We start from the raw sequence: 134,693 nt of genomic DNA, 5'->3' as shown, positions 1-134,693 counted from the left end.
GAGTTGAAACCACGATTTCCTTGACGACAGGAACCATATCTTCTCAAGTATGCCTTGCACAGTGCCTGACACATAGCAGGCTTTTAATAAAGGCTAAAAAGAAAAAAAGAACGCATTATTACTGATTTTTAATTAATCAAACAATAATGTCTACAGTTTCTAGTTATAGTCGTCTAAAATAATATTTATCAATTACTGAATACCTAGAGCATCTTTGGTGAAGGTAGGGGTAGAGAATGATTGGCAGATGGGAAGGCTGATCCATTGGCGGGTCAGATCAATGGCCGAGTGCATCGCGGGAGAGTGTCCCCCACCGCCGCGATCTTCTAAGCATCGGTTTGACCTATTTCTGGAAGCCTGCCCTCCTCGTTCAACTTGATTTAGGGTCTCTTTCTAATCCTCATAAAACTCCTTAGTGCATTAGGAGTGGAGTTCTCCATGTATGAAATATATGTTCACCTTTTGCTCAGTGCTAGACACAATGTTAGGTACTTAATGAACTGTATTGGCGGGAATCAATTTTGTAGAATGTCCCAGCCAGAAGAATGACAGAGCCAGAATTATTAAAATCTAAGTAGCCTAACAATCTAGGGTTCTTTCTTTCTTTTTTTGTATGTTAAACACATTATTTTCTTTTGGACTATCTTTAATCAGATAACACTTCTAAGAGTTTTCAGTTATTGTCAGACAGATTTCCATGCCTCAGTGCTGTTTCCAAATCAGTATGTTCTCAGGAAACGCTAGCAAACCTTAATATTAGCCAGGGCTTGTATAGTTAAAAAGGTACAGTGGTCAGGAAAGAATTATATCTTTTTTCATAACCAAATATAATTTAATTTTTATATCATGTTTGCTGATGCTTCATCCGTTCAATAAAAATTGACCACCTAGTCCCAGATCTTGATGTGTTTTCCCCCAATAATCATTTTTTCAATTGATGTATAATCCATAAACAAGGAAATAACCTAACTTTTACATGTTCAGCTCCCGTGAATCTTGATAAGTATTTACACTGGCTTAACTGCCCCTTCAATTGAGATATGAGGCAGTTTCATCACACCAGGAACTTCCTGGTGTAACTTTGCAGCCAATCTCCCTTCCAGAGGCAAACACTGTTTTAATTCCTGTAACCACTAATTAATTTGCATGTTCTTGAAGTTTATATAATTGGAATCATGCAGTCTGTACTCTTTTGTGTCTAGCTTCTTTCACACAACTGCATATTTGGAGTCCCATCCATGTGTATCATTCCATTTTATGAGTATACTAGAGGTTGTTTATCAATTCACCTGTTGGTGGACATTTACATTATTCTCAGTTTTTGAATAATGTGAATAAAGTTGCCATGAGGTGCAGCCACTGTGGAAAACAGCATAGAGTTTCCTCAGAAAGTTGAAAATAGATCTATCCTATGACCCAGCAATTGCACTACTGGGTATTTACCCTAAAGATACAAACTTAGTGATCCAAAGTGCACCCGAATGTTTATAGCAGCAATGTCCACAATAGCCAAACTATGGAAAGAACCTAGATGTCCACCAACAGATGAATGGATAAAGAAGTGGTATATATATACAATGGAATACTATGCAGCCATCAAAAGAAATGAAATCTTGCCATTTGCGATGACATGGATGGAACTAGAGGGTATTATGCTTAGTGAAATAAGTCAATCGGAGAAGGACAACTATCATATGATCTCCCTGATATGAGGAAGTGGAGATGCAATGTGGAGGGTTTGGGGGATAGGAGAAGAATAAATGAAACAAGATGGGATCAGGAGGGGGACAAACCAAAAGAGACTCTCAATCTCACAAAACAAACTGAGGGTTGCCGGGGGAGGGGGGTAGGGAGAGGGTGGTGGAGTTATGGACATTGGGGAGGGTATGTGCTATGGTGAGTGCTGTGAAGTATATAAACCTGGCGATTCACAGATCTGTACCCCTGGGGCTAATAACACATTATATGTTTATAAAAAAATTATTAAAAAAATAAAGTTGCCATGACCACTCTTGAACAAGTCTTCCTACAGACTTGTTCTTCCTTCAGACTTGTTGGGTAAATGCCTAGGAGCAGAATTTTGGGGTCATGTGGTAAGCATATGTTTAACTTTATAAACTTTATAACTTTATAACTTTACCATTTTATATTACAAATGTGTGAGAGTTCCAATTATTATGCCAATATCATATTGTATCAATTGCTGTAGCTTAATAGCAAGTCTTACAGTAGGGTAGCCTAAGTTCTCCAATTTTAATAGTTTTTTCAAGCTTATTTTCGTTATCCTAAGCCCTTTGCATTTCCATGTAATTTTGGAATCAGCTTGTCTATTTGACAAAAAAACAATACTGGGATTTTTATTGGGATTAAATTGAATCTATAGAGTAATTTGGGGATAATTGTTACATAAACAATATTGAGTCTTTTAGTCCACAAACATGGTAGATCTCTCCATTTAAGTAGGTCTTCTTTTATTTCTTCAGCAGTATTTGATGATTGCAGCCCTAAGTGAGAGAGTGGTTTTGTTAATTCTATATGCCATAATCAAGAATTGGTCCATTCTGTTAAAATAGTCTTCTAAATCCTTACCTTGAAATTTCTATAAAATGGGACATAATTCCCTCCGCAGAAAATGTCAAGCCACTAAGTGTTCACTAGAAGGAAGGAAAAAAAAATGTATTAAGGAAAGGACTGGTTGGAGATCTGCTTGAATGTGTAAACATATCAACTGTGTTAGCTTTCCTCAAAAATGACGAAACCTTCAGCAGGAAGAATAATTACCTGGAGCAACTTAAAGAGAGTGGGCAAAAAGACGAACATGTAATTGCACCCAAGCCAGTGTGCTAATGATCAAACTAGTGCAGCTGAACTGGTTCCAGGTGGAGGCTTAGTGCTGGGAACAGGAACTAAGTCAGAAGTTGAGGAAATAAGTAAAGGCATAAATGGAGGTAGCGGTGACCAGCAAGAATGGAGCAAACTGAGAACACGTAGGACATCTCTGTGGAAAAGGCTGGTACATTCAGATTTTTGTGAGTGCTGGACTCAAGACAAAGACTTGAATCAGCCTGGGGAGTGAGGCCAGGGCAGGCATCATTCCGAATTGAAGGACCCTGAAAGCCTAGGTGGGTAGTCTGAGTCAGCAGCTAATGATAAGTTTGTTTTGGGTTTGTGAATAGTGGAGTGAGCTATAAAAAAGACAAAAGAAAAAGAAAAAAGAAAGTCAAAGAGAAAAAAGAAACTTAAAAAACAAGCACATGGTTTAGAAGAAATACTAGGCTAGATTTGAGGGTCCAAGGGTCTACCTACCTCCCTAAGGAATAGGATATGGCAAATGTAATGGGGAGCTGGAAACCCTAGATTTTGTGGGTGGAGATGAAACAGCTTAGGGTCTTTGGAGGATGGGAGTAGAGAGGAGACATACCCCATCAACATGTGAACAACATAAGGGTACCATGTGTATCTTCATGTTTTCTGTTCCAAATTCTAGTATAATGTCGTGAATGAATGAATGAATGGATGGATGATGAATGAAGGAATACTGAGATTGTAAAGGAAGGTGTGGAGAGTAAGCTGGGTTTCAGGTACCAAGTACATAAATAATCTCATGGACTCCTCAATGAAATGAAAATCTGCTCTTTGCCCTTGACTTCTGAAGGATAATATTGAAGCCCTTGTAATATTGTGCCGTGTTTTGGTTTCCCTGGAGCCCTTGAGATACCCTAGGTAGTCTAACAATGTGATTTGGGGTAAGGAAGTTTCTCCCATGAGGTCAACCTCTAGAGGCACTGGAGATTGAATTCAGCTATGTAGGCATCAAGCATTCCTACACAGTGGAGCCCCAGTAATCTCTGGACACTGGACTCAAGTGAGCTTTAGCGATGTTTCATGTATGTTGTCACGTATTGATGTCATGAAAGTAATGCTGCCCACAACTCCATGGGAGCAGGACACTGGAAACTCCTTTTGGAGCTTCCCTGGACTCTGTCTTATGTGCCTTTTCCCCTTGGCTAATTTCCATATGTATGTTTTAGCTATAATGAACCACAACAATGGGTATAACATGAGTCTTTCTAGAAAATTATCAAACCTAAGTGTGGTCTTAGGGACTCCCAAACTTGAAATGGGTGTCAGAGATGAGGATAATCCTGAGGACTGCCCCTTTTAACTATACACACTACAATTCCACTTTTGTTGGGAAGGAAAGAAGAGAAGAGAGAAGGGAGGAAGCCTGGGAGGGAAGGAGGGAAGAAGGGAAGGCCGGAGGAAGAGAAGAAAGAAAATGCCAACCACTATCTATCTTCACAGGTGTGTGACTGCATGCATCAGGAGAAAGTATACAAGTATTTTTGTCTCTTGTGGGCAACATAATAGCCCCCCGAGGATGTCCATATCCTCATTTCCAGAACCTGAAAAGACGTTAGATTTCATGGCAAAGGGGAATTAAAGTTGCAAATGGAGTTACAGTTGCTAATCAGCTGACCTTAACCTAGGGGGACTACCCTGCATTATTTGGATAGACTCAATGTAATGAAAAAAGTCCTTAAAAGTAGAAGAGGGAACCCGAGGAGGACAACTAGAAGGCATGTCTAAGGAAGAATCGTCAAAGTGTCGGAAGATTTCTGGCCGAGAACATGGAGAAGGGAAACCATTAGCCAAGGAGTGTGAGTGGCTTCTAGAAGCTAAAAAAGGCAACGAACCAGATTCTCCCCCTAGAGACTCCAGAAGGGAATCCAGTCATATGGACACCACGACTTTAGCTTAATGAGACCTGTAGCACACCTGTAACAAAATGAGCTATAAAATAAATTTGTTGTATTAAGCCACTAAGTTTGTGGCAAAAGACTCACATTTAAATTTCTTCAACCCAAGCTACTTCATTCCTTTTTCCTTTCTTTCTTTTGAATGAATGGCTTTTCAACTTCAAGCTTATTATTTTTTAAATCTGACCATATGTATTTCACATCCTAAAGAATTCTGATTCTTATAATTTATTTTGCCCTGAAAAACCTAATTTTTCCTGCATCATTTTATTTGTATAGAGATGTTTTGATTCAGATAGTATTGTAACTCATACTGGTAGTGTTCATTGTGTTGTCTGGAATTAAAAACTTTTTTAAAAAAAGATTATTTATTTATTTATTTATTTGACACAGAGAGCACAAGCAGGGGGAGCGGCAGAGGGAAAGGGAGGAGTAGGCTCCCCACTGAGAAGGGAGCCTGATGTGAGACTCAGTCCCAGGACCCTTGGATCATGACCTGAACTGAAGGTGGACCCTTAACCCACTGAGCTACCCAGTCACCTCCAGAATTAAAAACTTTAATTTTCTGGTTATACTTTGTGAAATCAATTGGTAGTACTATTAATATAATTCTTTTTTTAAAAGATTTTATTTATTTATTTGAAAGACAGAGATTATAAGTAGGCAGAGAGGCAGGCAGTGAGAGAGGGGGAAGCAGGCTCCCCGCTGAGCAGAGAGCCCGATGTGGGGCTTGATCCCAGGACCCTGAGACCATGAAATGAGCCGAAGGCAGAGGCTTTAACCCACTGAGCCACCCAGGTGCCTCTATTAATATAATTCTTAACTCCTTTTTGCTGTACAATTTTTCAAAGCACTATATGTAAATATTAAAAAGATGAATAATTCTCCAAAGCTTGTATTGAAAAAAAATTTTCAACCAAACTTCTCCCCACCTCTCATTTCCCAGAACCTAGCAACCCAATTCTTTTTCCAAATAACACGCTTCATTCTACTCTTTCTTGTTAATTCCATTTTAGAGACTATATTTCAACTTGCCATGAAAGAGAAGTATGTATTGTTCCCTGATACGCTTCACACTTCCTCCTTCTCCAACCTATTCATGTATCAGAATTTGTTAAGCACATAATTACAGACCATTCATACCATTCCGACTCTGTAGCTATTATTTACAGCTTAGCAACACAGTGCACTGTGATTACATTTCCCTTTTCTATATCACTTTTTGTTTTGTTTTGAGAGTTAATAATTGTCTAATTTTTTTTTCTTTGCTTAGGTATATGCCTATCACTAATTCATGCAGAAACCTCTGAGTCCTAAATCTCCTCTCAGGAGCCAGCCACAGAGTATTCACCAACTTATCTTTCCCTTGGGGACATTCCCCTGGATCCTTTGCCTGTCCAAATTGTCTGCTCTCTACACCTGCCTCAAGGCTCCTGGCCAGGGGATAGGTGCCCGGTGATTGTCTTTTGCCCTCTCCTATGTAACATCTGTGTGCTCAGCTTCATGCCTTCCCCTTCCTCTATTTACTCCCTTGTTTGGGGGACGGAGGAGAGCGCATCTCCCATTATCTTTCTCAAAAGACTATTCTTTTCCCCAAACTAGTTTGAAAAATTTAAAGCCTAGAGAAAAATTAGAATTTTACAATCAACACACATATTTTAAATATTTTACCACATATACTCTTTCTTTATCTCTTCCTCTCTCTCTTTTCTCTGTCGCTCTCCTAATCCAATTCTATCCCTGTGAACTATTTGAGACTTATTTCCAGACCTCATAACTTCCCTCTGAAGTATTTTACCATGTGCCTTCTGTAAGTCAATGCACCTAGGACCTGACTTTCCTAACCACATAAACATATCATAGTCAGGAAGTTAAATATCAATATAGTACTGTTATGTGGAATGCATCTATACTCACATTTTTTCACTTGTCTCAGTAGTGTCCTTCAGTTGTCATTTTTTTCTTCCACTTTTACTCCATTTTACTCTTCCAGGATCCAATCAGGGATCTTGCATGTGTTTAGTTGTTAGGTTTATCCTTTGAGATTTCAGTTCTGTTATCCTTTCTGTCCCCACTTCATAAAACTGACACTTTGAAGATTCCACAGAGTTGTTCTGCAGAACGTCCCTCAATTTGGATTTGTCTAATTTCTCATGCCATATTGGTCCCATCCTCTCCTTCAAAATGTTGTTTCTTGGGATGCCTGGGTGGCTCAGTTCGTTCAGCGTCTGCCTTTGGCTCAGGTCATGATCCCAGGGTCCTGGGATAGAACCCCACTTCAGGCTCCCTACTCAGCAAGAGCCTACTTCTCCCTCTGCCTGCCCCTCCCCCTGCTTATTCTCTCTTTCTTTGACAAATAAATAAATAAAATCTTTTAAAAAATTAAAGTGTTGGGGGGTGCCTGGGTTGCTCAGTGGTTAAATCCTCTGCCTTTGGCTCAGGTCATGATCTCAGGGTCCTGGGATCGAGCCCCGCATCGGGCTTTCTGCTCAGCGGGGAACCTGCTTCCTCCTCTCTTTCTGGCTGCCTCTCTGCCTACTTGTGATCTCTGCCTGTCAAATAAATAAATAAAATATTTAAAAAAATTAAAGTGTTGTTTTTTAGAAGGTTTAGCTCTTTGCCTGATGTAAGCTATAAAGAAAAAAATAAGTGTATACCCATATGCATATATATACACATATTCACAAAATCAAGGTTGCGTGTAATTTCAAGTGGCTCACAGAACTTCCCCTGAAGCCTATACAGGCAAGAACTTGAAATCTTGGCAAAAACTGTGCTCTAAACATAACTGGCATGGGTGATGGGAATCATGATCCCGCTACTCAGCAACGGTGTTTGAGTTATGTTTTAAGTTACATAATGTTTATTAGAAATGTTACCTATTACATTATGGAATTATTTGTTTTCCTAAAATTCATAGGTGAAGCCCTGCTACTGCAGAATATGACTGTGCTTGGAAACAGAATCTTTAAAAAGGTAATTAAGTTAATATGAGGTCATTAGAATAGGCCCTAATCAATATGGCTAGTGTCCTTATAAGCAGAGAAGATTGGAACATAGACAGAGACAGCAGACAGATGCATGCACAGAGAGCCAGCCATGGGAAGTCATAGAGAGAAGGTGTCCCAAGTCAGGGAGAGAGGCCTTAGGAGAAGCCAACCCCACATCACATTGATCTTGGACTTCCAGCTAACACATGCACTACACATACACACATCCACGTTATTACATAATTGTGCAGTCTAGGGTATTTTGTCATGGAATCCCTATCAAACTCATGTTGGTATCTTTCTGAATTCTCTTATAAAAGTTCAATTCTTTCCTCCTGTATTCCCCTGGAAGTTCTTTAATACCACTCGTGTAGCACACATCACACTCTATCGTGGTTGCAACTGTCTCTTCTACCAGACTGAAGCTCTTTAGAGTAGATGCTAAACATTCTTGGATCATCTGGCATAAAATCTAGGGCTTGGTGGTGCTCAGTTGTTATTTGTTACTCTGAATTGAAAAAAAGCAACCAAATAAAGTGCCTTTGTTTCATGAGTGTGTCTTACCTTTGAAATGATAGCTATTTCTGAGATGCTGGATATAGCAAAAGATTTGAATCACATCCAAGGTTATATCTAGATAAGTTATAATTTATTACAATTTTGTTTACTAGACATTTATGAGGGTGGGCTTAGTCCTCTTATGTTATTTTTGAAACCATTAATGATTTATTTTACAAGTGTCTATTGAATGTCTTCTAGGTGCAGAGCATTATAATAGATACTGGACCAAGTGGGGAGCCGAAACTGACCTTGTTCCTGCATGCCAGAGAGATTCCAGAGTCTTGGAAAATAATCCATTCCTGCCAGGTTTCAGGGAAGTAGAATGAACCCACAGCCTATACTTTCATGGACCTTGGAGAGCCTTGGAGAATTCAGGTAGCATGATAACACTCTAGTTGTAGGTTGTCTTTTCTGGATATGTCTCCAGAATTTCAGTCACAAATGATCTCCACTTGAGAACACTGAAAATAAGAAGAGCCTATCAGAACCTGGAAAATTTTTGGCAGTAATGTTATTTCTGAGTTTTGAAACAAATAAGAAAGACTCTTAAAATTCTTACATTACTGGGATTTATTTATGCACTTGAGGCAAAGTAAGAGAAAAAGTGCTCCAGGACCTAGAGACAACCTTAGAAATGTTGATTGTTCAGTAGAAAACAACAGAGATGCCATAGGAGGCATCAGCCAGGTTTCTGACTTCTGATTCATAAGAGGTAGTAATTGGTGGTTCAAGTGACAAGTTGGCTCAAGTTTCTCTGACCACATACATTAGTGGCAGCCTTTGAAAGATGGAAGAAATTAGGGGTAGATTAGGGATTAACAGTACTACAAAGGGCCAGTTAGTAAGTATTTTATGCTTTGTGGGCCAGAAGCAAAGAAAATTATGTAGTTATGTGTATAAATTCAGAGTGTGTATGTATTTATAAATAAGTTAAGAAATAAATCCTTGCAAATTTTTATTGATAAAATTTAAAAAGTAATAATAATAGAGTACCTTCCCCACCCCCCTTCTTGGTAATAAGTGTTTCCTGATAAGAAGTATGGAACTCTTTTTTCCCGTCCAGGGTTGGGAGAAAATTTTTGTTTAACCGAGGTTCAAAATGACCATTCTCTATCTCCAAGTTGATCATAAATGTTCAACTGTGTTGACTGGCAATGAGATTTTATGTATTTCATCTTGGAAAATGTCTTTTCACACTTACAGGTATTGCAAAATACTGATATCAATTATAGGCTCTGATTCTACTTTATTATCATCGTTGTTTGGATGTCTAATAACCCAGACACTCTACTTCTATTTCGGTTTCAAGAACTTGGGTCCTATAGCCCATGCTGAGTTTTTAACCTTGACCTTCATGTAAAATCTTGCCTCTCAGCCCTGGTTCAGCCTTGCTAACACCAGTCCCACCTGGGCTGCTAGTCCTAGCATCAGCTCCAGTGCTGGATCTTCACTTGCCAAGGGCTGGCATCTGCCCTTCTTATACTAACTGCCCATTTGTGTAACTTTCTGCTTGCTAGGCATGCTCATCAGTATCTCTGTGTTTTTCTGCCTTTTCCTTAGGACAGGCCCTCCTTGAAGTTGGCCACCTGCCCCCTTATTATTATGTTATTTGAGGTCTCTCAACCTTGACAGACTCTTTCCTGCTGCTGGACCTGAGCCTAGTATCTACCTCACCTCCCCCACCTCTCTCAGCGGATCTAGTTTCTCTGGACCTTCCCAGTCTGGCACATCCAACTACCACTCAAGCTCTAGGGTGGGAACCAGAAAGGGCAGGTTTAGGTGACTTAAGAAAGTTGATGCTGTCAGTCCCTGGGGCTTTCCCGAGACAGCAGCAAATAGGTTTTCTGTGGTTTTTGAAAAGCTCTCAGAAGTCATGATGACCTTGTAGAGTGTGAGAAATATTTAGGACTGGTGAGAGATGTAATGATAGCTGCCTACCAGAGCATAAATGTTCTAGGAAGAAGCTTTCAGAACCCAGAAGGTGCAGATTGTTCTAAAGTTTAAAGAGGGGGGGGGGGAGGTACACCTGGGTGGCTCAGTTGATTAAGTGCCTGCCTTTGGCTTAAGTCACGATCCCAGGGTCCTGGGATTGAGCCTCACATTGGATTCCCTGCTTGGTCGGAATCCTGCTTCTCCCTCTCCCACTCACCCTGCTTCTGTCTCTGTCTCTGTCTCTCTCTGTCAAATAAATAAATAAATATATATATTTCTTAAAATAAAGTTTATAGGGGAAAGGAATAGAGTGGCTTTCAAGGTTCAAGAGATTTAGAGTATAGGATCCGATCAAAGTAACCAGACAGTGTATTCCAAAGTATAAGTTGCATGGGAGGGTTGTAGATTTGGTCAGTGTCCAGTGCTCAGGGGAACGGTTGGGACTAAGTTTCTAAGACCTGGGACACTCAAAAGAGGTTGGAGTTTAGGGCTCATTTAGGGGAATTGCTATAGCAGAAAATATGACTAGAGACTGGACAATGCTAATAACATCTCTACCATAACTGCGTGTGTGTGCCCCAGGTAGAGCTCCTGAGGTTTACTCACTTTAGGACCTAAAGCACTAAGTTATTTTTCCATTAATTTAGTAATCTAGAGATAAACTGAGATCCCCTTAAAAATGAATAATGTCAAGAGTCAATTAACTTGTGAGAAAGACAAGATTGTATCAGATGCCTCTTGACTTTCTTATCTAGTATTTTTGTGTTCAGGGGGTTGAAAGAGGTGGCAGAGAGGAAGGATGTTTTGGCAGTGCGGGAAGGCAATGAATTATATAATCGTAGAGAGCAAAATGGAGTCTCTCATGTCAGGCAGGAGCCCTTGTCAAGGTACGACTCACAGGGTTAAACTAGCTGGAAGGTAACACCCAGACCAAGTCAGCTGACACCCCACAGCTGAGAAGGAGCAGAACCAGAGGACATCTGCAGAAGCCCCAAACTAGTCAAATCCCTTTAAAAAGGGGAGGATTTGGGCAGCAAACTGTCAGACTCTTCAGCATGACTCCTCTACATCTGACCACTTAAAAAGGGCAACCGCGGCTGAAGGCTCTGCCCGATGCACCCCCCGAATAGAACTGGGAGCCTTCCCTGCTGGAACCTCAGTGGCAGTCAGTGCCCGGAGCGGACCCGGACTGCAGGCCTTATCTCCGCTGCGCGCCCGCAGGCGGACTTGGCGTGTGTTCCTTTCCTTCCTCCACCCACCCTTCTGTTATCTCGTTTGTCCTGCGACTCGTCTCGTCGTGCTCCGTGCGCTGTGGAGGACGCCGAGTTTAATAGCAGGGTGGATTGTCATGGAGTCTGGAATCCTGAACCTGCTTTATCGTTGTGGTTTAACTTTGCTTTATGACTGAATAAAGCTGACACCGTGGAAAGACACGACTCGGGTGTGCGCCTTCGCAGTGCGGGCATGACCATAATAAAAATAGGGAGTCAGAGCCAGTGAAACTCTGGAGAGCAAAGCTAGTATAGGTTCACGTGACATCATGGCCGTACCTCGAAGCAGCATCTGAGCGCAGCTGCGCAATCAGTACCAGGTAAGCAAGCTGGAGTCAGGTATACAAATTATTATAGAAAATATCAAGACAAACAGTTAGAAATCAAGAAGACAGAAGGACATCTGGGTTCCTCAGTCCATTAAGCATCTGCCTTCAGCTTAGGTCATAATCTCAGTGACTAGGAATGATCCCACTCAGCTGGGAGTCTCCTTTTCCCCTCACCCTCTGCACCCACCCCCCCACCAACTCCTGTGGAGGTGAGAAAAACTAAGGCCATCCCACCTCAGGTTTAGCCTTAGCGTAAGTACAGCCATCTTAGCTCCAGCAGCCATCGCAGACCCTTGTGCCCAAGGGCTGAACTTTCCCCCTACTTTACTTTAGTTCTAAGAAGCCCCACCCTGCTTTAGTTCCAGAGACCCCCACCCTGCTTTAGGAACAGGAAGCCCCACCCTACTTTGGTTCCAGGAACCCCCATCCTGCTTTAGTAACAGGAACTCATAAATACCCCTGCCTTAACTAAGCTCTGGGTCCAGGTCCCTACTCTGCTGTGTTGGGTAAACTTGGGCCCATGCTTAAGCTTGTCGAATAAACCCTCGTGTGATTGCATGGGTGTCGGCTCCTTTGTGGTCTCTCAGATGCAAAAACTCAGGTACAACTCTCCTACATATGTATACTCCCTCCCTCCCTCTCTCTGACAAATAAACAAATAAAATCCTTTTTTAAATAAAAATCTTTTTTTAAATAATTAAAGATTTTATTTATTTGTCAGAGATAACGAGAGAAAGAGCACAAGCAGTGGGACCTGCAGGCAGAGAGAGGGAGAAGCAGACTCCCCACTGAGCAAAGAGCCCAATGTGGGGCTCTATCCTAGGACCCTGGTATCATGACCTGAGCTGAACATAGATGCTTAATCAACAGAGCCACCCAAGCGTCCCCAAATAAATAAAATCTTAAAAAAAAATCAAGAAGACAGAAGCCAAGATAACAGATTCTGGAGGTCCAAATAGGAGAGGTTAAAATAGAGCAAAGTCTTAAAAAGAAGGAAAAATCTGAGATGTTCAAAAGATGTATCAGTCAAGTTCCTCCAAAGAAACAGAACATGGTGAAGATGGAGTGAGGGAGAGAGAGAGAGAGAAAAAGGAATTGACTCCCTTGATTGTTGGCGCTGAGCAAGTCTGAAATCCAAAGGGCAGTGCAAGCTGATAGGCTGGAATGGAGGGCTAATGGTATAGAGTCTTGAGGCAAAATTTCTTGTTTTAGCTGTAAACTGTTTGGGTGAAACCCACCAACATTATTGAGGATATTCCCCTTTATTTAAAAGTCAATTGATTGTAGATGTTTCCACATTTACAAAATACCATTGTGACAACACCCTAGATTAGATTTTGATTCAATAGCTGGAAATGATAGCTTAGCCAAATTGATGCACAAAACTACCATCATAGAAAGGATAGCAAAAGTAAAACTGTTGATGGGAGTCAAGGCGGGTTGAGTAGGGTGTCATAAATGCAGATAGAAAAATTGAAGTTGTATGTCAGATGACTAGATAATGGCCCTAATTACTAGGAATCTCCTAATTTTGATGCCAATTGTGATGTACACTTGATTTTTTTTCCCTCACTCTCAGTTTGCCATTACAGCAATGATAACAATAGCATCCCCTGAAGCAGGAGTTTCAATACCAGGTCGAGTCTCACTTCCGAGATAGTGCTACCCAAGGTGACCTTGGGCAAATACTCAAGCTCTAGAGGTCCTCTAGTTTTATCTGCAAAATTGGCAAGTTTAAATAGAATCCAGAGTAAATGTTTGCAGAAGGGAATTCAAAAGTGCAGTGCACTGCTCAAAGTGAAGTGTCTCCACTGAACTTGGCTACATATAAAATGGCTTGGTTAAGCATCTTTGGGGTAATTTAGCCCCAAATCCAGAAGATTCTAATGCAGATGAAGTGGGGCCTGGGCATCAGAATTTCAAAAATAAAAATTAAAATTAAAAGAGTACTCTGGATGTTTCTGTTTATGGAGTGCAGAGAACTATGTGCCAAAGGCACCCAAATAATGTGTTCTTTTTTTTTTTTTTTTAGATTTATTTACTTACTTGAGAGAGAGTAAGCAAAGCAAGAGGGAGCACAAGCTGTTGGGGAGGACAGAGGGAGAGGGAGAAGGAGATCCCCCACTGATCAGGGAGCCCATCCCAGGACGCTGGAATCATGACCTGAGCTGAGGGCAGACGCTTAACCGACTGAGCCATCCAGGCATCCCTAAAGCATTTTTTTAATATGTTGGTTTTTAGCTGTGCTGTGAAGTTTATACAGATATAGAAACTTTCTGGAATTTCCCTAAAGAAGCTTTTTGTTTTGGGTTATTTTAGAAGAAAATAAATAGCCAGATCATATTAAAATTTGACTATTGTATTATTCTTGTTACCTGTGTTTTGATTAGTATTTAATGTTTGTCTATAGTGTCCTGGAAAAGGACTTTCATCTCTTGATGCTATTATTATTTAAATATTTCCCTCTCTTTTGATAGTCCAATCACTGAAGAGCTATAATCTTCCCAAACACTTAAAAGTTAGTCACAGCCATGTAACTCCTTCAGTTTCTCTTTGCTGGGCTAGAGAGAGGAAGGAGTACAGCTGTCTTCTAGTAAAACAGGTTTCTACGGCTCATGGAGTCTATGCTGGCTTTACCAACGGAAGAGCCTGTTGAGAGGAGCAGTGTTAAGAAATACAAAATAATTTGTATTGTAAGTATAATTTTTAATGATAGTCTTTGTAGCCTTTTTTTTTTTTTTGACATAGGGAGAGAATGTCATAAGTAGGCAGAAGGGCAGGCAGAGAGAGAGAGAGTGGGGAGCAGGCTCCCTGGGGAGCCTGAGGTGGGGCTAGATCCCAGGACCCTGAGATCATGACCTAAACCAAAGGCAGAGGCTTAACCCCCTGAACCACCCAGATACCCCTAGTCTTTGTAGCTTTATGACAATGTTAAGTCTATAAATCCCCATTTATATTTGTGTTGCTATTTAACTGTAAAGTTTTTAAGTGATTGTACATAGCTTTATCCCTTCTGACAACTGTGATGCCAGTTAATATTTTTAATCATGTTTTGCTTAAGAAATATGAGTAACAACAAATTAATATTTGATCAATCTAAAAAGTGGGGATCTGTGGTGAAATACTTTGCAGCATTGATTTTAGTATGATTATCATCAGCCCCCTAAGGCACCCTTTTATACTGCATGAATATCTTTAAGAGTAGAGAGTTACTCTGAGTAGTCCATCCACTGCCTTGGTTTTCTCACCACCCAACCATTTCTCTGTTCTGCTTGTTATTACTGTCCTGATAGTCAGTCCTTCCTCTGTCCTTGTCCTGCTGCATCTCCACAGCAATGATTACATGGCATAGGATGATGGTGATGATGATGATGATGGTGATTATTATTATAATTTTCTCATCTCAAATTATTCTCTCCTCTTGCTTTTCTGATGGCATTGATAGGCTCTACTTTTATGACATTTCTCTTTATCTGCATTCTTAGCTGATTTCTCTTCTCTTTGCACATTGCAATGTTCAGTGTTCCACTGAACCTTGTCTAAAGATCTTCTCTGTAGGCGATTTCATCTTCTCATGATTTTTGTTTTAAGATTTTATTTACTTATTTGACAGACAGAGATCATGAGCAGGGAGAGAGAGAGAAGGGGGAAGCAGGCTCCCGCTGAGCAGAGAGCCTGAGGTGGGACTTGATCCCAGGACCCTGGAATCATGACCTGAGCCAAAGGCAGAGGCTTTAACCCACTGAGACACCCAGATGCCCCTCATCTTTTCATGATTTTTTAAAAAAGTGACATTTTCAACCAAGAATTTCAAGCAAGCCAAGAGGTCTGACTTCTCACTGAGTTTAAGTCACACAATTTCAAACCCTTTCTTGCTGACTTATTGTCCAGTATCACAAGGCAAAAACCAACTGATTAATTTTCCACACTTACCAGGTTGCAGTTTTCTCCTTAGTTCCTTATGTTAGTTAATGTCACCGTCATTCTGTCTCTCAAGCATTGTTTCTGGAAGCAAATGAAACAAGGTATGTAAGCATTGGGCCCAGTAACTAGAACGAAGTAAACTGTCAAGATACTCTGTTTATGCAGGGGCGCCTGGGTGGCTCGGTGGGTTAGGTTTCTGCCTTCGGCTCGGGTCGTGATCCCAGGGTCCTGGGATCGAGCCCCACATCGGGCTTTCTGCTCTGCAGGTAGCCTGCTTCCTCCTCTCTGCCTGCCTCTCTGCCTACTTGTGATCTCTGTCAGATAAATAAAGAAAAAATCTTTAAAAAAAAAAAAAGATACTCTATTTATTCATTATCCTTCTGGGAACTTTGGAGTGTTCACTTCAATGCCATTTATTATATTTATGCCTTCTTACAAATTTAAGGAATTATAAACCCCTTGGAAGCAAAACTTTGTACATCATTCATTTTCCTTGTATCCTTCTAATGGTTTACTACTATATATAATAGAAGCTCATCATTTTATAGTTTCAGGGTACCTGGGTGGCTCAGTTGGTTAAGCGACTGTCTTTGGCTCAGGTCATGATCCTGGAGTCTGGGGATCGAGTCCCCCATTGGGGTCCCAGCTCCACAGGTAGTCTGCTTCTCCCTCAGATCTTCTCCTTTCTCATGCTCGCTCTCATTGTCTCTTTCTCAAATAAATAAATAAAATCTTTATAAATAAATAAAATCATAGTTTCAAAAGTACCCTATTGGGAACCTGGGTGGCTCAGTGGGTTAAAGCCTCTGCCTTCGGCTCGGGTCATAATCTCAGGATCCTGGGATCGAGCCCCACGTTGGGCTCTCTGCTCAGCAGGGAGCCTGCTTCCTCCTCTTTCTCTCTTTCTCTCTCTCTCTCTCTCTCTCTCTGCCTGCCTCTCTGCCTACTTGTGATCTGTCTGTCAAACAAATAAATAAAATCTTTAAAAAAAAAAAGTACCCTGTTTCCAAATTTTAACACAAGCTTCATTTAAAAAACTTGACCTGTACCTACTGCATTTTTAACACTCTTTATTCAGCCATCTAAAGCTAAATAATTGGATTCTTAGTGGTTTTTGGAGTCCAGAGCTTCTCCCCTCTCTACCCTGTCGATAGTTTAAGATACATATGCATCTCAATATCAAGAAGCTTATTCCAGGGATGCCTGGGTAGCTCAGGTAGTTAAATGTCTGCCTTCGGCTCAGGTAATGATCCCGGGGTGCTGGGATCGAGTCCCACACTGGGCTCGCTGCTCAGCAGGGAGCCTGCTTTTCCCTCTGCTGCATGTGCATCTTCCCCCGACCCCGACAAACAAATAAAATTCTTAAAGAAAAAAAAAGAGAAGCCTATTAAGAATTACTACATATTTAAAGGTAATGATTATATGAGATTAAAAATGAACCTTTTTCTTGAGGAACTTACAGAATAATGCAGGGAAGAAGTAAAAAATGTATGGAAAAAGTATAATTATGAAACAGACAAGAAGATATAACAGGAGGAAGTTTGAGAGGATCCTATGGACAGCTAAATGCTGTTTAATTTCCCATCAAATTTGAATGGCAAAAGGACCAAAGATAGGATATAAAACCAAAATATACCAATACCAAATATACCAAAAACAAAATATACCAAAATATACCAAAATATACCAATATGTGAATCTATGAGGTTTACCACAGGACTATGGTAAATCTATGCATGACGTTTATGGTAGGACTATTACCCCATTTTGCCACTTTGTGTTTCCAGTCTTGGTTACCTGTGGGCTTTGAGCATCATAATGACGGGCTAAGTACTAGTCATGCTACTTAATAACCGTTTATGTTCACTTTTCCCCCTCCATTCTCTCCACTGAATCCATACCTGCTGGAAGGTCACTGAAACTTGGGTTCACTTTCAGATTTCATTAAAAAATTGTCTTTACAGCATTTTAAAGTATTTTCTCAATTGTTGAATCCATTTCTATGGTAAAAGTTAACCTAGGTTAATTTCCCAGTTGATTTTCAAAATGAAAACAAATACAATCAATGTTTACATAGATCTTTGCTATCTAAGCAATTTTGATGCTGTGAGTTTTTTTTTTTTAAAGTCAGAATGAAGGTTATTGGTATTTTAAGATACCTTCCTAAGTAATTTGTGAGTCTCTTCCGTTCATAGTTTATGGCTGTATATTATGCAAGTTCTGTTATCCAGCATACTTATCATTGGGCTTACTGGGTGGGGAAAAAGGTCAGTGGGGAGAATTCTCGCTAACTACATGACAGTTTAATTCCAGGTATCGCATAAATTGCACTGAAGAGCCTGGTCAGCAGTAGAGATAATAAATGACACATACAGTCTTTCCTCACAGAACTTTCACCTCATTGGTCTGAGCTATAGATCAAAGCAGATCATTTGTCAGTTAATTATTTGAAACTATATTTTTACATGGTTTAGGTATTTTCATACCTCAGTAGGACATAGCTGGGCAGGGAAGGGAGAGGTGGGAACCTCTGCTCCTGAGGAGTGAGGTAGTTAAAAATTTCACAGTTGAGGAATGCTTTTAGATAAATGATCTCCAAATCGGTATCTAGTTAAGAATGAGAAATGGGCAAAGGTAAATAGCTCCCATGGTTTCATTCATACTTTAACTCTGTTTGGGATTAAGCTAACCAGGACCATTAGCTAACCATTGGTTAAGCTAACGAATGTATTTGAATTTGAAGTTCTGTAACAATAACATTTTAAAATTCTTCCCAAAGCATTCTTATTTTCAGACATTAAAAAGAAAAAAAGGGGGGGGTGACTGGGTGGCTCAGTGGGTTAAAGCCTCTGCCTTCAGCTCAGGCCATGATCCCAGGGTCTTGGAATTGAGCCCTGCTTCCGCTTAGGGCTCTCCGCTCAGCAGGGAGCCTGCTTCCCTTCCTCTCTCTCTCTCTGCCTGCCTCTGCCTACTCGTGATCTCTATCAAATAAATAAAATCTAAAAAAAAAAAAAATCTTTGGAGAAAAAAAAGAAAAATGTACATGCCCCTATCATTGTTGGAACTGGTGTGCTCGGTGTCCTTAATATTGACTGAGAGAGGGAGGAGGGTATCTTTGTACCTTTTTACATTTTTTTTTTTAATTGTAAAGGTCACTTTTCCTTTTTTTCATAATAGGTTCTTCTTGCTTTGTTGGTGATTGTGTCACTAGGATTGGGGCTGGGGCTTGGACTCAGGCGACAAGAAGAGCAAGGTATACTCTCAGTGTTTTCCCAACACAGTTCCTTATATCTCCTTTCTCCTCACCTTTACCCCTTGAAACTGAAAGCTACCCTTTCTGCTCTTCTAAGGGGAGCACTCTCTTTCTAGGCCTCTCCTTTTCCCACATTGCCCTTCCTAGGAACCCACATCGCGGTGAGCATTCTCCACGCTCATTGCTGGCCTTTACCCTTTTGCCCTCACCCCTGCTCCTTTGAGATTCCTATCATTCCTGTCTGTTCCTCTTATTTGTCCTCACCTTGGTAGAGGACTCTGATAACTGGGTCAAAGACTCCTGTCCCAGCCCCTACTCTACTCATTCTTATCCGCTGATAAACTTGGTCTTGAAAGTTTTGGTTGCTTCCCTCCCAGGACCTCCTGCCCTGTTAGTACTGCACGCTCCCTGAAATCACTATTTCTTGGTTAGGCAGTGCCACAGTCTTAAATGTAGTACAGAGTAAAAGCTTCACACTTATTTATTTTTCCTCATAAGAAGCAGAGAAAAGGATGCCTGGGTGGCTCAGTGGGTTAAGCCTCTGTCTCTGGCTCAGATCGTGATCTCAGGATCCTAGGATCCAGCCGGGCGTCTGCTCAGTAGGAAGTCTGCTTCTCCCTCTGTGCTATCCCTTCCACCCTTCTTCTGGTCATGAAAACGAATCTAAAAAAAAAAAAAAGCAAAGAAAAAATATGAGATAGAGGTCCCAACCTATCAAATCATAATCTCTTTTGCCATATCTGATCAGTATGAACAGTACACAAACCGTTTATAAGCGACTGTATGAAAAGCATTTTCTAAATCTTGTAATGTATCATTTGGTACTTTTACAAAGGGGAGGTATGAGGTCAAATGTTGGGTAATTTACTCTCCTTTCTAATTTGGTTGATTAAGTTCTGGTTTGACTTTCTTGGGGAAGGTCTTATTGCTTCTTTGTTTAGGGAGACTCTTGGTGAGATTAATAGACACTTTTCCAGGTATGTTTTTATTTAAGAATTAACACTCAGTACCTGTGGCATACATAACATGGGAACATGGTGGAACTGGAAAGGTGGGCCTTACCTGGAAAATTACTGTCTTTCTTGGGGTCATTTGGCTGTAGGGTTTCGGAACTACAGTACCAGTCCTAGACCTGACACAAGTAGGTGGGCCACTTTGCTATATTATTCTGATGTTCGTGTGCACAGGAATGTATCACTTCTTGGTTGTCTTACTCCTAAATCATGTAAATTAATTGGAAGAGGAATATAGTAATCTCTGAATAAAATCTCTGATTATTTTGGCTCTTTCTCTCCCTTCTTTACTTTAGTACCCCTACTGGCTGGCTTCCCAGTGTCACTGCTCCCTATTCTTGTCCTTTTATCTCAGGTTACCAGCCCTCATGTGGCATCGCCCCTTCCCACCCAGGGCCTTGGGACTTACCTCTAGCCCCTCCTTTGCCAGCTTCCTTGAAATAGTCATCCCTCATTCTTCCATGACTGATTCCTAATCCCCAACCCGGACCATTTTCACTGTTCTCCACTGCAATTAACCCACTTTTCGTAAGCGTAGTGTGTTTTTTCTAGTGTGAGTTTTTATGCTATTTTTCTGGTTTGAGTTTTTATGTGTTCTTACAAATTTATTCATTTATGTGTACATCCTTTTTACTTATTCTTCAACAATTGGGCACTGACTGTATGCTAGGTACAATTTAATTACTGGGCATGCAGTGGTGAAGAAAATGGACATATCCATCTGAGAGTTTACAGTCCTGCAGGAAGACGGACACTAAAATATATATAATCCAAATATATATATAATATGATAAGGAAAGTGCTAAGGGATAAGTAAAACTGAAAAGATTATGAAATATGGAGTTAGGGTGGGATGGGGGATGTATGTGAAATGACTTTTGTAAAGAGCTAAAGTGAGGAAGATCGAGAAATATTTGTGGGAAGAACATTCCAGGCAGGAGGAAAGAACAAGGGCAAAGGCCTAAGGCAGGGTCTCGCCTGGCAAGTTCATTTAAAGAATAACAAGGTCGGTGAGTTGGAACTAAGAGGACAAGAAGGAGGGTAGTCATAAAATGAGATCAACCAAAGGACGGAAGAGAAGCCAAGCCAGTGAGGTGGTCGGGTCCATTCTGGCCATAGGCTTTCATTTGGAGAGTGATGGGAAGTGATTGGAGTTTTGAGTGGAGAAGTGACATGCGGTGGTTTGCTTTTTCACACAAGCACTTAGGCTGCTGTGTTAGGAGTAAATGGCAGAGTGAAATCAGGAGATGTGGAGACGCCAGTTAGGGAATTATTGCAATAACCCACACAAGCTCTATGTCTCGAACTAGGGTGGTGACATTGTAACTGTGAGAAGTATTTGGATCCTGGATATCTTTGGATGTGGTAGACAGATGTTATCCACAGAATGGATATGGAGAAAGAGAGAAGTCAAGAATGACTTCAAGATTTTTGGTATGAACATCTGGAAATACAGAATTCCCAAAATTGAGATGGGGAACACTACAGAAGAAGCTAATTTGGGGACAATAATCAGGAACTCTGTTTTGGACATGTTAAGTTTGAAATACCTACTAGGTGTCCAAGTGAAAGCCAGAAGGTAGTTGGACATAGGAGGTTGACTTTGAATGGAGGTCTTATATGGACATGCAGTATGGCAGTTATCAGCAGCATATGTGGAATTAAAGCAACGTGACTGGGGAACACACTAACCTTAAAAATAGTGAGGATGTGGTTGGGGGTGCAGTGTGGATGGATTCTAAGAAGAATTGGTTAGGGATGTGGGAGGAAAGCCAGGTGATTGCTGTGTCCTGGAAGCCATGTGCAGAAAATGTTTCAAAGTAGGACAGTGAATATAAAAATGTAAAGGTCTTATGTACAAATGGTATATAAACTTTTTTTCGTTACCTCTTCATTGAATGTTTCTTAAGATCCATCTAAATTGTTATGCATTCTTCTATTCTTTGGCATCTGTCTACTACTTGAGTAGAGCTTAAAAAAAAAAAGATTTTATTTATTTATTTGTCAGAGAGTGAGCACAAGTCGGGGAGCAGCAGGCAGAGGGAGAAGCAGGCTTCCTGCCAAGCAAGGACCCTGATTGGGACTCAATCCTACACTCTGGGATTGTGACTCGAGCCAAAAGCTGATGCTTAACCAGCTGAGCCACCCAGGCATCCTACATAGTACTTTTTAGCATGTATAGCAATATACTATTTGACCTATGCGCAGCAACCCCCCCTCCTCCCAGTGCTAGATACCCAGGTTGATTTTAGTTCTATCACATCACATCCATCCTGCAGCTTCCCTTATGGACCTGTGTGAGATTGCTGCATCATCTATCATCTACCCAGGAATAGACTCCTAGGTCTTAGGGTCTGTATTTTAACTTGGGTGAGTAGCCTCAGTTTGCTTTCTGGAATGGCTGCTTATTCTCTGTCTTTACCATGGATCTCCAGCAGCCCTTGGCATTATCTGGCTATCTCATTTTTGGCAATGTGAACGTAGTTACAGAGTGATATCTTTTACTTTAACTTTTATTTCTCTGCCCTGCTGCTCCAATCTGTGTTGGTTGCTCTCTCGGTTTGTTTGGTGTTTCCTTAGACCCTCCATTGTGTTGGATCTCATTATTTTTTGGATCTCTCTGTTTTACTTCCTCATTTTGCTGAAGAACATCTTTTAATAGTTTCTTAAAATAGGATACTATATCTTTGATAAAAGATACAACTTGAGTTCTTATCTATCTAAAGACATTTTCATCATCCTAACCTAACACTTGATAGTTTGGCTAGATACTGAATTCTGAGATGAGCATAATTTTCCTCTAGAAATATGAAGACATTGCTTTCCCATCTTCTGGTTTTCAGTGTTGCTTTCAAGAAATGTGATGCAATTCTGACTTGTGATCTTTGGTAGATTGCTCATGATCTCTCTCTGGGAACCTTCAAGATCTCTTTATACCTATTGTTCTGACCTCTTCGTGTGAGTTTTGGCCTGGGAAATGTTGATGTATTATACTTTTCAGTTCTGGGAAATTTTATAGTATGATTTCTTTAATAATACCATTTTTATTTTCTCTGTTTTCACTTTTAGGTGCTACCTTCCTTTTAAAGGTCAGCTATGTAGCAGCCTTGATTGTATCTGCAATAACTCTTTGCCATGTGAAACAATGTAGCATATTCAGTCTTGGGGATTAGGGTGTGAAATCTCTGAAATCATCATTCTGCCTACCACACCCCTCTGTTTAATTTTCATTACTGCTTTCATGTTTTTATTTCGAAGAGTACCCTGAACATTATTTCTCTTTTTGAAATTACAACTTTCTCATTTAATGGATACCATATTGTCTTTTCTGAAGATCTCACTATTAGCTGTGCGTGTGTGTGTGTGTGTGTGTGTGTGTGTTTAACTCTTCTGTTCCTTAAATTGTTTCCTTTTTAGTCGTTTTCTTTTTTGTTTTGTCTTTGTTTTCATGTTGGATTGTGTTTTGCTATCCGCAAATGTCTCTGATAACCATTTGTTCACATTTGTGAGTATGACGTGTTCATCTTTTCTCATCCTAGCTATTCTCTATGTCTGCCTCTGTGGTGAAAGCTACTTTTCCTAAATTCTTCCAGATTATAAGCCTTCTATCAAGTGAGAGGTGGGGTGGATCATTGCTGCTCCATCTCCATACTTTAAGTCAGTTTCACTTTATTAAACCTCTGCCTATCTCTCCTACCTTCACCTAATGGTGCCTGGTGTTCTGAGTCTGGGTAATCTCTAGAGTCCTGTGGAAAAATCACCTACTATTTATCACTTTGCACTGATGAATCATACATCACAATTAAAAAATGTCTATTTGGGGATGCCTGGGTGGCTCAGTTGGTTGGATGACTGCCTTCAGCTCAGGTCATGATCCCGGAGTCCCAGGATCGAGTCCCGCATCGGGCTCCCAGCTCCATGGGGAGTCTGCTTCTCCCTCTGACCTTCTCCTAGCTCATGCTCTCTCTCACTGTCTCTCTCAAATAAATAAATAAAATCTTAAAAAAAAAATGTCTATTTGTCTGACCTAGTTTGCACTAGGTATATCTTCTGTGTGCTTCTACCATCTAGCTCCGAGATATCAGATAACTTTTTTTTTGTATTTTTTTTTAAGATTTTATTTATTTGATAGAGAGCATGGAAGGAGGGGAAGAGGGTAAGGGAGAGAATCTCAAGCAGACTCCCTTCTGAGCACAGAGCCTGACATGAGTTTGATCTTACAACCCTGAGATCATGACCTAAGCCACAATCAAGAGTGGGGTGGTCAACTGACTGAGCCACCCAGGTGCCCCTCAGATCACTTCTAAGCACTGTTTTCCTTATTTCCTCAGTTCCTACAGGCAGTTGCAGGAAGAAATGCTTCGATTCTTCATTCAGAGGACTGGAGAACTGCCGGTGTGATACGGAATGCAAACACAGAGGCGACTGCTGCTGGGATTTTGAAGACACCTGTGTAGAATCAAGTATGGATTCTGAGGATAAGTTCACTCTAGCATGTTGGTTGTGCTATCGTTAACGCATGTCTAAGTGCTCCTCACACATCTTGTGTATTGGTTTACTAAGGTTGCTATAACACAGAATCTGGGGGGGCTTAAACAACAGAAATTCTTTTTCTCAGTTCTAGAAATTAGAAATCCGAGATGCAAGTTGCATCAGGGTTGGTTCTTCCTAAGGGCTATGAGGGAGAGCCATTCCTTGCCCTTCTTTTAACTTCTGGTGGGTTATAAGTCATTGGCGGTCATTGACTTTTGGCAGCATAACCCCAAACTTTGCCTTTGTCTTCACAGAGTTCTGTTGTGTCTTCACAGTCTCCTGTGTGTGTGTGTGTGTGTGTGTGTGTGTGCACGCACATGTCCAAATTTCCCCTTTTTATAAGAATACCAGTTGCACTGGATAGGGACCATTGTAATGACCTCATATGACTTGAGTATCTACAAAGATTTTTTTTTTTTAAACATTATATTTATATATTTGACATGTAGAACACAAGCAGGGGGAGCAGCAGAGGAAAAGGGAGAAGCAGGTTCCATGTTGAGCAGGCAGCCCGATATGGGGCTTGATCCCAGGACCCTGAGATCATGACCTGAGCCAAAGGCAGACGCATAACCCACTGAACCACTCAGGCGCCCCAACAAAGATCTTTTCCTAGGCAAAGTGACATCCATGGCAGTGCGGGCTAGCACTCCAGCGTTTTGAGAGGACACTATTCAGCCCATAATAACTTGTGTACAGGATTATCGTTTCCCCTTCTGCAGTGCTAAACAGAGTTCACACTTGATTTGACCGAGGTTGAGGACTCATGGTCTCCAGGAGACAAAATTCCATATGTGTTGCCGGAAGTACACGTCTCAATACATTTTCACTATGGCTCAAGCTAATCATCTTAATAGTTTCATGGGCAGTGGTTCTCCGGTTTCAGGGTGCGTAAGGCTTACTTGGAAAGCTGGTGATCCTTGGTGATTCTGATGCCAGCACTCCACAGAACATGACTTGAGAAACGCTGTTCTCTGGGTAGAAGAGAGAGTTCTCAATGTTTAATTTTTTAAGAAATCAGTGAAGGCATGTGTGTAGGGGGTTGGCTAGTGGTTCATAGAATAAAGATGAGAATAGTAGAGCTTTTTACATTATATTTTTTGGAAAGGGCAAGGGGGAAGGGATAACTTAGTATAAATAAGATCCCTTATTATGATTTAGTCTAAAAAAGATTCCCTTTACTTAATCTCCCCAAATCCTTTCTAAGTAAATGATACATAATGGACAACGAAGAACTCTGTACAAGACAAAAGCACACAGCAGTCACCGGTCTGATGCATTTGTCTAAGCCCAGGACTGATGTTGATTTTATTTATTTATTTATTTTTAAAGATTTTACTTATTTATTTGACAGAGAGATCACAAGTAGGCAAAGAGGCAGGCAAAGAGAGAGAGGAGGAAGCAGGCTCCCCGCTGAGCAGAGAGCCCGATGCGGGACTCGATCCCAGGACCCTGAGATCATGGCCTGAGCCGAAGGCAGTGGCTTAACCCACTGAGCCACCCAGGCGCCCTGATGTTGATTTTAGTCACTGATTCCCAGCAGACGGTGCTAGGAAACAGCCATGGGACAGCCTCTTGCTGTTTTTAGCACTGATGTTTATTTACACTGATCTCATACTGAGCACATAGCCTGGGAGAGCAGCAAAGGCCTGGTGGAGACTCATCTTGCCCTTTCTCACCCTTAGCTGGGAGGTGCCCTGACCTGCCTACTTTCTTACAGACCTCACCCTCTTCCTGTTACTTCTGTTGCACTGCCTCTTCCTTGCTGCCTGTCCTTAAACAAAACTGCTCTTGGGTGGCACCCATCCCTAGTGGGTCATTTCCACCGGGAGCTCCTACTTTTGGGTGGGAATAGAGCCAGTGTTCAGAGTCTCTCCAAACTCAGAGATGTACCTGCCAGCCAGACCAGGGCTGTAGCTTATAAAACCACCTTTCTCTCTGCCGCTCATGCCAAATGAAGACAAGGGATGCATTGCCCCCTTGTTTGTATTACCTATTTTCATTTATTCATGCAGAGAAGCCAAGAATTTGACCTTAGAACAGTCCAGGGATAGATGCATGGAATTTACGTTTGCTGTTGGATACTGAAGTATTTAAGTTAAATGCTGGGAACTGAATTGTGTGTTTTTCCAGCTCGAATATGGACATGCAATAGATTCCGTTGTGGGGAGACCAGATTAGAGTCCAGCCTCTGCTCTTGTTCGGATGACTGTCTGCAGAGGAAAGACTGCTGTGCTGACTACAAGAGTGTCTGCCAAGGTAAGCAGAGGAGGTTGACCTGTTCACCCCTGTGTAAATGTGGCTTGTTCACTATACAGAGAGGGAGCTCATAGCATAGATACTATAGAAAAGAAGAGAAAGATAAAAGTTCCATATTCATTGGTAAAGCAAGGTCTTCTCCTGTCCAATAATAACGCTGCTAGAAATATCTGTGGTTTGAGATAACAGATGGCAGAGTCGATGAAAGAGGTTATCTGGCCCATCTAGCAGTCCGTTAAACCAATGTTACTGTTCCAATGACTGTGTCCTGAGTGATCAAATGACTGATTAGGGACCTTTGGAGAGTTAATGAAGAGCCAAGATCAGGATACAGATTATTCAACTCCTGGTTCCAGCTGTAAGTGACATACTGCAGATATATATATTTTTAAATTACCCTCGGAACATGTAATGAAATTTATAAAAAGTGCACATAAACACACAGCAACAAAATTGCTTCAAGTTAACAACCCCTTTTTCATAATGCCACAACCAATAAAAGTAAGCAACTTATACTTTTAATATTTCTAGACCAAAAGAATGAGATTAGGTTGAATTCTGATTTTTCTCGAATAGGAAGAAAATGTTATAGAAGAAACATTAACTATAACATTTTAGTAGAAAATAGATTTTACACTAATGGATGAGTCAATTTTTATTACAAAATATATTTGAAAAGCAACTAAAAAGAGCTATCAAAAAGGAAAAATAGATGCCTGAAATGGTAACATCTTTTCCAAGTAATTATTGTTTGACATTTAATAGTGCATCATTAAAAATTCTGCTAAATTCATGAGGGCACTTTCTTGTTTGCTTAATTCTATAAGGTCACTGACCACACTGCCTCTGACCACTCTATTTTCCCACTTTCTACCTCAAATATATAACTCTTTCAACTTTTTATATCAAGACTGATCCTTGAGTCATATGGTAAATTCTCCCAGTGGATTCATTGCATAACATTGCTGAAATTTAATAGAAGTGTATCTATTTAGGGGTGCCTAGGTGGCTCAGTGGGTTAAAGCCTCTGGCTTTGGCTCAGGTCATGATTCCAGGGTCCTGGGATTGAGCCCCGTATCGGGCTCTCAGCTCAACAGGGAGTCTGCTTCCCTTCCTCTCTCTCTGCCTGCCTCTCTGCCTACTTGTGATCTCTTTCTGTCAAATAAATAATAAATAAAATCTTTTTTTTAAAAAAAGGAAATGTGTTTGTTTATTTTGCAAGTATACACCATAGATGGTGTTATTACTTCTGTTATGACACATCTTGTCTGCTTGTTGCTTTTTCTGGGACATTAGCCATTGATGATAATTGCCTGTATCTATCAAGGGATACAAGTGATGATATTTATACTAGATCATTTCTACTTCATTGGTTAGCTGGAATGTTCTATAATCAGAAACATTGAAGTAAAAATTTCTTAGTTAAGATCTTAAAAATTTCTTGGCTCAATTTTTCCCAGTTTAAATCAGTTACTCTCATTGGCTGCTTCTGTGCCCCCCAACCCCACCATGATTTCTTTTCTCTATTCTTTAGATGGTATATCTATATTTATTAACGTCATTTTTTCTAATTGTCCCTTTCCAGCTAAAAGAATCCCCTTTGTTTTTCTTGGTAAATATGGGCTTCTTGGTATTCAATCTGTGCAAATCTCTGGACACACTGATCTTTTCAACATGTGAAATTGCACTTAACACGTTCTAGAAGAATTTAGTCATCGGAATAACAAGATTGAAGTAGTTTGGAAAGATCAAGTTCATTGCACATTTGTTTCTCTTCTCTTTTCTGTGGTGCACCTGTCTAAAGATTTCAATTTTGTTTTTCAGGAGAAACCTCATGGGTGAAAGAAAAGTGTGGCACAGCCCAACAGTCTCAGTGCCCAGAAGGGTGAGAATATGGGGGTTTTTAATCTTCCTTTAACATGGAATGTAGCTGAGAAGCAGCTGCATTTCCTCCACTTTATTTATATTTTAAAACAATACACTTGGGCACCTGGGTGACTCAGTTGGTTAGCACTGCCTTCCACTCGGGTCGTGATCCTAGAGTCCCAGGATCGAGTCCCATGTCAGGCTCCCTGCTCAGCAGGGAGTCTGCTTCTCTCTCTGACTTTCTCCCCTCTCATCCTCTGTCTCTCTCTCACACATAAATAAATAAACTCTTTAAAAGGAAAACAAAACCAAAAAAGCCAATACACCTAACCAACTAGTAGGACTCCTGGTGGCTTCAAACTTGGACTTTTGTTCACATCGTTGTTTACAAAAGCAATTTTAATTAATTGTTTACATTCATGTCTTATAAAAATGACAAAAATAGGTGAAATATTAAATACTAACATTCTCAAGGTCCTCTGGTCAGGATTAGGATTTAGATCTGAATTCTCCATGCAGAATCTTTCCTATTGACATCCTGGAACTTTGAATTGATATTCACTGAGGAAAAGGAAAGTTTGTCCATTGAAGGCCTCACAAGGGAAAGTGGATAAGGACTTTATCACTTGTACATGAGTAAGGAACGCATGAGGCAACCCTCCCGCACATCTCCTCCACATATTTATAATGGCTGGTGCTGGACTTTTCCCAGTTCTGGAAACACGCCCCACATCATCTCTCAGTCAGGGTGGATTTCCTGTCCAGTTGCCCCTTCTGCCCTTTACCAACTTCATTCTTTTGGCCCAAGGAGGGGAAGGAAGATGGTGAGATAAAGAAAAATGGAATATCTGGTGACAGAAAGTATTGGTGGAGTCATTTTTAGATAGTATTATTTTATTTAAAGAATGTGTGTGGATACTGTCTGTTTTTGTACCATGTGACTTTGGTTTCCCAATCCCCAGATCCAGCTGCCCTGTTCAGTGGCTTCTGGGTAGAAGAGCAAAAAAATTAAAATAAAATGGATATTTGAGTATCTTTGCTCTAGTCAATTCTCTGAGCTTCCTCTATAAAAATAGTATTAGTAGCTGTAAAAATCATTATCATAATCATAAGCCAAGTTCAGAAGATTTCATGTGAGAAGTCAACATCTTGATCCCTTAGATGTCTGACCTTGTTTTTAAGCTGCAAGGTTATTTTGATGGCATATTTATGAATATAAAAGTTTTAACAGCCCTATGCTAATGAATTTATGAAAAATAAGTATTTCCAATGCAAATTGTAATGCACTATTTGAAATTCTTCTGTTTTAAAGGCTTTATTTATTGGGGCGCCTGGGTGGCTCAGTGGGCTAAGCCTCTGCCTTCAGCTCAGGTCATGATTCCAGGGTCCTGGGATAGAGCCCCATGTCGGGCTCTGCTGTGTCACAGAGGGAGAGAGATCACAAGTAGGCAGAGAGGCAGGCAGAGAGAGAGGAGGAAAGCAGGTTCCCCACTGAGCAGAGAGCCTGATGCGGGACTCAATCCCAGGACCCTGAGATCATGACCTGAGCCAAAGACAGGCTTAACCAACCCACTGACCCACCCAGGCGCCCCTGCACTGCTTGAACTTCTTGATGAGTTTTCTATATATTGTAGTTAAAACAATCTTAATTTTCCATTTTGTTTTGAGATATAATCTGTATATTGAAAGGTTCACATTTATGTTTACAGTATAATAAGATTTGGAAATCCAGAAACCCATATAACCCAGAGATAAAGGAATATTTTCCAAGATAAGGAATATTTTCAAGATAAGGAATATTTTCATCACCTCAGAAAGATGAGTCATGTACTAATATCTGTCACCATAGATTCCTGTTCTAGAATTTCATATAAATGGAATCATTCCATATGTTCCCTTGTGTTGTTTTTCTTAATCCAGTGATTTTGAGACTCATAAATGTTACTGTGTGTATGTACCATATCTCTCACAGGGGCTTTTGCACAGCATACTTTTTTTTCTGATTAACACATTGGTCCCATTCTCTTTTCATACTATTTCTATTCGTTCTTTAGGGCCAAGTTCATGTGTCTGTTCTTAACCTTACAAAGATCAAATCTGACATTCCCTATGTAGTTGAGTAGCATTGTGTAATCAAATCTAACCCTTAACCACTCCTGTTTACTTCTCAATTTCATCCCCTAGGTTAGGGCTGTAATCCCTTCATGCCTTTATTTTCTATACCTAGTATAATGTCTGACTCAAATATTTGTTAAATGAATTCTACAGTAAATGTGTATTCTGGGAAACCATATAGACCTGTCCTCCAGATTCTCCTCAGTTTCTCTTACAATGTGGAATTAGATGGCCAGGGTGATATTTTTATAGCTTTACCCAGCACCTTGAAAAACATAGAAATTATTTTTCTTATTAATAGTTTTTATTAGGGGCTTCCAGGTAGCTCAGTCAGTTGAGTGTCAGACTCTTGATTTCAGTTCAGGTCACAATCTCATGGGTAGTGGGTGAGCCCCACATCAGGTTCTATGCTCAGCAGGAAGTCTGTTTGAGTTTCTCTCTCTCTCTCTTTCCCTCTGCCCCTCCCTCTATTCACACACTCTTTCAATCTTTCTCTAAAATAAATAAATCTTTAAAGAAATAGTTTATATTAGCATTCAGAATTTTCTCCATAATAATATTGGATATTCATCAGAATTTTTAAGGACAATTCCAATCAAGTTTCTTGGAAAAGTGTGTTTTTGTTTAAAAATTTGTTTTTAATTTAAACAATTTTAAATTAACTTAAAATATAATGTTTTTTATTTGTTTCAAGGGGACAGGTCCGTAACACCCAGCACTCACCCTCACCTATGTCCATCACCCAACCACCCAATCCCCCCTGTATAAAAATTTAAAATTCACATCTAAAGTGAAATATGAGCCTCACATTATTAGTTGCATGCAGTGTATTTGGAATTTAAAACAAATGTTGGTGTTTATAGCTTCTATTACTAATAGCTCCAAAGTGGAAATTACCTAAATGTCCAGCAACAGTAGGATGACTAAGTTGTGGTTTATTCATTCACTGGAATACAAGACAGCCATGAGAATGAATGATCTACAGCTCCACGTAACAGTATGAATTAATCTCAAACATAATGTTCAGTAAAAAAAAGCCAGTCATGCCAGTCATGCCAGGATACAGGATACAGGGTGTATCCTGGCATGTAAATACAAATCTATTTGTTTGAGGTCAAGGTTCTGCTCACCCTTGGTGGGGGTGTGGTTTGCAGAAGCTGTTAAGTGGAAAGGAGCCCGAGGAGAGGATTCTAGGGTGCTGGTATTCTGTTTCTTGATTTGGGTGATAAAGTTCACAGTGGAGTTCAGTTAGGAAATTAGGAAACATTTATCAAACTATACATCTGTGAAATGTGTGTGTGGGTATGTCTGTATATAAATTATATACAAGTAAAATTTTAAAAGTGAAAAAAAATGAAACGAAGAAAAGACAACCTCTGGCTATATCCTAAGAGCTAACCTTCCATCACTTTAGCTTAAATATGGATATTAAAAAAAAGATTGTAATGCTTTTGATGTTAATACTAATCTAGTGCGATATTAGATAGAGAATCAAAAGCATAGCACTTTAAAATAATAACCTCATAAGCTGTAGAGTTCCTAAATTTCATATCATACTTATATCCGAAATACAATAGAATTAGAACCTCAACAGATTTTGAGTTTGAGCCTTGAATTCAGTAGCCATAACTCTTTTTTTTTTTTTTTTTTTTTTAAAGATTTTATTTATTTATTTGAGAGAGAGACAGTGAGAGAGAACATGAGCGAGAAGGTCAGAGAGAGAAGCAGACTCCCCGTGGAGCTGGGAGACCTATGTGGGACTCGATCCCGGGACTCCGGGATCATGACCTGAGCCGAAGGCAGTCGTCCAACCAACTGAGCCACCCAGGCGTCCCAGTAGCCATAACTCTTGACTCTTAGCAAACTCAAGTCCGTGAAAGGTCTGAGGTTAACAGCCCCATCTCTGGGCATGTTTTATTAATATAATGCTCGCATGATATTGACCTCTGTTGAAAAATTGCAATTAATAAGCTCCATGTATACTTACCACTGTAAAATACCAAATGTATTTGAGGTAACGCAATGATACTAATGTTCTGTGGTAGTGATTCTGAAGTATTAGGTGAGTGGGTCAGGACAGCGTTAATGAGAGTTCAAGTAACTGCTTAGGGTTCAATAGATGCTAAAGACTGAAGCTAAGGGATTCCTGACCTGCTGTCATTACTAGCAGCTAATTAGAGGTTCCTTACACACTGGAAGAACTGATGCTTAAGGGAGATAACAATTTTTATTTCTAAATTGTTTTTAAAGATTTATTTGAGAGAGAGTGCGAGAGCACGAGATGGGGGGGGGGTCAGAGGGAGAAGCAAACTTTTCCGTTGAGCAGGGGATCCCCATGTGGGGCTTAATCCTGGGACTCTGGGGATCACGATCTCAGCTGAAGGCAGCCACTTAACCAACTGAGCCATGCGGGTGCCCCAAGAGATAACAATTTTTAAAAAGAAAAAAAAAATAACCCAGGATTGTTTTCTTACCGTACTTTCTAAGGATTTTCTAATTTAGAGAATTGTAAGTAGTACAGCAAAGTGTCTTTCTTTTTTTTTACAATCAAAATAATAGACTAATATTTTGTTTTCCATTTTCAGATTTGAACTACCACCAGTTATTTTGTTTTCCATGGATGGATTTAGAGCTGAATATTTGCAGACATGGCACACCCTCATACCTAATATTAATAAACTGAGTAAGTCTTCCACAACCATAGGCACACAAGGGTAAGGACAATAGTTAGCCAATTTGTAGATGGGTACCTTCCTTCCTGACCTTCCTTATTAGTCATTTGGCTTCTCTCAGCTCCTCTGAAGATCCTGAGGAATTTACCACTCACAGTAACTATTTTCATACTTCTAGGCTCCTCCTTTTTTTTGTAACCCATTCACCTTTTTGTTTATTGTGATTTGTTTTGTATTTGAATGTCAGTTCCATCCTATGGAAATCTGTTCACATACACTGTCTCGCAAGCGGTGTTTGTCAGACTTGGGTCCTGGGTCTTAGCAACGTGACCAGCAAGGACAGGATCCTGAAGGAGCCTGAGTGCATAACAGAGCCAGCACGTACCAGTGTTCCAGAAGGCAAAAGGTCCAGTATCTATGTCTGATTCCAGAAGTAAACTGCCTGGAAACTGGCTCCACTGCTTATTAGCTGTGAGAGCATGGGCAAGCTTACCTCACCTACTGGTGCCCATTCTCTTGAGTTGTAAAATGGCCACTTCCTACCTGTTGGGACTACTGTGAGAACATAAATGTAGTGCACACTGAATGTCTTTAAGGTACTATTATGATTATTGGTCTTATTGTCATCTTAAGCAGGATGTTACACTTCTATTCAGGAAAGTTGGTCCTCATATGATGTTATAAGGTTATTAATAAAGAGAAATCAAGTACCTAAGGACACAGAGCTAAGAAGAATCAGTTAGGGCCAGAGGGCTGGCTCCTGGGTCTATAGGCTTCCCTACCCATTCTTTCTTTTGTCCCCCTTCTGCCAGGCCCTCTTTTGCTTCCAAGAGTCTCAAAGTTTATCACAATTTTACTGGTGTCTCTTTTTGTTTTTCTACAAATTATTAAAAATAACTATTTGAGCCTGAGTAAGTCCATTCCCTTGTCTGGGTCTCAGTATCCTCACTTGTAAAATGAGAGGGTTAGTGCTAACGATTTCTACTGTTTATTCCAGCTCTGAAACCCCATTTTGGACTGCTTCCCCCTCTAACACAAGGTGCTTTGTTGCTTCAGCTTTTCTCCACTCTCTGAGATAGAGCCTTAGCAAAAACATGGAGAGTTTGGGATTCTGACAGAACTGGTTCCAAATTCAGTGCTTGCCATTGAAACGCTGAGTTTCTTTGTCCCAGAAAATTAATTAATATTTCCCACACTTTTTATTTCCTTATCTGCATTTTCATTGATGAGCTGGATATCAAATTCTGTATCCAAAGAGAATTTAGCCGAACCCCTTTTGAAGTAGAATTACTTGATTTGCTCATCCCACTCGGAGTTGGAAGTGACACCAGTGAAATATTGGGCCATAGAGAGTGTTCCCTTTTAAGGTTTAATATGTATTTTTTAAGTCACGCAGACAAGATTTTGATCCTTTCAATGTGTAGACATCACTAACTGGGCCTACCAAGGCAAAATGGGCTGTTAGCTTTCAGGAGGCCTCATTGAGAGTACATGTGATTAGACTTAGGATTAGTACCTCCTGCAAATGGTAGGCTTGAGGTGAGGTATATGACAACAGGCATCACTTTGAACCTTCTAGTACCCCATCTCCAGTAACCCATCAAGCCCCCTGGGTTGGGTGACAGTGACAGTGGTCATTGAAACTGACATGAGCTAATACCACACAGCACCATGAGTCAGATTTGTGATGGTTAAAAGGACTCAGACTCAACTCCAGTGAGGAGGTAAGGTCATTGTCTTGTCTGTGTGGGTGGGAGCAGGAAAAAAAAAGGAGTGCGGCCCAAGAACAGGAAACTGTCAAGTAGGAGAGAGGTGATTTGGCTTAAGTCAGGTTTCCTGAAAGTTGAGTGAGAAACTGGGGATAGACTAAGACTAGTAGAACAGGTGTATTTAGCAGGCAACCTTTGCTGAGTTTTAAAGATTAGAGTTACCAAGTTACCAAGTTTAAAATTCATAAATGACAGAACAAATTCTCCAGATGCCTTTATCTGTCTGACCCCTCCTCCTCTTCTTTTTAAATTTATTTTGGTAAAAACACTTAACATGAGACCTAGCCACTTAATAGACTTTTAAATATAGAATGCAATATTGTTATCTATAGGCCCAGTGTTTTATAGCAGATCTCTAGAATTTATTCATCTCATGTAAATGAAATTTTATACCTACTGATAAGCAACTCACCACTTTCTCCTCCCCACAGACCCTAGCAACCACCCTTCTATTCTTTGCTTCTATGAGTTTGAATCTTTTAGATGTCTCATGTAAGTGGAATCATGTATATTTGTCTTTTTTTAATATCCTCAAGGTTCATCTATATGGTTGTACATTGTAGAATTTCCTTCTTTTTTTTAAGGCTGAAATGCATTATTATATATTACACTTAAAAATGCATTTATCTGTCGATGGATATTTGGATTGTTTCTACATCTTGGCTATTGTGAATGCTGTTATGTTGAACATGAGAGTATTAATAGCTCTTCAAGATCTTGATCTCAGTTCTTTTGGATAAACATCTGGAAGTAGGATTGCTGGATCATAGTGTAGTTGTATTTTTAATGATTTGAGAAACCTTCATACTGTTTTCTACAGTGGCTATATTATCTCATCATCAGCATACAGAGGTTGAACTTAACCATTTGCTTACATCATACACAAAGATAAACTCTAAATGGATGAAAGACCTCAATGTGAGACAGGAATCCATCAAAATCCTAGAGAACGTAGGCAGTAGCCTCTTTGACATTGGCCACAGCAACTTCTTTCAAAACACATCTCCAAAGGCAAAGGAAACAAAGGCAAAAGTGAACTTTTGGGACTTCATCAAAATAAAAAAACTTCTGCACAGCAAAGGAAACAGTCAACAAAACAAACAGGCAACCCACAGAATGGGTAAAGATATTTGCAAATGGCACTACAGACAAGGGGCCGATATCCAAGTTCTATAAAGAACTTCTCGAACTTAACACCCAAAAAACAAATAACAAGTCAAAAAATGGGCAGAAGATATGAACAGACAATTCTCCAAAGAAGACCTGCAAATGTCTAACGGACACATGAAAAAATGTTCATCATCTCTAGCCTCCAGGGAATTTCAAATTGAGATACCACCTTACACCAGTTAGAAATGCAAAAATTGACAAGGCAAGAAACAACTAATGTTGGAGAGGATGTGGAGAAAGGGGAACCTTCCTACGCTGTTGGTGGGAATGCAAGTTGGTGCGGCTACTTCGGAAAACAGTGTGGAGATTCCTCAAAAAATTAAAAATAGAGCTACCCTATGACCCAGCAATTTCATTTTTGGGGTATTTATCCCAAAGATACAGATGTAGTGAAAAGAAGGGCCATATGCATCCCAGTGTTCATAGCAGCAATGCCCACAATAGCCAAAGTGTGGAAAGATCAGAGGTGCCCTTCAACAAAGGAATGGATAAAGAAGATATCGTCCATATATTACTCAGGCATCAGAAAGGATGAATACCCAGGTTTTGCATCATCATGCATGGGATTGGAGGAGATTATGCTAAGTGAAATAAGTTAAGCAGAGAAAGTCAATTATTACATGGTTTCACCTATTTGTGGAGCATGAGAAATGGCATGGAGACATTAGGAGAAAGAAGGGAAAAATGAAGGGGACAAATCAGAGGGGGACATGAACTATGACAGACTATGAACTCTGGGAAAGAGACTGAGTGAGGGTTTTAGAGGGGAGGGGGTTGAAGGATGGGTTAGGGCAATGATAGGTATTAAGGAGGGCATGTTTGCATGGAACACTGGGTATTATACACAAACAATGAATAATGGAACACTACATCAAAAACTGATGATGTACTCTATGGTGACATAACATAAAATAAAAGTTAAAAATTGCACCTTCTCCATGCCCTTGCCAACATTCGTCTTTTGTGTTTCTGATAATAGCCATCCTAACAGGTGTGCAGTGATAACTCATTGTGATTTTGATTTGCATTTTCATGATATTTAGTGACATTGTACCTCTTTTTTAAAAAATATTTTATTTATTTGTCAAAGAAAAAGAGACAGTGTGCACAAGCAGGGTGAGCGGCAGGCAGAGGGAGAAGCAAGCTCCCTGCTGTGCAAGGAGCCTAATGCGGGACTCGATCCAGGAACCTAGGATCATGGCCTGAGATGAAAGCAGATGCTTAACCAACTGAGCCACCTAGGCATCCCTGATCATGTTTTCCTTATGTATTGGTCATTTATAGGTCTTCTTCAGAGAAATGTTTATTCAAACCCTTAGTGCATTTTTAAGTGGGTTATTTTTTTTTTCTAGAGTTGTAAGAATTCATTATATATTTTAGGAATCAATTCCTTATCAGATACACAATTTGTAAATATTTTCTTCCATTCCATATGTTGTTTCTGTTGATGGTTTTCCCTGTTGCACAAAAGCTTTTTAGTTTGATATAGTCCTGCTAGTCTATTTTTGCTTTTGTTGTTTGTGCTCTTGGTATCATATTCATGAAATCATTACTTAAACAGTGTCATGAATCTTTCCTCCTCTTTTGTTCTAAGACTTTAACAGTTTCAGGCCTTATATTTGAGTCTTTAGCTCATTTTGAGTTAGTTATTGTTTGTGGTATATGAAAGGCTCCAGTATCTTACTGGAAAAGCTTGGTTTTTCATTGTGGAGTATGATGTTAGCTGTGGACTTTCCAGAGATGGCCTTTATTATCCCTCCATTTCTAGTTTGTTGAGAGTTTTTATCATGAAAGGGTATCGAATTTTATCAAATGTTTTTTCTGCATCTGTTGAGATATGATCATGTGATTTTTATGCTGTATTATATTAATGTGGTATATCACATTAAGATTTTTGCATCTATGTTCCTCAAGCGTATTTTCCTGTAGTTTCCTTTCCTTATGGTGTCTTTGTCTGGCTTTGAATCAGGGTAACACCATCCTCGTAAAATGAGTTTGGGTATTTTTTTTTTAATGTTTTGGAAGAGTTTAAGAATGATTGAAATTAATTCTTCTTTAAATGTTTGATGGAATTCAGCAGCAAAGTCTTCTAATCTTAGGCTTTTTTCTTTTGAAAGGTGTAGTCTAGCTAAAGGTTTATTAATTTTATCTTTTCAAAAAACCAAGTTTAGTTTTTGAAATTTTTAAAATTATTTTTCTATTATTTATTTTATTTATGTCTGCTGTAATCTTTATTGTCTCCTTCCTTCTGCTGACCTTGGGTTCCTTTTGTTCTTTTCCTAGTCCCTTGGGGTAGAAAGTAAGGTTGTTTATTTAAAAGTTCTTTTTTAACGTAGGTGTTTCTTGCTATACACTTCCATCCGAGTATTGCTTTTGCTACATCTGTCAGCTGTTCCCCTACTCATCCATTTAGTTTTCTGCTCCTTACAGTTTATAGTTACTGGGGGTATGTGTTTATTCCATTTATATTTTCAGATTTTTTTGGTTGGTACATCCTTTTTAAAAAGTTTTTTTAAGGAACAAATTATACAAATGATAAACTTTGAAAAACAATATTAAAATGTATATAGTAGGGAAAAATACGTATATAATAGAAAAACAACAACCAGCCAACAAACAATAAAACTCTTTCCTGATTTCTAGCTTATCTTTAAAGAAGCGACTATTATTGGTTTATTGTGTGTCCTTCCAGAATTACTCTTTTAGCTTTAATTTAGATTGTTAAATTCTAGATGAAACAGTTGTAGAAGAGTTTGCTTTCTGTGAGCTGTTCTACAGCAGCTCTGGTTCAAAGTCCAGTGATCCAAATGGTAGTCTGAGTCATGGATAGTCAGCAGGTGTGGCCTATTTGGGACATTCTCAAGAGGGAGGTGTCATGTCCTTCCATTACCAGTAGCTTAGTTTATATTTTATTTTATACTCCGTGCCTTTAGGCATGTAAGGGTTTAATTACGTTACCCATGTTTGAAGGAAATAAAAACAGAAACTGACTTTGTATTTCTGTTTATTTTGTATGTTTTTTCCCCTACTTAAATTCTTTTCATTGTATAATCAATTGGGTCTCATTTTATTTTCTTAAACCATATGACTTCCTAACAATAATACATGTACCTTTCTCTGAGGTTGAGATTTATTTGTAGGTAGTATTGACTAAAAAAAGAAGAAAAAGATTATTCTAATCTTTAATTAAACTTAGGAACCAAATTGCAAGGCATACCTCAAACTTAGGTACATCAGAACCACTTGGGATGCCAACCACAAATGTAGATTGATTGATTGATTGATTGAGCTCCCTTTTCTTCACCTTCCTCTTACCCTTCCATTCCTACCAGAGTCCTATTTAGTAAACTTGATACGTAGCCCAAGGAGGTTCTGAAGGAGGTCATCCTGATATGAAATTTCCATATTGGGAACACTGCATATCGGAACAACTCCAAGGCTATTTGAGCAAACATTCATTATTTCCAGCTGCTAAGTTTGTAACTTGCTTTACAGTAATCATTTTTGCTTTATTTTTTCACCTATATAGAATCAATAATGGTGAAGCTTTCTTGTAGAATTTGAGCTGACAGGATTTGGGTATGGGAAATTTTTCGCAAGTCACTGTTGCAGAGGGAACAGCAATGTTGTAATGGTTCTGACCTTCTTCAGCAGGGTCATTGCACAGACCAAAAACAACAGAACATTTGAAAGCAATATTGATGCCATGCTTTGTGGAAAACAGATCACAGGAAACTGTAGTGATCCGATGGAAACTGTAGTAAAAATAATGAGTAGTAAAGTTAGCTCATTTGGTAATGTTACTGCATGACATGGGTTTATGCTCTCGATACAAGTCAAATCCTTCTCAGTTGCCTGGATAGTTGTGTTGACTTTTGTCTTATTGAATATTGTCATTTAAGAACCATTAGCTGAGACGCAAATGTGATCTAGAAATTCTCATCCTAATGATCTGGTTCAGAAGGAGGGGAGCAGGAAAAACAAAGCTGGTGGTAGTATATAATTTAGGGTATGCTTAGCTGAGGGGTCAGCAAGCTGTGGCCCGTGGTCAAAATGTGGCCCACTCTGTTTCTGTGTGGTCTGTTAAATGGTAAGAATTGTTTTACATTCTTAAATGGTTGGGGGGAAAAGAAGAGAATACTTTGTGACAGGTACAAATTATGTGAAATTCAAATTTCAACATCCATTAATTTTTATTGGAGGACAGCCATGCTCATTTTTTCACATAGTGCCTGTGGATGCTTTTGGGCCTCAACAGACCATATGGATTTGCAAAGCCCAATATATCTATTATCAGGTCTTTACAGAAAAATGTAGACCCTTTGTTTGACTCACTTCTCTACTAAAAACTGACATTCCTTGGGATGGAGGAATTGTAGACGTCAGAATTCGACCTCTTTCCATTTTTAATCCACTCTTAGTGGATTAATCCACTCTTAGTTTTTTATTTCTCTGGAAAATTTTATGTTTAAGTTTTTATTTATAAAAATAACCTTCTGAGGAAAAAAATAATTCTACCCCCCACCCCATGGGGAAAGCCTGTTTTTTTTTTACTGGAGTCTCGGGTGGCACATGATAGTTTATAAAATGGCTTCAGAGGTAGGGGCTAGAGGGTAGGTGAAAAATAACCTGGGATGGGAAAGAAAAACAACCAGGCAGAGGTAAGAGCTGGGTGGTTCCTTCTCAGCCTGATTTAGGGGAGGGAGGTGGTGCTTCTGAACAATATGATGGATCCCTTCCCTCAACCCAGCTGGTAGCTCTGGGGGTTTTTTGAGTTAGAGTCAGTCCAATATGGTGGTGGGGGGTCCTCATTGTTGATGGGGGCCAAGGTCCCCTCTGTCTCCCACCAAGAAGCCCAGGCTCTCACCTTTGGGGCTGTGGGCTTCCTGGGTCCGGAGAGCTGCTGCCACCACAGCTACTACAAATAGGGTTTTGTGAGCATGGCAGCTTCTTAATCTCTTGTTGTGCTTTGTTGCAGAAACATGTGGAATTCATTCAAAATACATGAGAGCTGTCTATCCAACCAAAACCTTCCCAAATCATTACACGATTGTCACGGTAAGTGCTCGGCCCAGTGGCAAGTCAGATAGCCCATAGACAGGCAACTGGTCACCACAGACCCACTGAGGTAGGAAGTGGCTGATCCCCATGCTACATGTTTCACAAGTTCATGGCTTCATTCAGGCTAGGAGGTAGCGTCTCATTGCAAGGCCAGTCCAGTGCACTGAGGTGTGAAGTATGACTGAATGTCCCAGCAATAGGCTAATTCACCTGTGTGACTAGCTAGGATAGCTTCTCAGAGATGAGAAATACCATTCTCCTTTTGATCTTTGGATTTGCCTCCATTTATCTGAAGGTCTGCTGGGAAATGTAGGTATGTGTGGGGACAGCCACTTTGATGTAGGAAATTTCTTTTTTTCCTAATCTTTTCATTGTATTAACTTGACAAAGCCTTCTGTTTCAAATAAATTCATGCTGGCTAGATCTCTTTAGATAAAGCAGGTGAAGCGAGTGAGTTCTCAGGTATGATAAAAAATAAGTGAAATGATCAAAATGAACTCAAAAGAAAATTATATAACTTTTATAGATCTAGAACACATCTTAAGGAGTCCTTCACCTCAACCTTTATTACCGAAGGATATTATGTTTGTATTACTTCCAGACACAAAGATATTTGTGTCTTTATTACTTTATTACTTTTTATTTATTGCTTTGCACTTACACTTTAATTGCTGTGGAACAGTATAATATTTAAATTTTAACTCTTAAGTAATATGTAATTTATGCACACATACACAAACATTTATACACATGTGTGCATATATACATACATATACTTGCAGATTTTCCTAAATACTCAAATTTCATAGCTCACATACTCCCCCCTGAGGTCTACCAAGGCGACACTCTGTCTTTCATATGGTAACTCTCATAACAGTAAACTAGTATTGTTTCTACAGTCTACTGCCTGTTTAGTGTCATAGTTTTTACATGTTTGTGCTTTTTGTTGATTTTTAAATTGCTGCTTAAAATAGCCCTTCAACGTAGTGCTGAAGCACTGTCTGGTGTTCCTAAAAGCAAAATGGCTGTGATGTGCCTCATAGAGAAGATACATGTGTGTTAGATAAGTTTCATTCAGGCCTGAGTTATAGCGAACCAATAACCTAGGGTACATAAGGTATCTTTAAACAAAAACAAGATTATGTATTGGTCAGCAGGCAAAAGTCTTATGACTAGAAGCTTGCAGGAACCTATCCTTAAATTTTCTCTAAGGGTAGTGGTTCAGTATTCACTAATTCAGTGTTTGCAGCAACTTTGTAGAACGTAATTACTAGAGACAACAAGGAAATGCAATAAAAACCAAATGAGATACTACCGTATGCCTGCCAGGATGGCTAGTATCAAAATGACAAGAAATAACAAATGTCAGCGAGTGTGTGGAGGACAAGGAAACTTCATTCACTGTTGGTAGGAATGTAAATAGGTGCAGTCACTGTGGAAAACGATATGGAGTTTCTGCAAACAATTAAAAATAGAAATACCATATGATCTGGAAAGAAAGAAACAAAGAAAATGAAAGCACTAAAGTGAAAAGACATACACTCCTATGTTTGTTGCAGTATTATTTACAACAATAGCCAAGTTACAGAAGTATTTAAGTGTCTGTTGCAAATGGCAAGGTTTCTTTTTTTGGTGGGTGAGTAATATTGCACTGTGTACGGTATATGGGGACTATTACTCATCTATAAAAAATAATGATATTTTGCCATTTGTGACAACGTGGATAAACCTACAGGGTATTATGCCAAGTGAAATAAGTCAGACAGAGAAAGACAAATACGCTATGATTTTACTTATACGGGAAGTCTAAAAACCAAAACAAATGAACAAATAACAAGCAAAAGCCAAAATAACAGAAACAAGATCAGAAATAACAGAGTACAAAGTGGTGGTTGCCAGAAGGGAGGGAGTTGGGGGGATTAATAAAATAAGTGGGGGGATTTAGAGATACAAGCTTCCAGTTATAAGTCACAGGGATGAAGAATACAGCATGAGGAGTATAGTGAACAATAAGATCATAATGTACGGTGACAGATGGCAACTACAGTTACCATGGTAGACATAGTGTAATGTATAGAATTGTCAGATCACTATGTTGTACACTTGAATAGAATTGTCATGTCACTATGTTCTACACCCGAAACTGCTATTACATAGTAGGTCAACTATGTTTCAATAAAAAAAGGATTGAATGTACCTATGGACACATACATAAATATACATATATTATATATAAACACACATATAACATATATATATAAAGGGTTATACATAAGTGCTAATAACTTACTGTATATATGTATTCTGTGTTCTGAAGGAATATCTCTAAATTAATCTACCTAAAAGTGGTTATAAATGCATGAGCTATCATGGGCATTCAGTGAAATGTATAGAATAAAGAAATATGTGTGATCGTATTGTAAGAATTACTGGATTGATTGATGGGTGAAAAGGAAGATGGTTAGAGACTAGGCAGGGTCCATTCTAAAGAGCTGGTAACACATTTAACCCCCTTACCCAAGATACTTGATACTTAAAAGCTTCCAAGTAGTACATTTCTGGCTATTTTTGCCAATATAACCAGTGGCTGATCATTATTATAATACAGGAAACTTTCATATACAGTAATTAATCACATATGAGTTGTATTAACATCATCAGCACAAGCCATCTGCCTAATGTCATTCATTTTCTTCTCTAGACTATGGTAGAGCCAGAATAGCTACACATATGTATAAATACTTATACTTATACCTACACCTACACCTATACTAACACCAATACCTATGTATGTACATACACACACACACAAACACACACACAGATATATATTTGGTATTTGGGTTCAGACCCAGAGGTTTTATTTTGAAAGGTATACGACATCTTTCCAAGACCTGAGTTATAGATCTTACGCTATTTCAATTTAACTGTGTTTTATTGATACATCATTTTATTCTAAATAGTTTTTGAAATGATCATTTTAGGGATTATATCCAGAATCCCATGGCATCATCGACAATAACATGTACGATGTAAACCTCAACTTGAATTTTTCACTTTCATCAAAGGAGAAAAATAATCCCGCTTGGTGGCAAGGACAACCAGTATGTAGCATTCTACATGTGACTCCAAAATAATCTCCATTCTTCAGTGTGACAGTGGATCATACTTCCCTCTCCACTTTTGCATTATCTTTCTAATTTCTAAGGGTGGAGGGTGGTGGGAAGGTATTTCACCACGTATAATTGAAATCTTCTAAATATGTATGATTGCTCACCTAACTTGCCTTCTTTTGAAACTTGGATTCATATCAGTGAATCCAAGATTCATTGAATCATGAAGATTCTACATATCAATGTAGAAACTTCTCTAAGGATTTTCTGTTAATGCCCCCGCCCCGATTCTGTTTTATGATCTTTAAAAGGGAAGGAGAAACTGTACAATTTCACCAATTTGGGGAAGGAAAAGATCTTTCTAACTGCCTTAATATGTTTTTGATTTTTGAGGTAGATCCCTGGTAATTAAATTTTGCAACTGTCAATACTGTTTAATTTTAAAAAATGGCACCATTCCTACCAGTTCTACACTAATTATTCTCTTCACTTATCTTAAATTTTTTCTTCTTATAGATCTGGCTGACAGCAATGTATCAAGGTTTAAAAGCTGGTAGCTTCTTTTGGCCTGGATCAGATGTGGCTGTCAATGGGTCCTTTCCTTCCATATATAAGATATACAACAGGTAGTGAAGTGTTTGCAGAGATGATCCACCTATGCAGCCATGATTAGGACATTTTTGGTCTTAAGCTTGATAGTAATTCTATTTTTCCAGTTGTTTGGGTCAAAAATCTTGAAGTCATCATTGATTCCTCTCTCTTACAACCCTCATCTGGTCTGTCAGTAAATTCTTGGGGCTATAATTCAAAATATATGCAGTCTGAGAACTTTCTATTATTTCCAGCATTACTGCTGTGGTTGGAGCTACCATTGTCTTTTTGCCTATATTACTGCACTTGCCTCTTTGCACATTTCCCTGCTTCTATTTTTGTCTCCTATCATCTACTCTTAATCCACCAACCAGCATGGTAACTTAAAAAAAAAACATGTCCACTTAGGACACTTCTTTGCACCAAAAACTTCCATGGCTGCCTGTCCCATTCACAGTAGAAACCTGCAGGGCCCTATTGGTATGGCCCTAACCAACCCCCTGTGTCTCAGATTTCCTCTCCCACTACCAGGTTCTGACCTCCTGGGTGGGCCTTGACACACCTGGCTTGCTCTACTTAGGGCCTTTGTGCTGATTGTTCCCTCTGCCTGAGATAATTCACTCCATGTATCTGTACAGCCTGTTCCCTCACTGCTTTCAGGCTGTTGCACAAAAATTACTTTCCCAGTATTGTCTTGGTCTGATCAAACAAAGATTTCAAACTCCAAACCATCCCCACCCTCGTTTTGTAGTGCCCTTACTGTGCTATAGTGTTTTCTTTTCTATATAACACTTGTCACCTTGTGATACACTATATAATTTATTTGTGTATCAGATCTATTTTTGTCTTCACTAGAATGTTTGTCTTCACTAGAATGTCATCTCTAGAAAGGAAAGCATCTTTGGTTTACCCACTAATAAGTTTTGTTGAAATTGAACTAATAGTGTGTGACAGTAGATGCTCAATGTAACATAAATGTATAAATGAATGAAGTAAATAAAAATAAATCAGATGAATGGATAATAATTAATGGTCTTTTTAGTTGGAAAACTGCAGGAGGGAAGGATAAGAAGGAAAGGAAAGAGAATAATATACATTTAATTTATATTGAGACAAATATATCTCTATATAATTATTGAAAACAGGCATCCCTTTGAGTAATACTGAGTCCCCTTCAGTATTTTGAACACAAAATGGATATCTAAAAATATCAACCTGTCTTCCTGAGTAGGAATATAATGGAATTATTTCTAATTTGATTAATTTTTGAAAATTATTTTTTCCTCTTCAGAAGTATCCCATATGAAGAAAGGATCTTTACCTTGTTAAAATGGCTGGACCTGCCCAAAGCTAAAAGGTATTATCTAGTATCAGAGTACTGTCCTATTGAGATACTCATGGGTATAATATGAAATTATTTCTTTACTGCAAATGACCATTTCTGAAAGAAACTTGGATTTCTTTTTTTTTTAAGAAATTTTTAAGAATTATTTGCTCTTGAGAATATGATGGGCATTATGGGGCAATAGAGATAGAGTCAGTAACAGAGAGTGGAGGCAAGTATCACAGAACCAGATACAGCCTGGAGGCAGAATGGAGAGCAGATAGGAACCTTTGTTATGAGGACAGACTCAGGGAGCCGGAGGTGCCAGAGCAAGACCCCAGCAAAGGCTTGGAGTCAGCATCCTGCAAGAAGCAACAAGTCAGCAGAAACCAGACATTTAAAGAAAGAAGGAGAATGTTAGAACAAAGAGTGGGCTGAAAGAGGGTGGGAAATAATAAAGGCCTGGGCACAGTGAGAGAGGACTCAGCAGCAAGAGCAAGGCAGATTTTCCTAAACGAGTCAGAGCCCCACTCATACCCATGAAGGTCTCACTGACTTCCTGGTAGAAGAACTTCGTGCTGGGGCCAAGCGGGACCACTGGGCTTGGACCAAGAGAAAGAGGCCAGAGGAAGAGAAGGAAATTGCCACCAAGTTTTAAACGTATACACTTCCCAAATCCAACCTGCAAGTTTATTCCAAGCTGATAATGGCTTTCTTCATTTCCCTTTTACCCCTAGGCCTGATTTTTATACCATCTATGTGGAAGAGCCTGATTCTGAAGGACATAACAGTGGGCCAGTCAGTGGCAAAGTAAGTGTGTTTGACTGAACAAAATGTAAAATGATCTAGCCCTAACCCACAACGTAAAATATTCTTGAATTCCCACTAAATAATATGTATTTGATACAAACATTAAGAATAGTGAGCAGTCTAAAAGGATGTCTACCTTGTTAAACCATAACAAAATTAAAAAGTCTAGGAAAAAAGATACCTGCTTTATTTGCTACACTACATCGTGATTCATTTGATAGGCATTTGCTGGGGACTTAGATGCTGCACTGTTATTTCATACAGTGGAAGCAGCAAGGCTAGATACTGCCTGCCAGTTCCACATGGTAATGCCACTCATTCCAAGCTAAGTCACCTACAAGTCCGTGGTGGACTACCCAGCTGTCTCGTCATGCCCTTTTTTCCATTCATAAGATCCTTATAATCGGACTTAATATGCTAGTGCCTCAGGCAGAGTTCTTCCTCTCCTCCTTGGCCTGTATTATTGAAGTTGACTTTTTTTTTTTTAAAGGTTTTTATTTTATTTGAGAGAGAGCATGAGAGTGAGGAGGGTCAGAGGGAGAAGCAGACTCCCTGCAGGGAGTTCAATGTGGGACTCAATGTAGGACTCAATCCTGGGACTCCAGGATCATGACCTTAGCTGAAGGCAGTTGCTTAACCAACGGAGCCACCCAGGAGCACTGAAGTCGATGTTTAAATTCTAGTTTTGTCATTATCTAAGCCATTATGCTACATTTTTACTACGGGAATGTAAGCCTTAAGTATTACTTAAAAAAAAATAGAGTCATCTGTCCTTCGAAATCCACTGAAGACTCTGTTGTCCTGGACATAATGTAAAGCTGTGGAGGCCTCCATGAGTATGGCATTTTCCTGCTTCACAGAAACTTAATGTAATAATTGTCCTCTGTTGGAATACAAACATGTTTATTCTGGCACCCTGACTTTGTGGTTTATCAGAAATGTCCTTCTTACTTTTTCCCATTAAACCAAAATGATTCCTTATACAAGATCCAGCTCAAGTCCTGCCATTTTAAACCTTTTCATCCTTTGCATTCCAACACTGTTTTTGACTATATCCCAGAATTTTTTTTTTAAGATTTTTATTTATTTGAGAGAGAGAGATCACAAGTAGGCAGAGAGGCAGGCAGAGAGAGAGGGGGAAGCAGGCTCCCCGCTGAGCAGAGAGCCTGATGCGGGGCTTGATCCCAGGACCCTGGGATCATGACCTGAGCTGAAGGCAGAGGCTTAACCCACTGAGCCTCCCAGGTGCCCCATATCCCAGAATTTAACATATAATCATGCTATTTTAAGGGTGAGTGGCATAGTATCTATGCCACTAAGAAGTATATTCAGCACTTCTTTTCTATTTTAATTCCTTTTTTTTTTTTTTTTTTTTTGAGAGAGAGTGAGAAAGCAAGCAAGTGCCTATGAACTGGGGAAGGGAGGGGGAGAGTAAGAGGGACAGAGAATCTCAAGCAGATCCCCCAATGAGCTTGGAACCTGACGCAGGGCTTGATCTCACGACCCTGAGATCATGACCAGAGCCAAACTCAAGAGTTAAACGCTCAACCAAATGAACCACCCAGGTGCCCCTCTATTTTAATTCTTACCCATATTTGATATAATTACTTGAGAGGGGAAACTATAATCTGCATTTGCCTGACCCCTGCTGCTGACTTAATATCAAGTACCATATCTTTTTCTTCTAGTCAATGCTCTAGTTTGGTCCCCAAATAAACTTTAAGTATAATTTTGAAAGGTACTGCAAAGGAAAAGATCAAGGTGCCCTGACAGATTATTGAGGAGGTCCTAACCTAGTCTGTGGTGGAGTGGGGATTGGGGCTGCTTAGAAAGTTCTCTGAATAATAAAAAGGAGAAAAGTTCACAAATGACTTGGTTGAGGGAGTCGCTGATTATAGTCGAGGAATGCACAGAATGAACAAATGAACAGACAGGCAAATGGACCGACCGGTGGTTAGACGAATGGACTGCATGATATAATAGTTAATAATCGTAGCAGTTAACTCTTCCTGTGTGCACCTCTGTGCCAGGCACTGCTGGGATCCCTGTGTGTGCATTATCTCTCACCAGTGTCTAGAGTGCAGTGGCCTAGAGGTGAGAGCTAAGGGGAAATCTAGAGAAGGCGGCAGGGCACCAAATCATGCACATCCCTGTTGGCCATAGAATGTGTAATGGAAGCACCAAGGCAAGTGACATAATCAGATGTGTGTGTATTTAAAGATCAGTTTTACTGTATGAGAGGAATGGGTTAGAGGGAACAGGGAAGGTGAGGGGAGACAAGTTGGCTTTTACAACTTTCCCGTAAAGAGATCATTGTGTCTAGGATTAGGGTAGAGGCAACCATCACCGAAGGTAGGAGATCGTTTGAAGTGGATTTGGGAATAGATTTGGCATGGCTTGCTAGGAGTTGGGTGATGGGGTGGTGGATCAAGGACAATTGTCCGATTTCTATCATGAGCTGCTATAGGTGTTTCTATTTACACCAATGAGGTGACTAAAGGGGGTTAGTTCTGGAGGAGAAGAGAAGATCATGGTGTGCTTAAGCTGCTTGGAGTTTCCAAAGGTAGATTCCCAGAAGGCAACTGAACATGGATTAAAGCTCAGAGGAGATAAAGATTGAGCAGCTTGGCAGCATGTAGATGGTTCATGAAAGTGAAGAGTGAAAACAAAAGAAGGATGAAGACCACACCTCATTTAAAAGTTAGAAGGAGAGGCAAAGTGGATGGAGAAACTGGATGCCTTCATGGCTTTATTATTGTTACTGGGATTTTTAATCACATCCTTTAATTCAGAGTTAAGACATAACTTGAAATCAAAAAGTCTGTTTTAGTTTGCTCTCTTACGTTGTTGAAAGTTTAGTAAGTTCTAGATGTTTAGCTCATCAAAACCGTCTTGCTCTTGCTCCACTATTTCTTTAAAGTCTACTTTGAACAGTTTCTGGTGGACCTAATGTTGTGCAAGACATTCTTAGGGGTGAAGAAAATGAGGCCATTACCCAGAAACCATGTGGAAGGGGCAAATAAAAGAAATAATGAGTTAATGTATAAGGAGTTTTTATTTTAAGAAACCTTAAGAATGTGATAGCTTAAACGGTGTTTAAATGGGAAGCTGATGGTGGCCTGGTATAAGTGAAGAGGGCTTTATGAACTGGGGTTGTAGTAGATGGTAAGAGAGACATTTAAAGTCTGGTGAGACCAGCAACTTCTTGATACCAAATTTGTTCCAAGGATTCTCTAGTATGGAAGTTGAATTAGGTGCAGAATGTCCTGACTGGTCCTGGGTAGCTTTAAGTAATGGTCTAATACTTGAACAAGTTTCAGCTGTTAATTCATTATTGAAAAACAAAGTATTACATCTTAGACAGAATGAAAAGTTGAAAAAGAAAAATTAAATTTGGAAAAGAAACCTGAAATTAAGTACAAATCAACTTAAATTTTTGATAATGCTCATGAACAGGACAGAATGATTCTAGAATGCTAAGGGCCTCCACTTTTGGGGGAAGCACGTGGAGGCAGAATACACAGGAAGGGTGTTGTACCTATTGAAAAGCCAATGATGTTAAGGCTGTATAGAACTTCCTACTAGCATTCTCCTCTGCAACCTTGAATTTCATTTTATAATAAGGAACTTCTAGATCCAGAAAACAGTTGTTTATTGAGAGTCTAACCATTTAACTCATTGTTTCGGAACTGATTCTGCTATTTCTAATGTATCCACTCCGAAAGTGAATGATCACGATCCCGTGGTGAAGAAGCAAGGTTTTCTAATCTGAACTTGGTTTTCCCAAAGTTTCAAACATTTCTGTTCCTATTTATTATCTTCCCATCCTAAAAACTGTTCACTTATTGCCTGTCACAGAGATTTCTTGTTTCTCTCCTTTGTCTGGGCTAGAGTAGGGGACTAGCATCTAGACACTTAACATTTAGTAGAATGTGCCATCTGTTGAGTGGATACTTTATGACAGACTCTGTGCTTGGGAAACCTGATGAGTTAGATCGCAGGGTCTCTTCCCTGCAGGAGCTCACACTTTCCTGGGGAGGCAGGCACATGCACAGATGTTTCAATCTGTGGAAAGTCCAATGGCAGCAGATGCCAGGAGGCTTGGAGATGACTGTTAGTACAATTGGGAGGAGTGAGTAGAATGACCACAAAAGGAGGCATAATTATGCCATAACAGGTGGGAATTGTGACTCATGGTCACAAACCAGAGTGCATGGTCACCTTAAGAATGGGAATCAGGATGGGCATCTGGATGGCTCAGTGGGTTAGGCATTTGCCTTTGGCTTAGGTTGTGATCTGGGGGTCCTGGGATCCAGTCTCCTAGCTAGCCCCCAGCTCAGCAGGGAGTCTACTTGTAACCCCTCTCCCTCTGCATCTCTCCCCACCAAGTAAATAAATAAAAACTTAAAGAAAAGAGAAAGAAAAGAACAGGAATCAGGAAAGCAACTCAAGAGTTGATGGATTTAGCAGTAGATTGAACCAGTTTGAAAAGTCCCTTATTAACTGTGGGACCATGAACATGTTACTTAACTTCTTTAAACCTCAAGTTTCCTGGTCTTTCCTCCTGGAAATTCCAGATGGTGGAAATAGCTCCATCCATGCATATTACCATATTACCATACCATATTACCATATTACCATGACAATTTCATGAGTTAATATACTAAAGCTCTTGACAGTAATTGGCTTGTAAAAGTCTTAAAAAAGAAAAAAAAAAAGCTGTCATTTTATAATAGTACTATAAGAGATTACACATTTTTCCCAATCCCTTGCTATTACATTTTCCTAGTCACTGAAAAAATAATTATGTCAGTTACTGACATAACATAATGTTATGTCAGTTAAAATGTATTCACTTAAAACTTGTCAGTCCAATGCACTAGGGTGATGAAGTGGAGAAAAATTTTAAAAACACAAAAGAATGTAACCAATAAAATAGACATGAACTCCAGTTCACTGTTCAGAGATAACCACTATTAATACTATCTAGATATATTTCCTTTTCATTTTCTGTGCAACGATGTTTACTGAGAAATGTTAAATATATTTAAAAATGAGGGGCACTTGAATGGCTCAGTCAGGTAAGTATCTGCCTTAGGCTCAGGTCATGATCTCAGGGTTCTAGGATGGAGCTCCACGAAGGACTCCCTGCTTAGGTATAAATTTCCATTTGTACTTTCAGTGTTTATGAGGACAAATGCCCAGAGTTAGCTGTTAGGTTATAGGATATGTGTCTTTTTTACTCTCTGGTTAGGCATTGTCACGTGATTCCCCCAGCACCCATGAAGACTTCTACAGAGGTGTCCATGGACAACCCCTCCCCAACACTGGGCATGATCATGAAAGCCTTTACAGCTGAGTAATGTTGTGGAGGTTGAACGTTTCCTTAGATATTTATTGGCCAATAGTCTATTTTCCTTTGTTGAAACATGGTTTAATTTTTTTTTAATTTTCTTATAGAAATTTAGGGAATCCATGTGGTAGCATGGATGCTAGGCTCTGATGTCCTACTTCAAAACCCAGAAATTTCAGAGAAGGACATTTATTCAATTTTTATTCCCTTAAATAGTGATTTCATTAATTAATGTTGAATTCATGAAGAAAATCTTTTTTTTTAAGATTTTATTTACTTATTTGACAGAGAGAGATCACAAGTAGGCAGAGAGGCAGGCAGAGAGAGGGGGAAGCAGGCTCCCCGCTGAGCAGAGAGCCCGATGCGGGACTCGATTCCAGGACCTTGAGATCACGACCTGAGCCGAAGGCAGAGGCTTAACCACACTGAGCCACCCAAGCGCCCAAATGAAGAAAATCTTAACTCTTTTTTTTCCCCCCTCAGGTAATTCAAGCCTTACAGTTGGTAGATAAAGCTTTTGGTATGTTGATGGAAGGCTTAAAACAGCGGAACTTACACAACTGTGTCAATATAATCCTTTTGGCTGACCATGGTACACTTTCTTTTCTTTTTCTTTTATACTTTTCTTTTAAAATTATATTTTATCATTGATTATGTCTTACCATTTCAAGGAACATGTGAAAAGGATAGTGATATTTTAGAGTTTACTTCCAGACTTAAAACATTTTGAATGAGCAAGCAACAAGTTTTGTGGTAGGCTGTGAGGAATAGAAGACTAAAATTAAAATTTCTATTTTATGCTTACATTAATTCTGAAAATCCATCCATATACTTACTTTTCTGTAAAAAGTAAGGGATATGGCTGGGTTATTGTTCAATCAAATATTTTTTGAGTGCCAATTCAGTGTCAAGTACTTTACTAGATAAGGTGTATTTGGAGGTACATAAAGCAGAAATGGGGTGATTTTCCTTAGGTTAGTCAAGCTTAGCTCCAAAGGCTGTGAAGAAATGAGGCATGGAGGAGAGGAGGAAAAGGATTTTATGTGTACAGAACTTTTGTTCATATTTTATGACGTCAAGTTAACGAGAAACAGTAATTTATTTAAAAAATTTCTAAAATGTTTTCTTAACACATTGTCCTACTGTTTTAAAATGAAAGTGAACCATTTTAATGTCCATTTTGTTTAAAAAAATTTAAAAAAAACAAAAGAAATTTAAAGTGCATGCTGCTTATATAAATTTAAATAATGTATTTAAATAAATTTCTCCAGAGGATTTTCTTCTTTGAAGTTAGTTGATTCATGTTGAACAAATGATCTGTTCATAATTCTTCTTTATTCTTCTCTTATAAATGTGACCCTTCTCCTCCACTGCCAGGGTTTTCAAGGTCTGCCATTTAGAGTGAAATCATAGGGTCAGTTGTATAGGTGCTCAGTGAAACTTGTTTTGAGATCTGTAACATGGAATATCTCTGATTTGAAATGGTCAAAGACAACAGATTGTTACCATCTGTTACTATCTATCTATCTATACTCAGTGGTATACATACTTTTTTTAAAATTCAGGAATGGATCAGACTTACTGTGACAAAATGGAATATATGACTAATTATTTTCCTCGAATAAACTTCTACATGTACGAAGGGCCTGCCCCTCGTATCAGGGCTCGTAATATACCTCATGACTTTTACAGTTGTAAGTATGAAGATGCCATGTGAAACAAAAGGTAAAATTGAATGTGAATAGCCATACCTTATGATTCTGAGGATGTGGAGATTGCCAGGCCCCTCTTCTGACTTCTTGGGAAGACCATACAGAAGCAAAGGAGAAATCCCCTTCCTTGTTTAAATATAGTCAGTCTGTAAAGTCTATGGTAATATTTAATATTCTCAAATTAAAACATCTTCCACTTAATTTTGTTAATGTTAATAAAGTATTAATGAAAACAAAATGTTAATAATAATAAAAATAATATATTCTACTTGTTAGGTTAAATATGTTCTACTTATAGCCATATAAGCAGATATTTATAATAAATAATATGTAATGAAATACAGTCTACTTACATTAATAATCCTAGTTATATTAATTAAAACATCAATTAATTAAAATAGTAATATTAATAAACTTAATATATTTTACATAATTGTTAGTTTAAAATGTATACTATTTGTAGGTTAAAATATATTCTTAAATTCTAAAATAATTCTTTGTTGAAAATAGTTTTTTACTCAATCTTACCAGATCATAGTCCTTAATAAATGTATATGTCAAATTCATCTGAGTTGTTCACATTTGTGATGTGATTCTTTTTTTTTTTTTTGAAACAGTTAATTCTGAAGAAATTGTCAGGAACCTCAGTGTAAGTATACAGTGTCCTACTACATATATGTGAGGTAATAGAATGTCCTTAAAATCTGGGTTGGAAGAAATCTATATTTCTGAGCCCAAGCCACTTGTCATTTATTTATGAAACCCTCCATTGACATCATTTTACATGCATATCGGTTGCTGTTATCTTAGGTGTTTCCATTTGCAGTTGTCGTGCCTCCAGGAGATTAGTCTGGGGGGCTCCTGGTTTTCACTGAGCAGGCTGATGGCCCCTGCAAAAGAGCCATGCCAGGGAGCCTCAGGCTGCGCCGCCTGTCACATGTTTTAATTGACTTAATATCGGAAAATAGTGAATCATGAACTCTTACCGTTCTGTTCATACGAGTCAGAAAAATCATCCCTTCACCCTCTTAAGTATAATTGCAACTGCTTTTGATTGGTTCCCACATTCTGGGTTGTGAGTAAAGGAGTAGGGCAAACTCCAGATACCTAGCTTAAAGCCATCTGGGCTTTTCAAAGTGACATTTGCTGCTCCTGGAGAGACTTCTTCTTAAGTATAGTTTTAATAATTCCGTATTTAAGGCATATTCCCAAGTATATTATCTATTACCAGAGATTCATGACCCTATCATTGCTTGGGATGGGGCTAGGTTTCTTTAAGTATAGGCGGCAATTACAGTAAAAAATGTTAAGATGAAATGTGAATCATTGAAAGTGAGGAAAACCCAGCGGGAGCAGTGTTACTGTCTCCTGGGACCCACAGCACATCTGATGTAGAAATGACCATTAGCGAGGCCCCTGGGAAGCTCAGTTGGTAAAGCGTCTGCTTTCTGCTCAGGTCAGGTCATGATCCCAGGGTCCCAGGATAGAGCCGTGCTGGACTTTCTGCTCAGCGGAGAGCCGCCTCCTCTCTCTCCCTCTATCTGCCACTCCCCAGGCTTGTGCTCTCTCTATCTCTCTCTCTCTGTCCAATAAATGAACAAAATCTAAAAAAAAATTTTTTTTTAAGATTTTATTTATTTGACAGACAGAGATCACAAGCAGTCAGAGAGAGAGGAGGAAGCAGGCTCCCTGCTGAGCAGAAAGCCTCACGTGGGGCTCGATCCCAGGACTCTGAGATCATGACCTGAGCCAAAGGCAGAGGCCTAACCCACTGAGCCACCCGGGTGCCCCTAAAAAATATTTCTTGAAATGACCACTAGATCAGCAATTCTTTAGTCTTAATCACTCCTTTTTTCTCTTACACCTTCTGATACGCTGATCTTGAGTACGCAGGGTAGGCAATCTCACCCCATGCTGGTGAAAGGCAGAGAGGCTGTGTGTCCATGCTGATTGGAGGGGCACTTGGGAATTTTCAGCGTGTGGACTCTCTAAAACCACATATTGTTGTGTTATCCTCATCACCTCACTAGCCCTATAGCTGAAGCCGTGTTGGTGAGGAGGGGAAAATCTCTAACAATTCTGATGGTGCAGGGAATTTACCACAGGCTTTGGAAACCCATTACCTGGCACTGTAAGAATAGGCTGGGCCTGGAGCCACAGAACCCTGAAGGAATGGACCACCATTTCTTGAAGTCATCTGTTATTCCCAGGAAATACTGCATTGGCAGTGCAATATATATTCCTGGTAATGCTGGTCCCTGGTCCCGTATTGAGCTTTTATTGGACAAACATAACCAAACATGAACGGGTGGCTCTTTAGCTCAACAGTATTGTGGCTGCATGACAGAAAACAATATCAACTTTGTTCTTAGATAAAATGACCCAAGTTTTCCCAACTTTAGAGTCTTCAGCCTAAATTCTCAAATGCAAATTATAACCCCATTCTTCCTTCAGAAGTTGGCAACATGCCTCCCATTTCCTTGGGATTTATTCTGGCTACACACCAGCTAGGAGAGTGTGACTGACACGTGACTTTCGGTCCTCAAGGGTACAGTCTAGTCCCGTGTATCTTTGAGGAAGCTGTGTACCCAAGAGCTGCCATAGAGCACTTGGCCTGAATGTTACAAAAATATTGACTTCTGAAGGAAGTAACAATGGGGGTGCCTGGGTGGCTCAGTCAGTTATGCTTCTGCCTTCAGTTCAGATCATGGTCTTCGGGTCCTTAGATCGAGCCCTGCATTAGGCTCCCTGCTCAGCGGGGATCCTGCTTCTCCCTCTCCCGACCCCTGCTCATGCTCTCTTTCTCTCTCTCAAATAAATAAATAAAATCTTTAAAAAAAAAAAAAGAAGAGGAGGCCTAGTAAAGATACAAAACTACGCAAGAAGAAAAATGGCCAAAATATGTGTGCAATAAATAATTTCTCTTCCCCTTTTCATCCTATAACTCTCTTGCTCTATTGTCCATTTTCCTTTTTAGTTTTTTTTTGTTCAATTTCATGGTGTCTTTTTTTCCTCTATAAATTGAGCACAAAATAGTAATGAGTACAGACAAAGTATTTGTGAGATGATTGAGACTTAAATAAAAATGAAGAAGTAGAAAAAAATTTAATTTCCCCATATTCTTACCTGTATTTTTTTTCTCTTGTTTCTCAAAAAGGTCATGAGGGAGAAAAAGTTCATTTTTAGTTTTAGTTCTTGTCTCCTTACTTTTTTGTTTTTTTAGATCTCTATGAGTTGCATTTTTATACAGTTTTTTTAAAAGATTTTATTTATTTATTTGAAAGAATCGCAAGTAGGCAAAGAGGCAGGCAGAGAGAGAGGAGAGGAAGCAGGCTCCCTGCTGAGCAAAGAGCCCCATGTGGGGCTCAATCCCAGGACCCTGGGATCATGACCCAAGCCAAAGGCAGAGGCTTTAACCCACTGAGCCACCCAGGTGCCCCGAGTTGCATTTTTACACAGTTTTAAAATATGCCACCAAGTTACTGCAGTAATTATTAATTATTACTTATTAAGGAAACATTTCCCTCTAGTTTGTAAGAGATCCATGAGTTTTAAAGATAAAGAAACTGTGCCAGGTATCAGAAACTTTTCATTTGATTTGAGAAGTAAGCAAATGTAGGTTATTTCAAGGGTAAATTGAATCCATTGAAAAAGGATTTTGGTGCAATTAAACTGAGTCTTTAAATTTTTAGTGATATTTACTGTGTTATGTAGTCTTCATATGTAATTTAAATTCAAAAGTTGTAATTGCCAGTCGAAGTCTCAACGTAGCTAGTGTCTGTCAAAAAAGGAGGGGAAGTTTATGGTGAAAAACTTAGAACCAATTCATAATTTTAAGTCAACAACTTGCAACAATAAAAACAACATAATTGGGAAATGTGACCACAATGATACTAGGTTTCATATCCTTATTTTATTTTTTTAAATTTTTAAAAAGATTTTATTTATTTGACAGGGAGATCACAAGAAGGCAGAGAGGCAGGCAGGGAGAGACGGGGAAGCAGGCTCCCTGCTGAGCAGAGAGCCCGACGTGGGGTTCAATCCCAGGACCCTGAGATCCTGACCTGAGCCGAAGGCAGCGGCTCTAACCCACTGAGTCACCCAGGCGTCCCTCATATCCTTATTTTATAAGCCAAATTTAAATCCTCTTAATTTTAAAAAGTGCTTAATTTTCTTAGAAGATGTTATTGTTGAATTAGCTTGCATATTTTATAACTTACATGAAGAAAGAATTTACTTATTTTTTAGTGCCGGAAACCTGATCAGCATTTCAAACCCTATTTGACTCCTGATTTGCCAAAACGACTCCACTTTGCCAAAAATATTAGAATTGACAAGGTTCATCTTTTGGTGGATCGGCAGTGGCTGGCTGTGAGGTTTGTGCATCTGTTCACTTGTCTTGTAATACTTAAAACAACCGTCTTTCAATATAGATTACCTTAATTTTTTTATTTATATTAACATATGTATTTTTTGCACTGGGGTACAGTTCTGTGAATCGTCAGGCTTACAAAATTCACAGCACTCACCATAGCACATACCCTCCCCAGTGTCCATAATCCAGCCACCCTCCCCCCCCCCCAACAACCCTGTTTGTTTCCTGAGATTAAGAGTCTCTTATGGTTTGTCTCCCTCCCGATCCCACCTTGCTTCATTTTCCCCTCACAACCCCCCACCCTGCCTCTCATGTTCTTCATATCAGAGATCATATGATAAATGTCTTTCTCTGGTTGGCTTATTTAGCTCAGCCTAATACCCTCTAGTTCCATCCACGTTGTTGCAAATGGCAGGATTTTATTTCTTTACCTTAATTTTACCCTGCTATTATAATCCTGTGATTTTTTTTTTCCTGAGTATTGATATTTCCTTGACTTTTTACATGCCACCTAGAACTTCTGCATTTGAAATGCCTGTTCTTAGGCATTTCAGTCTTAGCATCCTAATCCTCACAAGACAGATGAGCAAGAGGAAGAAGACTGACACTGTAGACTGTTCCAGAAACTGTCAGTACCAGCACACCCCCACGCAGGTCATTTTAAGGTTGTAGACGGGATGTAAAGATGATATCAGATGTCCTGAAGGTTGGTAGTAAGTTATTGATTGGGTGGTTCCTTGAGATCGTTGTCTGTCATCTTTGTGGTTTTTATAAAGGAGCACCTTTATGGTTCTGAGGCCAAGCTAACCCATTGGTTAGCTTGGTCTTTTTTTTCTAGTTACCATTCATGTTGATTGTTGAGCATTTGTAAATTATAATTGTGTTTAGAGAAAATAAAAACCATTCTGAATCCCCTCATCCCAAGATAACCAATTCATTCATTGGTTTCACAAAATCATGTTTGTTGTTGTGTGTGCTGGGCCTTGTTTCAGGCATTTGAAGGATAACAGACAGGATTCTTGTCCAATGATGACGACTGATAATAAGCCAGCAAACAAATACATACACACTTTCTGGTAGTGCAACTAATGTTTCCTATTTCTTTGTTTCATTCCAGTGTTGTGGTGGTGGTGGTGGTTTTTGCATGTGCATACGTGGGTTTAAATGGAACCAGGATCATATTTTCTGGCCTTACTTGTGTGCAGTGTAATGCCGGAGGATACAGAAGACAGTGGGTGTACAGACTCTGAAAGACATGTTTAACAAAGGGGAAACAAGAGAAAAATAAGGCAGTTGGGCTCTAATATGAGTGGGTACAGGGTGAGGAACTGGGGTTTTGGCAAAACCTGTTCTAAGCAGTACAAGGTTAGGCCAGGGAGTGTGCGTGCTCCCGGCTGACCACAAGATGGCGTTGGCCTCTCTCCTTGGGATTGGGGTTTCACAATCCTTTGCGAGGATGAGTGGCTTTATTGTATGGCTCACCATAGCATTCTCCGGAAGAACTAAAAAGACGAAGCTTTACTAATATTAAGTATATAAAGCTCTTAGTAATGTAGGCATGTATCATGCGAGCAAATATATGTCCAAATGTGGGTAAATGGCTCCACAAATATTTACTGTTGAGAGTATGAAATGGAAGAAATAAAGAGGTCACTGGTAACAAATGCAGAAGTGCCCATGCATCCTATAACATGACCGATGGGTTATAGAAGGAGAGTCCAGCCACCAGAATACCTCTGGGTATTACACATTAATATCTAGTCTCAAATTACGAGGTTTTTAAATGTAACCACTAGCAGCAAGATGTTCAAGGCTGAGGGTTCAAGACCCGCCTCCACACATAGACTGTGAGAACATAAACAAATTAATGTCTCAGGATTTCATCTTCATCATCTGCAACACCAAATTAGCCTGGTTTTATTAGTCTCTTGATATTAAAGCAAACTCATTTATATCAAAGGGAAATGTTGCCAACAGCCCCAATCTGAGCCACCAGGGCGTCTCATCTGATCAAGCCCTGGGTTCGCTCTACCTCCAGCCCTTAACACATGAGTGTCAGGCTGCCTGGTCTCTACATTACAGTATGCTGTTTTTAGTTATAATGTCCGATATTTGATAACTAGATTAGATCTCCTTTCCAGAATTATAGCAAATATCATCGCTTAGTATAAACTTTCACCATCATCATCTTTATTTTGCCTAAAATGTGTTGGATTTTATTAATTTGAGGAAACCCAATTATTTGAAACTACAACTGAAGTATTGTTAAAGTGCTCCCTAAACGAACTTGAATAATAGCTTTTCATTTTATGATTGAAAAGTGACAAATATCTCCCAGGCACCTTTCTTTTTCTTCTTCTTCTTTTTTAAAAAATCATTTTATTTTATATTATTTTATTTTAAAGATTTTACTTATTTGTCAGAGAGAGAGAGAGAGACAGCACAAGCAGGGGGAGCAGCAGATGTAGAGGGAGAAACAGGTTCTCTGCTGAGTGGGGAGCTCAATGCAGGAGTCTGTTGAAGGACCCTGGAATTGTGACCTGAGCCAAAGGCAGACGCTTAACTGACTGAGTCATCCAGGTGTCCCTCCCAGGTACCTTTCTAAGAAATGGGGGTAGACACAGTCCCCCGCTAAGGATCTTTGTGCAGGAAAGGAGAAAGACAAGAATTGTAGTCAGTTGTTATAAATACTGCATGAGGATTGCTGCGTGAGGATCACGTACAAAATGCAAGGAAACAAAAAGAGTGATTACACAGCCCAGGTGTGGATGTCAGAGAACATCAGAGGAAGCTTCCTGGTGGCTGTGATTACTGCTCTGGGCTTTGAAGATTCAGGATGGGATAGCTAAATGCTGTCACATGCAGCCAGTCTGCCTCAGGTAGTTGTGTAGTCTGTGCACTGCCCAGAAGCATTCAGCCAAGAAGAGAGGCAGTGAAAACAACTCTCTTGCTCAGCTCACTGAGCCCTGATAGGGGGCTATGTCTGCAGGAGGAAATGGACCACTTCACTCTGCTAGAAGGCATCCATCGGCTTGCTAAGCCTCGAGCACTGCCAGGCTGTATTCACAGAGGTGCTTCTTTCTCAAAATTCTCTACTCAGAGCAATGGGGCACCTTTTTCAAGCCAGCAGCCGCTCTGGGGCAAGGAAGTGTAGAAACAGGTTTCCGGGCTGAAAGACTAGATTCCAGCAATTTCAAATAGTTCTGCATCACTAGAGCCCTGAGAGAATGGAGTTGGTCTCTTCCTAAAGGAACTGTCATGACTAAAATCTATGACTTTTGACAGTTAAGGAAGCAGGACGTTGGTAGTTACAGGGTGGCTAAGGTGAATATGTGGATATGAGCATTTGCATTTCAGAGAGCTCAGTGTCAATATGGCTAAGAGGTGTGTGTGTGTGTGTGTGTGTGTGTGTGTGCATGTGTATGTGTGTGGGTGGGTGTGTGTTGTGGGAAGACTCTGAAATTCACAGTCAGGATAACCACTTAGACCTGTTAGGAACTTGGTTCAGGCCAGAAGTAACAAGGATTCGGCTGAACACGGCAGAAGAGGAGAGCAGGGGAAGATGTGAAAGGGACTGTGCAGGTGCGTGGGACTTGGCAGCTGTCTGAAAGTCAGGAAAGAGGTCTTGCTCATCTCCAACCTGTGTCATTACTCAACTGTGGTGGAGAAACTGGCCTTGATTTCAACTTGACTAATTAGGCATGGAGAAGATAAAAGAGAATATGTTCCAGAAGATTTCATATGGTACTTGGAAGTTGAGCTTAACCAGGATAGATAAAATCAACTCATCTTTTCCCAATGCTGGCTTCTGTTTTTCCATATGTAATTTCCAGTCTAATGGTTGGAAAGCATAAACAGGACCAGTTGGAAGAGTTGGAAGAGCGAGCCAATTGCTAGAATTTTCACTTGAGGACAGAAAATCTTGTTTTTCAAACACTGTTTTTTTTTTTTTTTTTTTTAACCTTTTACTTCCAAGTAAGTATTGACTTTCATATTGACTAGTTTCCTAACTGAGTTCGGTGAGAAGTTGAAAATATTAAATATTTTTCTGAAAATAAAAAATAAAGGAAGGATCAACTTCAGAAAATTTTACCAATGACTTGATTCTAAAGACCTCTTTTCCCCTTTAATTAATGAATCCTCTAGCCTCCCACACAGAATTTAAAACTTAATTATCCCCATATAGTTCCAATAATCTGATGGAACCAAATATCACTGAAATAAGGATAAAAATATTTTTAAGCAACTCTTTCCTTCTGTCTCATATTTTATTGGAATTAACCAAAGTAATGAACTGGCACCTTGGGTAATTGAATTTTGAATTTGAATAGGACTCCTTCTGTTTTTCCCCACTCTTGCTAGTCCTTACCCTCTCCTTTCTTTCCTCTCTTGGGTAGAGATGAGTGTAGCCTGCTCAGTGTTGTGATTTATTTTTTAATTTGTGATTTATTTTTATTTAAGCTGAGTAGGAGTCATTTATGACTGTTGTGAAAGTTAATTTTTTAAGACACTTAAGTCCTGCCTACGACATAAAAACAAACAAAAACACTGCGTGCATGTATTTGCCTGAGGAGTGGGAGGTAGGAGTGAGAAAGCAAATGAGAAAAATCTCTTAAGGCCAACTGTTGGGAAGAGAAGGCTTTTTTTCCATTAGCGACCTAATTTGAACTCCTATGACATTATTGCTTTAAAAAAAAAACTAGGTTTGGGCGCCTGGGTGGCTCAGTGGGTTAAGCCGCTGCCTTCGGCTCAGGTCATGATCTCAGGGTCCTGGGATCGAGTCCCGCATCGGGCTCTCTGCTCAGCAGGGAGCCTGTTTCCCTCTCTCTCTCTCTGCCTGCCTCTCCATCTACTTGTGATTTCTCTCTGTCAAATAAATAAATAAAATCTTAAAAAAAAAAAAAAACTAGGTTTATTTGTTGCCATTTTGCCTTCATGTATAAAAACCAACTATGTATAAAATTGCTAATATTTCTCAGTTCAAATACTAAAGTATGAGAAGGTGGACAAAAGACTAATTATATTTGAAAAGTCCTTCAAGTAATAGGGCAACAGCCTATGGAAGAATGGCCCCCAAATTAAAAATAAACTGAATTTATAAGATTATACTAGCTTCTTCTTACCAAGTGTTATAATTAACTTCCCCTCCATATTGTTTATACTTTAACAGGAATCAATATTTTTTCCCAGTTTCAAAGACTTAATTCTAAAGTACTGAAATGCTTTAAGTAGCATATTAGTCAAACTGTTCTGAATCACTCAGACATGAATTAATGTGTAAAGATACAGGTAAGCTATAAGATTTTTTTTATATTTTTAAATTCTTATTGATGTGCAGCTGACACACAATCTTAACATTTCGATTTTTTTTTTTTAATCTATGCCTTTGTTTTTATCTTGTCAATGTCTAAGTGTCAAAGGCTTTTGAATTCTATTTATAGATTCTGGAATTCTCCTTCCTTCTCTCCTGCCATTCTGTTTGTTCCTCTATGGTTATGAATTTGAGCATGAAAAGAACTATGTTTATGCTGTTGTTGACAGAAAAATTTACTTCTATAAAAGCAGAAGGTACATAAAAATCCATTAAAGCTCAGGTTAAGAGTATGATTTCATATCCATGTATTTATTGCAATGTAACATTATTATTTCTTTAAAGGAGTAAAGCATATTCATCCTGTGGAGGAGGCAATCATGGTTATAACAACGAATTTAAGAGCATGGAGGTAACTTACTGCTTCATTTTTTTTTTTAAACAAATATTTATTGAGTAGCTACTTTGTGATAGGCAGTCTTCAGGGCTCTTGAATACAGCTTTGAACAAAACAGCTAAGGATCCCTGCCCTCATGAAGCTTTCATTCTAACAGAGGAATATAGACTATTGGTATTAATAATGTAGTATATTACTTGGTATATTAGGGGTAGGTACCATGGGAAATGAAAGAAAAGCAGAGTTGGCAGACATTGGGGATGTTTCAGCGAACCATGGGAGTGGTGTGCTATTTTACACAAGGTGGAGAGGGTGAGATTCATTATGATGTTTATACAGAGACTTGAAGAAGCTGATAGAATTTACCTTTCAAATATTCAGGGGACAAGTGTCCCAGGTTGAGGAAACAGCCAGTGCAAAGGCCTGAAGGTGGCAGTGTGCCTGACATGTTGGGGATGAGAGAGTCATAGGCTATTGGAAGGATGTTCAACTACGGCTGATTGGAGAGGAAGGAGTGAGGGTTCAACTGGGTATGTTAAGTTCAAAATACTTATTAGGCATTCAAGTGGAGAAGTTTTATGGGCACCTAAAAAGAGTCTGTCTATGCAGAGATTTTAAAAATTTAAGTTTTAGGTGTGCAAATTAGTTTTAAAAGATACACAACTAGAGACAGTCTTCAGAAACTGAGTGAATATAGGTAGAAAGGAAGACCAAAGACTGAGCTGTAAGCAATTCTACTTGAAGAAGTTGAAAGAAAAAGAGTCACTAGCAAAGACACTTAGAAGTAAAGCCAATAACGAAGGAAGAAAACCAGGAGGAGCATACTGTGTCCTGGAAACCCAGGGAAGAGACTGTTTGAATAAAGTATAACTGATATTCCCCCATAGGTAAAGCCTTAAGACTTTTCGCAACTGGCTGTCTTATCTATTTCCATTAATAATAACACACACACCCACACTCCCCCACACACACACATACACCCATCCTTCCCAATTAAAGAAAATGTTTTGGGCTCTTTCTGAATATACTGCCTTTTAACATTGTCATGAAGAGCTATAGATCCTTGTAAACATTTGAAAAGTCTCTGGAGACCCAGAGATGCAGAATACTACTGGTATTTGATATTTGATAATTCAGCCAGTTACTATAAGGAATACTTAGGCCTCCTGTTCTTTGCTAATTATCTTGGGAAAAAAGATACATGACACTGTTACCAAAAAATATTTATGTTTGACACTTTTTTCTAGTTATTTATAGTCTGAAAGTATTAGATGTGTTATTCATAATATATTTAACAGGAATTAATTAAATGTAAATAAAAGTATTCAGGTTTCTTATTTCTAAAAGTAGAGGGGAGATATATTTGAGAAATCAGTGGGTTAGTATAAGTTGTAAAAAAAAAAATGTAGCATTTAGAGACTTCAACAGTTTTTGTCACTTAACATATTTGAACAATGACATGAAAGGACTGTGGAAAGAATATCTGGTATTATTTGATGAATTTCTAATTTGTACCATACATATGGTAGAACTGTGCTGACCCTGGTTGTCCGGTGTTCCTGGTTTCTCCTCCTCTGTTGACATAAGAGGGGCTGTGGAAGCAGGTCCATGTAGCAAAAGTAAATACAATATAGATTATATTTGACTGGGATGGTTGGAATCCCAATCATAGGTGCAAATGATATAAAAATCATTTTCAAGAATTCCTCACAATAGCCTCAGACACAACTGGGGAGCTAGGACAGAGGGAAAATTGGGTCTTTGCCAATATCTGTTTTTGCGTTTAGATGGCATCTCATAACCATAGACTGTTGTCACTTAGGCTATCTTCTTGGCCCATGGACCAAGTTTTAAAGAGAAGACTGAAATTGAGCCATTTGAAAATATTGAAATCTATAACCTAATATGTGGTGAGTATATCTATTTACATTTGACACCAAAATGTGGATATAGTTTTAAAAATATGTATTTTGTAATTGGTAATAAATTGAATCCCAGAGATGGATGCTTTACCCTAAGAAGACAGAAAGGAGAAACGATGAGAAGGAATCATCATCAGAATTATTCAGGCCTAAGAGTCAAGTCTTCCTGTTTGTTGCTAATGATAAACATTAGCTCCCAGGAGACCAGCTTTTCTGTCAGCTACTATTTGAAAATTTCATAAAACTTAGATAATTAAAATTACATTTCTAACTTCTCTAAGCAGGCAAAGAACCCCTAAAAGCACAAGTATTTTCTTGTAATTATAGAGAAAAACTTACAGCATAAAAGGATGATAGGAAGTACTTGCTTGGACAGATGCTTTGGATTACACTTAGTATTTAAAAAGAGAAAAAAAAAAACGTTAAGAATTAGAGTTTTAGGGGATCTCTCCTACTTTTCTGCCTACATGCTTACTTCAGAGCGTTATACTACTAAATCATTTGTCTTGGTAAGGCAATGGGTAAGTTGTAATTTCACCTTGAGCTTTAGGAATTCTGACGTAAATACACTCAAAATTGTCATCCCTAATCTTGCCAAAGGCCTGTGGTGATTGAATATGACTTAGAAACCAAAGAGTATCCATTTGAAAATAATGTGTTGTAGCCTTACCAACTTTGACTCTCAGATCCCAAGCTGAGTTTGTGGTCAAGGATGCTGGCCCTTTGTGAGGAGGCTTAGAAGGAACCAGATAGGATTTCAGCTCTAAGGGAGTTCTATTTGGTGGCATTCAGCAGGAACCACTTAAAAGACTGTGTTTGTAAAATATCTGTGTATTGGGTTGTTGTAGGGAAAAAAGTAGAAAAAGTGATCTAAATATTACACAAAATTTATGAGTTAATTTTTAAAGGTATCTGTCCTTAAAGAAGTTTCATATAACTAAGTAAATATAATTCTTCAAAATTGTTCCTGATAAAAGTATAGCTTTTTATGCTAGAAAACCAGGATATGCTTAAGGAACAAAGTGACCATTTAAACAATGATACTTTTCTCTGGAGGAGCAGAAACAGTTCCTGAAGGTGTGTGTAGTAAATGTTCCCATTGTCTAGAAAGAGGAGGTGATAGCAACTATGGAAGGGGGGTGGGGTTAGGGAGCATGTGCACCTGGATGGTTCAGTAGGTTAAGCGGGTTTGGCTCAGGTCATGATCTTAGGGTAATGGGATGGAGCCTCACGTTGGATTCTGTGCTCCATGAGGAGTCTGCTTGGGATTCTCTCTCCTCCCCTTCTCTCTCTCCCCCTCCTTGCTACACCCCTAGCCCCAAAAGACATCCCCGAGGGAAGGGACACTAACCTAAAGGCATATGCAATACAAGACCACGTTATAGTGGAATTTATTAAAGAAAGTTTTGTTTCCTTCCAAATGCTAGACAGGTGTTGCCTTTTAATTTAAAACTACTGTGAATTTATTTTTTAAAACAGATCTTCTACACATTCAACCAGCACCAAACAATGGCACCCATGGTAGTTTAAACCATCTTCTGAAGGCACCTTTTTATGAGCCGGTCCATGCAGAGGAAGTGTCAAAGCCTTCTGTTTGTGGCTTTACTACTCCGTTGCCCACAGATACTCTAGACTGTTTGTGCCCCAAGCTACAGAACGTAAGTAATAACTTCACATGTCCATAAGAATGTGAAGGGGCAAGTTGATCTATAACCAGGGTTATAATAGGGGTAGATGACCACCAGGTTTGTGTTCTAGTTCAGATATTTACTAAGTAAGTATATGTGCTTTCTCTGAAGCTCGTCTGGAGATGAGAGATGCACTGAAAGATTAAGTATGTGACTATGCTTTGTAAACTGGAAAGCACTCTTTGGACATTATTAATTCCCTTGTGGGCTAAGTGTCCTTAACCGTTCAAAGCAGTAGAATCTTGAAGCTGTCTTTGGTTTCCTTTGTAAACTTATCCTCTTACAGCTAGGGAGATTCTGGCGCTAGGAGTCCTCCAACCCCTGAAGGCAAGGAATCAGAACAGGAGCTCAGAATCCAAGGACCAACCCTCCCTGTGAGAACCAGAGCACAGGGATGGGGGCTGGGATTTCAGGGTGGAATTGGAGGCCTGTTATTAGGAGTCAGTCAAGTTAAAACCAATGTCAAGGTGCATTTAATGCCAGGTTAAAAATGTTGTAGAGTTAAATAAGTACCTGCTGCCTCGGGTAAGAGTTACCCGAGGTAACTCTTCATGGCCTGAAGGCACCTTTTTATGAGCCAGTCCATGAAAAGACTAGTCCTAGAGCAAAGACTTGACTTTCTCTAATCCTCAAAATAACATTACGCCACATAGATCAATAGGTATATAAAGAAATGCTGACCGAAAGAGGCTTTAAAGGACAAAAGTCCAGCCAAGATTCCCAATAAAAATCAAGTCCGCAGCTTGATCAGATCAGAGTAGGGGTGTAGGTTTCTTACCTACAGCTTACCTGGATGGAACCACCATTTAAAATAATAATAATGTTAAACATTAAGATGTGGGTGTTTTCATCTCCATTTTAGGAACAAAGAAGAGTTAGAAGAAGCTAGGTAAACTGTCCAAGGTCACAGAAATTTGATCTACCTGACTGCAAACCTCCAAATTCTTCTTTGTAAAGAATGCCCTTTGCTGTTCCAAGTGTGGTCACGGGAATAGCATCTGCCTCTTGAAAGCTGGTTAGAGATCCAGCAACTCGGGCCCCACTGGGCACAGGATTACAAATCAGAATCTGCATTTTAACAAGCCCCTCAAGTGAGTTGTACTCATATTAAAGCCTGAGAAGCCCAGAGATGTTGTCATTCTAATTTAGTAGTTGATTCTAGCTGTGGTCACAACTTTGCCTCCTTATCAGTTGTATCTTTGTTAACTCCCACACAAAGTATCCCAAGCGGTAGTAGGATCTCCGTCTCTAAGCAAGTGGCAGAGTTGGAATTTAAACTCAGGTTAGTTTGGCTTCCTTGCTTAGTAGTAAAACATTAGGGTATTACTGCAGAAATAATCCTGATCCCCTTAAAATATGTCTTATCACTTTGACTTGACTTTTTCTCTCTTCCCCATATTGTTTTGCAGGATATTGCTTTAGAACATGTGAATCAAATGCTAAATCTCTCTCAAGATGAAAGTAAGTCAGTAGAAAACATGTCAAATCTTTGGTGTTTAAGCCTAACAAAACACAATATTGCCTTTTCGGGATTCCTTAAGATAAACTCATAGAGGCTTTTGAACATAAAGATTATATTGCCAGTATACTGGAAGAAGAAAAAAAAAACCCACAAAACTAGATCTAAATAACAAGCACAAGCCTGGGGTAGTTACAGTGCTCCCAAGAACACAAATTCCTTGAAATGGTTGTGCATGTTCCTTTTCTTAGATATGAGTAGCCCAAATGGCTCATCTCTATTGCTTCTTGTCTGTGTGACTCCAAATCACTTAACCTCTCTGGGTCTCAGTCTCCTCATCTATAATAACGGCACCCACCTCATGCAGTTCTAAAGACTGAAAAAGTTACTCCATGGAAATAATTTAGAATAGTGCCTGGCCGCAGCAATATTATTATTACCTGTTATCTTTTAAGTATTCTTATGTTAAACTCACTAGGCCTGTTTCATCATTTATAAAATGGGGATACCTTCTTTATAGAGTTTTTGAGACAGTTAAATGAGTTAATATATGTGTGCACTTAGAATAGTGCCTGGCACACAGTAAGAGTTCAGTAAATACCTAGGTTGGCTGATAATCTTTTTATAATCTGTTGAGTACTGCTGCATGGCATGAATATCTTGTAGGTTTTTAAACTATCAGTAATTGATGGGTGTTTAGAAATAATAGGCAAATAAAAATAAGTACATTAGGACATACTGTTCTTTAAAATTGCATAATCTTTCCTATGATAATTACTAAGGTAGGTCATCTTTGTTACAAAGTATGTCCTTTTGGTTTTGAGGGTGTATCTCTTCAAATATGTCCTGTGAGCTGTTAGCTCCTTGGTCAGATTACTTTTCTAAACCCTAGTTTTGTAATATATGCCTCAGAATTATAAGAATTAAGAGGTTAAGTATGAAAAGTAATTATCAGAGTGACTGGCACATAATAAACCATCAGATGATAGTTTCATGCATAGAAATATTTGCTAATTTTACAAACATTTTTATTTTATGTTCTTTTGTTTTTTTCATTTTAGTAACAGTGACAGAGAAACTAAATTTGCCATTTGGGAGGCCCAAGGTTATGCAGAAGAACAAGGAGCACTGTCTTCTCTATCATAGGGAATATGTCAGTGGATTTGGAAAAGCTTTCAAGATGCCCATTTGGAGCTCCTATACAGTACAGAAACCAGTGAGTTCCTGTGTCCATTGAGCCCTGAAGGATGGAAAAGATTTGTAGTTCTCGAATAGTCTAAGAATTGACTTTTGATTTTCAGTGGAGATCCCAAAGGGTGTTCAACTGATCTGTGTCTTGTAAAACAAGGTCCCAGGCATTCCTTAAAGGTATTTGTAGGTGCTATGTCGGTGCAAAAGAGAACACGTTGTGTTTTGCCCAGAGAAATTAAAAGGTATTCACAGACCAGTTGGTGAGGCAGGTAGAAAAGTTTTCCAAGAGAAGCAATAGGAAATAATAGAGGCACACTATTTATTTCATCTATCCTAAGTACATGATAGGTGCACCTAGAATGTGAGGCTAACTAGATTATGAAGGGCTTTATATTTATTTGATTGTTTAACAAATACTTTTCTATCTGCTGTGTGTTATGGTAGGCACAAGGAGACTAGTGTGAGGAAGACGTAATCCATCCCCGAAGGATGCAGCACTAATAGGTCAGGCTAGACTTACAGGTATAGATGGGCTATGTGATAGATCTCTTTAGACTAGGGTTGAGAATCCAACTATTGAAGTTCTCTTCTTTTTCACTGTCTGACAATCTCTCTTTTGATATGTGACCCTGGGACTTTGGGCTACCAAAAGAAAGAAAATAGATCTCTATTTCACACCATATACAAAATTAAATTGTTGGTGGGTTTATAGATCTAAATGTGAACAGCAAATCCATATTTTCCTTTCTATATATCTTGATGACCTTGGGATAGAGAAGGACACAAGAACAACAACAACAACAACAACAACGAAAATACAGAGGAAATTGACTAATTTGGCTGTATTAATATAATACGTGACAAAAAGACAAAGTTATGGAAGAGACAGTGTATTTGCATTGTACATAAGAAACAAGAGATGAGTATCCAGAATGGTAATTAGGATCCAGAATAGCTAATAAATCTCTTCCACTAATCAAGAGAATGGCAAACATCTTAGTTAATAAATGGGCAGTGACTATGTGCCAAGCAACTGAACCTCATTCGCAATCAGGGAAACAGAAATGAAAGCAAAAATCAAAGTCTGCCAAAAATCAGTCAAAACACCCCTTCGGGGCAGGGATGGTTCTACTTAATGTATCCCAGTGCAATAGAGCTGCCCAGTAAATGTTTCCTGAATGAATGCATTGGCTAAATTAATCCCAAACCATTATTTTTAAAGACTTAAGGAGAAAGCAAGACTTTCAACTAGAAGGGTAAATAAATAATCAGGAAGCTGTTCTTTTTTTTTTTTTTTTAAGATTTTATTTATTTATTTGATGGAGAGAGATCACAAGTAAGCAGAGAGGCAGGCAGAAAGAGAAGGAAAGCTCCCTTCTGAGCAGAGAGCCCAGTGCAGGGGTTTGATCCCAGGATCCTGAGATCATGACCTGACCCAAAGGCAGAGGCTTAACACACTGAGCGACCCAGGCACCCCAGGGAGCTGTTCTTGTTGAGAAAATCTTGATATCTTAGATCCAAAGACTCAGATGATAAACTTCAACCTATTACTTTTCTTGTTAAGGGTAGAGACCCTCCATTTTTTTTATGGCCAAGAAGTGATTGGTTGTATCTGGTTTATTTACTATTCTTGTTCCAATCCAAGATTTCTGGAGAAAAATAAGCATATTTTCCTGCTATTAACTGAAGCTTTGTATGTTCTGAACACCAACTCTACTGCTGACAATGGTTTAATTGTGGTGCCTGGTAGGAAAGCACTGATGTTTCCCAATGTGGGCAAATATTTTACCAACAGTTACCTGAGTTCATGTGTCTGATTAATGGCAACATCCCTTTCCTATTATGTGAAATCTTCAGTTTGTGACTTTCCTCCACATACTGTGGAACAACAGTATGAATTTACTTATTCCTTAAAATAATTCCTATTTGTTTTTTGGTTTTGAGAAGGGCAGTAGATCCAAGGCCAGTGTTATTATTCCATTCTCTGTTTTGAAAAGTTCAGGTAGCAGGGATTGTGTGGAGTTAAGGGGAATGTTTATGTTTTTGATACTTTCCCCTGCTGTCTTGCATTCCTGAATTTATATGAGCTTTGGCGGAAACCAGAGGCAGAGAGATTTTAAGTGGGCCCAGACCAGGAGCTTAGTACAATTCTTTTTTGTTATTGTTTTAAAACTAGCTTCTTTGTTACCAAAAGTTCCTGTCCTTCCACTGATCCCACAGAACTACTTGTGCATTTCTCCTTCCATGAGACAGGATGGAATTCTAGCAATTTTCTGCTTTCTAATTCAGAAATTACTCCGTTAGTATGTTGTGGTTCAAGAAAATTACATACAAGGATGTTTTGAGATTCACATAAAAATGTTGTAAATCAGCCCTGTGTTTGAAAAATCAGACTTTAAATAAGCGCTTTTTGGAGCATGGGCCCAATTGGCTTGTGCCTTTAAGTTTTATGAACTTTTTGTTTTTCTGTGGTTTTGGTGGGTTTTCTAATTTTTGTTGTTGTTACTGTTATCACAAAAGAGTTCTGGAGAAGCAGCTGTGATTTGAAATCAAGGTCCTGCAAGAACAGTTTCAAAACTATTAGGGTTGATTAGACTGTATATGGGTTTTGCTTCTGGGACCATAGAGTAGGGCTGTGTAAACTGCTCTTTCTGTTGCTGGGTGAAAAATTGAAATTAAGAGCAAGAATTAGGATTGTGTTTTAGAGTATATACCTAATAAATTTAATGTAAATAAAAGGACTTTTTCAGAGAAGAAAATCGAGCACACGTGAAAAATGTTTCCCTCTCTCTCAATCTATTTGTGTATACACGTTCCATATAATTGGATTTTTGAATAGCCTTTTTTTGTTTCCAAAGCTTGTCAGCGCTAATACTATAAATTATGGCTCAATCATATGTTTTATGATTCTTTAAAAAACTAGGAACATTACTATGTATCGTAAACATTTTGGGGGGGAACTATAAGAAATATATTTCCCTATAGGAAAAAACCATGACCATAAAAATAATTTTAAAAGTATATAGTTATTATTCTTACCATAAGACCAGATGGTAACTATTCTATCTTAAAACAAATAACGTTAGTTTTTATGTTCAGGCTATAGGTAAAGAGAGTCTATAACTTCAATAAAAATAATTTCATCCACTATTCAAGTTTTATTTTAACCCCACGCCAGACTAGGAATGAAAGCATCTCTCTTTCCTGTGTATGCTCATCATCTGCTTCTCTTGAAGAATTTTGAGAGCTAGGGAGTTCTGATTTTATCTGAGTGTCTGAGTTCTATTTATTGTTTTCCTGACTTTCTACCCCTTGGCTTTTAAAAAAACTCTGAAGAACTCTAAAGAGCTAGCAGGTTTGAAGCTGTTTCTATGTGTGGAGGTGGGGGGATGGTTCGCTGTGCCTTTGCTCAGGAGCCCAGGACTCAGAAATGACGCCATCATACCTCCCCTCCATCCTTCTAGAGGGCTGCCTATTGCATAATCTCCCCTTTATAAAGGAGGCCACATCCTGTCTTTTCCTACTCTCGATGCACTTATATTAGGGGTTCAGGTTTGGTATGTAAGAAACAAGATTTTCAGTAAACAAAAAATGTAACTTTTTTTAGCACTTTCCCACTAAAGACATGGTGATCCATGTCCCCCAACTCAAAGTTTGTATTCCTTTGAGAAAATAGTAAATATTTTTGCCCAACTGTTACGTGAGTATAACTTTTACAGCTGCAGCCTCATGAAAAATTATAATACACTTCCTTCCTTAACATTTTATTATTTATTTTTAAAGATTTTATTTATTTATTTGACAGACAAAGATCACAAGTAGGCAGAGAGGCAGGCAGAGAGAGAGAGGGGAAGCAGGCTCCTTGCTGAGCAGAAAACCTGATGTGGTACCCGATCCCAGAACCCTGTGATCATGACCTGAGCTGAAGACAGAGGTTTTAACCCACTGAGCCACCCAGGTGCCCCCCTTCCTTAACATTTTAATAATTCTTTAATTTATTTCTTTTTTAAAGATTTTATTTATTTATCAGAAAGGGAGAGGGAGAGCACATGCAGGAAGAGTGGCAGGCGGCGAAGCAGGCTCCCTGCTGAGCAAGGAGCCCAACTCAGGACTCCATCCCAGGACCCTGGGGTTATGACCTGAGCCAAAGGCAGATGCTTAACCGACTGAGCCACCTAGTGTCCCCATTTTTATAATTTTAACTGTTGAATATAGGCATTCAGTATATAGATTTTTATTTAATCCATTGCTTTCAATATAGTACGTCTGCTCTCTGGACTGTGTTGTGTTCTTCAGTCTGAACATCCTTCCCGTTCAGCCTCTCTAGTGAGTAAACTTTCCATCTAACTTCTTTTACAAACTTTCATCCTGTCTTCTTCTTCCTGGCCCTATGTACATTACCCATCTTTAGGAGACTCCGAGTTCTACCCTCAGGTTTTGGCAGTAGGAATTCACTTCTTTGTGCTTTCCCCAATCATGGCTTCTGGTTGTCAGTATTTACTGGTCTACTAAGTCATGTTACAGTAGTAAACAAGTGTTGATCTGACTTCCAGCTTCTGAAAATTTTGTATTATCCATGATGTGTTTTCATCATTAATTTTTTTTTTTTTTGGCTTAAAAAAAAAGAGAAATTTATTTCTTGTAGTTCTGGAGGCTGGGAAGTCCACAATTAAGATACCATCAGATCTGGTGTCTGTGAGGACCTGATTCCTGGCTGGCACTCCATGGCCTTGCTGTGTATTTATAACAACTTCCTCAGCATATGTCGAGAAAGAGAGAGAAAGGGGGAGAGAGACAGAGAGAGGGTACTTCCTCTTATAAGGGCACTAATCCCATTCCTCATGACCTCATCACAACCTCATCCAACCATGATCACCTCCCAAAGTCCCCACATCCACATACTATCATTTGAGGGTTAGGGCTTCCACATAGGAATTTTGAGAGGACACATAGAGCCTGCAATGAATGCCATCTTTGTGAGACCGTTCCTAACCACTTTGTTCCATCAAATGGAGATACTAATATATTCATCTGTATTGTTCACTGCATCACAAACCTCTTAAGATGCATCTTTTTTTAAAATTTTTTATTTTTTATAAACATATATTTTTATCCCCAGGGGTACAGGTCTGTGAATCACCAGGTTTACACACTTCACAGCACTCACCAAAGCACATACCCTCCCCAATGTCCATAACCCCACCCCCCTTCTCCCAACCCCCCTCCCTTCAGCAACCCTCAGTTTGTTTTGTGAAATTAAGAGTCACTTATGGTTTGTCTCCCTCCCAATCCCATCTTGTTTCATTGATTCTTCTCCTACCCACTTAAGCCCCCATGTTGCATCACCACTTCCTCATATCAGGGAGATCATATGATAGTTGTCTTTCTCTGCTTGACTTATTTCGCTAAGCATGATACGCTCTAGTTCCATCCATGTTGTCGCAAATGACAAGATTTCATTTCTTTTGATGGCTGCATAGTATTCCATTGTGTATATATACCACATCTTCTTGATCCATTCATCTGTTGATGGACATCTAGGTTCTTTCCATAGTTTGGCTATTGTGGACATTGCTGCTATAAATATTCGGGTGCACGTGCCCCTTTGGATCACTACGTTTGTATCTTTAGGGTAAATACCCAGTAGTGCAATTGCTGGGTCATAGGGCAGTTCTATTTTCAACATTTTGAGGAACCTCCATGCTGTTTTCCAGAGTGGCTGCACCAACTTGCATTCCCACCAACAGTGTAGGAGGGTTCCCCTTTCTCTGCATCCTCGCCAGCATCTGTCATTTCCTGACTTGTTGATTTTAGCCATTCTGACTGGTGTGAGGTGATATCTCATTGTGGTTTTGATTTGTATTTCCCTGATGCCGAGTGATATGGAGCACTTTTTCATGTGTCTGTTGGCCATCTGGATGTCTTCTTTGCAGAAATGTCTGTTCATGTCCTCTGCCCATTTCTTGATTGGATTATTTGTTCTTTGGGTGTTGAGTTTGCTAAGTCTTTATAGATTTTGGACACTAGCCCTTTATCTGATATGTCATTTGCAAATATCTTCTCCCATTCTGTCAGTTGTCTTTTGATTTTGTTAACTGTTTCCTTTGCTGTGCAAAAGCTTTTGATCTTGATGAAATCCCAATAGTTCATTTTTGCCCTTGCTTCCCTTGCCTTTGGCGATGTTCCTAGGAATCATCGTTAATGTTTTTAATGGGATTTTGGAAGGAAGCAGAGATAAATGTGTTCAATCTAAAGATTATATTTATTTATTTGACAGAGAGAGAGAGAGAGTGAGACCACGAGAGAGGGAACACAAGCAGGGGAAGAGGGAGAGGGAGAAGCAGGCCTCCCGCCGAGCAGGGAGCCCAGTGCGGGGCTCAATCCCAGGACCCTGAGATCATGACCTGAACTGAAGCAGATGCTTAAAAACTGAGCCACCCAAGTGCTCCAAATGTTCAGTCTAGTTGAGGAGGGTACTCAACTTCTATATAGTGTTTTCCAGCTGGAGTCGTGTAGCGTGATGGGGAAATACCTTCTCTGGTTGGCTTTTTCCTCAGACTTCGCTCTTCTTCATCTCCTACTTGTTCTGTACCTCATCATGATGCTCTCCTGCCTATAAATACAGTGCACAGTGTTTTTTGCCTTTTTCTTTGTGAATTGATCATATACATTTTATTTTTCTCCAGCTTTATTGAGCTATAATTGGCATGAAATATTGCATAAGCTTGAGATGTACCATGTGATGATTTCATACATGCATATATTATAAAATGATCACTATATACATTTTAGACACCACAGTTAATTTTCACTTTTAGCCCAATGCAGTGAATAGGGGAAGGACTTCCTAATTTAACTAAGCCTTCTTTTTTTGTTGTTAAGAAAAATATACATTGTGGGCAGTAGTGGGTATATGAATTAAAATCGGAAAAAAATGATATGAGTAGCAAAATGTTTACTTATGATTACATGCTAATTGAAATATGATGATGATTTAATACTGTATTACCTTAGACACTTGGGTTTGGCAGCATATTTATAAGATGGCTACCAGTGGGTAAGATATTGTATTAGTCTTTAAATATAAATAGAGTTCCACCGGGTTGGCTCAGTTGCTTAAGCAGCTGCCTTCAGCTCAGGTCATGATCCCAGACTCCTGAAATCAAGTCCCACATTAGGCTCCTTGCTTGGCAGGGAGCCTGCTTCTCCCTCTGCCTGCTGCTCAGTCTGTTTGTGCTCTCTTTCTGACAAATAAATAAATAAAATTTTTAAATAAAAATAAAATAAAGTTACAAAGAAAATTGTAAAAAACATATTCCTATATTACATGATAAATGAAGCACAGCTACCAATTTTTTTTAGGTCAACATGTAAGTAAGTTCAGACAACTGTAGTTTCTTTGAATTAATCTCAGATTGCCCAACTGAAAAATAATATCTTTAGTTATGTATGTGTATTTTAAAAAATGAATCATTTTTATTTTATTTCCAATATATACTTATAAGTACACCGTATATATCACTACCTAAAAGTTAGATCCTCAAAAGAATTTTGTTTTTTAGTAGTAGCTCCCATTATTTGGTTGCTCTCAATTCTGTTTTATTCTGCAAATATTCCTTTCCAAGATGTATTTGATTTGCCCTCCCAGTGTCCCTAACCAGAAGGGAACCACAGAAGAAAACATTGCTGAAGACATCCATTTCCATTGCTTGCGTAGACCTGATTCACTAAGAAAATAGGAAAAGGTTAAATGAAAAACATTCTAGGGAAGTTACAAACCATATAAGGCAATGGGTTAGCCACAACTGTGGGTGTAACTTTTTTTTTCTTTTTCTCTCTTTCAACAGGGAGACACATCGCCTCTTCCTCCCACTGTCCCAGACTGTCTGCGGGCTGATGTCAGGGTTGCTCCCTCTGAAAGCCAAAAGTGTTCCTTCTATTTAGCAGACGAGAATATCACCCACGGCTTCCTCTATCCTCCCGGTTAGTAGAACGCTTTTTTAGGGCAGCTACTTAGAAAGCCCTCATCAGCTGGATGTGGGCATGTGCCTTAAACATACGCTCCTTGCCCAAACTACCTGCTTGGGCTAACTAGCTGCCCAGGAGGTTTTCCAGCGGCTGCGGGCTGCCCTGAAGCAGCCCAACAGCTGTAATAAAGACTAATAAATTTTGCAGTGCAAACCGCACATCAGCTCTAATCTGGCCCAGATGTTCGGAGAGTTCGGCAGGTTTAAGTTTAATTTTAAAACTGAAGATTCTTTGGAGAGGGACGCGAAGCGTCTAGAAAAACATTTTTTCTGGCTGCTACCCAAGCAAAGGCCTGCATGGAGCACACCCCTCGGCCCGTAGCAAGCAATCAGGCTGGAACTCGGGTCTGTCGCACACAAAGCGTGCTTATACCCAGCCATTACACACCGTGGGTTAAGCAGCTGAATGAACTCTGCATTTGTTGTTTGTAGGTTTTCAGTTTTTGTTTTCAAGAAAGCATCTCTCTTGAGAACATGTGAAAGCCAGTGTCGTTTTTCTAAACTCTCATCTCTTCCCTATGCAGCAGCAAATGTCAGTTTAATGAACTCATTCATGAGATTTTCAGCAATTTCAGCTTCTGGGAATGGGTTTGTTCCTAATATCTGGCTTCATTTTTTCTACAAGCCCTGACCTAAGAGGTCAATTTAGAGATTTATAATTTAGGGATTCATAAGCGGGGCAGGGGGAGGCCCAATGAAACAAGTAGCACATCAACTTATACCCCTAACACAGAGTTAGGGCAAATAAACTGATGTATCTTATTAAAATATTTGCAGAGTTCCCGAATTCATCAGACACTAGAATGAACCTTAAGGAGTTGCAACATTTTATTAATAATTTTTTAATTGACATATAAAATTGTATCTGTTGAGCTGTAAGACATCAGATGATACGTACATGTTTGCCTCGACAACGAAATGCAATTAATAACAAAACAACTTGTCTCAAAAAATCTTAAGCATGAAATGAAACTCTCTGCTAACTCTCCACTAATTTATTTGTTAGAAATTCCATTGTAAGCTAATCTTATTTCTCTCTGAAAAGGAGGTAATGCATATGGATTGCTAGCCCAACTTTTGGGGCTTGATTTAAAAAGAAAAAAAAAGCTTCTAAGGGTTCTGAGGACTGTGAATAGCATGTGAAATTTTAAGGTAGAAAAAAACCCCAACAACTTGTTTTTCCATGCTTTTTGGTGCTCAGCCATTGGCCTTTCATTTAAATATTAGCATACCCAAGTATAGTTTAAAAATTAAAAGCCTTTTAAAAACGTTTATAGTCTTGCGGCTTTTTTTAATCCTCACCATATTTCCGTGATCTAGATGTCATGAAACAATGAAGCACAGAGGGACAGAGCCCTTTGTTCCAGCGGGTCAGCTGGTGGGCCGTGGAGATGGGCTTCCACCCCGGGCGGTATGGGTCTCGAGCACACATACCCAGCACTCACTGTGCTAGACAGCACATCCAGGAGTCCTCCATACCAGTCGTGTGTGGTGTCGTCAGCAGTCTTCATCGAGTTAAAACTCACTTCCTTAGGGAAATTTGATTTTGGAAGAGTTACTTATGCCAGCATTATTATTTTGTGCACATTCAATAACTGTGCATTCATCCTGGTTCAGCGCTTGTTTTCTAGGGCTGTTGGAACAGATTACCACTACCCTGGTGGCTTAAAACAATAGAAATGTATTATCTCACAGAGGTAGAGACCAGAAGTTCAATATCAAGATATTGGTGGGGCCATGCTCCCTTTGAAGGAGAGAATCTTCTTTACCTCTTCAGCTTCTGGGAGCTCCAGGCATCACTTGGCTTGTGCTACATCACTCCAGTCTTTGCCTTGATCTTCACAGTGACTTCTCCCCTGAATATCTCCTCTTCTGAACCTCCTCTCTCTTTATAAGAACACAAGCCTACTCTAAATCCATATAATCTCTTCTTGAGAACTTTAACTCAATTATATCTGCAAAGACCCAAATTTCCTATGTATCACATTCATAGGTACAGTGTGGTTAGGCTTTGGACATATCTTTTTGAGGGTCACCATTCAACCTACAGGTATCAAATGCATAAAACGGTCAGCATTGTTAACCTCTACTGGAGGGTACTTAGTATCCCTGTGTACTGACTGCTAATAAATTTTCATTAGTATGTAATAGTATTTTGCTTGTTATGTAGTATGTTATATTTTCTCTTCTGGCTAGGGTTAATCGAATCCATTTATTTTGCAGAAAACAATAGAACTTCGGATAGTCAATATGATGCTTTAATCACGAGTAATTTTGTCCCCATGTATAAAGCTTTTAAACGTAAGTATACATTTAGATGATTAATTTAAAAATATCTAAGTGACTTTATGAAATTACAAACTAAACACATCTTTTTTTTTTTTTTCAGTTTGTCTCTGATACTGAGCCATTATATTTTAATGCTTTGAATTTAGAGTTAGGAAGGATCTCCGAGATAGATTTTTTTTTTCAACTTCAACCTAGGGTGCCTTGTGATTAGAACTTCAGTAATTGGTTTTTAATCCTAATTTAGTTCTAATTGGCTCTTCACACACACACACAATTTTTACTGACCTTTACCATAAGTGAGTGAAAGGTGTTTGTCCCTGGAATCATAATTAATAAAGCAGTATGTATGTTCTGACTATAATTTTGAATATCACTGTCGCGAAAGCACCTCAACACTAGGAAGGAATTTGGAAGCATTTGTTACTGTAATGTTAAGTCTGCAACTGCATCAGCAACAGGAAGTACCATCAATGTGACTTCTATTTATTTTTGTTACATGGACTATTTTGCAGACTTTACCAAATCACCCCTGACAATTATTGAAGCAGAATTTGACACTATTTAAATGTACCTCTCTATAACAGAAAATATTTCCATGTTCAGTAAAGGTAGATATTTCTAACATCTTATTCTATTATTTTTAGAAATGTGGGATTACTTCCACCGTGTTCTTCTTGTGAAACATGCCATGGAAAGAAATGGAGTAAATGTGGTTAGTGGGCCAGTATTTGATTATAATTATGATGGCCATTTTGATGCTCCAGATGAAATTACAGAGTAAGTAATTTGAAAACAAATGGACTTTTTGATTTAGCAATAGGGTTTCAAGAGGGGGAAACCTCAGTACTCTAAATAAAAGCTTAGTATTCTAAATATTACACAACGTATTTACATAGAGTTGTTATCATTGACTATGTTCAACTAGTCTAAATACATTGCAGAAATTTTATATGGCAAAAATTTACACTGCTGGGTAAAGGAAAAATGTTGAGGAAAAGCTCAACAAAATGTTTGTTTAGAAAATTTCTAAACAAATGGGCACAGGGAAAATGTGATGTTGTAAAGGTTAAAGAGATAAGACTCACTGTGCTATCAATAAATATAGAGCCTGTCTAGCAATTAATTTAACAAAATCAAGTAGTTAGGATTCACAATATCGTCCAATAGTGGATTGTTCATACTATATCTCCCAGGGGAGGGTAGAGGCTTCCCCTAGAAACCCATCTTATTAACCTGTATATCTTTGTACTAAACCTGGGCGTAATAGACGTTGCTAAGAATTACTTTGAATGCAGCACACAGGAATAGAGAGGTTTAGTTTTACTGATGATTTCTCTTTATTATCAAAGTGTATGAAGGGCCAAACTAAACAGCTGTGCTGTCTGAGCCTAGACTGCGTATAGCAATAGTTTCTACCTACACCTTTTTGATGGAGTAACGTTTATGACAACTCAGTGTGTGGCCTTTTCCCATTTCATTTGTCTTGTCCTTATTTCAGTGCTTATTAATCCTATATTTCACCATTTAATAGTTCTGGCAAACACTTTGATAGCACCTCACTACATGTTAAGTACTTTCTAAACATGTACACTTCATTTAGTCCACAAAACATTCCTATATTAGATTTTGTTAGCCCCCATATAGAGATGGAGAAACTGAGGTACAGAGAGGTTCAGTATCTGGTCTATGTTCCATAGCGAATAAATGGGAAAGCCAGGATACAAACCATCTGAGTTCATGTAGAAATCCTAAATTCACAGTAATATCACTACTTACAGCAGTCATATTTCTTTTACTGGACTCCGCCTACCTTTATTTTGCACTTAAGGACTGTCATATCAGTTACATGGATTTATCCCCATGTCCACCCTGTGAAGTTGGTTGTAGAGGTCACCTCCATGTTCAAGTTGAGGAAACTTACCAAGTCATAGAATGTGAGAGGATTAGCACCCACTCAGACATCTAGCGGAAGTGTTCAGCTAGAGTTGGAACTGGGGGTTCTTTGTTTCCAGTCCCTGCTCGACTGCAAATTGTCACTATGAAATATAAAGTTAACAAAACTAGGAAACACAAGAGGCCTAATATCATGGTCTCCTTTTCTTTGTATTCTCATATTTTCCCGTAATGTTTTATAATGACCAAATTTAGACTTCTAGAAAGTTCTGTTCTGGCTCATGGAAGTGTCAAAATATGTGATGTGATTTTGTACTTTTTGTTCATTTACTTTCTTTGACTGTATTTTTACTTTAGCATGTCTTTTAAAAAATGTATAATGACATAAGTTTCAGAAGCAAAAATATAATAACATGAAATCTTTTCAATTGTGTTTTTAGATATGTAGGGAACACTAGGGTTCCCATCCCAACACACTACTTCGTGGTACTGACCAGTTGCAAAAATCAGAGCCACACCCCTGATGCCTGCCCCGGGAGGCTGGATGTCCTACCCTTTATTATCCCTCACCGACCTACCAACATGGAAAGCTGCCCAGTAAGTATGCTTGCAGAGTCCTGAGGACCTGAGAAAAATGAGCTTCTCCAAGCTTTCATAAAAGTGGCTTTGACTATAACATATTTTTTTAGTTGTTTCATGGGTAGAGTTGTACTAAATTACCTCATTTTTATACTTTTCCTTAGACTACTCATCTTTATGTAATTGATGTAAATTTAAATATGTATGTGCCTATATGAACATGTGTTTATATGAGTATCTTACGTATTTTACACATACACATTTTATTCACACTCACTCATAAGGAAAGGGGTGGTATCTTATTAATATTTTATTTCTTAACACAGAAGCTTGATGGTGCTACGTCAGTGTTGGTACTCAATGTTTCCTGAATGAATATGTAAATATAAAAAGTCTATCAGCTTGAAACATGAGGTCTAAAATCAACTACATATGCGCAGACAATGAGTTAAAATAACACTTTTTTAAAACATCGTGTGTTAGTCTACTTCAACATCTTTATGGATCAAGGAAAATTGTGTGTAAATGGTTACTTAAACTTACTGCATAAATTTTTATAGGAAAAATATGTATTCTTGTAATTGGGTTTTATTAATTATTCAACAAATATACTGAGTACCTATTAAGTGCGTAGTACTGGGAAAAAACTTTTTAGAATGCACCAATGAAGAATACATTGTCTCTGCCCTCAAGGAGTTCATATATAACTTTGACGTATAAATGAGATATATAAATGAAGTATAAATAAGGATAAATGAAATATAAACACATAAATGGGTGAGTTGATAATATAAAAATTATTTTAAAAATGAGATGTCACAAAGTTGCTTTAATTGCTAAATCTAAAGTTGGGTTAATGGCTAAATAATATAACGATCGTTTGAAACACATTTGACTAGAATAATCTATAAAGGAGGGTTATCTAAAATGAGGAGAGAATAAGGTTCAGCCCTGAAAATGTGCAGAATCTGAACAAATTGAGAGGACTGAGAAGAACTTTCAAAGGAGAAAAGATTTGGTAACTGGATGCAACAGCCAAAGAAAAAGGGAGACTTGAAGATGAATCAGAGATTTTAAATGTAGGTAATTAGGAAAAAAATGGAGAGGGAAGTTAGGAATGAGAATTATTTTGGCAGTTAGATAAGAGTTAAGTTTAGGCATGTCCTTTGCAGTAATGGGTGTTCACATGGAAAATCCCACAGGCTAGTAGAGACTGGAAATTAAAGCTTAGGTTCTAGGTCAGATTGGAATTCATCTTTATTCTTTCAGGTGTTCAACACATCACTGCCTTCACCATACTATGTATTGTGGGAGATACACTGATAAAGAAGACATGAATTCTGTCAAAAGTGGCTCACAGTCTAGTCCTTAGATGCCTAGTACAATAGAAGAAAGAAGAGATAAGGGGCATGAAGAGGGACAGATACAGTTGCTGTAGGATTTCAAAGGAGAAATATTTCTTAGTAGGGAAGGTGACCTTCTAACTGGGTCTTAAAGGTAGGATTTGAACTTGAATGTTTGAGTGGTCTTTCAGTGGCTAAAGATGGAGGGCAAAGGTTAGAGGCTAAGCAGTGGCTCCCTTAGAGTCCTAGAGTGGGCAAGTATTTCCAGAAAAGGATAAGCCCTCACTCTTCACGTTTGCTTCCAATGGCAGAAGTGGTGACTAATTCACCGTGGTGCTAGTTACCACTGAATCAGAATTAAGTAGTACTTTATAGAAGGCTCTAGGTAGTTACTATGGATTGATTAAAATGGGTATGCAAAGAGGAAACTATTAACTACCCCTGGTCTAGGCTCTTACTGCCTTTTGTCAGACCAGCCTAAGTAGCTTCATTGTCTCTTTTTACCTCCCCTTCACCTCTGTACACCAACTTAGCTTAAACTTCAGATTTTTATTATGACATGCTTTCTCATCCCAAAACTTTATCTACCCTGAATGAAAAACAAAAACAAGCAAACAAAAACCTTCTAGCTTTTACTTAAGGCTCTTCACAATTTCCCTTCAACTGGCCTTATAAACCCAAGTTGTGGGCCTGTGGAAGTCCTTGAAACTATTGGATGCATCTTGAGTTTCCCTCCTCAACATCATTGCTCATGCTTTTCTTTCCTAGTATGCCCTTCTTTTCCATCTGCTAAAAATTCTACTTAGGCTTCAAGGTAAGGTACAAATGGTATGACGCCTCAGACATCCAAAGAAAAGATGATCTCAAAATTACTAGGGTATCGTCTCCATTGAAGAAGATATCAACACTACTGAATTGGACATTATCTAAGATTTCAAGAAATTTGCAGTATAGTAAATTTATAAAGGTAATTAGGAGACATCAAAATATGATGAGTGTAAAGCAAACTTAAACCATGCTTTGATTATGAGGGATATTGTGGATAAGATGTGGCTGTCAGTTAGACAAGAGGGAAGAGAGAGGCAGGATGAGAAAGGGTCAAATGTAACTGAAAATTTAGGCATGACCGACTAGGAAATTTATGAGATAATCAAATTTTGGGAAGGATGGATTTGCTCTTGGTGGTCTTCAGACTGAGAAACCAGTTGAATACTTGGGAGGGTATATGAGAAGCAGTATAGAATAGATCTTAAACACATGGATTTTGGAGTTGGACACCCTGTGTTCAGTTACTGACATTGCCTCTTTGGGTAAATAACTGAATGTTAATCTCCTCAGTTGAAAACAAAAATTCACCTTCCCTTATAAAATTGCTGTGAGCTTTAGAAAAGTTATTTCATATAAAACCCCAAGAATTCTCAGTACATAGTAAGCAAATGGTGGCCATTTTAAAGAAGTCACATCTTATGTTGGAGTTACACATTCTACAGTCAATATAAAGTGAGATTATATGCAAGTAAAATCCTCTTTAGTCAGATCACCCCATAAGTTCAGTACATGTAAAACTATACCTTAAAAAGTCTGAATCAGTCAGTATTTCCCTTAGCATTAAGAAAGGTAATCATGTCTTGGGCACTCAGTGAAATAGTTGGCCCGTTTTAAGGGGAATGCTGTATGGAAACCGCACTTTCAAATATTCTAACCACTCAGTGCGGGAGGTACCCCCACTGTAAGAGATCTGAAGAAATGGACACCAGTTTAGAAATGATAGATTCACAACTCTACCTCACACTTTTTCCAGGAGACTAGATTCATATAGCCTTATTTATTTTCTTCCTTCCCTGTTTTTCCATGTTTTCTGTCCTTCTTTTCACTTTTCTTTTTTTACTCTCAACTTTATATTGTTCAATTCCTGCCAGATAAAAGAGTATGTTGTCTTGAGTCCAGGTGGCAATGATTACTGTGGCTTGTTCAGAAGATACTGGAAAATACAGGTATGGAACTTGGACGAGAAACCAGAACTGTGGAGACAGATTTGGTATTAAATTATGGTAGTGAAATAAAGTTGCCAAAGGGAAGAAAGTGGAAAGAAGAGATCCAAAGATCAAACTGAGGAAAATGTCTATAGTTCCAGGATAGAAAACACCAGAAGCAGTTGAGGAAACAAAGTGTCAGTGAACAAGTAAGAAGTTAGAAAAAAGGAAATTTTAGAAGCTTGGAGTGACCAAATAAGTGAAGGATCTTAAAAAAAAAAAAAAAAATCCACTCAAGTTATCCTTGCCAAAGCGATTCCATTAGTGTGGTAGCAGCAATAACCAGACTGTATGTGGTTAAGGGGAGAAAATAAGGAAGTAGTTAGAGTGGAAAAATACTGAAACTGATATTGCCTCAAAAACCTAACAAAGCGAGTAATATTTTAGGGGCATATAATAGTTGTAACACATACACAGTTGACTCTTGAACGATATAGGGGTTAGAAGTGCTGTCCCCCACACAGCTGCAAATCCATGTATAACTTTCCACCTCCTTGAAACCAAACTACCAATAGCCTACTATCGACTGAAAGCCTGACAATACCATAAACAGCTGGTAAGCACTTACTTTCTCTGTATCATGTACTGCATTCTTACAATGGAGTAAGCTAGAGAAGTGAAGTTGCTTTTAAGAAAATCATAAGGGAAAGACCTTTGCAGTTCTGTGCTGTATTTACTGAAACAAATCTGCATCTACATGGATCCTCACAGTGCAAGCCCAAGTTGTCCAAGGGTCAATGGTATTTAAATACAGCTCATAAGAACAGCATCGATGCAAGGCTGATCTTCTGATGGAATGCACTCGTACATCCCATGGTCTATGGGTAGCTTCTATTCACACTGGTCAGTGCAGGTGACCTTACCCTGTACCGAGTAGTCCCCCTGCCAAAATAGAGTTATGTGTTGTGCTTTATTAGGTTCATTGAATTGCGATTTCAAAAGAGAGTAGACTTAGTCAGGTGTTGAGTAAACATTTAGTCGGCAAGGCACCAAGGAAGTCCTATGAGAGAGCAGAGCAATATAAATCAAGTGGGAGAGAACTTTGTGAGAAACATGATAAGAAACATTAAATGCTGCTGAAATGGAAACTAGTAAAGGCAGGGAAAAACGAATTAATCAATTAGATTCGCATTGGCTATCTGACCTCAAATTAATACAGTGTTTATTTATTTTAAAATTTTACTTATTTTAAAAAATTAACATGCATCATTAGCCCTTAGGAGGTTAGGGGGACTAAGGGGGTTAGAGACAAGACATAGTTCCCTCTTACACTTCCTCTAGCTCAAATAATAGCTTCCTATTTTAAGCCTGCATATTTAAAAAACAAGCTAACTACCACACTGAAGTCAAATGACAGGTTTTTTTTTTTTCTTATGTTCAGTTAGCCAGAATATAGAACATCATAAATCAAATGACAGTTATCAGAAGACACTCTTCTAATTAAACAAACTTTCAAATTTGCTTTCTTTTAAAAAAATGGAAATGAAAATTAACAAGACCATATGAATATCAGAAAACTTATATAAAAAATAAAATAATATGTAGAAATCCATGGCTCTAAATGATTGAATTGATTTTTATGAAGTAAAATACCTATTAAAAATCAGATGGCCAAGGAATGTCTGAAAAGATGCTCAGCTATAATGGTACTCAGGGTAATAAAATCAAACAGAGATGGAACCTTTGACACTCATTTGGCAAGGATGTGGGGAAACAGTTATTATCTTCCACTGCCAATGCCAAGTGTAAATCGCTATGAACACCTTGAGGAGTGCAAGGTTTGATACCTGGTAAAATTAAAGTTGCATGTACTATATGATCCAGCAAGTGCATGTGTAGATCTTAGAAAGTCATATTCTCGAATACAGGAGGTATGTGCCAAGTTGTTCATTACAGTATTATTTATAATGCCAAAAATACTATCAGTATGGCAGTGGGAAAAAAAAAAAACTGCTACCACAAACCACAGCTAAAAACAAATGATTGAACTAGCTCTAGATATATCACTTTGGATATACTGCAAACGTACTGATTGAGAAAGTAACTATCGAATGCCACTTGTGACATCACTTATATAAATTTGAAAACTCATAAATCAGTGCTTTGTATTGTATACTTATGTGCAGCAGGTTTAAAAACACTGGATTCACATGAACTCATGATAATGCTCAGTGCTGAGTAGAACAACATCGGGAATTTAGCCTCATCTGTAAGATCTTATTTCTTTTTCATAAAGTAAATATTAAAATAGCTAACTTGATGACTTTCTGGTGGTATTTGTTCTAATGTACTTTGTACTTTTGTTTTCCTTATATTGTTGGAAACAACAAAATGGAGGTATATCAAGTGAAGATTTAGGGCATTAAAAACCACAGGAAAAAGGCAAACTTCTAAATCATAAAAGATCTTTCTGTTAATGAAAAATAATGCTCCATGAAAAACAGTCTTTTGTTTCTCTTTTACAGCAATATAAGCCAGAAGCTGTTTGGATTGAAGAAAGATGGCAAGCCCACGTTGCTCGGGTCCGTGATGTGGAACTTCTTACTGGACTGGACTTTTACCAGGAAAAATTACAGCCTGTCTCTGAAATTTTGCAACTGAAGACATATTTACCCACATTTGAAACCGTTATTTGACTTAATATATGAATGATTTCTGGCAGAACGTAAATGATTCTTCCCTGTTAAACAATCACAAAATAAAGTTTTCAATTTTCCTTAAATCCTTAAAAAGCCATGTGGCATAATTTCATTATTCCCTTCTTGCTTTTTCATCTCTATAATTGTGAATTTTATTTTGTAAGTTACTTTTTTTTTTTGCACAGAGATTGTGCTGTGTGAGACTTTCCTTATTATATTTATAATCTTGAGCTATATTTTCATGCCCAGCATTAACTAAACAGAAGGGAGACCAAGAGAAGTGTCACTTTGGTGAACATTATACCGAGAAGTGTTACATTTGACAGTTAGACAATATTTATTAAAAGATGCACATGATCTCATTCAGTAATTTCACTTATAAAAACTGTCAACAAATCTTTACAATAGAAAAGACCAGAAAACAACCTAAAAGGCTGGTTGAACAAATTATGGAATTTATTTAAACAAACAATGGGATGAAATGCTATTGCAATACTGTGAAGAAAGAAATAGACTATTTAGTGAAAGTATGTCTATTGTTAAACAGAGAAGTAGGTAAAATAGCACACTATTGTATTTCAGAGGCCAGATGATCAATTGCCTTAGGCCATACAGTCTCTATTGCAACTACTTAGCTCTGCCATTACATCAAGGAAGTAGTCATAGATAATATGTAAAAGAAATTAGAGTGGCTGTGTTCAAATAAAACTTTATTTACAAAAAAAAAAGCAAACAAACATGGAGGGCTAGATTTGGCTACAATAAATTTTATCAAGAAACAAACCATGGATGGGCTATCCTTTGTCAACCCCTGATTTATATAATATAGCTGGGGTGGGGAGAGGTAGGAATTAATGGTAAAGAGAGAGGGAGATACATTTTTAGCTTTGTGACTTTGGCATTGTCTAAAATTTTAAAAAGTCACTTTGTGTCTATTCATTAATTTTTCAAAAACTTATTAATCAAGGAGATCCTATACTTTCTGAGGGGCAATACCATTGATCAGATTTTGGGGTAGCTAGAGAGCAATGTTCAAGTGATTCTCTGATACAAAGACCAGTTGATCCAGGGGACAAAGGTTTTGCTAGTGATGAAAAATCCTGTGACATTAAAAAAAAAAAAAAGTCGGCTTAAAAAAGTAAACTATTTCTCTTAGGAGATAAATGAAATGTGGCATTATTACAACTAATGAAATATTAGTTTAAATGCCACTGGGTTTTTGTTTTTGTTTTTTTTTAGATATTTTCTCCACTTGTAAGATTTAGTTTAAAAATGCGTGCAGTGAAAACTGCACACACAAATGGAAAACCGATTCCAGTTAACATGGCGGAACCATTAATACCTTGAACATAAAAGAATTCCACCAATTCATGTTCCTCTGCACCATCATAGCCTGGAAATTAGATAAGATCACCTGAATTTAGACTCCACCATGAGGAGACAAATGGAGGATGGTTACACCCCTGAACTGAATTTAACTCGGAATGTCCTCATTGCTTCTGAATTTCTCTGAAGGTAACTAAATTGTTTTCTATTATCAGGTCAAATGGGCATACAACATAGAAATGCAAATTTCAGTCAGAAAAATTGAAGTTACTTTTTCTTGTGTAGATGTTGTGTGATACTGTACCTTCCTTTTGTATAATCATTATCCTATTAAAAAGAAATACATAAGTATGAAATCATTTTGAGGGAAGGACACCAGTTATTTGGCAAACACGGAATTATCCTTGTCTTGAAACTGCTACTTTACAACTTTATATAGTCACTTTTTTTTTTTTACAGTGAGCTTGTTTTATTTTTTAAAAACCTGAAAATGTAGACAATAATGTTAGTTGCATTTAAAAAATTTTAAAAAATTGTGGTGCATAAATAATGAATCTTGGAACATTGAAAAAATTAAATTTAAAAAATACTTATTTAGAATTTCCAAGATACAGAAAGATTGCAAGAATAGTATAAAGAACTCTTGTATAACCTTCACCCAGCTTTACCAATTATTAATTTCCTCATTTTTTCCCCTGAACTTTGAGAGTACATGCTAGACATCACACCCATTTCCCCCTGAAACTTAAATGTGTATTTCCTAAGATCAAGGACATTAGACTAATACAGTGGTAGCTGGAGGGCTTAATGTTGGTAAATCACATTATTTAATTTATAGGTCTAATTCAAGTTTCCTCATATTTTCTGTGATATCCTATATAATATTTTTGGCAATCCCAAACAGAATTGTTCATTGCATTGTTTTCTGTCCACTTTGGTTTCTTATAATGTACAACTGTTCCTCAGCCTTTATGAAATAATGTTGACATTTCTGATGAGTCCATGTCATTTCTTTTGTAGACTGTCCCTCAAATTGGGTTTTCTGACATTTCCTCGTAATCAGACGTTTTTACATTTTTGGCAGGAACACAATATCGGTCATGGTGTGTTCTCAGCTTCGTATCAGGAAGTACATGATGTTCAAGTATGCCATGGTTACTTGTGCCAAGTTGGATCAGTTGGTTAGGTTGGAGTTCACCTGGCTTCCCTTCTGTAAAGATAGTATTTTTCCATTTATAATTTGTAAGTTATCTGTGTGGGATACTTGAGACCCTATAAACTCCCTGGTTTTCATTAAATCACCCACTGCCTTTAGTATGCATGAAGAATTCTTCCAAGATTTAATTTATTTATTGACAGCACAAGCAAGGGGAGGGGCAGGGAGAGGGAGAAGCAGACTCCCCACTGAACAGGGAGCCCCATGCAGGGCTTGATCCCAGGACCCCTGAATCATGAGCTGAGCCAAAGGCAGATGCTTAACTGACTGAACCACCCAAGTGCCCCCACCTACATTAATAAATCTTGCTGATTAAATTTTTATGATAACTGTGATAGTTGCAAAAACGTGATTTTTTAAACTGCCATTACTCTTCCTACATTTATTAGAATTTTACTGTAAGGAAAAGTTTTCTGTTATGCGTTTATTTGTTCATTATTTGTTATTTGTATAAACTCACTAATGCTTTTTGTTCCAATGAATTAAAATACATTATAATTGTTACTTATTTTGGTACTCAAGTTGCCCCAGATTTTGCCTATGGGAGCTCTTCTAAGTACACTCGAGTCTTCTGACATATCCTCATCATTTTTAGGACACTTTCTTACTTTCTGATATAAAAAAATGTTTAGGCTCATCTTATACTTTCTCTGTACTAACTCTAAAATCAACCATTTCTCCAAGGAGCCCTGATTCCATTTAGCGAACACTGGTGCTATAATTACTTCTGGAATCTATGTCCCTTTAGTCAACAAAAGTACAAACTCTATCTACATCTTCCTGTCTAGGATCTCTCTATTTGTGTCTCTACTCATATTTACAACTATGTGTACAAAAAACCATGAGTCCATTGCCTAGATATACTGAGTCTACTCATTCACCTACTGAAAGATAGCGTGGTTGTTTTTCAGCTTGGGCAGTTATAAATGAAACTGCTATAACCTCCGTATATAGGTTTTTGTGTGGGCCTGAGTTTTCAGTTCCTTTGGGTAAATACCAAAGAGCATTATTGTTGGATCATACGGTAAGATTATGTTTAGTTTTTTTTTTTTTTTAAAGATTGTATTTATTTATTTATTTGAGAGAGATAGAGCATGAAAGTGGGAAGCAGAGGGAGAGGGAGAAGCAGACTCCCCATCGAATGGGGAGCTCAACACAGGACCCTGAGATCATGACCTGAGCCTGAGACTGACACTTAACTCACTGAGCCACCCAGGCGCCCATCTTTAGTTTTGTAAGAAACTGCCAAACTGTCTTCCAAAGTGGCTCTACCATTTTGCATTCCCACAACAAAAAGGAAAGTTCCTGTTGCCCCCCATCCTTATTAGCATTTGGTGTTGTCACTGTTCTGGATTTTGGCCATTTCAGTAGGTGTGTAGTGGTATCTCACTATTATTTCAATTTGTATTTCTCAGATTATATATGATGTGGAGAACCTTCACATGCTTATTTGCTATGTTCTTTGGTGTAATGTCTGATAAGGTCTTCAACCCATGTTTCTATCAGATTGTTTTCTTATTGTTGAGTTTTAAGGGTTCTTTGTATGTTTTGAATAAGTGTCCTTTACCAGATGTATCTTTTGCAAATATTTTCTCCTAGTCTGTGGCCTGTTTTCTAATTCTCTTGGTGCTGTCTTTTGTAGAGCAGTAGTGAAGTCCAGCTAATTAATCAATTCTTTTATGGATTGTGACTTTGGTGTTGTATCTAAGTCATCACCAAATTCAAGATCATCTAAATTTTCTCCTATGTTATCTTCTAAGAGTTTTATAGTTTTACATTTTTAGGTAAATGATCTATTTTGAGTTAGTCTTTTGTAAAGAGCATAAGGTCTGTGTAGATTCATTTTCTGCCTGTGGCTGTCCACTTGTTCCAGGACTATTTATTGAAAAGACTATCTTTGCCTATTGTATTGCCTTTTCTCCTTTTTCAAAGATCAGCTGAATATATTTATGTGGTTCTATTTCTGGGCTCTTTGTTCTATTTCATTGATCCATTCTTTCACCAATACCACTCTGTCTTAATTACTTCAGCTTTATAATAAGTCTTGAAGTTAGATAGCAACAAACCTCCAACTCTGTTCTTCTCTTTCAATATCATATTGGCTATTCTGAGTCTTTTGCTTCTCTATAAACTTAGAATCAGTTTTTTGATATCCATAAGAGATTTTCTGAGATTTTGACTGAGATTGCACTGAATCTATAGAACAAGTAGAAGAACTAGTATCCTAATAGTATTGAATCCTCCTATTCATGAACATGGAATATCTCTCCTTTATTTAATTCTTTGTTTTGTCCCCCACTTTTATAGTTTTCCTCAGTTAGATTTGTACATATTTTGTTAGATTTATACTTAAGTATGTCATTTTGGGGGTTGCTAATGTAAGTGGTATTGTGTTTCTAATTTCAAGTTCCATTTGTTCTTTGCAGGCATAAAGAAACGTGATTGAGGGCAACCCCTTTGAGTCCCCTCCCTCCTTGGGAGCTTTGTACTATCACTTTGCTATTGCTCAATAAACCTTGCTTTGCTGCCCACAACTCTTTCTGGTCTACCTCTTCATTCTTTGAAGTGGTGTGACCAAGAACTGCAGGCACCAATGGGGAAAAAAGTCCTGCAACATTTATGGTGGCTTGTCTGGGATATCCACCATCATTAAGGACAACTAATTAATAAAGGTCATCAAACTCCAAATGGTGGTAATTCATATTGAGCCTCATGTGGAAGTCAAACCAGATATGTACAGGGGACCACTTGTTGGATCCGGATGAGAGGAATGCTGACCTCTGACCAGCCGAAGTAGCTACTATTGATTGTCGCCCTTCTTCCCTAAGAGCAGTTAGGGTTACTTCTTCAGAATGGCAAATGATGAAGGAAACTTGGAAGGGAGTCAGGCAGTGACAAGAGGCCACCCCCTGCCCTAAGAGGAAACCACCCTCAAAGGGATTTTACACCACCCTGGAGGAAGCCCTCTGCCCGTTCCCATATGATAGACCAGGTGACAAAAATCTGATTGGATGACAGGCTCAGGGAGAGTTGATCAGTTTAAAACAGTCTGCCAACAAGCCAATAAAAACCACTAGATGTAGAAAACTCTAGCGGCAACTCCTTCTGGTCCCTTCCCTCCTTGGAATCTTTGTCCTATCACTTTGTTTATTGCTCAATAAACTTTGCTTTGCTGCCCCTGCCCTCCAAAAGTGATTGACTTTTGCAAATTAATCTTGTATCTTGCAACTTTACTGTAATCACTTATTAGTCCCCAAGAGTTGTTTTGTTAATTCTCTTGGATGTTCTAGGTAGCCAATCAAAGCATCTGTGAACCAACACAGTTTTATTTCTTCCTTCCCAATTTGTATACACTTGATTTCTTTTTCCTGCCTTATTACATTAGGTAGAACTTCCAGTGTGGTGTTGGAAAAGAAAGGGGAGAGGGGACATTGTTGCCTTGTACTTGACCTTAGTGGGGAAGTTTTGAGTTTCTCACCATTATGTATGATGTTAGTGGTAGCTTTTCTGTAGATATTCTTTACCAAGTTTAGGAGGTTCTTCTTTGTTTCTAGTTTACTGAGAGCTATTCATCATAAATTGGATTTTGTCAAATGTTTTTTTCCTAGTCTATTCCAGTTCTTTTTTCTATTAATATCTATTTATTGGCATGATTATTAATATTTCCTTTTCTAGCCTTTTGGTGTGATGGATTACATTAATTGTTTTCCAAATGTTTAACTAGCCTTGCTTACCTGGGATAAATCCCACTTGGTCATAGAGTACAATTATTTTCATACATTGTTGGATTCAATTTGCTAATATTTTGTTGGGGGTGTTTGAATCTATGTTAATATGAGATATTGGTCTTTACCTTTCTTTTCTTATAATGTCTTTATCTAGTTTTGGTATTAGGGTAATGTTATCCTTATGAAATGAGTTTGGAAGTATGTTAAGTGCTTCTATAGAGATTCTCTATTGCTTACAATAGAATTGGTAAAACCCTTCTTTAAGTAGAATTTACCAGTGAGCTATCTAGGCCTGGTGCTTGATGTTTTAAAGGGTCATTAACTATTGATTCAATTTTTAAAATAGATATCATCTAGTCAGATCATCCATTTCTTCTTCTGTGGGTTTGAGCAGATTTTGTGTTTCAAAGAATTGGTCTGTTTCATCTACGTATCAAATTTGTGGGCTACCACAGTTTATTAAACCAATCTACTATGTAAGACCTCTTAGATTTTTCCAATATTTTGTAGTTATAAATATACAGCAATGAATAATCTTATGCACATGCAATTTTGTTGGAAGTATATCCTTTGGGAAAATTCCTGGAGGTGGGCAGACATATATTTGGTAGTTTTATTTTCTAAAACCAAATGTACTATATTGACACAACTTTGATTTCTAAATTGGTATATTCAAAATCCACATTTAATGAGATATAGTTCTCCCCCACCAAAATGGAAATAATTTATGCTTTCTGAATCATGAAAGTAACAGTTGCTCATTGTAACACTATGTAAATTGTATAACTATAACCATATAGTTATTTTTTTACTTTTGGACAAAAGAACTATGTCATCTCACATTATGTAATTGTCTTTTTTTTTATTCTGCTAACGTAGAAATACATGATCAACTAATTTTTGACAAGTGCTTTCTATGTGAGTTATAATAATACAATAGAATTATTTGCCTTTAAACAGAGGAACCACATGTTACTGCTATTTTTAGTTGTATGTATTTTGGTAGACAGGTACGTTAAAGGGAGATTTTTGTCAGTTCCAGTGCTACTGAATCAAGGTTTACAATTAGTTTCATTTGCAGAAAGAGAACTTTCTAATCCACGTGAGGTCAGCTAAGGTCTTGGGAGTAGACTTGGAAAGAAAGAAATTCTAAATGTTGGCTTATTTTTCAGAATGAGTTAAAATTCTGGAAGTTTATTTTCTCAATGCATTTGTTTCTTTTTTTTTTTTTTCCCTATTCTTTCCTTTTTTTTTTTTTTTTTAAAATTTAAGAATTTGTAGTGCCATGGTTGGAATTAAGGGAGTTCATGGTCTATTCTTCTAGAAAGTCTGAGAAAGAAATGAGTTTTCTGGACCAGCAGAAGTGGATGGGTGGGATGAATGGAAGAAAGAAGTATACCTACTGCTATGTCCAAGATTGATCTTCAGCCACCAGTTTAGCTGGAGTTTGGTATAAGAATGTCTTGGAGTGTTTGGTCATTTTAGAATAAGTAAATGGAATTTCTAGGAGTCTGTATTTGTGCCTGCAGATTGGGTTGATCTCAAGGCTATAAATCCCATCTGGTTTTTGGCACTTGAGTTTATTTCCAAATTACATTTGGGTTCTTTGAAAATCCTCTTGCCCTGGGGACATCTCTTCCTTCCTCCACCTCCATCCCCACCCCTGCCTCACCACTATCCCACCACCACAACTTGTCATCTGTTTACTTTGGGAGGGCTGAGCATGGGAATGGAAACAGAACATAAACTGAAACAGTTTGGAAAACACAAACAAGACTGTTGGAAGAAACGACTTCCTTTTTACACAGCACCCTTGGCAGACCACAATCACTGCCTCAATCAGTGGACTCACGCTTGAACAAACTTCCAGACAGGAACAAACCTCAGTCTTCCAGTGACAGTGAATTCGTACAACTGTGCCTCCCCGATCCACAGTATAAAGGCAGCTGGATGATGACTAATAAGGCAGGACCAAGACTTAGAGCTACACTCCTTCAATTCTTCTACAATATTATGTTTGTCCATGGATAAATTAAAGATGTGTGGATCTAGAAGACACCTGGAGAGGCTATTTAGTCCCTCTTTTAAGGCATACTCAATTAAAGAATAATGTTCTATGTCTCCAAGGGATGAGCAAAGATATAAAAAAGTTCTTCCGTTTCTCGAAACTAAGAAAATTTGCCTAATGATTACAAGTGTCTTGTCTATTTAATGTGGTGCTTAGGAGGTTTGTTAGTCTCCTAAGGAAATAGAAAGCACTCATTTTGAACTAACCAAGCAATTGCTTCTGCTTCACTTGGGTTTAGGCATAGCCTCAGTGACTCAGATCTGTGGATTGTGTCAGGTTGTTCTTTGCGCTGGGATTTGCAGGTTTGACTCCTCTATTTCCTGCCAGAAGGAGTTAGTCACATGAATAGTATCCCCCATCATGGTTAGTGGTTGCCCTGATCTTTAAATTTGGCCTGCTTTTATTACAATCCCTATCCATTGGGTAAGTCCAAGAATACTTTTATAAGTTATGGCCACATAAGGAATTTAAGGGGAGAGAAGAAGACCCAATGGCATAGTTTATCCTGTTGCTCTGGGATATTGGAAAGGGGAAGAAACAAAAAACAAAAAACGGAAATGGATTGACCACAGTGGCTCAGATCAACTGGCCTTGGCGGTAGTTTCATGAGTTTCTGCCAGATTTCTGTGGATCTCATCTCAGAAAATAAGCTACAGAGATTTCGTCAAGAATCCCCTCAGATTCCAAACTCTGCCTCTTATGGCAGTTAAGCAAATTTTTTCAAAATTTAAAAAAAGAAATTTAGAATCAAATTTTAATGGATTACTTTGATACTAAATACCTTCCTCTCTTGACTGTTCTTTTGAATCTGGAACCAATCACCTTTTCCTATTCAAGATCTTCTCATTAAATCTCTTAATTCAACCAACATTTATTGAGTTCCTATGTTCCAGGCACTGTTCCCGGGGCTTTATATAATCAATGAACAAACTTGACAAAGACCCTTGGCCTTGAGAAACTTATATTCTAGCAAAGAAGACAAGAAATAATAGATACAACAGATAAGAAAATTAAACTGTATGTGTGAAAAAGTGATATGTGCTAGAAAAGAAAAAACAGAAAAAGTAAATCAGAGGAAAAAGCATCAGGAAAATAGGTTGTGGTGGCAGGTTGCTAGAAACATAAAATAGGGTGGTCAGGGTACCCTTCCTTGAGAAGCTGAGATATAATCAGACTTGAATGAGATAAGGTGTTAACCAGGCAGATTCATGGGGGAAGTTACAAAGGCACATGGCTGGTGTGCCCGAGGAGCTGTAGGAATCCAGTGTGGCTGTTAGGAAAACTTTCTTGTCCTCCACAACCTCTCTTCACCATTTCCTGGGATCCACCTTACCAAAAAAAAAAAAAAAAAAAAAAAAAGAAAAAGAAAGAAAGAAAGAAAGAAAGAAGATAAAGGAAATTATTTTTAAAGTTGCAACCAACTAAAAAAAGTGATCGAGTTTTTTTTTTTTTCTTTTTGTTGTGTTTAACAGGTACTTTAAGTCACATTGTTCCAGGGTAAAATCTCCTTACAGGCAGAGACAATAATGAATAGGGTGTATCAAGTTCTAGTTTGCAATAACAAGTCTGTTAGCAATCACCCCAAGCATAACTGCATTTTATACTCTATTCCTATTATGGTATCAGGATGAGCTTTAAGAAATTGCCATTCAATTTAAAAAACTGCTAAACATTGACAATTTCACATCATTTAACCCCTTCCCTGCTTTGGTGACACTGAAATAAAATAAGATGGAATGTTTTGATTTTCAGAGATGTGCTTTGGCATTGCCATATTTTGATATAGTCTTTTGTCCTGAGCTATAATTGTTTGCTTCGTGAAGCACTTTCTAATTCATAAAAAGCACCACACACTTTCACCTGTCTTGCTATTTGATTCCACAATCTTTTGACACAGTTGTGATTGTTCCCCGTTCACATATAACAAACCTGGTAAGAATGGAGTTGAAATTATTTACTCAAGACCTCAAATTTACTAGAATGCTAATCCAGGATTGGACTCCATGTTTTTTTGGTTTTTGTTTTGTTTTTTTTTTTTTTTGCTCCAAGTTCACTGCTTATTCCATTTTTACCATAACTAAAGTCTACTACTATTAATTAATCATGATATTGAAGGATACAAGAATCTTAAAACTCAGGTCTTGCCTTCTAGCTGATAATCTAGCTGAGGCAGGGTTTTCTAAGGTAACATCTGTGGAATCCTACTCAGGTATGATGTCTCACTGTATGTGTTAACATGGCTGGATCTATTCTGGATGTTTCTGTGTAGGTGTTTTTGGATAAAATTTGCATTACGTAGGTGGACTTTGAGAAAAGCACATTGCCCTCTGTAATGTGGGTGGGCCTCACCCAATCAGTTGAAGGCTTGACAGAAACAGGAACTTCTCCAAGCAAGAGGGAATTCTCCAAAAGACTGTCTTCAGACTTCATCTACAACATTAGTTCTTTGGATTTGAACTGCAAACTTGCTCCTCCCTGGGTTTCCAGAAACACTCTGCAGATTTTGGATTCTCTAGCTTCCTTAACTGCATGAGCCAGTTTTTCTTTTTCTTTTTTCTTTCTTTCTTTTTATTTTCTTTTTTTTTTTTAGACAGAGAGAGAGCTTGGGGAGGGGAAAGGGAAGAGGAAAGGGACTGGGGGCAGAGGGGGAGGGAGAGAGAGAATCTTAAGTAGGCTCCCCACCCGGTAGCAAGGCCAATCCAGGGCTCAATCGCATGACCCTGAATTATGACCTAAGCTGAAATCAAGAGTCAGACACTTAACTGGCTCAGCCACCCAGGTGCCCCGTGTGAACCAGTTTCTTAAAATAAATCTTATTTTATATATAATATATAATGTGTGGGTACATATGTGTGTGTGTATTCGTGTGTGTGTATTGGTATGTGTATCTTATTAATTCTATATCTCTGGAGAAACCTGATTTAAAGGTTTAATCTATTAACAGATGGTCTATATGTTTGGGAAGCATTAAACACGATCATGTCCTTTGGAAGTCTATACGTGCTCATTAATAGATCAAAGGCTCCAAGGATTTTTTTTCAGTAAAAGAGAAAACAACAACAACAACAGAAACAAAACTTTGTAACTAAAACAAAAGGCGGCCAGCAACCTGTGCGTAAAGTGCTAGCGTTCTGAAGAATATCCTTAGTAAATGTGGAGCAATGGAGCCAATTTGTAAAACAAGTCGTACACGGGAGGGCCTGCCAAGTGCTTTGGAGAAAGGACAGGGAACGAACGGGAAGAACAGCTCGCCAGTTAAAAGGCGGGGCCCCTGTAGCATACGGCCCGAACTCTGTGCGGTTCATTTTTGTTGCTAAAACTGGACAGTTTAATACCTGCTGTAAAGAGGAAGTGAGCTAACACATGAAACATGCTTAGAAAAGAGAAAACTGCCGTTACTATACTCTGTTACTTGTTCTGAAAATTACCCTGGGACTATAGACCCCCATGTGAAAGAACTTAGTCCAGTCTTAAATATTAGCTTGCAGGAAAATAACACATTTTTTTTTGAAAATATACAACTCAGCACATTTTAAAATGTAATTCTTTGAACCATTATGGAGGGTGCTATTACAAGACATATTAGTGATTCAATAACATGGCTGACTGGAGTCTGGGTGAAAGGCTGGCTGATGGATCTTTGTTCTCTTCAGAACTTCTGTTGGCATCATTGCTCTTAAAAGTAACTTGAGCCCCAGCATTCATGATATCACAATTATTTACTTATATGCTTGTGAGCAAGTTGTGAGTAGAAATCTTATCTCATGCATCTTTGTACCAGCAACTGATACAGGATCAGGCTGTCTGATTAAGGGGCTTGTTACATGCTAAGCAAAACTGTCAGCCCCATTTATACTTGTTAGGAAAGCGTTAACCACTTTGGCTGTACTAAGCTATGCTTAAGAGAAACCTTACACATAAAGATGCAATAATGTGATTTGTCCTCCCTATAGTTAAATCCCAGTGAGAACAAATTCTGCTCAGCTTTAGTCTTCCTTCTTTTCTTTAGCTTCCCAGATACCCTGCAGAGTGCCTGTTGTTGACAAGGCATATAGCAAACTAAAAAATATCTAACTCATAACTCACTATGCTCTAATTCATTGTGCAGAGAAGTCACCATCTGCTGACTGACAGGGAAAAAACTTGAACCCAAGCCTCATCCTGTTTAAAGCTTTGTGTGACCTTATAATGTAAAAGCAATCTTTTGGGGTGGTGTTGGGATGCTTTAGGATGAAAATATTTCATTCTCTTTTCCTCTCTTGGATGATGTCCAGGTTTAAACAAAAGAAAGGTGGACTTGGTGGCCTTGTGGTCTTATGGGGGGAGAACCCTGGCTTCCCATCATCCATGAGTGTGCTCTGGCTGACATCTTCTGCGCTGAGACGTACCTTCCTCTCTGCCTTGCCGTGGAATTGCCCTACTGGTCCCCAGTGTTGAACTCTAGCAGTGCTGAGCTCGAGGTCCTTCCATTTGGCTTGGACACTTGAGCCTCTGAGTCTCTTACCACATCTTCTCCATCTAGTTGGCCTGGAAATCCAATCCCACCCCCTAATGTGGGATTTCTTTTCCCACACAAGCTGACTCTAAACCAGGATCCATGCCACAGGGAAACTGAGCAGCTCAGGAAAGTGAGCTTCAGGAACTTCCTTTCCTCCCTGTCTCGGTGACTGTACCCTGTTGCCTTACGTGGGCAGCTTCCTCCCTGGGGCCACAGTACCTGGCCACCTGCCCTGTACCTTTGAAAGCTATTTCATCATGAACCTAACACATTTGGTCAGTAGACCAGCGATGTAAAAACTGATATGTACATCTGACTGTCACCACTTTCTGTTTTCTCCTTCTTTCCACAGTCTGATGAGGTCAATAAAGAGCAACCTTCCCTCCTTCTTTTGGATCCCCTGCACTGAAAACTCTGTGTCTTGGCAGTCAGGTCAGTTCCTGAGTGTGTTGAAGGGGAGATCAAGGAATGTAGGTGCTCATTTCCCCAAATAATAATCTGTGGTGAAAGACCCTGGTCTCTGGGAAAAGTCCTATTTTTGAACATCAGAACCTCAGTGTTTCATTTGATATTTGTGAATGAATGAAAAAAACATAATTGATTTCCCTCACTTTACTCTCTTCCATCTTTGGGCAAGCCAGGATGAATACTTGTGCTCAAAACAGGCAAAAGAGAAAAACCACATTAATGGTTTTCCAAAAAAATTTTTTTTAGGATTGAAGATGCTTCTTGTTGAATGAATTGTATTGAGGGAGTAGTTATTGGTTACTTTAAAGATGGATTGGTTGATTTGATAGAGAGAGACAGAGAGCCCCCGTGTACAAGTTGGAGGAGGGGCAGAGGGAGCAAATCTTCAAGCAGATTCCCCGCTGAGCACAGAGCGGGCCCTGGGACTCCATCTCAGGACCCATGATATCACGCCCTAAGCCGAAACCAAGAGTCAAGCTCACTCAACCCACTGAGCCACCGAGGTTTCCCAGTTATTAGTTACTTTAAAATCATACGCATTGCACTTCGGGACATAAAAGATAACTGAAAATGAGGCAGGTAAGGTATAATTTTAGTATTATTACTTTAGCGCCTAGTTCCTTTCTAGGAAGACTTTAAATTTATCACCCTTTTTCAAAGTGTTTTTGAAATAATTAGAGATTCACAGGAAGTTGAAAAATTAGAACAATGAGTCCAGTATATCCTTCACCCAGCTTTCCCCAGTGATAACATCTCACATGACTGTAGTAAAATATCAAAATCAGGAAATGTCATTGTGTAATACTGTTAACTAGTCTATTGGCCATATAGATCTCACAACTTTTTACATGAATTTACACAATACTACTTACTTCTACTTACACCATCTCACTTCTCTTCACACTCCTGAGAGTAGGTACAGGTGTAGCAAGTGAAATTCAGAGAATTTAGAGTACTGTTCTCTTCTAGTATGATGTCCCCCTCTGAAAAGTATGCCCCGAAGTGTTTTCCTTTTAAAATTTGAACTGTTCCTACCAAAGATTTGTTAAATTCATCCTAAATCTATGGGCTTTATTTTGAATTGTATTTTGGGGGGGATCTCTAGAGATGATTGTTGCCTGAGATCTCTAGATAAAACTTGGAGGGCAAGATGCTGATAATGGGGAAGGATCCATCAAAGGAGAGCCTGGGACCAGGCAGGGAAAATGCACTTCCATTCCCAGATCACTGCGGGAAAGCTGTGTTCATCAGGGATGTCTGAGACAACCATGAAATGTGGCCACCTTAAAATGGCAGGTGACTTTGATTTTGAGAAGCAACACCAAATGAAGAAGAGAAACATTAAAACCTAAAATTATAGTCATCTTTACTTCAAAATAAGAATAGCTTAGATAATATGTAAGTGTAAGTTTGGAAACCTTAAAACAGCAAGGAAGAAAGTGGAAGAATTAGACTCTCTTACATTTCAAAAAGCAATTAGGGAAAAACAGCACAGTGTACCATAAGGCTAGAAACCAGTTGTCTGGAGGTTTTAGTGGTGCCAATGGGTAGAAAAAGTTTCCATATAATTTCAATAACCAAGTAGAGTCAGAGTGACTCAAGACATGTCTGGAGTTTAGACTTATTTGATGGAAACTTTGTAGGCTGAGTTTTCCTCTTTTCCTACTGTGACTTTACAAGCCAAAGCCCACATACTTGGAAACAGTAACTAGGCAATTAGTAAATGGCTGCTGAGTGATGGCGTCAATAGTTGGAAAAAGGCTTGAATTTGGATTCATGACAGTTATCAAGGTAAGATTTCTTACTCTTATGTTATAGATAGCTTTGTATTCCAACAGGACACATGACTATCGGAGTAGAAGTTTGCTGGGTAAATGTCAAATTAAAATTCATGTTAATCAGTCAAGTGTGTTATATAAAAGTATAGAGAAAAAAATTTTTTTTTTTTTTTTTAGGTTTTAAAAAAGTTTTCTTAAAAAGTACTTGCCCTGGGAGGCTCCATGTGTCCTCAGAAGCCACTGCTATGTTCTTTCTGAAAGGGCATCCAGAAAGCTGCCAACACAGAGGGAACTTACCTTCAAAGAGTCCTCATCCCAGCACCAGGAGCTCTGGGTTGGCCTGCTCCTTCTCATCAGAAGCCAAAGCTGGGGGGCAAAGACAGGCTGGGATCAAAACTGAAAGCATCCTTGTCACTTTCATACTCTGTTTATGGATCTATGACAATATTCCATATTTATTTACCTGGTGGAAACAATATTCTCTTGCCTGCAGAATTTCACAACTACTTCCAACACACACACACACACACACACACACGCACACACACACACACACACACACCGGCTTTGGTGGGTAAATATTTTGATAAAGTGCTTGGGATGGAGCATGAAACCCCCCCGGGGGAGACTTCACTAACACTATTGATCTGTTTTTTGACTGTGGTGGTGATGGCTATAGTCTGTGGAGGGCGTTCCTCGTCACCCGCTTGGGTTTCTTTCTGATAATCAAGAATTCAAGCCAAAGGCTGGAGTTGAATGTTAAGACAACAGAATTTTTTGATTGGCAGGTAAGGAAAGGGAATGTGGGAACAAAGAGTGACGACTAACTTCCCTTGAGCTTTTCTTGGCAATACGTGATGTAATTTATTTTCCTCATTTCCCCTAGAAATCACCAGTAAAATTGATAGTACTTATGAATGCATTGTAGTGTTGGGTTTATTTTGAGGATGTAGCAAAAAACTGAGTTTGGTTTCAGAGTAGACACAGGATGAGAATGGGAGCCATCACAGAATTTCAGGCACATCTGGTTATTTCGACTTTCAGGCAGTGACTCAGCTCATCTTAATTGGAAATGCTATTATGATTATCAGGTTATCTGGTGTTAATACTTTTCCTCCAAATATAGCCTCATGAAGGAAAAAGATGACTGCTTTCGTAGGCCAGAAAACATTTCCTTTCATATATGCTTACAATTGTATCTTTATGCCACTAACAAAAATTTAAACACATGACTCTTGATGGAGAAATAAGACCCATTTTGCAAATGGTTTGTTTGGACTAACCAATCAATGGGGGAATTTCTGATGTAGAAAAATTAATAAATAAATACCTGCACTGAATTTAAAATATTATCTTAAAAATGAAAAAAATCACTTCTTAATCTTGTTACAAAGCTGTAAATGCTTTTTTTAAATTTTTTTTAAAGATTTTATTTATTTATTTGACAGGCAGAGATCGCAAGTAGGCAGAGAGGCAGGCAGAGAGAGAGAGGAGGAAGCAGGCTCCCCACTGAGCAGAGAGCCCGATGCGGGGCTCAATCTCAGGACCCTGGGATCATGACCTGAGCCGAAGGCAGAGGCTTTAACCCACTGAGCCACCCAGGTGCCCCTGTAAATGCTTTTATAACAGAGAAATACAGATAGGAAAAAGAAATAACACTCAAAATAGGAACAAGCAGAGCAGATCACGGCTGACATCTGGATACATATCCTTCTAAGTGCTACTTGTATAAGGTCATATTCTGTACATTGACTATTTGCTGTTTCCTGCAGATGATAGTACTGTGCTATATGCTCTACGTACAGTATTTCATTAACCTTTTTATATACCAGGAGATCAATGCTATCTCATTTTTGTGAAGATACTTGGCTGTTTAAAGAAATAGAAGTGCTACAAAAACACTCTATTTATGGCATGTGATGCATTAAATTGGTAAGCTCCACTGTTACTTCAGTCCAGACACTGGCCTAAGTTGAAAAATTCTACCAGGAGATTTCAGAAATATAGAGAAATCCAGACCAAAACTAAACCTTCTAATTTAGAGAAGAAAGAATTCAGGAATATCCAATGTACAGAGTTCACTCTCTATTGATTCAAATATAATAGAAAGTATCCTCATACTTGACTTATTTTCAAATATAGAAGTGCTAGAATCACTAAAGACAGAGCTGAGTTGTCTCCAGTAAAATATTCAAGGCGGCGGTGTTTGAACAGAAACATAATTTTGGTCATGTACTTGCCAAAGCAATTAGCATTACTTTAATTAATACAATTATTGATTGTAGTTATGGTTAAAATCATTAGTGTAGAAGACAACATAATGAAATGAGACTATCTTATACTACAGAAAGTATACAACACTTCCCAGCTTTAACAAGCTAGGTATTATTTTATCTGTATTTATTTTATATTTAAATTTTTTAACAGACATACTGTAAATTTGGGAAATGTGAAAGCTTTTTTCCAAATGAAATTGTTTAAGACAAAATCTATGAAATATGAGTCACCTGTCAGACTTCCAAGAAACCAATACTCCTGAGTTTCCTTCACACATGGTGATTCATTCTTCCAGGATCCTCCAGAAGGTGGGTGGCAAAGGAGAAATTAAGAACAAGCATAAGAATTAAATGATAGAAAGTGTCTTCTTTTACACATGATGTTTCTCATCTGAATGCATATTCCTGTATCTTAACCCATTTTTGGGAATTACTTGATATTTTTTTATCTCACTTCTATTCTACGATCTATGGTGATTCACCTGGAGTTGGGAGTTACTAGGAACCACTGGGATCACAGGAGGACTGAATAATGAAATATTTATGTGGCTGGAGGTTTACATTTAAGAAGCACTATTTAAAACAATGTAACTGTGCTTGAAAGACCACTTTATAAAATATATTACAGCTCTTCCTGCCCCTTTAAGTTCTATACAGAACCAGATATTGTCCTACAGACTCTTATTATCCTGAACAGCAATACACTCTGCCCTTTGGCCAACCTTTCTTTTCTTTTTTTTTTTTTTTTTTTGGTTTTTGTTTGTTTGTTTTTGTTTTAATATAGCTTAATAGTTTAATATTTGTTTTAAATATAGTTTAAATATAGGTTGTGCTTACTTTTCGATGTGTTTTCCACTGCTGCTCCTTACCTACCCCCTGTCCACCATGTTCTGTCTTTTGGTTTCAGGTGATTGGTTGTCACTTCTTTCTCTGAAGATATGTGACTGCTTAGACCAGCACTGCCTGCCACTTTTCTCGTTCACATTACAGAGATTGTGTTATGGGCAGAATTATGTTGCCCCCCAAATTTATATGTTGAAGTTCTAACCCCCAGTACTTCAGAATGTGACTCTACTTGGAAATAGAGCCTTTGCAAGTGTGATCAAGTTAAGATGAGGTCATTAGGGTAGGCTTAATCCAAACGACTAGAGTCCTTAGAAGAAGAGAAAATATGGACATAGAAACATACAGAGGAAAGAGGATGTGAAGACACAGGGAGGATGGAGAAGAGAGTCTGAAACAGATCCCTCCCTCAGAGCCCCCAGAAGTAGCCAATCCTGCCAACACCTTATCTAGAATTTCTAATCTCTAAAACTGTGAGAAAATAAATTTTTATTGTTAAAGCTCCCCACTCTGTGGTACTTTGTTATGGCTACCCCAGCAAACTAATGCAAGTTGACTTGAAAATCATGTAACCAAATTAATGAATACCATGAAAACTAACTATAAATAGACTTTGGGAGTCCAAGAACATATTTTCTATGAGCAGTTTTTTATGAGCTTTATAGTATGAATATTGGCTATCCAACCCGAGTTATTTTACACTGCCTTCCTAGATGCTACTGTTCATTCATCCAATTATCTATGCAGTTAATGAATATTTGTTGAGTTGTATTGAAATTTGGGAATATAGTACCAGACATTATGCCAGACACGGTACACTGAAGTGTTGGTACAGCTCCCAGGGAACTTACAGTCTCAGAGAGGGAAGCAGTTACAATGAAGTACAACAGGTACATAGGATATTGGTGAGGTTCAAAGGAAGGAGTGATTTATTTCACCTGGAATCTCTGTATAGAGATGGTGATTCTTGAGCACACAGAAGGGAAGAATGGGCACTATGCTTGCGGCATGCTGTGGACTGAATCATGTCTCCCCAAAATCAGATATTATCCCTTAACCCCACGAGATGGTATTTGGAGTTGGGGCCTTTGGAAGATACTAGATTTAGATGAGGTCTTGAGGATGGGACCTTTATGATGGGATTTGTGCCTTATGATCTCCCTGATATGAGGAAGTGGTGATGCAACATGGGGGCTTAAGTGGGTAGGAGAAGAATAAATGAAACAAGATGGGATTGGGAGGGAGACAAACCATAAGTGACTTTTAATCTCACAAAACAAACTGAGGGTTGCTGGGGGGAGGGGGTTTGGGAGAAGGGGGTGGGATTATGGACATTGGGGAGGGTATGTGCTTTGGTGAGTGCTGTGAAGTGTGTAAACCTGGTGATTCACAGACCTGTACCCCTGGGGATAGAGTATTATGCCTCCATCAGAAAGGATGAATACCCAACTTTTGTAGCAACATGGACGGGACTGGAAGAGATTATGCTGAGTGAAATAAGTCAAGCAGAGAGAGTCAATTATCATATGGTTTCACTTATTTGTGGAGCATAACAAATAGCATGGAGGACATGGGGACTTAGAGTGGAGAAGGGAGTTGGGGGAAATTGGAAGGGGAGGTGAACCATGAGAGACTATGGACTCTGAAAAACAATCTGAGGGTTTTGAAGGGACGGGGGGTGGGAGGTTGGGGTACCAGGTGGTGGGTATTATAGAGGGCACGGATTGCATGGAGCACGGGGTGTGGTGAAAAAATAATGAATACTGTTATGCTGGAAATAAAAATAAATAAATAAATAAATAAATAAATAAATAAATAAATAAAAAGAAGAGATTCTAGAGAGCTTGCTTATCTCTCTCTCTACTGTGAGAGGATTCAGTGAGAAGACAACACTCTATAAGCCATAAAAAGAGTCCTCACCAGAAACTGGCCATGCTAACACCTTGATCTTCAACTTCTAGCCTCCAGAATGTGGAAATATTAATATCTATTGTTTAAACCACTCACTCTAGGGTGTTTTGTTATGGCAACCCAAACTAAGATAGGGCATGAAGCATAGGGCATAAGCAAAGACTCAAAAGGAACTCATGGCTAGAGGGCTTAACTAGTCATTCATTTTTTTCACTTGCTTGTTCATTCATTGATTCATTCATTCACCTATTCATTTGTTTATTTGTTCTATAAATATTTAATTGGGTGCCAACCATGTGTTAGGAGCTCTACTAAGCCTTGGAAGTACAGTGGTGAACAAGTTAAGTTTTTGATCTAATGAAAAGTTAGATAATAAACTGATGAGCAAATAAACAAGATACTCTCAGATTGTGAAAGTGTTATTAAGAAAAGAAACAATTTTGGGCACCTGGGTGGCTCAGTGGGTTAAAGCCTCTGCCTTTGGCTCAGGTCATGATCCCAAGGTCCTGGGATCGAGCTCCGTGTTGGGCTCTCTGCTCAGCAGGGAGCCCGCTTCCCCTCCTCTCTCTTTGCCTGCCACTCTGCCTACTTGTTATCTCTGTCTGTCAAATAAAAAAATAAAATCTTAAAAAAAAAAAGAAAAGAAAAGTAACAACAATGAGATGAGGAGGGATGCCTGGATGGCTCAGTCAGGGTTAAGCGTCTGGCTTCGGCTCAGGTCAGGATCCCAGGGTCCTGGGGTTAAGTCTCACATTGGGCTCCTTGCTTGGTGGGGAGCCTGCTTCTCCCTCTGCCTGCCACTCCCCCTGCTTGTGCTCACTTTCTCTCTCTGACAAATAAATAAATATAAAATCTTAAAAAGAAGGAGGAGGAGGAAGTGGAGGAGGAGGTGAAGAGGGAGAAGAAGAAGAGGAAGAAGAGGAGGGGGAAGAATGAGATAAAGAGTAACCAGGCACTGCTCTCTGAAAAAGTAACAGTTAGCTAAGTTCTGAAAAATGAGAGACTGGGAAACAGTGATTCAGGTAGATGGGCCTGTACGTTCCGAGACAGAAAAGAGCTCCATGTATTCCAGGAGAAGACCTAGCGTGCCTGGAACACAGTCTATGAGGGAGAGATGTAAGGAAAATTGGAGACTTATGGAGTAGCCCAGTCATGGAAGGTTTTGTGTGCCAGGTCAAGATTTGTCCTAAGATGGTCTGTGGACAACAAGGAAACGTTGACGACATGAGGCCAGAAACACCACGGTAAAATGTTTTGCTCACTTCGACAGCAATGTTAAAGATGTGTTTGTTGGGCTACCAGATAAATTCTGGTTCCCATCCATATTTTGGAAATATTTACACCAAAATAGTATTTGTTGTTTACCTGAAATTCAAATTTAACTGGCCATTCTGTATTTTTATTTGCTAAATTTGACAACCCTAGCTGGAAAACACAAAGGCAGAAATAAATGGCTCTTATGAGTGCTCAAAGAGAGATGACAAAGGCCCAAAAAGGCAAAAAAAAAAAGAAAGAAAGAAAAAGTGGAGGGCGGAGTAGAGGAGAAAGGAGGTGGATGTGAGTGGATTTGGTGGTTAATGATTCTGGTGGGATGTAGGAAACCAAGATTTGAGGTAAAGGGAGGAGGTGAGAGTGACTAAGTTTTATGGCTCGGGTGGATGACATTGTCTGTCTCTTAGAGATAAAAAACAGAGACGATTTGGGGAGAGGAAGGAGTTAAGTTTTGGAAGTACTGAATTTAACATGCCAGTGGCCCCTTCAGGTGAAAATAAACAGGAAGTAATTGGACATAGAGATCTGAAAGTCAGGAAGATTCTGGTTGGAGAATTCTGGGTCCCTGATTTGTGAGTCATCAGTACACAGGGGCCAGTTAGGTTTGTGAAAATGATCACATTAGAGTGAGAAGAGTCAGGACAAACCTTATGATAATTCTGTTATCTAAAGGACAAGAAATGGGAAGAGGGGAAAAAAGAGAGAGAAGCAATAGAATGCGATGACACTGATGAAAAGGAAAGTTTAGAAAAGAAAAGAGTGGCTTTCCCCTTTTAGGTAATGAGAAGGAACTGCTAACCAGAAAACACCCTTGCTAAGTCACACCTAATATGCTGGATAAAATATGACAAACAGGCTTTAAATGTGTAGCTAAATTTGCAAAAAAATAAGAGATACCCCCAGGGCCCATACACCAAAGAATAACTCAACACTGGGGTAGGGAGCATGTAAACTGGGTCCGTAGCGGTCTCGGGGGAGGTTACAAGCTTTGGGGCCAGTATCTTCATTTCCATGAAGGAGCAGGAGATGAGACTTTATAATTAAGAAAAAATTAGAAATAACTTACATATTCATGAAGAGGCAACAGCATGAACAAATTGCGAATGTACATACAGTAGCACAGTACTAAAATGCAATTACAACCAACTATGAATACATGTATCACTGCAGATACGTTTCCAAAGCAGAATAGTTCTACAGCATTGCCTTTAAAGGAAATTTTAAGAATACAAAAGATTAAATAGTGTTAATTAATGTATGTATCACTAATAAAATGCGCACCCTTGATAGGATATAGTCATGTTAGTGGTTGCCTTCAATGAGGAAGAGAAAGAGAAAGGGTCAAGGAGAAGCATGGGTGAGCCCCGTAGTATTGATAATGCTGTATTCCTTCAGTAAAAGAGAAAAATAAGGTACAATGTTAAGATTTGATGTTAAAATGTTAAGATTTGTCAAACCTAGGTAATTAGTATATAGGGCCTTGTAGTTTGCTTGAAGTAATAGAATATTTAATGAATGAAAGGAGAATTTGACATCTTATCGATAAACTCTAGAAACCAGAGGGAATTCAAGACTGCAGGACATAGTGTGTTCATGGGTACACACGTGAGTGTGCATGTGTAGGCAGGCATGCCTGGGTGTGTGTGTGTTTGTGTATTTGTTTATGTTGGAAGAGACCGAGGGTGTTTTTATAAGTTGCGTAGAAGGTCCCAGGGCAGTTTCACACATATGAGTGGGCAAATGAATACATAAGTGAAAGATGGCCTTAGTTTTCTCTGTCAACTGCAGAGAGAAAAGAAGCCGGAGGGCTTGACCTGTGGAATTTAAGAATCAGTTCTGTGGTCACCCATACCTGTCAAAAGGGCTAAGATAAAAAACACAAGAAACAATAAGTGTTGATGAGGACGTGGAGAAAAAGGAACGCTCATGTGCTGTCACCAGAAATGCAAACCGGGACAGTCCTTGTGACAAAGAGCATGGGGGTTCCTCAAAAAATCAAAAATAGAACTATCTTATGATCTAGTAATTGCCCTACTGCTTATTTACCCCAAAATATAAATACATTAATTCAGAGGGATACATGCACCTCTCTGTTTATTGTCGTATTATTTACAATAGCCAAACTATGGATATATAGATATAGATAGATACAGATATACATATAGATATAGATATATAGGTATATAGATATTATTCAGCCATAAAAAATAATATCTTGCCATTTGCAACAACACGGATAGAGCAAGAGAGTATAATGCTAGGAAAAATAAGTCAGAGAAAGACAAACACCATATGATCTCACTCTTATGTGGAATTTAAGAAATGAAACAAGCAAAGGGGAAAAAAAGAGAAAGACAAACCAAAAAATAGACTTTTAAATATAGAGAGTAAACTGATGGTTATGAGAAGAAAGGTGAGTATGGTGATAGATGAAATAGGGGATGGGCATTAAAGAGTAATTACTAAGATTAAAAAAAAAGAAGAAGAAAGAAAAGAAAAGAAAAAAAAACCCATTCTGTGAGGTATGCAGGGAGAAGAGGACCCGAAGTGAGCAAACCCGTACATACTCTATCCATCCATCCGTGCATGCACAGGTAAAATGATTAGGTGATTTTGAGTTCTAGGAGGTGAATTCACCAGATGGTTGAATTCAAGATACATGAAATATTATGGTTGTGCGTGTGTCTAGATATTTATTTGTCTATCTAACTACCTATGTCTGTTAACATATCGCACACGTCTTCACATTTTCGCTTGGTTTCAAAGCCCGTTACAGGATTACAGAGGGCAGGACACAGGATGGAGTGGGGAAATAGTTGGAAGGTGTGTTCATGATCTGCCCCCGTTACCACAAATAAATCCCTTAGCCTTTGTAAGCCTGGATACCTTCTCATCAATAAGATGAGATATGTCACAGGGTTTTGGAAAAATACAGCCTTAAATAGTCCAATTTTGATTTATTAAGAAAAAAATGGGCTCTGCCCCAGAAAAGAAGAAGTTAAAATTAATGAATGACAGATGAAACCCGGGCTAAATCAGGGGCAGGGAGCATGTTACTATCTAAAATCATTCTAGGGGCACCTGGGTGGCTCAGTGGGTTAAGCCTCTGCCTTTGGTTCAGGTCATGATCTCAGGGTCCTGGGATCGAGCCCCACATCAGGGTCTCTGCTCATCAGGGAACCTGCTTCCCCCTCTCTCTCCCCCTCTCTCTGCCTGCCTCTCTGCCTGCCTCTCTGCCTACTTGTGATCTTTCTCTCTGTCAAATAAATAAATCAAATCTTAAAAAAAAAAAAGATGATCTAATAAAATCATTCTAGTTATTTTAGGTATTATGTAGCTTTTTGTGCACAAATTTCCATTTTCATTGTTTTTACTTTTCCAATACCAATTAAATTGTGCTTTCTGCTTGGTTGGAAAAAATGAGCATTTACTATGCTGTATATGTGGGAGAGGATAGGGAAGCTCTTCGTTTGATCAAGGACATTCCCTGATGGACAACATTGCTCTGTGGTTAGACACACATACTCTAGAACTAATCCCAAGAAGTTACTTAACCTCCATGTAAAAATGAGGCTAAAGGTGCGATTTGCCTTCATACAGGATGAAGCACGTAGAGCGGCTGGTGCCTAGTAAGTGCTGTGTAATATTGGATTAATAAGTAAGTTCTGCTCCTCTGACACAGCAGCTTTTACCAGCTGCTGCAGAGGAGCCCCTTACACCCAAGACTGGCTTTTGCTCTGTTTTCTTGACAACGTTGCACATCATCACAACGCCCTCTCCAAAGGCCCTGGGACTCTCCAATGTTCTGGGATACCAGTTTGACTCGGCTGCGCTCTCATTTTACATGTTTGGGAGGGGGCAACAGAACGACAATCATTTACATTATCTTAGTGAAGTCTAAGAGCCCCAGGGGAGGGGCCTCCTGGCTGAATAGTAAAACTCTCTCTTCCCTCTTCTGGCATTATCCTTGGAGCCTGGTGATTTGGTGTGCTAAGGGCTTTAGGGGAACAGTGGGTTCCAGAAAATGTTGCTGGATACCATCTTTCTGGAGGACAGTGTCTTGGAAACCTTAACAAACATGCTGGTTCAGCTCTGGTGATTGGAGATAACGGTGGGCAAGTACTCAAAAAATGTACGAATGATGTCGTGTATATGAGGGAGTGTATGTTTTAACTCAAACAGAAGCAGCTTGGGAGAATTCTGCACTGAAGTATTAATGGTAATTACCTCTGCACAGTGGTATTTGAGTTGTTTTGATTTACTCATTTTCTTTTTGTTTGTATTTTCTAGACTTTGTTCAGTGATTGTGAATAGCATGTTTGAGAACAAAAAAGGAGGAAAAGTATTTTGAAGAGGCATTTCACCAGTTTGCCTAGTTTTGTCATCAAGTTATTTGGAAAAACGAGTTTCCATGCTTTCCAAGAGGGCTCTCAGGAAGGGGAAACCTTCTGCCACCTTCCTGCGTTCTGTGGCAGGGTCTAAGAAATAAGCTGACAGAAGATAGATCAACAGGAGAACAGCATACAAATCTTACTTAATATTTTTATCTGTACACGTGAGTCTTTAAAAATGAAAATGGTGTCCAAAAGAACCATTAGGTCCCGAAGCTTAGATTATTTTTTTTTAACAATGAATGATAAATTGTGGGGATGTGAGAAGACAAAGGAGTTTGGGCTCAGGGCAGTAAACTGTGAGGCAGTGATGAGGAAAATATATGGAAGAAACTAATGGAAGATGAGAATTATTTTAGTCAGTTGGCTTGTACATTCATCGCTGGTGATAAGAATGTTCTCTTCCTGGTGCAGGGAAGACATCCTTCTCATGGCAAGTTTTATGATATGCTTTCAGGTAGAAAGGGGGAGGGGGAAGCTTCCTGCACCTTCTGTGTGTCAAGTGCCTTCAGCTCAGTCCATATGCCAAAGCAGCATAGCTCAGGGTGGCGTGTTCTGACCCCTTCACGGCCATTGCTGGTCTTAGGAATGTTATGTTTTTGTCCTGATTCCGCTGGTGAGGGCCACAGGGCTGTGGGTTGAGTGAAGGCTGACGGTGTACACAGGAGCACTGAGAAGTGGTACAATGGATGTTGACTTCTTCCCTCCTCCCCACATTAGTCTCAATGGGGACAGAGAAATCTCTATTGCCCAAGGTCAAAAGTACTTTACTATCTAAGGTCTCCGAGGGAAAGAGGAGAGAATAATCCTTATCTTGACCTAGTAATCAATGGTGAGCTCTCTAAACCACAATGGCTCCTTTTTGTTAAACTAATTCTCTTGGTGGAAAGAATATCTTTGAACTACTCCCAACAGACAGGTCTCTCTCATCCGGTCTCTCTCTCTCTCTCTCTCTCTCTCTCTCTCTCAGTGATGAGGAGGGGAGGTTGAAGCTTTTGGCTAACAACTCCTAGGGGTGTTGCCAACAGTTCTCCTAAGGCTGTTCTCACGCTTTTCTGATGGATTTCCAAGGCCCACAAGTCTGAAAAGGTAGAAATAGAAAAAGAGCAATAAAGCATTAGATTCTCCCCTCTGTGCTTATGTGGCCAGTCTTGACCTCTTCTTCCAGGCTGAGGCTGTTGCACGGCTGGGGGTGAACAAGCCAGAATAAGAAATATCACACTTAACGCCCACTATTGTTTCCTGCTCCTTTTCGGTTCCAGTGGCCTGAGATTCCGGGTCCCGCTAACTCACTTCCTACTTGGGATTATCCTTTGACACTTCCGATTAAATGTAGGCACTTAGGGACCCATCCCAGGTGGAAGGAACTGGGTAGAAGAAGTGTTTCAGTGCAGCCTGAATGAACAGGGTTCCGAGCCTGAGTCACCAATTACCAGCCAATTGTTTAAGCAGAAGGTATGAGCTTCAGCCTCTGTCTTTGTAAAGCAGGAATACAAATCGTACCCATTCGAGCGGTTCCTGTGCCAATTAAATTGCATTGTGTTCTCAGTCCACCTAAAATTGTTGGGAGGCAATTATGAGGCAAAACCATTAATCTGGGATCAAAGAATTACAATTCAGGGTCATAGTGTCCCAATTAGGGAGCGAAAGTCAAGCAAAAGCAAAAAAGGAAAGACTCGTATACATTGTTTACAAAGAAGTTTGATTGGGTTGGCGACAAAACTCATCTGAGCTAAACATAAGTGGTTGCTAAGGCTATCACTAAGCAAAAGTCCCTTCCTGTAGCGACCTGCAGGTGTTCAAGCGGAGTCCTTGGAGTATTTGTGGTTTGGCCCGGGTGAAAAGTTCATGGTTCCATCTGGTGAAGACATGCTCACAGCCCACTTTTTTTTTTTTTTTTTTTAAGATTATTTGTTTATTTATTTGACAGACAGAGATCACAAGTAGGCAGAGAGGCAGGCAGAGAGAGAGGAGGAAGCAGGCTCCCCGCTGAGCCAGACACGGGGCTCAATCCCAGGAGACTGGGATCATGACCTGAGCTAAAGGCAGACACAGCCCACTTTTTAATGGACTCCTGGATCCGTTTTAAAGTTCCTTGACTTAAAAAAAAAAAAATGTTTCTTGACTTAAGTGACTCTATTTTACTTTGCCTTTCATACTCTCAATGCTTGGCGTGTAGTAAATATTTAATAAGAGTTAACACAAGCACAGAACAGTTGGGGAGCTAAGGATGGCTCTGCTTCTGGTTTGAGAGGTGCTGAGGAAGGACAGAAGAGGAGTTTATGAAAAGAATGGGCCACACTGGGGATGTGATCACCACCCACCCAGAATCATCTAGGCGGCTACTTCAGTAAAAAGTAGGAAAAAGTCCGTTTTCTTGACTAGTGCCTAAAGTTATGCTTATAGATGTATGCCCATTAACCGTGGTCTGCCGTCAGTGCAGAAATCTGCCGGGAACATTACCGGGGAAAATGAACGCTTCTCCTTGTGCTGTCAGTTTCCTTGTAAAGGGATCATCGGGAGGCTCAGAATATGTAGGTTATTGGAGAAGAGTAGGAAAAAAATGTACTGTTAAATACTAAAAATAAAGAAAAACCACCCAATCTACTTTAACCCTATCACAGCAGTCAGCAGTAGCTCATTGAAAGTCAGTTTCAAACTGCGACAGCTTTCAAAGACCCTTTTCATATATTTTCTGAAGTCTCCCTGAAAGGATTCCTTTCTTTGTGAGCATAGTGGGTAAGGAGGGCCTCCATAAGCCAAAATGAATCTGAAGGTAAGCCTGGTTCTTAAAGGAATAGAAGCCTGATTCAGAAATGCTTGTTGAAGTGCAGAGGTCCAGCGGACTCTCCCACCCAGGTATACCAGTTTCTCTCATTTTCCAAGTAGACACTTCTAAAGGTCCCATGTCCCGTTTAGGAAGGCAGCCAACTGCTGTGTCTGCGCAGGCCCCTACGTGCCCTGTGGGATTTTCTTTTTTTTTTTTTTTTAAGATTTTATTTATTTGTCAGAGAGAGAGAGAGAGAGTGCAAGCACAGGCAGAGAGAGTGGCAGGCAGAGTCAGAGGGAGAAGCAGGCTCCCTGCGGAGCAAGGAGCCCGATGTGGGACTCGATCCCAGGACGCTGGGATCATGACCTGAGCCGAAGGCAGCTGCTTAACCAACTGAGCCACCCAGGCGTCCCCTTGTGGGATTTTCTATGGAATTAGGCTGCTGTGGCCTTTCCGGCTGTACTCCCCGTGTCCTTTCAGATTGCAAAGTCACTTATGATTCCTGGAATGGTTCCTCCACCTCTATCACTTAGTTAAACATTCGCCCCCCACCCCCCGCAAGGTCAAATACTTTTTTCCCCTTTCTGAATCGTCCCTGATGTTAACTGCTTGGAACTTCTACAAACAATGACAATCAGCTAATAATACCAAAGCCGTCATTCAGACCCTGGGAAGGTGGGACTGGCTACCAGAAGGGATGCATTTCAATGTTCTACCTGCGCTCCGGGAGAGATGTTAGATGCTTGTGTCCATCAGGGATCAGGTTCTTTAAAGCTAAAGGTGAGGGTTAAATTGTTACAGGTTTTGTGTCCCCTTAGTGCCCTCGGTTCTTGGTCCTGCTGCTTAGAAGAATGAAGAGGTAGGCCAGACAAAGACTGGTGGGCAGCAGAGCGGAGTTTACGGAGTGAAGCTCCTGGAGAGGAAGGGAGGCCAGAGAGGGTTTCCCTCAGAGGGCATGGGGTTTCTCAGTTTAGGGGTTTTTATGAGCTCTTTTGTGGGACTCTTCAGCAATCAGGGTGTGCTGAATCGTGCCAGTCAGGGCTTTGGTCACGTATCGTATCTACTTATGATGTTACTATCTCTGTGCTGATGGTCAAAATACATCTGGGGCCTTAAGGCTTTTTTTTTTCTTTTTTAAAGATTTTATTTATTATTTATTATTTATTTGACAGACAGAAATCACAAGTAGTCAGAGAGGCAGGCAGAGAGAGAGGAAGGGAAGCAGCTTCCCACCAAGCAGAGAGCCCGATGCGGAGCTCGATTCCAGGACCCTGGAATCATGACCTGAGCCGAAGGCAGAGGCTTTAACCCACTGAGCCACCCCTTAACTGCCCCTTGCCCGTGGTAGTGACAAATGCTTTGTGGTTGATTGTCTTATTTTAGGACGTTTTGTAGAAGTTATTTCTGCAAGGGCTGCAAAGCCGAGTATTAGTGTGCTCCTATCTAATCTGCACAAACAAGATGTCAGTGCTGTTTGATCTTAGCTGTCCTGACTCTGTATTTTCTTGTTGGGGACTGTGGTCCTGACTAATGTCCTGACTAATGCCTAACAAAATGAGCTAATGCCCCAGAGAAGGGTCTGACTCAAAGATGTTCAGTCTTTTCCTAGATTTCATCCACCCTGTAGCACCCTTTCTAGAATAGAGGTCGCTGTTATATATCCCCCGAATTTTCTTTTCTTTCAGGGCAAACACCGGTGTGTGTGTGTGTGTGTGTGTGTATGTGTGTTTCTCTTCCTTAGCTCCTCACATGACAGTCTGTGCATGTCCTCAACATACTTGTGTCATCCTTGGTTTAACGATATTCCTTTCCATTGTGGTGCATGAAAACTGAACTCCTTCCTCGAGGTGAGGTGAGCTCCACTGAGGGGAGTGGCCTTTCTAGCCTCTCTGACAGGACTTCTCACTCAGATCAGACCCATGTCACCTTCTGAGTACCCTCAATGGGATATTGATCTGTAACAAGTTTGCAGAGTGTCCTACTCTGCTCACTGTTCATCGCTCAGGGACCCACCATCCAATCGGCTGTGAGGGGCCCATGAAAGGCTTTGTCAGATGCTTTCTGGAGATCCAGAGGTGCTCTGACTCTGGCATTGCCTTGATTCCCTGGTTACCAAAAACCAAACCAAGGAAGAAACACAAAAATTCATGTGTTATTTTCTTTTTTTTATTTTATTTTATTTTATTTTATTTTATTTTTATTTCCAGCATAACAGTATTCATTATTTTGCACCACACCCCGTGCTCCATGCAATCCATGCCCTCTATAATACCCACCACCTGGTACCCCAACCTCCCACCCCCCGTCCCTTCAAAACCCTCAGATTGTTTTTCAGAGTCCATAGTCTCTCATGGTTCACCTCCCCTTCCAATTTCCCCCAACTCCCTTCTCCACTCTAAGTCCCCATGTCCTCCATGCTATTTGTTATGCTCCACAAATAAGTGAAACCATATGATAATTGACTCTCTCTGCTTGACTTATTTCACTCAGCATAATCTCTTCCAGTCCCGTCCATGTTGCTACAAAAGTTGGGTATTCATCCTTTCTGATGGAGGCATAATACTCTATCCCCAGGGGTACAGGTCTGTGAATCACCAGGTTTACACACTTCACAGCACTCACCAAAGCCACATACCCTCCCCAATGTCCATAATCCCACCCCCTTCTCCCAAACCCCCTCCCCCCAGCAACCCTCAGTTTGTTTTGTGAGATTAAAAGTCACTTATGGTTTGTCTCCCTCCCAATCCCATCTTGTTTCATTGATTCTTCTCCTACCCACTTAAGCCCCCATGTTGCATCACCACTTCCTCATAATCAGGGAGATCATATGATAGTTGTCTTTCTCTGCTTGACTTATTCGCTAAGCATGATACGCTCTAGTTCCATCCATGTTGTCGTAAATGGCAAGATTTCATTTCTTTTGATGGCTGCATAGTATTCCATTGTGTATATATACCACATCTTCTTGATCCATTCATCTGTTGATGGACATCTAGGTTCTTTCCATAGTTTGGCTATTGTGGGACATTGCTGCTATAAAACATTCGGGTGCATGTGCCCCTTTGGATCACTACATTTGTATCCTTAGGGTAAATACCCAATAGTGCAATTGCTGGGTCATAGGGCAGTTCTATTTTCAACATTTTGAGGAACCTCCATGCTGTTTTCCAGAGTGGCTGCACCAGCTTGCATTCCCACCAACAGTGTAGGAGGGTTCCCCTTTCTCTGCATCCTCGCCAGCATCTGTCATTTCCTGACTTGTTTATTTAGCCATTCTGACTGGTGTGAGGTGATATCTCATTGTGGTTTTGATTTGTATTTCCCTGATGCCGAGTGATATGGAGCACTTTTTCATGTGTCTGTTGGCCATCTGGATGTCTTCTTTGGCAGAAATGTCTGTTCATGTCCTCTGCCCATTTTCTTGATTGGATTATTTGTTCTTTGGGTGTTGAGTTTTGCTAAGTTCTTTATAGATTCTGGACACTAGTCCTTTATCTGATATGTCATTTGCAAATATCTTCTCCCATTCTGTCAGTTTGTCTTTTGATTTTGTTAACTGTTTCCTTTGCTGTGCAAAAGCTTTTGATCTTGATGAAATCCAATAGTTTCATTTTTGTCCTTGCTTCCCTTGCCTTTGGCATTGTTCCTAGGAAGATGTTGCTGCGGTTGAGGTCAAAGAGGTTGCTGCCTGTGTTCTCCTCAAGGATTTTGATGGATTCCTTTCGTCACATTGAGGTCCTTCATCCATTTTGAGTCTATTTTTGTGTGTGGTGTAAGGAAATGGTCCAATTTCATTTTCTGCATGTGGCTGTCCAATTTTCCCAGCACCATTTATTGAAGAGGCTGTCTTTTTGCCATTGGACATTCTTTCCTGCTTTGTCGAAGATTAGTTGACCATAGAGTTGAGGGTCTATTTCTGGGCTCTCTATTCTGTTCCATTGATCTATGTGTCTGTTTTTGTGCCAGTACCATGCTGTCTTGATGACGACAGCTTTGTAATAGAGCTTGAAGTCCGGAATTGTGATGCCACCAACGTTGGCTTTCTTTTTCAATATCCCTTTGGCTATTCGAGGTCTTTTCTGGTTCCATATAAATTTTAGCATTATTTGTTCCATTTCTTTGAAAAAGATGGATGGTACTTTGATAGGAATTGCATTAAATGTGTAGATTGCTTTAGGTAGCATAGACATTTTCACAATATTTATTCTTCCAATCCAGGGAGCATGGAACATTTTTCCATTTCTTTGTGTCTTCCTCAATTTCTTTCATGAGTACTTTATAGTTTTCTGAGTATAGATTCTGTGTCTCTTTGGTTAGGTTTATTCCTAGGTATCTTATGGTTTTGGGTGCAATTGTAAATGGGATTGACTCCTTAATTTCTCTTTCTTCTGTCTTGCTGTTGGTGTAGAGAAATGCAACTGATTTCTGTGCATTGATTTTATATCCTGACACTTTACTGAATTCCTGTATAAGTTCTACGCAGTTTTGGAGTGGAGTCTTTTGGGTTTTCCACATATAGTATCATATCATCTGCAAAGAGTGATAATTTGACTTCTTCTTTGCCGATTTGGATGCCTTTAATTTCCTTTTGTTGTCTGATTGCTGAGGCTAGGACCTCTAGTACTATGTTGAATAGCAGTGGTGATAATGGACATCCCTGCCGTGTTCCTGACCTTAGTGGAAAAGCTTTCAGTTTTTCTCCATTGAGAATGATATTTGCGGTGGGTTTTTCATAGATGGCTTTGATGATATTGAGGTATGTGCCCTCTATCCCTACACTTTGAAGAGTTTTGATCAGGAAGGGATGCTGTACTTTGTCAAATGCTTTTTCAGCATCTATTGAGAGTATCATATGGTTCTTGTTCTTTCTTTTATCGATGTGTTGTATCACATTGACTGATTTGCGGATGTTGAACCAACCTTGCAGCCCTGGAATAAATCCCACTTGGTCGTGGTGAATAATCTTTTTAATGTACTGTTGAATCCTATTGGCTAGTATTTTTTTGAGTATTTTCGCATCTGTGTTCATCAAGGATATTGGTCTATAGCTCTCTTTTTTGGTGGGATCCTTGTCTGGTTTTAGGATCAAGGTGATGCTGGCCTCATAAAATGAGTTTGGAAGTTTTCCTTCCATTTCTATTTTTTGGAACAGTTTCAGGAGAATAGGAATTAGTTCTTCTTTAAATGTTTGGTAGAATGCCCCCGGGAAGCCGTCTGGCCCTGGGCTTTTGTTTGTTTGGAGATTTTTAATGACTGTTTCAATCTCCTTACTGGTTATGGGTCTGTTCAGGCTTTCTATTTCTTCCTGGTTCAGTTGTGGTAGTTTATATGTTTCTAGGAATGCATCCATTTCTTCCAGATTGTCAAATTTATTGGCGTAGAGTTGCTCATAGTATGTTCTTATAATAGTTTGTATTTCTTTGGTGTTAGTTGTGATCTCTCCTCTTTCATTCATGATTTTATTTATTTGGGTCCTTTCTCTTTTCTTTTTGATAAGTCGGGCCAGGGGTTTATCAATTTTATTAATTCTTTCAAAGAACCAGCTCCTAGTTTCGTTGATTTGTTCTATTGTTTTTTTGGTTTCTATTTCATTGATTTCTGCTCTGATCTTTATGATTTCTCTTCTCCTGCTGGGCTTAGGGTTTCTTTCTTGTTCTTTCTCCAGCTCCTTTAGGTGTAGGGTTAGGTTGTGTACCTGAGACCTTTCTTGTTTCTTGAGAAAGGCTTGTACCGCTATATATTTTCCTCTCAGGACTGCCTTTGTTGTGTCCCACAGATTTTGAACCGTTGTATTTTCATTATCATTTGTTTCCATGATTTTTTTCAATTCTTCTTTAATTTCCCGGTTGACCCATTCATTCTTTAGAAGGATGCTGTTTAGTCTCCATGTATTTGGGTTCTTTCCAAACTTCCTTTTGTGATTGAGTTCTAGCTTTAGAGCATTGTGGTCTGAAAATATGCAGGGAATGATCCCAATCTTTTGATACTGGTTGAGTCCTGATTTAGGACCGAGGATGTGATCTATTCTGGAGAATGTTCCATGTGCACTAGAGAAGAATGTGTATTCTGTTGCTTTGGGATGAAATATTCTGAATATATCTGTGATGTCCATCTGGTCCAGTGTGTCGTTTAAGGCCTTTATTTCCTTGCTGATCTTTTGCTTGGATGATCTGTCCATTTCAGTGAGGGGAGTGTTAAAATCCCCTACTATTATTGTATTATTGTTGATGTGTTTCTTTGATTTTGTTATTAATTGGTTTATATAGTTGGCTGCTCCCACGTTGGGGGCATAGATATTTAAAATTGTTAAATCTTCTTGTTGGACAGACCCTTTGAGTATGATATAGTGTCCTTCCTCATCTCTTATTATAGTCTTTGGCTTAAAATCTAATTGATCTGATATAAGGATTGCCACTCCTGCTTTCTTCTGATGTCCATTAGCATGGTAAATTCTTTTCCACCCCCTCACTTTAAATCTGGAGGTGTCTTCGGGCTTAAAATGAGTTTCTTGGAGGCAACATATAGATGGGTTTTGTTTTTTTATCCATTCTGATACCCTGTGTCTTTTGACAGGGGCATTTAGCCCATTAACATTCAGGGTAACTATTGAGAGATATGAATTTAGTGCCATTGTATTTCCTGTAAGTTGACTGTTACTGTATATGGTCTCTGTTCCTTTCTGATCTACCACTTGTAGGCTCTCTCTTTGCTTAGAGGACCCCTTTCAATATTTCCTGTAGAGCTGGTTTGGTATTTGCAAATTCTTTCAGTTTTTGTTTGTCCTGGAAGCTTTTAATCTCTCCTTCTATTTTCAATGATAGCCTAGCTGGATATAGTATTCTTGGCTGCATGTTTTTCTCGTTTAGTGCTCTGAAAATATCATGCCAGCTCTTTCTGGCCTGCCAGGTCTCTGTGGATAAGTCAGCTGCCAATCTAATATTTTTACCATTGTATGTTACAGACTTCTTTTCCCGGGCTGCTTTCAGGATTTTCTCTTTGTCACTGAGACTTTTAAATTTTACTATTAGGTGACGGGGTGTGGGCCTATTCCTATTGATTTTGAGGGGCGTTCTCTGAACCTCCTGAATTTTGATGCTCGTTCCCTTTGCCATATTGGGGAAATTCTCCCCAATAATTCTCTCCAGTATACCTTCTGCTCCCCTCTCTCTTTCTTCTTCTTCTGGAATCCCAATTATTCTAATGTTGTTTCGTCTTATGGTGTCACTTATCTCTCGAATTCTCCCCTCGTGGTCCAGTAGCTGTTTGTCCCTCTTTTGCTCAGCTTCTTTATTCTCTGTCATTTGGTCTTCTATATCACTAATTCTTTCTTCTGCCTCATTTATCCTAGCAGTGAGAGCCTCCATTTTTGATTGCACTTCATTAATAGCTTTTTTTATTTCAACTTGGTTAGATTTTAGTTCTTTTATTTCTCCAGAAAGGGCTTTTATATCTCTCGAGAGGGTTTCTCTAATATCTTCCATGCCTTTTTCGAGCCCGGCTAGAACCTTGAGAATTGTCATTCTGAACTCTAGATCTGACATATTACCAATGTCTGTATTGATTAGGTCCCTAGCCTTCGGTACTGCCTCTTGTTCTTTTTTTTGTGTTGAATTTTTCCGTCTTGTCATTTTGTCCAGATAAGAGTATATGAAGGGGCAAGTAAAATACTAAAAGGGTGGCAACAACCCCAGGAAAAAATGCTTTAACCAAATTAGAAGAGATCCAAAATCGTGAGGGGGGAGAAAGGGGATAAAAAGAGGTTCAAAAAGGAAGAAAGAAAAAAAAAGAAAAAAGAAAAAAAAAAAAAAAGGAAAAAAGAGAAGAAAAGAATTTAAAAAAAAAAGGAAAACACCTTTCAGAAAGTGGTTGTTTTTCTGTTTCCAGAATTGCTGTTCTTCTTCTCTTCGATCTGCCGATGGATTTTCAGGTGTTTGCAATCTTTAGATAAGCTATCTAGCTGATCTCCGGCTAGCTGAAGCAGTCTCAGCCTGCTACTTCTCCGCCATCTTGACTCCTCCCATCTCTCATGGTGTTATTTTCCATGAGGGTGGGGATTTTTTAAATTCAGGAGACATTTCCTGAATGCCTGGCATGTGGTGGGCATTCAGTGACTTTTGAATAAATGAATGAATCTGTGCTTCATGAATTAATTGGCTCCTGTTATTCCCTTGGGGCACAGGGTTGTGGGGTTCTGGTCTCACAAAGTCCAAGAATGCATCTTGCAGACACGAAAGGGTGAAGTGGAGTGAAAGCTTATTAAGTGAAGAAGAGAACAGAAATAAAAGAGAAAAGCTCTCTAGACTGAGAAGGTCCCGAATGGGTTGCCACTGTGGGTTTTCACTGGCAGTCTTTTATGGAGAACATACCAGGGAACAGAAATCTTCTTGATGTTTCTACTGTTGATAGTACCATGTTTACTTTCTCTTTGACGTTTGATAACTTTCAGGGGTCCAGCTGTAACTGTCATAGAGATATCTGGTCTCTGACATTTAGGACAAATGAGGTGATCTCGTTAGTCTTGTTATGTTCCCTTATCTCTGATTCTATATGCCTCAGCATTTCTCCACATCTGGGATTTCTGTGAGCCTGGTCCCTAGCCCCCTGCGTGAGCCAAGTCAGGGGAGGAAGGGGCCTTTTATCGCTCCTGCCTAGACCTTAACACTTTCCTTACTTAATTGGACATACACTTTTTTAAATTTTTTAATTTTTTAATAAACATATAATGTATTATTAGCCCCAGGGGTACAGGTCTGTGAACTGCCAGGTTTACACACTTCACAGAACTCACCATAGCACATACCCTCCCCAATGTCCATAACTCCACCACCCTCTCCCTACCTTCCTCCCCCGGCAACTCTCAGTTTGTTTTGTGAGATTAAGAGTCTCTTATGGTTTGTCTCCCTCCCGATCCCATCTTGTTTTATTTATTATTTTCCTACCCCTCACCACCCCCACATTGCATCTCCACTTCCTCATATCAGGGAGATCATACGATAGTTGTCCTTCTCCAATTGACTTATTTTGCTAAGCATGATACCCTCTAGTTCCATCCATGTCATTGCAAATGGCAAGATTTCATTTCTTTTGATGGCTGCATAGTATTCCATTGTGTATATATACCACATCTTCTTGATCCATTCATCTGTTGATGGACATCTAGGTTCTTTCCAGAGTTTGGCTATTGTGGACATTGCTGCTATAAACATTTGGGTGCACATGCCCCTTTGGATCACTACGTTTGTATCTTTAGGGTAAATACCCAGTAGTGCAATTGCTGGGTCATAGGGTAGCTCTATTTTCAACTTTTTGAGGAACCTCCATGCTGTTTTCCAGAGTGGTTGCACCAGCTTGCATTCCCACCAACAGTGTAGGAGGGTTCCCCTTTCTCCTCGCCAGCATCTGTCCTTTCCTGACTTGTTAATTTTAGTTATTCTGACTGGTGTGAGGTGGTATCTCATTGTGGTTTTGATTTGTATTTCCCTGATGCCGAGTGATGTGGAGCACTTTTTCATGTGTCTGTTGGCCATCTGGATGTCTTCTTCACAGAAATGTCTGTTCATGTCCTCTGCCCATTTCTTGATTGGATTATTTGTTCTTTGGGTGTTGAGTTTGCTAAGCTCTTTATAGATTTTGGATAATAGCCCTTTATCTAATACGTCATTTGAAAATATCTTTCCCATTCTGTCAGTTATCTTTTGGTTTTTTTAACTGTTTCCTTGGCTGTGCAAAAGCTTTTGATCTTGATGAAGTCCCAATAGTTCAATTTTGCCCTTGCTTTCCTTGCCTTTGGCGATGTTCCTAGGAAGGAGTTGCTGAGGCTGAGGTCAAAGAGGTTGCTGCCTGTGTTTTCCTCAAGGATTTTGATGGATTCCTTTCTAACTTGAGGTGCTTCATCCATTTTGAGTCTATTTTTGTGTGTGGTGTAAGGAAATGGTCCAATTTCATTTTTCTGCACGTGGCTGTCCAATTTTCCCAGCACCATTTATTAAAGAGACTGTCTTTTTTCCATTGGACATTCTTCCCTGCTTTGTTGAAGATTAGTTGACCATAGAGTTGAGGGTCTATTTTTGGGCTCTCTATTCTGTTACATTGATCTATGTGTCTGTTTTTGTGCCAGTACCTGGACATACATGTTTTAAAGGTAAGCTACGGCTTGTGTGATTTACTTTAGGAAATTGTAGTTATAGCGGCTCTGCTCTCATCTGTCGCTCAGCAAATATTTTCCAGTTTGCTTCTTAAAAGTAACTAGAAATGGCTTAGAAATTTTAAGAGCCTACTACTTTAATTTGTGGGGATAAATTGTTCAGAGTAGCATCCCTTTCTCTCACTGCTTCACATATCTCAAATATTTTATTTTATAAATAATGTTTGTTAATGATAATGCTTGTTCCACCATTCTTGGTCTAAAGTCTTTTCTTCACAAAAGATAACCAAAAAGCAAAATTGAATACATTTTTATTCCTGTTTCTTTCGGTCATTTGTCAATATTACACTACTTGCCACAAGAAATGAACCTGTCTATTCTGGTTTTATAACTTTGTATAGTATTAATGGGTCCATTTTGTTGTCCTTAGGTGTTTCTGACTATAGAAACTTGGTGTTAGATAATTGTGTCTTTCAGCTGCGAAGACTGTTAGGAGTTAGTTGGGCAGTTAGTCAGGGCCAATGTCCCCAGCAAGAAAATATGTATCAGGACAGCTAAAATAAAACAGCACTAATACCCTGCTTTGCAGCTGAGACAGGACCACACTAATATTCTGCTTCTTTATTAGAAAGATGTCATTCATGCAAAGAGTTGAAGGAGGTGAGGGATTAAGTGAGCCATGAGATCTATGAGGAGAAGCATTCCAGGCAGGAGGAACAGGGGGATCAAAGGCTCTAGAAGGGGAATGTTCTTGGCCATTTGGGGAATCAGCGAGAGGCCAGGATGGTAGAGTAAGGGAGTGAGGGGCAAGGGAGCAGAAGGTGAGGTCAGAGGGAAAATGGTCCCTGTAGGGTTATGCATTTAATGGGTGGGTAGTATTGACTGGAACATTTTGAGCAGAGGAGTGACTTAGTCTTAAGCCTCAAGTGACACTACATCTCCTATGTTTCTCTGTCTCCAGGGACAATGTAGAAGAGTGGCCATTTGGGGGTATTTGTAAAATTCCAGGCAAGATTCGATATCACTTCTATTTGGCTAATCCAGACCTCAGTGAGATCAGTGGTGGGAGAAAGAAGTGGTGGTCAGATTCCATATGGAATTTGATGTTAGAACCATAGATTTGCTGAAGGATTGGATAAAAGAAATTGAAGGAGAAGGAATAGTCAATAAATATCATAAATATCCACCCACTTTAATTCAGGACTAAAAAATGATTTTTTTTAAAAAGATTTTATTTATTTATTTGACAGAGATCACAAGTAGGCAAAGAGGCAGGCAGAGAGAGAGAGAGAGAGGAGGAAGCAGGCTCCCTGCTGAGCAGAGAGGCTGATGTGGGGCTTGATCCCAGGACCCTGGGATCATGACCCGGGTTGAAGGCAGAGGCTTTAACCCACTGAGCCACCCAGGCACCCCTAAAAAATGATTTTATCAGAAATTATATTCTTCTTAAATGTGACATTTCAGAAAGTTTGAGACATCATGACATGTGCCTCATGTGACTGTTAATGTGGCTTATAAAATAGTATATGTATATTAAATATATGTAAATATGTAAATTTAAAATACAAATTTATATGCATGGATGGTACTCTTCGAGTGAGATGGCATGTGCAAAATGACGATATGCCCCAAGAAACAGCATTAATGAGTTTTATAAAAATTGCACAAGAGTGTAAATTAGAACTTTTCTAGAATGGTACAAGCTTATAAAGAGAGACTCACTTTATGTCAGTGTTATGGATTTAAGTTGATGGCAATGAAATGAGAACAAGGAAATTTTGGGGGGGGCAGTGGGTGGAAGACCTTAATGCAAAAACCATGGGGACTTTGGATTTTGAGACACTTGGCACTCTGTGTGCTTTTGAGTGACCTGACCTCAAGGACAGTAAACGATGTGTCCTTGGGTTCATCAGTGTTCCCAGTGGGGAGCTCTTCTTGAGTCTTAGTGTCATTACTCCCCTGTCTGATATGGTTAAAAAGAGGAATGGCCAAGACTCTTCATGTACTTTCTAGTTAATTCATTTCCTGGAGATATTTCTGCATTTCTTAACCCCGAGATAAGGAAATGACGACTAAGTCACAGAGTAGCAACGTGCATGAGCTCCAGAAGAACTGACAGTGTTCAGTTAGATTATTTCCATGATTTTTCCCTATACACATAATTCTGACTTCCTCGATTGAAACTGGACTCAGATATAGGAAAAGTGAGATAATGTATCTACATCTATTTTTACCATGTTTTCAGGCCGATTGGTGAGCCTGTAAGATCTGAATAAGCCAAGGTTTCCTATGACGTTCCTGATCTCTACCTAAAGACCCTAAAAGGAGTATATCCTCGTCCATCAGAAATATCCATCAAGGAATACACGGTATTAAACAGCACAAGCAGATCTAATGGTATTAGTCTGCTTATCGCTTCTTAAGGTTTGAATATATTTTCCCAGTTCTTCCTGGTAAATGAAAATAGGTGCCTTTGGCAGCTACACATAGCAACACTGTGCAGATTTCTTAAACTCTCTCAGCATCAACTTCTTAAATCTATAAAATGGTATAACAATAGAATATATCAGAAAAACTTTTATGGGTTAATACATGTAAAGAGTTAATATGTGCTCAAGATAGGGTCTGGTACAGAGTAAGTTCTAAGTAATTGCTTTTTATACAGAACATTTGTGTGAAACATCATTATGGTTATAAAAAATGCAGGGCGGGGTTAGATTCCGGAGTCAATTCATCTGTATTCACTGCTGTATGCTTCCTTGGATTCAATCTTGGGCTTTTTTTTTAAAAAAAAAAGACTTCTTCTCATTAAAAAATTACAATGACACTGGTACTATGAAATATACAAAATCGTTTAAAATAGTTCAAAAGATGGCAAGTCTTAACCATCAAAGTACTAATAGTTTGTTGAAAAGCAGGCATTTATTCAGTGGGAAGGAGAATGATGAGCTGATCTCAGCAGTGGGGACACCTTGCAACAGGGGTAGGCCAGTGTGTCTCCGTCAGAACTGGTAACGTCCTCTCCCACCTTCTGCGGGTCATTACCTTATCTCCGTGTTCTTAGTGTCACGGCTCAGACATGCCCAGATCCCTGATTGTGAACCCTCCTGTGCACTTCCTCTGCTCTTGAATTGATTGGCAGAAAAGTCAACAGAAAAAAAAAAAAAAATCTCTGCAGATTTGCATCTCCGTAGCAACTGAGAGTCAACACAGGCCCAGATAAAAACCTGTCAAGCTAATTGCCATCAAAGGAACCATGAAATATGTGAGGATATTGCCTTCAATTGTCAGAAGCTCCAAACAGAGGGCAGAACATGTATATATGGACAGTAAATCCTCTGACTGCACTTGGATATAAAAGATACAAAATCCCAAAAGAAGCTCTCTAGGGGAACGTCTCACAATGGTAGTCAGTTTTGTGGGATTTGGAGATAAGGATTGTTTCTCACCTCCAAGACACAGCCTCCTGACTCTTTTCACTTCATGGGCTTTCAACTCCCCTCCCTGGCTTTGCTCCAACCACAGGGCCTCCCAGTGGCAGTCCTCGGGAAGGCCAGACAGGCTCTGGTCTCAGGGCTGTGCTCTCTCCAGCTCCCTTTGCCTGCAGGACTCCTGCCCCAGATGCCGTTCATCACCTCCTTCCTATCTTTACTTAGATGTCATCTTCTCAGGGAGGCCTTCCTTGGCCACCATGGTTAAAATTGCAGCTACCTCCCCCAAATACCCCCCCCCAACTTATGCTTCTCTGTAGAAGTTAGCACTCTCTGACACACTATATAATTTATTTATTTATTATCCCTGTTGTCTGCACACGCCCCCCTCCCCCGCCCCAGGAACCTGGAAGGGCCAGGAAGGCTGGGATTCATGTCTCTTCCCACCATTGCTGTGTTCCCAGTGTCAGGCAGGTAGTAGGCTCCCAATACTTGTCTCACAAACAGATGAATGTCTATAAGAAATGGGTGTAGGGGCCTTCATGGCGGTGACAGTGGTTATAGTGGAGATGAAAATAGTTCATGAATTAGCAAAGCAGGAGGATTGAGGGTCTGAGAGGATTCCATGGGCCTGATGAGATGAAACCTATTTCTGACCTGCTAGCTCTACATTGGAAGTAGATTAGACCTCTGGTGAGGACTTCTGGGCAATCACGTCGCTGATATTGATTAAGAGTACTGTTTTCTGAAGACAAAACTCTGAGAACAACCGAGGAACCCAAGGGTCCCTGGGATGGAGGACATCACAAGCTGTTAGAGAGTGGATGTGACAGCCCTAGGTGGGTAGGGGGGCAGAGAGGACACTGGGATGCAGCCAAAACCAGGGCAATCAGAATACTTTGGTAGTACAGAGCATCCGTTCATACCAAGGCCATGCGTGATCTTAAAGCTTTTCCATGTCTATTTTCTGGAACACCCTTCTGCAGGTGTGCCTACCCACTTATTGTGGATGCTTTAATCCTCTCCTAACCAAGAGATCTTCCCTCTTCTTTCACTTGCTTCATTAAATACGGAATTCTGGTTTATCTTGTTCGCTAGTTTCTGCTTCTTTCTTTTATCCTCAAAACCCAAGCTATCCTGAAGGGGCATGCTGTCGAGGTAAGGTTCAATAAAACAAGGCTAGCAAATGAATGAGCTGATTTCAGAGTTCACGGTGCCATTGGTGTGACTCTTATTATCACAGTCATTTCAGATGCTCCTCGCCCTCATCCTCTCTCTCTTCCTTCCCTATTAGAACCAGCTCCTGGGTTTTCAGAAACTTTTCTCCATTGAGCTATAAGCTCTAGATACATCATATTCTGTTATTCCTCTCAAGAATATTTGCATTTTGGTAAATAAAGTGTTACTATAGGGGGTGCGTGGGTGGCTCAGTCAGTTAAGCGTCCACCTTCAGCTCAGGTCATGATCTCAGGTCCTAGCCCTGAGCCCCGAGTTAGGCTCCCTGCTCAATGGGGAGTCTGCTTCCCCCACTCCCTCTTCCTTTCTCTCCCCCCACTTGCGCTCTTTGTCTCCCCACTCTTTCTCAAATAAACAAAAAAAAATTTTTTTAAAAAGTGTTGCTATGGATAGATAAAACATTAAGCCAATGAAAGCATTCCTAATGTAATGATTGGATAATTTCAGCAGTGCTGGTTAATGGCGGGATGCTGGAACCTGGAGGCTTTGGTTTCTGGAATCAGAGTCTATGTCACGGAGCGCATGGATGAGCTATAGACCGGCATGACCACCACCTTCAGACTAGAGCTTCCTAAGGCTGGGGGTCGTTGGGGCCCTTGAAAGACGGATCTATGTACAACAGGTGCTCCGTTTTTGATTACAGGTTGCGGAGACCACAAAATCTTTAGTCTTCATGCCGCTGGAATCACCATTGATCAAGAAAGCCAGCCAATTCATCAGTCTTTTTGTTAATTCTCATTGGTTACTCTGTGTGATAAACACACTTCCGTCTTTATTTTACCATAAGAAATGATCAATACACAACATTTATGTTGTTAATAGTTGCTGATAATTCCAGCTTATGCATTTTAACTTTGTTTACGCTTTTTTGTTTGTTTGTTTGGTTGGTTGGTTGTTTCTTTTCTTTCTTTCTTTCTTTTTTTTTTTTTTTTGGAGATCTACTAGCACATTCTCATCAGCAGAGCTGTATTTCAAAAATTGGAACCTAAGAAGCAATTAATCATGAAAAAATACTTTCTGGTTGTAGTAATGAAGTCTGTTATTTCAATGTATTTTTCTATCGTTACTTAGCAAAAGGCTTAAGTAAGCCCATACTGATAAATGTGGGCCAGGTTTTCCCTCCATCCCTTCCATCCTACTTCTTTCCCAGGAGATTCATTTGGAAGAAAAATTGCTCTGTCAGAAATGGCGACCCTCCTTGTAGCCAAACTCTCATCCAGAGCTCCATCAGCTCACTGTCCAGGCATGTAACTCAAGCTTCATGTAGGACCCTTGGGCATTGGGTTTACATTTCTACAGGAAGGCTTATTGAGAAGGAGAAGGGTGGAGGCAGATGTAGAACATCTGTGTCCTGGGTCAGGGAGTTTGTGGAGGCTGGGTTTCTGTCTCTCTCTTGCACCCTGGGAAGCTGGTGGTCTCTTCAATGCCAACTCTCAGTACAGATCTTGGTCCTGGCATGAAAAGTCGGGCAAATTCCCACAGAAAGCAAAAAAGTGAAAAAAGTCTGGATACAAGTCAATGTTTCAAAATCCATGTCCTCTTGGAAAATCAAGTTAATAATAAACGATTCAAAATTTCAGAATTTTTTTTTTAAAGAGAGAGAAAGTGAGTGTGTGTGTGTGTGTGTGCATGAGTGGAAAGAGGTGGGAGGGGAAGCAGGAGAGGGAGAGAGAGGATCTTAAGCAGGTTGCATGCCCAGCAGAGAGCTGGAGGTGGGGTTTGATTTCACCACTTTGAGATCATGATCTGAGCCGAGATGAAGAGTCAGATGTTTAATTGATTGAGTCACCAGGTGCCCCCAGAGTAAAAA

The 134,693-nt window shown here is 39.2% G+C and overlaps 1 protein-coding gene and 1 long non-coding RNA gene across 3 annotated transcripts; one reads left to right on the top strand and one right to left on the bottom strand.

The window, feature by feature from the left end:
- The first annotated feature begins 14,396 nt into the window (after window positions 1-14,396).
- Window positions 14,397-89,620, top strand: ENPP3 (ectonucleotide pyrophosphatase/phosphodiesterase 3). The gene is made up of 25 exons (XM_032339505.1): window positions 14,397-14,536; window positions 18,945-19,020; window positions 24,365-24,496; window positions 26,700-26,825; window positions 28,650-28,710; window positions 33,392-33,489; window positions 41,396-41,475; window positions 44,463-44,582; window positions 45,108-45,217; window positions 46,474-46,539; window positions 47,244-47,316; window positions 53,153-53,261; window positions 54,235-54,363; window positions 54,999-55,030; window positions 58,630-58,757; window positions 64,413-64,479; window positions 66,287-66,374; window positions 67,866-68,044; window positions 69,484-69,535; window positions 70,595-70,749; window positions 78,572-78,707; window positions 80,975-81,052; window positions 81,685-81,817; window positions 83,374-83,530; window positions 89,354-89,620. The coding sequence occupies exons 1-25, from the start codon at window positions 14,459-14,461 to the stop codon at window positions 89,522-89,524; spliced, it is 2,634 nt and encodes an 877-aa protein (XP_032195396.1). The 5' UTR covers window positions 14,397-14,458; the 3' UTR covers window positions 89,525-89,620.
- A 6,914-nt stretch (window positions 89,621-96,534) lies between these two features.
- On the bottom strand, window positions 96,535-116,984 carry LOC116588452. Of its 2 annotated transcripts, none has more exons than XR_004284945.1 (4): window positions 116,736-116,984; window positions 107,117-107,185; window positions 104,907-105,045; window positions 96,535-99,193 (listed from the first exon to the last, which is right to left on the bottom strand). It is a non-coding gene; the product is annotated as an uncharacterized LOC116588452 (long non-coding RNA). The 2 variants fall into 2 exon arrangements; XR_004284944.1 differs by having other exon boundaries at window positions 104,907-104,975.
- Window positions 116,985-134,693: the final 17,709 nt, after the last annotated feature.

This window comes from Mustela erminea, chromosome 4, assembly GCF_009829155.1.
Source record: "Mustela erminea isolate mMusErm1 chromosome 4, mMusErm1.Pri, whole genome shotgun sequence".
NCBI lineage: Eukaryota > Metazoa > Chordata > Mammalia > Carnivora > Mustelidae > Mustela > Mustela erminea.
Note: the sequence above shows the minus strand (reverse complement) of the source record. Positions and strands in the feature narration are given on the sequence as shown.

Coding starts and splice junctions, on each gene's coding strand:
- ENPP3 (XM_032339505.1), top strand. CDS start 14,459: ATGGAGTCTATGCTGGCTTTACCAACGGAAGAGCCTGTTGAGAGGAGC. Junction 19,021..24,364: donor CAGGCGACAAGAAGAGCAAG/GTATACTCTCAG, acceptor TTATTTCCTCAG/TTCCTACAGGCAGTTGCAGG. Junction 47,317..53,152: donor GTGGGCCAGTCAGTGGCAAA/GTAAGTGTGTTT, acceptor TTCCCCCCTCAG/GTAATTCAAGCCTTACAGTT.